General features: G+C 46.8%; 2 protein-coding genes and 1 long non-coding RNA gene across 3 annotated transcripts; 2 read left to right on the forward strand and 1 right to left on the reverse strand.

Moving 5' to 3' along the window:
* The first annotated feature begins 9,407 nt into the window (after positions 1 to 9,407).
* On the forward strand, positions 9,408 to 40,038 carry NFKBID (NFKB inhibitor delta). Its single transcript, XM_081018265.1, has 12 exons — positions 9,408 to 9,511; positions 22,742 to 22,845; positions 24,284 to 24,317; positions 24,615 to 24,913; positions 25,746 to 25,957; positions 26,738 to 26,843; positions 30,401 to 30,547; positions 32,241 to 32,292; positions 32,414 to 32,559; positions 33,843 to 33,959; positions 36,488 to 36,652; positions 37,187 to 40,038. The coding sequence occupies exons 1-12, from the start codon at positions 9,490 to 9,492 to the stop codon at positions 37,250 to 37,252; spliced, it is 1,470 nt and encodes a 489-aa protein (XP_080874391.1). The 5' UTR covers positions 9,408 to 9,489; the 3' UTR covers positions 37,253 to 40,038.
* Positions 40,039 to 41,101: 1,063 nt separating this feature from the next.
* NPHS1 (NPHS1 adhesion molecule, nephrin) lies at positions 41,102 to 97,624 on the reverse strand. The gene is made up of 30 exons (XM_081018604.1): positions 97,484 to 97,624; positions 95,136 to 95,250; positions 93,620 to 93,823; positions 92,102 to 92,224; positions 90,925 to 91,056; positions 88,157 to 88,238; positions 87,079 to 87,182; positions 85,869 to 85,990; positions 83,938 to 84,109; positions 82,129 to 82,286; positions 80,516 to 80,657; positions 80,268 to 80,392; positions 79,515 to 79,686; positions 77,748 to 77,877; positions 76,638 to 76,810; positions 75,781 to 75,921; positions 68,704 to 68,844; positions 67,242 to 67,363; positions 62,468 to 62,639; positions 61,365 to 61,521; positions 56,452 to 56,603; positions 56,215 to 56,326; positions 54,735 to 54,916; positions 53,316 to 53,372; positions 50,552 to 50,674; positions 49,716 to 49,740; positions 48,913 to 49,003; positions 47,477 to 47,579; positions 42,867 to 42,973; positions 41,102 to 41,456 (listed from the first exon to the last, which is right to left on the reverse strand). Exons 2-30 carry the CDS (start codon positions 95,194 to 95,196, stop codon positions 41,328 to 41,330), a joined length of 3,714 nt encoding a protein of 1,237 aa, XP_080874730.1. The 5' UTR covers positions 95,197 to 95,250; positions 97,484 to 97,624; the 3' UTR covers positions 41,102 to 41,327.
* Positions 70,082 to 74,551, forward strand: LOC308484539. Its single transcript, XR_013989950.1, has 2 exons — positions 70,082 to 73,158; positions 73,625 to 74,551. It is a non-coding gene; the product is annotated as an uncharacterized lncRNA (long non-coding RNA).
* Positions 97,625 to 143,880: the final 46,256 nt, after the last annotated feature.

The following is a 143,880-nucleotide window of genomic DNA, read 5'->3' on the forward strand; positions in this document are numbered from 1 at the left end:
TTAAAAAGTATTATTGATTAAATTTCTAAACCATTCTTCATCTGAAGATCACAGGGCCGTTTACAACATAAAAAAACACACATAGATAGATAGATAGATAGATAGATAGATAGATAGATAGATAGATAGATATAGATAGATAGATAACCAACAAAAACAATAAGTGCCCCCTCCCAGTTTAAAAGACCATCAATTGTTTAATTAATTGTTTCATTATCTCTCCCGCCCTCTGGGGGCCATGTTTGACAAGGTTGCCCAACTGTCAATCATTGGCTGTCACAATGATGTCAGGCAACCAGCTTTTGCCCACACAAACAGTGTCCATGCAAAATCATGCATAAGAGCCATCAGTAATTAGGCCCATTGGCCAGAGGTTTCCCATCTGTACTGTAGGCAGTACAAAGCCATCATGACCTTGATAGCCTTATCTGTAGGTTTATCTAATCCCCTTTTTAAAATGGCTTAAATTGGTGCCCCCTCAGCTAACCTACTGCCCTTCTAGATCCAGTGAGCATTGCTGTCCTGTTGCCAGTGATGAGCTGAGGTTCTCTTTGTTTAGTCTATGAAACACTCTTCGTTAAAATCAGTTCCAGAATGGGGTTGTTATTTCTTACCTTTTATATTCGCAGAGAAGCCTATCAAGACAAGTCGTGATAACTGGGTGCTACCTCCAGTAGGAAGGGAGTACACTTTGGAGTATGAGTTGCTGGAACCACAATATCATGGGCCAGCTTCACCTGCTGAACAGCAGCCTGAAGGGGGAGAAGGCAGAGGGTCTGCACCTGCAGCCGATCAGCCTTCAAGGACTCAGAGGAGAAGGCGCTGATGAGAACCAGCTGGCTTCAGCCTCGGCCCAGTATACCTGAAGGAGCATCTCCACCCCCATCGTTCTGCCCAGGCACCGAGGTCCAGTTCCAAGGGCCTTCTGGCAGTTCCCTCACTGTGAGATGTGAGGTTACAGTGAACCAGGCAGAGGACGTTCTGGTGGTGGCGCCCACCCTGTGGAATGCCCTCCCATCAGATGTCAAGGAAATAAACAACTATCTGACTTTTAGAAGACATCTGAAAGCAGCCCTGTTTTTAATATGTGATGTTTTATTCTGTTTTTAATCTGTTGCAGCCACCCAGAGTGGCTGGGGAATTTATTATTATTATTATTATTATTATTATTATTATTATTTAATTCAATGCTTGTCATCCTGACCTTGCTGTTTCCTGTTCATCTTGATCATTGGATTCCTTGACCTCTGGACTGTCCGACCATGCTGGGACTGCTGTTTGCCCAACCTGACTCTGGATATTGACTCTGTCTCAGGCAAGACTCTCATGGTTGGCTGGCCTCCCACTCCCCTGAGCTCTGCTCCTTGTGTGCTCAGCACAGGACAATGACACACAACTGGAGTGAGTGCTGTAGGCTTCACATCTGGTTCACCACTGCGGCAACAGAATGATGGACTCTTTGGCCTGATCTATCAGGGCTCTTATGTTCTTAACACTGCTCAACCTGGCTTTTGTAAGTGGATTGTGGAAGGGTGTTTAGCCTCTGACACTATCCACCAGGGGTTTCCCACCTCAATTCCCTTCTGTTCATTCCAACAAGGGCTTGTCGAGGAGAAATTCCCAATAGATGGTGCCCCGTCTGAGCTGCAGAGGGGAACGTTGCTGAAACTTATTCAAGCACCAAGCTAGCTAGTTTAGGAAAACCCAACATGAATCAGCTTGCTGCCCTCCACCAGTTCAGAGACCCTAAACTTTCAGGAGTTTGACAAGTCAAGAGATGAGTGCTGGGTTTCTGTTTCGGAAGCTGTCATCGTTCCTCCTTTTGTTATCCCTCCTCCACCTTCCCAAATGTGAGGAACTGCAAAGCCCTTCAGTTGTTTATGGCTGCATCCTATCCCTCCATTTCCTCCCTCTTCTCTGAGTTATGAAGTGAGAGACCACCAGAGTCACCCACAGCCCCTCGCTGTTCCCATTTCCTGTTCACGTCGCCCAGTGACGCATCACTTCCCCTTGTTTTCAATGCATGCTATAATTACCGCTTCTATAAAATGCAACTTTTTAAAGTGAGGGCAAATCAGTCTGTCCAAGGCAGTTCATGTGGTGTAGACTAGAGTTGGGCTTTCTAGTATGGCGCAGCCAAGGCCATAAAAATGGTGGGCATGAACAGTTGGGACAGCAAGTAAGCCCGGCAGAAGGTGCTTCTCAAACCTGGACTGTCCTTCAGGAGAATGAGGTGATTCTGATGATGGGGGCAAGTGGTAGAATGTAATATACCCCCGGGCACCTGCCTATAACATTGAAATTATAGTCTGTCATACTGCTACATGTGTAGGTCAGGCCTAAGTCAGGAAAGAACTCTCTTAAGAGAGAACGGTGCCATGTCATATCTCAGAGGCATTGTTTGTTGTTGTTTAGTCATGTCCGACTCTTCGTGACCCCGTGGACCAGAGCATGCCAGGCACTCCTGTCTTCCACTGCCTCCTGCAGTTTGGTCAAACTCATGCTGGTAGCTTCGAGAACACTGTCCAACCATCTCTTCCTCTGTCGTCCCCTTCTCCTTGTGCCCTCCACCTTTCTCAGAGACATATTAACCCTCCAAAACAGTATAAAATAATTGGTGCATCATTCTATCTTCTGAAAATATAAACATACAAACTGTCCCATAATACATTTGTTAATCTTTAAGATGTCACAATATGGTTATTTTTGGCACAACAGACTAATGTGACTACCCCACTCAAAATCCCACTGTTTGTGTCTAACAATTAGAAAATACAGGAACATTTAATGAAGCAATTGTCAACATCATGGGTTTATAGGCAACTTGAGATCAGAGATGGGGAAATCTGAGGTCCTTAAGAAGAAGAAGAAGAAGAAGAAGAGGAGTTTGGATTTGATATCCCGCCTTTCACTCCCTTTAAGGAGTCTCAAAGCGGCTAACCATCTCCTTTCCCTTCCTCCCCCACAACAAACACTCTGTGAGGTGAGTGGGGCTGAGAGACTTCAGAGAAGTGTGACTGGCCCAAGGTCACCCAGCAGCTGCATGTGGAGGAGCGGGGATGCGAACCCGGTTCACCAAATTACGATCTTGCTGGACTACAACGCCTATAAACCCCAGCCACTGGACATAATATAAGAAGACCTCTGTGGATCAGGCCAGCATCTGATTCTCATACTGGCCAACCAGAGGTCAACTGGAGGCCTGAAAGCAGGTCCTGGGTGCAACAGCAACTTTCCCCACTTCTTTTCAGTGCCTACTGAAGATCTTCCTCTTCCAAGAAGCCTTTCATACCCCTTAACTGCCCCAGTTTTGCCCTCACAGCTTATGACTTGAAATATCCTGATTTCAAGGCTTTGTTTCCCTCCCTCACAGCGCCGCACTGGCAGCAAGTGAGAGAGAGAGAGCAGTGGCAGATCACGGAGCCCACATGGGGCCTGACTCTCCAAAGTAGGTGGTTTGGATCTGATCCTCACCCATCCTGCCTCTCTGCCCCTCAAAACATGGCAGCTGGCTCCAAGCTTGGCAGCGCGGTCTGATGTCATTCACCAAGGTGCCACTGGGAGCCGTAGGCAGAGAGACTGAGAGAGAGGCTTAAAGGGCCGCGATGCAGATTGGAAATAGCAGCGGTGGTGGGTGAGTCTTCAGCAGCTTGCAGGATCGGAGAGAGGTCTAGGGTCCCACCCAGTAACATGTGAGGTGATGAAGGGGTGGCAGTAGCACCTTTGGGCATGTACAGAGTGGGCGCACATGTATCCCCCCTCCCATCCTGCTTTTTTCCCAAACCAAAAATACCTTGCATTCCTCAGACAAAAATATCCCAACTTTCATCTGAAAGATTTTGGAGGGTATGGCCTTCTAAGCAGAGACTGTGGCTAAATATTTTGCTGCTGCATGTGAAACTTGGGCCAGGGACTCGTTTTACAAACTTAGAATTTTGTTCTATATGCCTGGCATTTTGCATTGTGATACAGTTATTAGAAATTCTGCCTTTACGTTTCTCTATCTTGTTTCGTTTGGTACTTGTTATGTACTGAAGTTCTCATCCTGGGCCAGCAGGGGGATACTGTAGATAGTTATGCAAATGAAGGATCGAAAGTGACGTTCAGTGATTGGATGGATACTGTAGATAGTTATGCAAACGAAGGATCGAAAGTGACATTCAGTGATTGGATAGTTTTAGAAAGTTGCTACAGTTACGTTGTACTGGAGCTCTATATAAGCAGGCTGACTGAGCCCTTCAGTTCAGTTATGTTCTGGCCTCTGAATAAATAAGAGCTGTTTGAAGAATCGCTGTGTCGTCTGATATGTTCACCCACAACTTAACAGTACTGTTCTGTATATCTGTGCAAAGTTCCTTTTTTCTGGAACAGTAGTCATTGACCATATTCAAGAGATGGGTTGCTTGGGCAGAGATCTTCCCCAGTCGGAATTGTGTTGAGATGTTTTTATTGTTTGTGTGTTTGCTGCCCTGGCCCCCTTTGGGAGGAAGGGGTGGGCCGTAAATTTAATAAACAATCATAAATACGTGTTCGAAGAAAGACACTGAACGGAGCTAGAATTTCTCTGTACACATCTGCCTAGGGGATTTTTACTTCAACTCCCTAGATCACGGCTACTTTCACAGGCACAGGAATATACTGAGAACAGCCAACATTCCCAGCACCACATTCTCTCTCTCTCTCTCTCTCTCTCACACACACACACACACACACACACACACTCCCTGGAATGATGCTCAGCCCAGGATACTGCAAATGGACGCCAGAAATTAAGCCTGGTTGTCTACAGACCTGCTGCTGCTGCCAGTGGCAAAAGGGCTGAGGGAAAAGAAGCCTTGCTGTCACAACTGCTAACAGTGAGTCTAGCCCCTGATTGAGCTGTTGGGGGAATTTATCTCCCCGCCCTGAAAAAAGTATGTGAAATTCCCGCTGACCAACAGGGCTGAGAGTTTTGAGAAGCCGTTTGTGCCAGCGCTCACGTAACAAACAATAGTGTGTGTGTGTGTGTGTGTGTGTGTGTGTGTAATGGTGAGTCCACCGGTTTCTCAGGAAAGGCAGAGAACTGTTTGTGAATTTGAATACATTTCTTAGAAAGTTCAGTGGAACAGAGTAGAGGTTCTGTGGTCGGGCTTGGTGAGCTGTTGTTACAGGTGGAGGCCTTATGATGAGTCAGACCCATTGGCCCATCTAGCTTGATACTGTGTACACTGACTGGCAGCTGCACTCCATATTCACTGTGATTATGCAGAAAATTCACACAAATATCCACAAGGTGACACTGTGGAGCACCACTTGCCTCATTACAAATGTTTAATCTATTTATTTTCTGTTGAATTCAAGCTGCTGAGAGCATTTTCCAATTCTCCATCAATCCTAGAAATTTGCCTTTAGAATATTTTTTTTTATTTTAAACAAAGAAGAACATCCCTGGGTCCTGAATGTGACACGTATAAAATACTCCATCTGCACTATGCACTGAAAGCAGCATCCTACCACTTTAAGCAGCCATGGCTCCCCCCCCAAAGGATTCTGGGAACTGTAGTTTGTTAAGTGCACTGAGAGTGGTTACGAGACCCCCCTCACAGAGCTGCCATTCTCGGAGTTGGGTTCACAGGCAATCCCTCATCCTAGGTAACTATGAAAACTTTAGCCCTGTGAGGGGAATACAGTGTATCCTAAAAACTCTCAGCACCCTTAATAAACTACAGTTCCCAGTTCTGTGGGGAGGGGCTCATGGAGGGTCAGTGGGGAGACTGAGTGATAAATGTCCCTCTTTTCATTTGAGGAATGTTGGAGGTTATGCAAGAAAAGGCTGTCCAGTGTCACTGCTGCTATTCGCATGAGCAATAGAGCCTGTAGCCTCTTAGACGTGAACCAGAGATACAGGGTACAGTGGAACCTTGGTTCTTGAACTTAATCTGTTCCAGAAGTCCGTTTGACTCCCAAAACCATTTGAAAACCAAGGTGCAGCTTCTGATTGGCTGCAGGAGCTTCCTGCACTCAAGTGGAAGCCGCATCTGACGCTCAGCTTCCGAAAAATGTTCGGAAACTAGAACACTTATGGCATGGGTAGACAAACCGGATCCGGCCCAATCGCCTTCTAAATCCGGCCCACAGTTGGTCTGGGAATCAGCGTGCTTTTACATGAGTAGAATGTGTGCTTTTATTTAAAATGCATCTCTGGGTTAATTGTGGGGCATAGGAATTCGTTCATTATTATTTTTCAAAATATAGTCTGGCCCCCCACAAGGTCTGAGGGACAGTGGACCGGCCCCCTGATGAAAAGGTTTGCTGACCCCTGACTTACGGCGTTCGGGAGCTGATTTGTTTGTCAACTAAGCCGTTCGAGAAACAAGGTTCCACTGCACTGGGTTAAGAAACGGTCAAATTAATATAGCATTGCCTGTGGGTGATATAATGTCATCTCGGGAAAACCCAATACTATTGCAGTGTTGTGATTTTAATGTTATAGAAGCTTTTGGGCCTGTTTCTGAGTGTGATGAGAAGAAAAACAAAACAGAGGTTATTGCAATCAACCTTGATGCACAGGATAAACTACAGATCACGCAACCATATGAGTTAGTTACCAAAAAAGCAGTAAAGTGCCTTGGGGTTAAGCTGGTAGATGATGTCAATAAAATTGGGAAGATCAATTATGATCCTCTGGGATAGGCGGCGAAGTCTGATATAGATAGGCAGAGTAAGCTGCAGTTATCTTGGTTAGCCAGGATTAATGCAATAAAGATGAGAATATTACAGAGATTTTTTATTTTTGTTTATTACATTACCCCTGCTGGTTGTCTCGAGAGAGCTGAAAAGCTGGGAGAAAAGTCTTGAGAATTTTATTTGGCAAGATAAGCATCCTACAGCAGATAGTAACAGCATGCATACATCAAAACGGAAAAGAGGGCTCGCAGTCCTGATTCTAGCTAGATATTGCGAAGCAGCACAGCTATTACAGCTGAAGTTACGGATTTCCCAGAAGAAAGAGGAAGACCTGCATCAGTAAGATAGCTATTTATAGGTTTTCCCCTCCAGCAAAACTAATGTGGGTATAAAGGAAGGATGGAGGGGAGGATCAGGGAGGGTGAAAAACCCCATAGTTCCTTAGAAATTAATAAAAAAAACAAGGGATAAGTATGAAACAAAACTGAGTTCTTACATTTCATCCATGACATGGTGATTTGGCATTGCAGCTTTATTAAGAGAAATTGGATTTCTCGGATTGCTTGAGAAATGGGATGTTGTGCTGTGGTGAGTTTATTCCAGATGGATGTCTATTAACAAGACATGAAATATCTTTAAGTCCAGGGAGGTTGCTACCATCCTGGCATCAATATTTTCAAATGATGGTTTTCTTAATGGAGCTGCTGCGGCCTAGGTTGTCCCCCAGGCTGAAGACAGCATGGAAGAAGAGTATCAAAGCTGCTACAAAGGGATCTGTTTCAAGAAACTATTAGGTCTTGATGGATACAAGAGAGTGAAATAGTCTGTGGACTGAGAAGGGAAAGAGAACCAGGGAGGAATATCAGAGAGCCATTCTGGAATGAAGTGTGGAACCAAGTAGGTAACTTATATTTATCAATTAAAATAACATGGTATCAGCTGCTATTGAAATGGTATCTAATGCCAGCAAGATGGAAAAGAATTTACAGAGCTGACAACTTTAAGTGTCGGAAATGCCAGGCAGACTACACACAGCAATGCGCACGTGCAGTGAAAACGTCCGTCTGTAACAAATTATCGGAGAAAACCCCTGCAATGTGTTCCAGATATAATTGGCTTTTGTAATAGGGCCCGCAATATTGCTGATCCTGTTGATAAAAGACAAATACTTTCAGTTTCTATCTTAAGAACAGCTGCAGAAATCGTTTGGGCTGGGAAATGGATGGGCAGGACTGGTTCTTGAAATGCATTGAACTGGCAGCTATGGATAAACTGTCAGAATCTGTTTGGAAGAAGGAATTGTACAAGGGGCAATCTTGAATGTTCTGAGGGATGGAACTGTTCTGCGGCCTATTAGAATGAGCTATATGGAAAGGAAAGGCCTGGAATAGACTTGCTTACAATAAAATTTAATACAGTAACAGTGCAATGCCACACTATCCTTGCATACTTGGAAATGCATCTTGTTGCTTTCCCATGGGACTGACTTCCATTTTAAGCGTGCATGAAATGTCAGCCATAACTAAACCGTAAACATATTAAGCTACTTGTTTTTGGGTTCTGGCAGTCATGTATTGATTTGGACAGAGATGACTTGGCTGCTCCATCCTCTGGTAGATAACCTCCAAACTGGGCCTGGTTCAAGGTGCCCCAATTGGTCTTTAAAGCTCTAAACATCTTTGACCCCAGATATCTGAAAGACTGCCTCCTTCTCCACAGACCTTCTCAAGTGTTAAGATCAGCAGATGTGGCTCTCTGGGCAAATCACAGCATTCCCCTTTTTTAATAATAATAATTAATAAATAAATAAATAAATAAATAAATAAAAGCGGAGCTGACTTGCCTAGGAAGCTTGGTGAGGCTATTGCCTTGGGTGGCAAATTCGGGACAGCTGGGAGAGGCAGCAGATTGGGCCTGCAAGGAGCATGCCACTTGCCATCTCCTGCATTTTCCTCCTTCTCTTTCGCTGCCAACTTCTCTGCTGACACCCCTGCCTCCTCTTCCTCCTCCTCCAATGATGATGACAGTGACTCTGCCACTGCCTCCAGACCTCCTTTTTGGCCTCCTTTTTTTCTCAGGAGGTGGCAGGTAGGTGGGAGGGAGGGCGGCAGTAGCAGGGGAACCATCAATGTTGGCAGCAGTGGCATACGGTAATTTTCCCTCCAGTGGACCAGCCTTGGATCAAATCTATGCTTCCAGGTGTCATAAGAAAGCTGCAGAGATAGTGCAGGATAGTGCAGAACCCGGAAATGATCTCTTTCAGCTTCTGCCTTCTGGAAGAAGGTACAGGGTTATAAAGACTAGGACTAGCTGCCTGAGAAACAGTTTGTATCCAAATGCGATTTTGGTTTTAAACACACAAAGATTATCGTATCATATCGTAAAGGAAGTATTGTTCCACTTAACAAATATTAAAATGAAATATTATGTGCATATATATATATATATATATTCTAAATAAAATTCTATGAAACCAGAATGAATAAAAACAAAGTGAAGATTCAGAACCTCCCTCACAAAACACAGCATTCTCTCTTGAAAAATTTTTTGCCTTCAGCCTCCCCTCCACAATATTTCTGGCTCTGTGGCCACACTGCATGCTCCCCTTTTTAAAAAGTGTGTTATTTCTAGACAGGTGGGAAGGAGGCGTGCTTCTCTTGAAAGGGGCTGTGCAACCACTTCCTCTTGCTAGTATAAATTGAAGCTTTGCTTCCTCTTCATGAGCTCAAAAGTTCCTTTGTGAGACGGGTGCCTTGTGTCAGAAGCAGCGGAGGAAGGGTGGCGGAGGAAGGGAAAGTGTCTGGTGCCCCACCAGGGCTGGAGATGGGTCTGAGACTACAGAAAGGTAAGTGGCAGATTGCTAAAGAAGCCTTGGTTTTTGGGGGATGGTGTAATCGGTTTGTTGACTGTTCTGGGGTGTAAACAGTCCCCTTTAGACGCAAAAGAATTGCTTCAGCTTTTTCCCAGAGAAGGCTTCTTATTAACGGCTGCAAGGCAGGCAATTCAACAGGTGACGCTTTTCCTTAGCATGGGCTAAAAAGTTTCATTAGTTGAATTTCTGCCTGCTTTTGCAGGTGTTAAAGAGCACAGAAGCCGACTTTCACAGTAAAAACTTGCTAAAGGAAGAGCTAAACCAATGGTAATCTGGCAATCTGGCATCTGTCCATGGGATTATGTCAATGCAAATAAACAGAAGCTAAATATGGCACAAGCTTTTCTCCAGCTCTGGGATAGACCTTGTTTTTCTACTAGAAACACAACCGTAAACATTTTTGCCTTCCCTATGTGTGGTCCTGAGCGTGGCTATTTCAAGCTTATTATTTTTGCTCCTGACGTGTTGGGACTACTGGATGCACCTAAATATTTGTATCAGCACTAATACTTACCTGCAATACTTGCACCAGAAATCCATAAATAAACATTGAGAGAGAGAGAGAGAGAGAGAGAGAGAGAGAGAGAGAGAGAGAGAGAGCGCCAGCACAGAAACCCTGCCAGAAAGGAAAGATTAGCTATCCTCACTGGCAAGCCTTCATAAAAGATGGATTTGGTATTCTGTAACGTTTAACAATTAGAAGTGGACTCTCTCTCCAAAAGAAGATCATTGTGGAACCGGGCTTTTCCTTTAGACCTATACTGCCTTGAGCTCAGTGCAGTATTTATGTCCGTGCTCTGCTGGAGTTGCCCTCTTGGCATGCTAAGGGTATGGTTACATTTTGCAATTAGGGATGCAAGGGGGAGTATCATGTTCCCCCCTTGGCATGGAAATAAAGGGATGTGGGAAACTGACTCAGAAACCCTAAGAAATGCTTATTCAGAGGTTCCAGTCCCCGGTAAGAGCATTTGAGGTCGCAGGCCTACTCTGCTGGAGGGTGAAGTCACTGTTCGAAGTAACAAGAGCTAGGAAACAAAAGTGATGGCGTTCTTCAGAGGTGCCGTCTACTTTCCACCCGTCACGTTTTCATGTGACTCAGCTAGGGTGCCACACACTCTGGTGGTCTCTAAACAGCGATTGCCTGGTCCTGTCAATCTGGTTCCTCTCCATGCTTTTGAAGGGACATGCAGTGGTGGTGATTCACTGACATGCAGACACTCTGCCATCCCCCTCCTTTGCAGCTGTGTCTGTTATAGGTCACATCCACACCATACATTCAAAGCACATGACTCCACCCCCCCCAAAAAAAGAATCATTGGATCTGTTGTTTATTCCCCAGAGAGCTAAAATCCCCTGCACCCTTCAGAAACTACAGTTCCCATGATTCTTTGAGGGAGGGAGTTGTGTACTTGAAAGATACTGTGTGGAGGTGATCCAGAGCCCTTTGTCCCCAGTGGAGCAGGTTGACTTTGGGAAATCACTACTCTAAAATGACACATTTATAGTTAGATCAGGAGACTGATCTACACTCTCACATGTCGCCATGCCAGGGTAAAGGTAAAGGGACCCCTGACCATTAGGTCCAGTCATGGCCGACTCTGGGGTTGCGGTGCTCATCTCGCTTTATTGGCTGAGGGAGTCGGCGTACAGCTTCCGGGTCATGTGGCCAGCATGGCTAAGCAGCTTCTGGCGAACCAGAGCAGTGCACGGAAACGCCGTTTACCTTCCCGTCAGAGCGGTACCTATTTATCTACTTGCACTTTGACATGCTTTCGAACTGCTAGGTTGGCAGGAGCAGCGACCGAGCAACGGGAGCTCACCCCGTCGCGGGGATTCGAACCACCGACCATCTGATCGGCAAGTCCTAGGCTCTGTGGTTTAACCCACAGCACCACCCACATCCCTCCATGCCAGGGTACTGTTTCATAAATAAACAAACAGGCCTACTGCGGGAGGGCATTTGTGCTTGGGCTCCTAAAACTAGCAGATCAGAACGCAACTTCCATTTCCCAGACAGGTGTGTTTACCTGCCGTACACAATTTCAAGTGGCACCAGCACCATGGGGAGCCCAGTCTGGCGTAAGTGAAGGAGCCTCTTTGCGCAAGCCACATTATGCGACATGAGTTGTATCATTCTGACTCATGGCTTTCAGTGCTAAAATTAGAAGTACTGTGGTACCTTGGTACTCGAACAGCTTGGCTCCCAAACACCGCAAACACAGAAGTAAGTATTCCGGTTTGCAAACGTTTTTCAGAAGCCAAACATCCAATGCTGCTTCCGCTTGAGTGCAGGAAGCTCCTGCAGCCAATCGGAAGCCGTGCCTTGCTTTTCGAACGGTTTCGGGAGTCGAACGGACTCCTGGATCGGATTAAGATTGAGAACCAAGGTACCACTGTAGTCGGGGGGGAGGCTGGCCTTTCCTGGTGCCCCCTCACTATACTTTTAAAAAAGATTATTTGGGGGGGTACATTTTGGCTATAATCGGTAAGTGTCTGGGGTTTGCCACAAGCTGATTTCTACTCCGATTACACCCAGTTAAGTTAATGAACCAAATATCATCATTCCCATTAATTTCAGTGGATCTCCTCTGAGTATTGGATACAACCCTGGGTGTGAACCTAGTATATTTATTTCATTAAGGACCCTCTACCTCCCTCCTGCTCCAATCGCAAGTTGAAAAAGCTGCTGCTGTACCTTTAACGAGCAGCTTGATGTGTGCAGGTATTCAGGAGTTACTGTATTGTGAAAGGCTTCAGGCTCTGCCACCTGCCATCCAGCAAAGTGTTGCCAAAGGCGTAAGAACAGATTGGGCTGTTGTGTTTGAGTGTCCTGCTTTTTGGGCAACTTGGCAACTAACACGCGCAAGGAGCGATGCTGCAGTCAGGACCCTGGATGTTGTTAGTCTCGGGATGCCCTCAGCTCAGCCAGGATGGCCGTCAGTGGTGGGTTGATGGAGTCCGGCAACATCTAAAGACCCACAGATTTCCCCACCCCCTGGACCACTTGTGTATTCGCAGCACAGCTGTCGGCAGACACAGGAAGAGAGCTGTATCAGCAAAGGATGCAAGCGTGGGCCGTTGATGTTCCATTGATTGGGAGGGGGGAGGAAACAGAAGAGACAGGACGCCTGGGTTCCTGCTCCTCTTGTTTCAGAAGGGACCTGGGCAGAGTCAGCCCCTTGAGGTGGGTGGCTTCCCCCAGATGTCTCCCTCCCTCTCTCTCTCTCTCTCTCTCACACACACACACACACACACACACACACCATCTCAAGAGATCGAACCATCTGGCCGCTTCCAAGAAGACAGGAAACAATCTGGGGTTTCCCAGTGACGCGTCGCTGGGGATTCCATTCTGCACGCGGCCTCTTTACTTTGCCGAGTGCGGGGGCTGATCACACATGGCCACACACAGCAGAACGCTTTGTCTCTTTCCTGCCACCGGGGGCAGGGGGGCGATGGTAGTCCCTTGGCCAGAAAAAGAAGAAAGCACTGGGCTCAGAGCCAGGCCCAGATGTCTGCCGGGCTGCTGGTTAACCAGAGACTCGGAATCCCCATGTCCTCCGGCTTCCCCATGAAAGCCCCTTGCGCTCTCGGGGTTAAGTCTGGGTCTCTGGGGTTTTGACTCCTCTGCCCGCACCAAGTGGGTGGAAGTTCTTCTCGCAAACCACAGGTGGTCCCTCTGCCAATTGCAACACCATCGTTCAAAGAATTGTAGAGTTGGAAGGGACCACGAGGGTCATCTAGTCCAACCCCCTGCAATTCAGGAATCTTTTGCTCAACGTGGGGCTCGAACCCACAAACCTGAGATTAACAGTCTCATGCTCTACCAATTGAGCTATCCAAGGGAATCTGTTGTTTCACAGATGCCCTGTAGGTTAGAAAAGTAATGTGGAAGGGAAGAAAACTGGGTAGAACCCATTGTCCTTGATGGGCTGGTTTTCTTTCTGCAGAAGTTTCCTCCCCCACAAAACAGCAGTCAAAATTCACAATTGTTACCTAGTTTCCATCACCCATGGCCATTGCTGGCTGAGGCTGAAGGCTGGATATACACCTGGATTTGCAGCACATTTAAATATTTATGCCACCTTTACTCCAAGGAGCTAAGACTGGGAAAAATAGTTCTTCCCCCCACCCTTGCTCCACTAGGCTGTGACACAGTGACTGAAGTAAGGTCATCCAGGGAGTTTGCTGGCTGAGTAAGGATTTTAACCCTCGTCCTCATGTCCATATCTAACGCACTAACCATCAAAGTGCTAGACAAAGGGGAGATAGGTAGATTCTCATTAATACAGAAGCAAAATCAGCTAATTAATGATACTCTATCTAATGAGAATCTCCCTAGTTCACACTTGATGTACAGTATTGGTTCAAGAACTGAAACACAGCTATCGTCTGAAATTCGCATTTCTCTGAATTTTGCGATGGAGTTCTCCAACCAACCAATGCTTACAAATGTACATATACTGGGGGAAGTGTACATAAAAATGTATATATTAGTGAAAACAATATACAAATATGCATTATAATAGGGGAGACTGCTTGCAAGACTGTATATTAGTCAAAAACTGCATAGAAATATGTGCTTATTAGGGGGGATTTGCACTAAAATGCGTATGAATTTTCCCAATAAATCACAAATTGCTGTAGAACTGAACGTGAGATTGGAAAAAGGAGAAACTGAGAAAACCAGAAATCAACAGATTCATCCACCCCTATAAGACATACCAGCATGCAGAGGGGCACAGGTTTCCCACCGTAATAAAAGTTGCTATATCTATTATATTGACCTCTTGTTCAACCATTTAAGACTAGAGAGAGATTGGCATTTCTTGCATGGGTAGCCTTGATGATACAAGGCAAGGCAAGCACTGTGTCTGCAACAGCTGCTTTTGCTAGCAGTTTGCAAACAACATAAAGTTCATTCAGCTGATATTAAAATCTCTTTCAAATAAGGGCTCCTCCAGGTGATCTATTGAATCAGCATTCATATCCATTTGCTTGTTCAAAGCTTGTGCACTGGGTAGCTTACATCTGGTCTTTATTGTGTATGGGTTCTGATTCATTGGTGGGGAGGTGATAAAGCAATGAGCATTCATCCTTATTTGCTTTTTTGATGGTTAAATGAATTCCTGTTTATCATTCTCCCCACACTTCGCAATACACTTTCCCCATCACTTTCCTAACTGCAAAAAAGTCCTCTCTCTCTCTTTCTCTTTTTAAAAAGTGGATTTGTTCTGCCAAGGTGACAGAGTGCTTAAACCCACTTGAATTATGCAGACCTACATTTCCAGCATGCACGTCAATCCCTCCCGCAAAATTCAGGCAGTCAGGAGGTGACCTTCCGTGTTTTAAGTTGGCACGAAAATAGAAGCAGGCGAAGGTCTCCAGGGAGATTATTCCATAGCTTTGGCACTGCCGCTTGATGGTTACTAGCTGAGATGGTTTTCGCAAAGAATTGAGCGATCTCAAGAGAGATAGGTCTCCATCAACAGTGATTAGCCAATGATAGCAGTGATCAGCCTCCTCTAGAGGCCGCTTTTGCAGAAGAAGTTACCAAGGAAGGACCTTCTTAACTACTTCTGGGGTGGGGGCACCTAGAGTAGGATGAGGGCCACTCGAATGGGCTAATCAATAATATTAAGATTATTTAATGATATAATTTTGACAGCTGCACTGTTGGGAACGCTTCCTAGCATCTACTCTGGATTAACAGTCTGCTAATTGGGGTCAAACTGAGTCATACATTAGCTACATATCTGTGCTCTGCTATGGCCCCAATCCAAATCAGGAGCTCTACATTCCCCATCCATACAGCGGTGGGTGGAGACAAGGAGAAGGCACGGAATTCCATTGAAGTAAGTGAGAGAGATGTGGGGTTTTTCTCTCTTTCCTATGCATTCTGCAGCCACAGCAGGGAGCCTGAAAGAGATCAAGACCATAGCTGAGGGCAGGGGGTTAAAGCCCTCTACCACCATGCTAAACTCCTAGTCTGGACTGGAAGGCCCAGACTGCTGGCTTGTGTTTGAACAACCCTGTACTTAAGGGCACAGATATGTCGAGCTAGTCAACCTTGGTTCCCCAGATGTTGCTGGGATGGACTACAACTCCCATCATCCCTAGCAATCTCACCCAATAGTCAGGGATGATGGGAGCTGTAGTCCACCAACACTGTCCCTCTAGTTTCCTCTGATGGCTCCCAGTTCCAGTATAAAGATAGAGGGGTTACTCTACCTCCACCATTCATGATTTACAATGGCGAATTATTGGAGGGCATTTAATCTGGCTCTCACATCTCTGTGTATACCACTTTCAATTCCTTTCCGCTGATTTATTTACCCCTTGAATGAGGCAGGCAACCCAATGAGGAGGTGGCAAAGCAGTCTAGATCACATTAGACTGTAGGTGGATGGATCTCCAACTACAAGAATGGTTGGACTCGATGGCCCTTGTGGTCTCTTCCAACTCTATGATTCTATGATTCTTTTGAACAATGTCAGAGGTGGGGATTCTTTTCCAGCCCAAGGGCCACATTCCCTTCTGGGCAACCTTCCAGGGGCCACATTACAGAGGTGAGCAGAGCCAGGGGCAAAACTGGGCAGAGCAATTAAAGCAAATGGTACCTTTGTGCATTAGGTGCACAACTCTCTCTGTTCTCCATCCAGGAAGCAAGAGGCATGATCAGAGTTCAGGGACTCATTCCAGCCTGGCAAAATTCATTCAATGGCTCAAAGCCAGGCAAGTATGTGTGGCTGGAGAAGGGGTGTGGCCTGGGGGAAATTCCAAGGGCCAGATAATGGGGCTTTGAGGGCCACATTTGTTCCCCAGGCTGGAGATTTCCCACTCCTGGTTTATGGAATATTTGCTGCCATATTGGTCCATAATTTTTTAAAATTCAAAACACTGGCAAGATAATACTTCTATAAAGACCAAGAAAAGCCTAGTAGGACTCATCTCCAGCCTGGATGTTTCCTGTGAGTGTGTAGGATAGCTGAAAGTGAAGGGGTATTTGGGGATATGGCAAGAATCCCCGGTCTGGGCCAAGATACAGTTTTCAGAACTGTTGAAGGAGGAATTTCAGAATTAAAAACAAACGTTAATTTCAAGCTCTCAGTTAAGATATCATTTTCAGGAATCTAGATGTTAATTTTTCTTTCATGGTGCATGAGATTGTATGTGTAGGGTGGGATTGTGTGCAGGAGGGGCCCCATTTTACTGCCTCCCCAGAATGATGGCAACTTGAAGTGCTGTAGCAAAAGAGGGATTTCCATCACAAACCTCCGTCTCCCAAATCTAGTACTCTGCTTCTACTATTTATCTAAACCAGCAAAGCTTGCTAGCAGGCCTTGGCGAAGTTCCTAAAGAGACTTGAAGTGGAGCTCTAGGAAAGGCAAAAGGTATGTCCAAGAATGGACTAATTGTTGCCACCCTCAAGTCAAGCAGGAAAGTAGTGTTGCAGAGAAAACTCAATTCGGTAAACATTTAAAGGTGAACTTCTCAAATTTTCACTTTCCAAAACAATAAGAGTGTTGAAACCCAAACATCCTTTCTAAATTCGAACTTCCCCAAATTTAGCGATGTATGGGGGATGACCTGCCTCATTTAACCAACATGCTTAAGTCTATTTAATGCATAAAGGGGTTAATACCATAGAGTAAGCTGTCTTGCCAGCTGTCCTTAGCTGTGTTCACTTCCCTTACCTTAGAGGATATAGGTAATCAAGACTATTGTACCTCCTCTCAGTCTACCTGGTGATCTCGGTGTGTGAAGAAGCTAAGCTGGTTGCTCCAGCTTAGGTGAATGGCTTTCACAAATCATTCTTGTGTTCCATACCAATAATTTACAATTTTTTGCCATTTTGGAACTAAACTAAGTTTTACTGCCTGTGCAACTTTTCCTGAATGTTGTATGGTATGGAAAAGCACATGAATCCGGCCTTTGGAGAGTTTGTAAGTAAACCATTTTAAACTTACCAGATGTGTGGGGTTAGAGGGAAGTTTTGGAACTCGCAGGGACATATTTTAAAGGCCTAAGCCCATATTTCCATGGTTTACTTTATTGCATATTTTATTATGTTTAAATCTCTGCTGGGGTTCTCTCATTGCAGAGTTCTTGTCCCAGCCTTGGATCTTGCCATCCAGAATTTCTCCTTTTATACCTATATTTTTCCTTGCACCAACAATGTAGTTCCCCAGCCAAGTCATGTGTACATGAATGCATATACTAAGGCAAAGTTTGTATTTTAAAAATGCATATATTTGTGATAATAACATAGACAAAATGCATTAATTAGGGGAGATTGGGGGGGAAATGCTTATCTTAGGCAAAAATTGCATACAAACGTGCATATTACAGGAAATTTGTACTAAAATACTGATGAATTTTCCTGAACCCTTAAAAAAAAAAAAAGAATGACCCAAACTGATGTGTAAATGTGGAGAAATGAACTTTAGGTTGGAAAGTTGAGAAACAGAGAGAATCCAAATTGGACATGGGCAAGACATACTGTTCAGACTAGGGACGGAATCCTGGATCTGCAGTACCTGCTCTGACCATTACAAAGGTGGCGCTGCAGCACGGGAAAGATCAGAACAGTAACTTCTTCCGCCCACAGGGATTTGAAGTGCTGAAACACTGCCTGCGCCCCTGATTCAAATTTCCCAATGCCTGCCTTGCACTGTTCTCCTCTTTCTATAATAAAATTACAAAGGCAGTCTGTTTCCTCCGCCCAACATTAAGTGTTATCTCTAGTCCAATGCTCCAACCACTACACCACGCTGTAGACTACAATTCCCATTGTCCTTGGCCATGGGTCATGCTGGCTGAGGCTGGTGGGGGCTGGAGTCCAGCAATAAGAGGAGAGCACTCCTTTGACTTACACACTTGCATCTGCACCAGGGGACTCACCCTGAACCTTGCAGGTTTAGGTCACAGGATCCGGAAAGGAAATGTAGTTGAGTGGAGGAATAGCTCTGACCAGCAGCCCTTGCTGGCTGAGTTTTTCTTCCACATCATTTCCTTCACAGTGTCATGCCTTCCGTCAACGGAAGCGACGGCGCTGCAAGTTGCCTTGTTTTTTACACCAGCAGCCAGGACAACAACCACAGCACATGCCTTTGAGTTGACATGCTGCCTGCCATTCCCCTCCTCCTCACATTGCTTTTAACAGGGGACCGGGGAGGTGGGGGATGGCCACAATATCTGCGTTTGAGCATCACCTGCTCTGGAAAATATCCCTTGTGCGTCGAGAAGGGAAACCACAAGTGACGGAGATGAAAGGCCGAGGTTGGGTCAAAGCAGGATTCATGAGCAGCACAGAGCTGTTATTTTCTGCCAGCAGCCTTGTCCCTGTAGCAGGCAGGGCAAACTCTGAATCATGTCACAGGAGTGCTCAGGAATTTAAGAGGGGCCTTCCGAGACTGTCACTATTTTGCAGGAGGAACCTGAGCATGTACTGGAACTTTAGGTCTCTGTAATAAAAAATTGGATCAAATCGCTCTGTCGCCCGAGCACAGGGATTTTCAAACTGGGGTCTGCGGACTTCATTCATGTTTCCCCATTAAAGATCCACCTTGATTTTTAACTGTATTTTTATTGCTTCTTTTATTTCTTATATTGATCCTTAATTACCTTTTTATTGCTTCCTTATCGCTCTGTGGTTTTTAATTGCTTCACCGTTCCCTATGTTGCATTTTACAGCGTTGTATTTTGAATTCAGTGGAATTCAGATTGTAATGCAGTGAAATACAGTACATACAAAAGAAAAGAAACAATAGAAATGCAATTAAAAATCACACAGCACTTTGAAATTGCTACAATGGGCAGAAATGGTCCACTAGGACCCTCAGTGATGATCAAGTGGTCCCTTGGTCAGGGGGTGGGGAGTTTGTAATTACAAATGTCCTGGTGCATTAATCTGTTTTTTTAAAAAACAACAACATATATTTTGCACTTTGGGAAGGGAGGAGAACATGCACTGAAAAGTGTGAGGGGAAATAATGAATAACAGGAAGACGTCTGAAGACCCCAAAAACAAATCAAGATGAATGCAGGATAAATACTCGTTGTCCATCCCATAAACAAGTCAGAGCAAATGCTCAAAAAAGACCCAGCATTCTAGCCGCACTGCAAGTTTTGTGCTAGCGAAATGAGGGTGAATGTTGAATATACAGGTTGCCTGGAGGAAAGATTAATTTGCTGTCAAGGCTTGGGTCTGGAATATATTGTTACTGGCACTGCAGATCCGCTGTTCCTTTGTTAGATTGCTGGTAACAGCCCAGAATGGTTTGCTGGTCTTTTTTTCAATGGGCTGTATGACATGGTCTCCGGGTAGCTAGAAACCTCTCTCCATTTTTGAATGAGAAACCGGAGTTTGGAGGAGGTGGTGCCCCACTGATGAGGCAGCTATGCATGTGAGATAGGGGAGCTGGCAGGTTGGTAAGGGCAATGGCCATGTGTATGGGTGACAGACAGACAGACAGAGACACCACATGCAAGAATTTCTGGAAAGCTGGAATGGACAGTCTTTGAAGGATCTGCTTCATAGGAATGTCTACTTTTGCTTTGATGTACTCTGCATCTTTACGTTGATGAATAAAGCAAATACTTCAATGGCACTTCCGGACTGTTGCTATTCTTGAATGGGATGCAAGCACGTACTAGCAATTTCAGGTTGTGCAATTGTAGTTGAATTGTGCAAGAAAACTGCTTCCCCCAAAGATCTGGGTTTTTATATATAAAAAAAGAAAGGAAAGTGATGGGGAAATGCCCTGGGAGGTGTGAGATAACACTTATGTTGATGTAATGTCATCTAAACTCCCCGCAAACAAATCAGAATGAATGCTCATTGGACAGCCATCATTGTCTAATCCTACAAATAAATCATGACTTCCCCCAAAGGATTCTGGGAGCCGTAGTTCATTAAGAGTACTGGAAAACCCCTATTCCCCTCACACAGCTACAATTTCCTACAGAATGGATGAGGAAGCCAAACTAACCTCAAGACCACATTCCCACCATGCATTCAAAACACTAGGCTACCACTTTAAAAAGTAATGGCTTCCCCTGTGAGCAAAGGATTGTGGGAGTTGTAGTCTTATATCATCTTATATCATCTGAAATTTGATTCAGTTCACATTTAAAGGAGAACCTGCCTAATTCACACTTTCCGAAGCAATATGCAAATCGAAGCACCGCTGTCTTTCAAAATCTCTGAATTTTGCAATGCTGTCCTCCAGCCAAGTAATAGCATATTTTTCCGTGTATTAGACGCCCCCATGTATAAGACGACCCCTATTTTTTGGAGCCCAAAATTAAGAAATTTGGCCAGAGCCTAAACCCAAACCCAAGCCCAGGCCACCTGCACCAGAGCCTGAACCCCTAATTTTTGGCTATTTTTTTAGCAAAGAACATTGTCTTATACATGGAAAAATACGGTATGTACAAAAAGCATATACTGCGGTAAAGTGCATGTAAAAATGCATAAATTGGTGAAATAACATATACAAATGTATTATATTAAGGGAAACTGGCTTGCAAGAAATGTGTGTAGTAGGCAAAATTAGATACTGAAATTTTGTTTGTTGGAAAAATTCACACTGAAAAGCTACTGAATTTTCATGAGCTTAAAAAAAAAATGCAGGCCAATATAGAAATGTGGAAAAGTGAACTTCAGATTGGAAAAGTGAGACATGGAGAGAAATAGGCATTGACATATTGTTCACACATCTCTGCCCCTGACATGCTGAAACAGTGGAATCAGAGCAGTGTGAGAATTCTGCAGTTGCAATGTGAAAATGCAGTAATTAGCACTAGGTCCAAAATAGGATTTCTGTTAGTTGCAGGGTAGAGCTACTTTGCCCTGCAATATGCAGTGGAAGCAGAAAGTGGCAAAATAACTCAAGATGTGCTGGTCTGAAAATGTTCACCATCTTTTCTGCATGAAGTGCAGATATCAGCTTTTCTCAGTGCAAGGTTTGTGCTAGCTGGGTGCAGTTTTGCTAGGTGCAGACAATAAACAATTCTGGGGTACATATGCCATTTAACTTTCCTTTTAGACTTTGTGCAGGGAAGTTGTTGCATCACAAGGAAGATGCTTATCCTTTTCTTGACAGGTTAGCTTTCTGCAAGCAGGGAAGCTTTGCTGTGGGTCTGTTTTCAAGTAGACCAGGGATGGGAAAATGGATTGGATTAGTAGATCAGATTCTTAGCTTCCTCATCCCCAGTCAGGCCAACTTTGACAAGTGTGGTCACCTACCTGTCAATCACCTGACATCCTCTGCCTGGAAAATGCACAGGGCTTTGAAAGAGCCAACATTCAGGTGATTGGCAGGGCCTTCAAACCCCATTTTCAGTAGGAATTTGCAGCTTTACCTCCCTTACACCTGACTGATATCATATGTTATATCAAGAGTGGTGTTGTAGGGAGTGCCATTTTAGCTGCTGAAACTTAATTTTTATCAAATTTCTTCAGTGATGGGTCTTACAAATAGGTTTTGGGGTGTGAGAAATTCAGAGCTGTTATTCTTTTTTGTGACTGGACAACATTTAGCTTGAAAGCCTACATTTGACGAAGAAGCACATGAGGCTTTCGGGAAAGCAAAGAATTTCAATTTTGTTTTCTGAAAATGTCAGGTAATGCTTAACAATAAGAATAATAGGAATGTAATCTAACTTGGCAAATCATTTTTAACGATTTCTATGCAATTTTACACACATTTTACTTACCAAGCAAAACTAAATTATATTAATTTAACCAAAATATATTTTGAATTCCCAAGTCACGTTACAATGTTTTAGCACCCTTCGTTTTTTGAAATTTCAACATGCCCTAGTGGGGTATGTCAGTATGGCTTGGCAAAAATGGCCCCATGGGCTGGTCCACCATGCCTCAGACCATGTGGTGGGCTTGACTATATTTGGGGGGGGGGGGAATGAACGAATTCCTATGCCCCACAAATAACCCAGAGATGCATTTTAAATAAAAGGACACATTCTACTCATGTAAAAACACACTGATTCCCAGACCATCCGCAGGCCGGATTGAGAAGGCGATTGGGCTGCATCCGTCCCACGGGCCTTAGGTTGCCTACCCCTGAAATAGACACAAGGTGGGATGCTTGCATGCTTTTAGGAAATGATCTGATCCCAGGCTAGAGCTGTCCTCATCTCAATCCTGACAGCCCCATTTGCTCTCTCTGCTTTCAGGTTGCAAAGTTCCACGCAGCAGTTTAGCACCCCAGACTGTGCGGGAATTACTGGAACAAAAAAGGCAACAGCAGATGGTCCTTGGCCACAGCACTGGACCCCAGGTGAGTCATCTGCTGAAACCAGTTGCGATTGTTCCTTGCTTCCAGCAGCCCCATCCAGCTAGATGTCTCCAGGAAACTCTCCTGCTGCCATTGCTCCCCACAGCAAGCATTCAGTGGCTGTTGCTTCTGAGCAGAGGTTCCATGTGGCCATCATGACTGGTACCTGTTGACAGCTTTCTCATCCAATGAATTTGTCTCAGCCTTCTAAGTTAGGGTCCGTCACCTAGGCTAGCTGCACCTGGTTTGCATTCTTTGAGACGAGGGCTCTAGCCTTGTGTTAGAGCATCTGTCTTGCATGCAGAAGGCCCAGGGTTCAATCCCAAATAAAATCCCCAGCATTTCCAGGTTGTTTTCAAATATACACAATTTTCCCCCATATATTCAATAAACATTTTCCAGTCTTTTTTAAACGTATGTTCTTCTTGTTCTCTTATTCTATATGTTCTATCAGTTTAAGTTGCCATTTTTCTTTAGCTGGGACTTCGCTCGTTTTCCATTTTGGGGCTAACAAAACATGGGCCTCAGTAGTGGCATACATAAATAACCTTTTTTGACATCTGGGAATTTCCGTCTGAATTATCCCCAACAAAAAGGACTCTGGTTTCTTTGTTTTTGAAAAGTACTTTTAAATTTATTTTTTTCCAATTCATTATGAAGTATTTCCCAATACTCTTTTACCCTTTTCCAGGTCCACCACATAGGATAAAACGTACCCCAAATGTTCATTCACATGGTCCCCAATTCATAACATGGGAAGAAGTTGCCTTCTGCTGAGTCAGAACTTTGGTCCATCGTCCATGAGGGTAGATGGACCATTGTTCTGACTCAGCAGAAGGTAGCTTCTTCCTACATTATGAAATGGGGACCATGCGAATGAACATTTGGGGTCAGATTAAGGGGCAGCCTAGTCTAGGGTGACGACCATAGCATGTTTGGATTTAGATTTGATATCCCGTTTTATCACTACACTAACCAGAGCCAGGACTTTTTCAAATTAATGGCCCCGTGCCATGATTCTGAATTGATTTTAGAATGACTTGATTTTAGAATGTATTTCAATTAATTGATTGTGATTTTATGTAAATTGTGTTACTTTTACTGTTGTTAGCCGCTCTGAGCCTGGCTTCGGCTCGGGAAGGCGGGATATAAATAAAAATTTATTATTATTAAGGAGTCTCAAAGCGGCTAACAATCTCCTTTCCCTTCCTCTCCCACAACAAACGCTCTGTGAGGTGAGTGAAGCTGACAGACTTCAGAGAAGTCTGAGTAGCCCAAGGTCACCCAGCAGCTGCATGTGGAGGAGCGGGGAAGCGAACCCGGTTCACCAGATTATGAGCCCACCGCTCTTAACCACTACACCACACTAGTCCAGACACAACCGCTTTATTACCTTTACCAGGCTCATTACTGATCCTCTTTTTTTACTCTTCCTCTGCAGGTACCCCCAGGAGTTTTCGAAGCCAACCAAACAGGTGAGTGGATATGGACACACTGGGATGCTTTTCTTCCCCCATAGAGTCGGTGCGCCTGTAACGGCTACTAACGTTCTGTCTGCACTGGTGGAGGCAGTATGCTTCTGCGTCCCAGTTGCTGGAAACCACAGGAAGGGAGAGGTGTTCTTGAGCTTGGGTCCTGCTTTCGGGCTTCCCATGGGCATCTGGTTGGCCCCAGTAAGAACAGGATGCTGGACTAGAGAGACCACTGGCCTGATCCAGCAGGGCTTTTCTTCTGCTTCTGTATTCTTTGCTCACCTGAGTCCCTCTTCCTAGAGCCCCCCAGAGCAGCTGAGGGAAGAGGACCTACTCCAGGACAGACAGCTGCTCCCGAGTACCCGGTCGCGGCCTTTCCCACCTGGCAGCCAGACACCTCAAGCCAAGCGGCCTTCCCTGCCGACTGCCACTACCAGCCAGTGGACCCCACCAAGAACTACCTCCTTCCACATCCAGGGCCCCAGTATGGCATCATCAACCCCTTTACTTCTTTGGATGCCAGTGTTTATGGGCCTGCAGGACCTAGTACCACCGAGGCAGTGTATGGTTCCAAGATGGCGTCAGCGGTGGATTATGAGGTGAATGTGGAATTATGAGGGGATGTGCGTGGGTGAGGAGTGGCTCAAACTGGAGACAAGGAAAGGTCTCATGCTATCTATTAGATTGTGGGTGGACATAGCAGACGACACAGAGATTTCTCCAAGTAGTTCTTTATAAGTTAGCTGGAACTGAACTGCAAACAGCTCAGCCGGCCTGCTTTTATAGGCAGTTGGCTGTCAACATTGTAACAACAACAACCCAGGGTTTCCCGCCTAAATTAACTTAACGTGGACCTGAGTGAAAACTATACAGTGGTACCTCTGGTTACATATGCTTCAGGTTACAGACGCTTCAGGCTACAGACTCCACTAACTCAGAAATAGTACCTCGGGTCGTTTGCTTCAGGTTGAGAACAGAAATCACACAATGGCGGCGTGGCGGCAGCGGGAGGCCCCGTTAGCTAAAGTGGTCTTCAGGTTGAGAACAGTTTCAGGTTAAGAACGGACCTCCGGAACGAATTAAGTTCTTAACCCTAGGTACCACTGTATACACAATACCCCTGGTGGCCGGGGTGAGAACTTCAATACATAACACTATCATCTTAATCTGTTTTTTAAACAGCAGTTTTCCTGTTCCAAGGAAATCCTTGGGAACGTATCTCCATTCCCCATTTGTGGAATGCTTGCCCCAAGGCGGTTCAGAGTCAGAAGCTGTTCCCAAGCCTAATTTTGGTGGGAGAAGGGGGCCCTGGAAATGCCAGGGAACGCCTCTCTGAACATATATGTGCCCACATTGGCAACCCTGGCATATATCTGGGGGGAAAGATTGGTAATATTGCAATGCCTCTTTACCATGGTTTCTTCCACACAGACGGCAGTCTCTGAAACGGGGCCTTTGGACCTCTTCCCCGCTCCTGGGGGCGTCTGCCTGCAGCAAGAAATGAACAACCCATGCCTCCTTCCCGAGGAGAATTTCCCGGCCTCATCCATGGAAGTGGATCCTGGGGAACTGACCCAAGCTCGGGCAGAGATCAGGAACACAGAACTGCCTCTTCTGCTACATCAAGATGAGGATGGAGACACGTAAGTCTGTTGCCGGTGGTGAGGGCACTGATTCCCCGCCCCCGCCCCCCGGATAGCGCTTTGAATACCATCCCAGTCCCCTTCAAAGTAAGGTGGCTGTGTGTCCTGTTTTATAGCAGATAGTCCTCTGTCTGGCCCAGGGTCACATTCATTTAAAAAAATTGGTTTCCCCCAAAGAATCATGGGAGTTGTACTGTAGTTTGATATGGGTACCGGGAAATGCAGCTGTAAACTACAGTTCCCATGATTCTTTGGGGGAAGGCATGTGCTCTAAATGTATGATCACATGTGGATATGACCCTAGTTGGACAGATAAAGACGAATAACCCTAAGAAGGGAGAGTAGGGAAATTGCCCATGGACAATTTAGTGACTCTGAGCAGGTATGCCTCAGCAGTCTTCCCCACTATGGTGAAATGTACTCTATTTCTGTTTATAGTCATTTTTTCAAAATTTGTTTCTTATACACGTATAGATTGTTATATTGTGTGTTTATTACATTTATTTGACATTTAGATGCCACATTTCTACACATGGTTCTGTCCCCAGCTTTTATCCTCCCAAAAACCACTCAAGGCAGGCTAATTCTGAGAAAGAGGGAGAACCATTGGCCCATGTGAAATCTATGGCTGAGCAGGGATCAGAACCAGGGTCTCCTTAGTCCTAGTCCGAGACTCCAGCCACTATGTCAGGCGGTTCTCTCGCGGCATTGCCAGGGGAGAAGAGTCTTGTCTACCGACCACCAAGTTCTTAAACTATTCCGTGCCCCTCTCCTCTTCAGGTTTCTGCATCTATATGTGGCCAAAGGACACCGGCCGCTGGCATATGCTACCGCTGAGGTATTCCGGGAGTGTGGCCAACTTGACGTCAAAGAGCACAGGGGGAAGGTGAGGATGAGGCCTGGGCTTAATTCTCCTTGCATGGAGGAGGCACATGATTATCTTTCTCCAGCTGTCTCATAGGGTTGTCTCCAATTAAGTCCTACGCATAGAATCAGAATTGTAGGTGAAATATACTCGGAGTCCTGCAGTGATTTCATGCTCTTTTTCGCAGCTTGTAAAACAGCGATTGAATTTCCCCCGAAACCTTAGGCTTTTATATACAGTGGACGCCTGGGTTGCGAACGTGATCCATGCAGGAAGCACGTTCGCAACCCGCAGCGCCGCATCTGCGCACGCACTTCTGCACATGCGCAAGCGCCGAAACCCAGAAGTAACCCGTTCTGGTACTTCCGGGTTCGGCGCGGTGCACAACCCGAAATCGTGCAACCCGAAGCGTCTGTACCCCGAGGTATGACTGTACATTATTTACACAATGAGTCCCGTCTGACTGGCTGATTCTGCTTCCCTTCTGGAGCCTGATTGGTCTTCTCCTGCAGGCCAATCAGTTGTTGCATTCTACGATCCTACCAGCCTAATAGGCTGATTAACTTCCTCCTGGAGCCTGATTGGTCTTCTCCTGCAAGCCAATCAGTTGTTGCATTCTAGGATCCTACCTGCCTCTTGTTCTAGGATCCAAGCTTAGTACATAACAGTAGGATTGGGAGGGACCCAGACAGGTATCTAGTCCAACCCCCTGCAATAGAGGAAATACAGCTGAAGAATCCCTGACAGTTGGCCACCCAACTTCTGTCTTAAAACCCCCAAGGAAGGAGAGTCCATCATCTCCCGAGGGAGACTGTTCCACCGTCAAACAGCTCTTACCATCAGAAAGTTCTTCCTAATGTTTAGTCAGAATCTCCTTGCTTATCATCTGAATCCAGCATACTCATCTGAAATTAATGGATCTAAAGATAGGCTTGATGCATTAATTTGAATGGGTCTACTCTAAGTAGGACTAGCATTGGCGACAGCCCTATAGCATTTAGAATTTATTTCATAAGCTATGTATTTGCTATGGAATATATCCAAGGTCAATCAAACGCCAGTCCATGGAGTTATGTCCATTCATTTCAGAGGGTCTGCTATGAGTATCTTAGATGAATATCACTCTATTCTTTCCTACAGGTATCCAGGCAACCTATTTGTTGTGACTTTCACTGATTATTCTGATTTCTTTTCTTGTGTGTGTTTTCAAATGCACTTACTCTGCCATTCTAACAGTATATGTACTTCATTTCTGGTTCATACATGTTTAGAAATTCAATTTATACTCTCTGTTATTCCATATTGCATCCTGCTGTGACAGCTATTTTAAAACCCATCAGGCAATTTATAAAATAAAGGGATAAAAAGTAAATAAATGTCAAAGAAATAAACAACTATTTCACATTTAGAAGACATCTGAAGGCAGCCCTGTTTAGGAAAGTTTTTAATGACTGATGTCTTAATGCAGGCTTCCTCAACCTCAGCCCTTCAGATGTTTTTGGCCTACAACTCCGATGATCCCTAGCTAGCAGGACCAGTGGTCAGGGATGGTGGGAATTGTAGTATCAAAACATCTGGAGGGCCGAAGTTGAGGACGCCTGTCTTAATTTTTTTTAATCTTTTGTTGAAAGCCGCCCAGAGTGGCTGGGAAACCCAGCCAGATGAGCACGGTGTAAATAATAATATATTATTATTATTATTATTATTATTATTATTATTATTATTATTTTATTAAAATGCAAACTTCCCCTCTCCCAGCCCCCCAGCCCTTTCTCTTGGTTGTGCTATCCAAGCAACTTATCAAGGCAATCCTAGCCCTTCTCTTCCCCTTGCATCTAGGACTGTCAACTTCTTATAGATGATCCTTTCCTAGCAGTGATCGGCAGGTAGCAATGGTGTGTCACCTGGTGAAAACTGCTTCAGATCAAGCTGCTGCCAATAGCCTAGCCAGTTGAAAAGATCATAGAGTTTGAAGGGACCTCGAGGGTCATCTAGTCCAACCCCCCTGCAAAGCAGGAATCTCAACTAAAGCAACTTTTATCATTTCCTTGAAGCCCTTGATGTTGCTTTGTCATGTCTGCCTCTTGAGATGTTCAGGACTCCAGGCCAGTTCAGTCTTTTTATTTGTGTCGAGCTGCTCCTGAGGAATAAGAGTGTACCTCAGGGTGGGGAAACGAAGGCTCAGGGCCCAAATGTAGCCCTGCAGGCAATTTTGTCTGTCCCTCAGGAATCTCCCCACCCCACACCTCCAGCTTTGCTCCCTGGGTGATTTTTTTTCCTTGGTGGTGGGAGACAGGGCAAACCCCAGAGGATGAGTAGAAGTAGGGGATATTGGAGGGTGAGGAACAGGGGCAAGCAAGCAGATGCACCAGCCCTGAGAAAAGACAGGAGTCAGACTTAATAGAGGCAACACCAACACCAGCTGATAATGTGTCTGTTGAAAGTCTGCCAGCTCCAACTCCCAACCCTAAAACAAGATGATTCCTCCACGTAACAGAACAGAAAGCTGAGCAGAAACAGAGAGGATCCCTTGGGACTTACTGTAGGCAGAAGGAGGGAGGGATCTGATTAATAATAATAATAATAATAATAATAATAATAATATATTTTTACCCTGCCCATCTGGCTGGGTTTCCCCAGTCACTCTGGGTGGCTCCCATCATGATCATCAAGCGATAAAACATCAAACATTTAAAACTTCCCTAAACAGGGCTGCCTTCAGATGTCTTCTAAAAGTCAGAGAGTTGTTTATTTCCTTGATATCTGATGGGAGGGCGTTCCACAGGGCAGGCGCCACTACCGAGAAGGCCCTCTGCCTGTGGCTTCACTTCTTGCAGTGAGGGAACTGCCAGAAGGCCCTCAGCGCAGGACCTCAGTGTCCCTCCCTGTGAGAAGCCAAGTTACAGGGAACCAGGCAGAGGGCCTTCTCGGTAGTGGCACCCACCCTGTGGAATGCCCTCCCACCAGATGTCAAAGAGAAAAACAACTACCAGACTTTTAGAAGACATCTGAAGGCAGCCCTGTTTAGGGGAGCTTTTAATGTTTAATAGATTATTGTATTTTAATATTCTGTTGGAAGCCGCCCAGAGGTGGCTGGGGAAACCCAGCCAGATGGGCGGGTTATAATTGTTGTTGTTGTTGTTGTTGTTGTTGTTGTTGTTGTTGTTGTTGTTATCTCTCTGCTCTTCACTAAATGTGCCTCCTGTCCAGCTCCCCTGTGACACCTTGCAGTCCACTAATGCCTCTTGTTTGTTGGGATGGGGGATGGGTGTGCAGAAACTTAGCCTATGCTACAAAGGTGATATTTGCATTCATTGCTCCACCCACTTTTGCCTATGGCCCCTCCCACCATTGGCATGTGGCCCTCAGAAGGTTGCCCAAAAGGAAATGCGGACGTCAGGCTGAAACACGGCTGGTGTATATGCATTGAAGTAGCGAATGCTCCCTTCCCGTCAGCTGCTGCCTGCCGCCTATCAACTGCTGCCCTAGATAGCTGCCTAGAACCAGGCGCCTGGCAAGGCTGAGCTCTGCCACTCCCAGCCGCAGCCACTCACTGCTATTCCTCTCTGTGTGCCCAGACTCCGCTGCTAGTGGCAGCTGCAGCAAATCAGCCTGGGATCGTGAAGGACCTAATCATCCTGGGAGCGGACGTCAACGCTGCAGACCAGAAGGGGCAGACTGTGCTGCACCTTGGCGCCACCTATGGGCTGCCCAGTGTCATTGAGGTGAGTGTCCATATTGCATGGCCAACATTTAAGAATGATGGGAGTTGCTACCCAACAAAACGCCACAGGGGAAGGGCATAGCTCAGTGGTAGAGCACCTGCCTTGCATGCAGAAGGTCTCTGGTTCAATCCCAGGCATCTCCCAGTAGGGCTGGGAAATCAGGGGCCTAGGAAGTGGGGCGTGGGATGTGTGATCCGCCCTGAGTCTCATCCTTGAGGGGGGTGACAAAATAGCACACCACGGGGAGCGGCACTTACCACGGGGCCTGGCCTGTAGCACGCCCAAGCCACACTTCTCTCCTGGGAGTGACACAGTGGCTCAGGGCCCCACTCTGCCCGAAATTGCAGCATGGGGCTTGGGTCCACCAGGCGGACTCCGTGGGCAGCTCACCACACCGCCCTCATGCACAGATCGCCCTGCCCCCACTGCTCCGGGTGCCGGAGCTATGCCCTTGTGGGAAATATTCCCTGCCTGGAATCCTGGAGAGCCTCTGGCAGTCACTGCAGGCAATATTAATGGCCTAATTCAGTACAAAGCAGCTGTCTAAGGTCCCATCGCTGCTAGCAAGGCCAGCCCTATCATCAGGCAAACTGAGGCAATTGCCTCAGGTGGTAAAAGCTCAAGGGCAGCAGCCGGGCCATTCCTTCAGAAGAAGAAGAGAGTTTGGATTTGATATCCCGCTTTATCACTACTCAAAGGAGTCTCAAAGTGGCTAACTTTCTCCTTTCCCTTCCTCCCCCACAACAAACACTCTGTGAGATGAGTGAGGCTGAGAGACTTCAGAGAAGTGTGACTAGCTCAAGGTCACACAGCAGCTGCATGTGGAGGAGCAGAGACGCGAACCCAGTTCCCCAGATTACGAGTCTACCGCTCTTAACCACTACACCACACTGACTCTCCACTGTAGCACCCAGCCACCACCAACTCCAACTCCCATGAGCCAGCAGGGCCAATAGTTGGGAGTTGGTGGAAGCTGGACCTCATGGCACCTCATCGCAGAGTTCAAATTACAGCAGCGTTTCCGTCAATTGTTCCTTTTTATACACCTGCAAATGTTAGCAGCACGATAGCACATACAGCAGGCCATGCTTCCCCATCACTTGATCTCCACGCATGGACAATGGGTATCCGATAAAATACTATTTATTCATTTAGGAGTACTGTATTTATAGCCTGTTGACCAACTGATGTTCTTGAGGCAGCTTACAGCGCCTTTAAAACACAATGAAACAGGCTGTGATGCAATAGTCACTACAGCAGGGAAAAGGTCTACAGTGGTACCTCGGGTTACATAAGCTTCAGGTTACATACACTTCAGGTTACAGACTCCGCTAACCCATAAATAGTTCCTCGGGTTAAGAACTTTAGGATGAGAACAGAAATCGTGCTCCGGCGGTGTGGCAACAGCGGGAGGCCCCATTAGCTAAAGTGGTGCTTCAGGTTAAGAACAGTTTCAGGTTAAGAACAGACCTCCGGAACGAATTAAGTTCTTAACCCAGGGTACCACTGTATATGTTTATAGTCATCTTCCTGCCCCTTTTCTCTGCTTTTTCAACAAATACTGTTGAAGTGGCTAGGTGTTAGAGCCACTCAGTCCATGGCCAACATCTACTTGCTGGGCTTTCTTTGGGTTGGGATTTAATCTGTTCTAAGCACACGTCAGAATGACGATCTCTTCTGGATTCTTTCCCAGGCCGTCATGGTGACTGGTATCCCAGTCAATGTCGATGCTAGAAATTTCGAAGGTAAGGTGATGGGAGAGTGCTGTGTATTCCCCAGAAAGATTTTCAAGTTGTGAATGCATATTATTTTGCACACTGCTAATGCGTGGAGTCTTTGACATCTCTTTCTGCACTGTTCCGGTAGGTCTGACCCCCTTGCATTGCGCTGTCATAGCTCACAATGCTGCCTTCCAGTCCCAAAGCATGGATCCGTTGTCTCAGCAGCAGCTCCAGAACTTCCTGCTCTGTATTCGCTTGCTCCTCGAACTCGGGGCCAACTACAAGAGCCAGGTAGGTGGGTGGGTAGGCTCTGAGGAAGGGTTCCTTCTCCCCAGGCCAGGAAACCAAGGTGGCCACTTCTGCATCAACCAAAAAGAGAGCAAAAGAAGGAGACATAGCAAAGCATTTGCGGACTTTGGCTATTGTTGCCATAATTAAAATAGAAAAATAGATCTTGCCATGGTGGGGAAGAATGTGACCATGCAATGTGTGTCGGGAATCAAGCCTTTATCAGGAGAAACTGGCCACTCTCCAGGCACCCGGCTTGATCTCCTGTTGACCTCCCTGTCTGCATTCCCCAGCAGGATACAGGCTAGGTCGCGATAGGCGATCCTTCTCAGCGTGAGAAGAACACCCCCCCTCTTTCCTGCCCCCCCGGGCAGGGGAAAGAGATAGACAGAAACGTATTTACATTCCTTTATTTCTGTCTTTGCAGCGTTACAAAAATCATGACTGCTCTCTTCAAGCTCCAGCAGTCGAGAGACAAACTCCTCCTGTACTTCCTGTACAGCTCATATTACACTCTGAGCTAATTCCGGTGCCCTCTGCACTGTGAATTGACTGTCCCTCTGTTTCCCACGGAACAGTCCCAACATTCCCATTATGTTTTGCTTTCAAGCTACCAGCAGCTCGCGGCTGCATTGATTCAATATCGTAACAATGTGTACCCCTTAGGGTGCGCTGCAATCCTCCAGATGGCCTGTTTATTGAGCATTCACCCTGATTTGTTTGCACAAAGCTTACACGGAGGTTAGACTGCCACCTGTCTTTACTGGAAATTCCTTCTGATTTATTTAACAATTAGCACTATTCATTTGCTGGTGTTTTCCCATTTGTTCCTCTTACACTTTTCGGTGACTTTCTTCATCACTTTCCTAACTGCAAAAAGTCTTTTTTAAAAAAAAGTGGATTTGTTTCACCAGGGCAAGACAATGCTTTAATTCACTTTAATTGCATAAATCTAGATTTCTCGTGTACACTTCAAGCTCTCCCACTGACATCATGACATACTGACATTATGGAAGCACTTCTAAACAGGACTGGCAAAGTGCCTTACCCTGAGTCAGACCATTTGTTTATCTGACTCAATATTGTCTACACTGGCAGGCAGCTGCTCTCTAGAATTTCTCCCCCAGTGCTACCAGGAGGTGCCAGGGATTGAACCTGGGATTGTCTGCATGCAAAGCAGATGTTCTCCCACCCAGAACGGTTCAAAGATAAGACTCTCTTTTGTGATTAGCCAAGAAAGCTTGGCCAGCCCATCTGGCCTCCTGACAGTTTCCTCCCTTTTCTAGGAACTGAAGAGCAGCAAAACCATTCTGCATTTGGCTGTCCAAGCTGCAAACCTGCCTTTGATCCAGTTCCTTCTCCAGCTTCCTGAAGGAGAACTCCAGAACTTTGTCAATATGAAGGTGTGCTTCTGGGTTTTCTCTGCTAGGGGGCGCTGTTGCCCAAGGTTGGGGATAGAAAGGAGTTTTTTTCATTATGGTGTTGTTGTTGTTTTGTATCATGAATGGCAGAACAGTGGGTAGAACTGGTGGCCCTCGGAGAGCAGATCAAGCCTGCTCAGCACCTTGCAACAGAGGGCCCAGCTCTGAGAATCACATGTCACTTGAGGTCATTTGGACCGTAGCAGCTGACATGCAGGTTTTTGTCTATGTCAGTTGCAGCTTTGGGACTTTAGGAAAGGGAGAGGGAAAGTTTTACTTTTTCTTCCTCCCTCTCTCCCATGGTCCCAATAAAGATGATCTCTCCAATGCTGCTGTTTGCATTGCCAGGGGAGCGTGCGACTCTTAATCTTAGGGTCATGGGTTCGAACCCCACGTTGGGCAAAAAGATTTCTGCATTGCAGAGGGTTAGACTAGATGACTCTGGTGCATAGCTGTCAACTTACAGATTTGAAAATAAGGGACCAGCAGCCTCAAAAATAAGGGATCAGCAGCCAAAATAAGGGATTTTAGTCAACTAGCCGAAATACGAAGTTAAAGGGACCAGATAATTTGGGAGAGCAGCGCCGGTTTTTAGCCCTTCGTTTCCAGAGGTTGCTGCTCAAGACACCAGCTGATGAAACACTGCAATTAAATAACTACAAGCAGCAACCACTTTTCCCGCAAAACGAAGTCCAAGCTACGAAGATGCTGCTGCAGTTTTGTATCTTTTCTCCCGTGCTCCATCTGCAGCTCTCAGTTCCATCAGGCGGGGTGGGAGGAAGAGGGGGGGAAATAGCGCCCGAAGTAAACCCGCAGATCAGACCATCTATGCTAGTCTACCACTACAAATCTATGGGAGAAGCGCTTGCGGTCCTTCCTCCGTTTTCCCCCTCTATGGTTAGCCCTTGGAACACCTGCCTGCGCCTCTGCCTCCTCTCTCTGAACTGCTTTCTCTATGGTTGCCCTCGCTCTCCTCTCAAGGCTCCTCAGCAATTCATAGGCTGCGCCAGGCTGCCCATCTCATCCAGCTCCTTTGGCGGTGCAGCCGCAGTATGGCCTAGTGGGAGCGGCGGTGGCGGGCAGAGGGGAGGCCCCAGGCAGAGACACTCAGTTCAGCGGCTGCGAGAAGGATGGCAGCGGAAGGGCCTGAGGCTCCCGCCAGTCCCGGCGGGGAGGGGCTCCCAGGGGCCGAGGCTGGTGAGAGGAGGCCAGAGGGGGGCAGGCTGGGCAGCCAAGCAACACAGTTGGAGCCTCCCTCCTCCCTGGCCGGCAGGGAGGGAGGGAGAGGAGCTGCTTCCTTTGAAACCCGGGAAATTTAAGGGACATCATCAATAAGGGACAGCAGCAGGACACGGCACTGGGATAAGAGAGTTTCCCACCAAATAAGGGACGGTTGACAGCTATGCTCTGGTGGTCCCTTCCAACTCCACAATTCTATGCCATTGATGCCAATGGATGCTTCCCTTGAAAAGCGAAGAGGAATATTGAGGAGGTGATTCACACCTGCCGTGGCCCAAAGGCTGCTCCAGCTTCCCCAGGACTGATCCTGAGTAGCACAGAGGCTCAGCTAAAAGGGGAGAGGCAGAAATGGCATGTTAAACAAGTGTGCTGCTAAGGTGTCCTGTTCCTCAGGGATGTAAGAAGCCATCGTTTTCTGTTCTGCCCTGTACAGTCGTACCTTGGAAGTCGAATGGAATCTGTTCCAGAAGTCCATTCGACTTCCAAAACGTTCTGGCCTTGCAGAACGCAAAGGAAACACAATGCAAGTGGGGGGGGGGTTAATGTAATCAATTACATGTCATTTGTGGACTGAAAGCAACAGGAAACAGCAAATGCCCATTGTATTCACTGGACTGAGTTTCCTTCTGGCTACAGGATGAAGAAATGAACATCGGCAATTTCTGATTCCATTTCTTTCTCTGACATGTCCGTCAGCATTTTCTGGAACTTTGGAAAGAGTTGCAATGGACCTGAGGAACTGCCTTGATCATAAGCTGTCAATGTTTCCCTATTTTTAAGGGAAATTCCCTTATTCCGAATAGGATTCCTCGCAATAAAAGGGAAAAGTTGGCAGCTATGGCCTTGACCCACACATCCATATGCAGCAATTGTACTCCCTAGATGGGGTACTGCTGAGAGTACCACATGCCCCAGAGATGAGCTGAGTGTGCCCTAGAGGCCAGGATTTTAGTGTTGCAGGTCCAGCCGCCTGGAATCAGTTATCAGCTGAAATCTGGCAAACACCTAGCCTTTTAGCAATTAGGGGGCTGTTGAAGACATTTTTTTCTTTAAGAAGCCTTTCCCAAAGTGTGATACAGTTGCTTATGTGAAAAAAAACAACAGTTTCACAATGGTAGAAATTGCTTTACTGCTTTTAGCATCGCTGAGTTTGCAATCTTTTTGCATTTTGTCTTATTTTATTGCACACTGCTTCAGTAAGTTTGGGTTAATAAATCTGCAATAAATGGATATTATGCAGGCTAACTTGGAGGGGAAATCTCTGTCCTCAGGCCCACGGGAACACCGCCTTGCACATGGCCGCTGGTCTGCATGGACACCCCTTTCAGGAGCAGATTGTGCGCCTCCTGCTGCATCACTGGGCTGATCCCAGTGCGCGGAACCTGGAGAACGAACAACCAGTTCACCTGTTGGCACCAGGGCCAGCGACAGAACAGGTCAGCTTGGGGAGGATCTATGGTTGGTGGCAGTGGGCAGGGGGAGCTAAATTTAGTTCACTTGCAACACGCAGCTCAAAATGCAGCTGTCCTGAGAAATTTGCACTTCTCCGAATTCTGCGGTGGAGTTCTCCCACCTGCTCAAAAAATGCATATGTTAAGCGAAAGGGGGCATAAGAAATTGTGTGCTTAGAGGAACTAACGTACCCCGAGAAAAAATGCATGACATTAGGGGAAATTGCTTGGGGGGAAATGTGTATGTTGAATGAAAATCGCCTACAGAAATGTCTGCGTTGGGAGAGATGCACACTAAGAAGCTGGTGGATTTTCAAGTGCACTTGTTGCAAAAAAAAATTAAATAAACCAGTAGACTGATGCAAAAAAGTGGAGAACTGAAGACTGGAAGGATGAGAAGCTGGGAGAAACCGAAATGGGCAGATCTGTTCATCCCTAGCTGCATCAGTACAGGGAAGAGCCCAAGAAGGAATAGCTATGCTTCATCTTTGAATGATTGTTGTCTCCTTCCCTCTGCAGCTACGCCTGTTGCTTAGGAGTCGCCGTTTGGGCCCCGGACCAGCTCATCTCCCCCCTTTCCCATGAAGACCTCCTGTCAAGCTACACTCCTCGGCAGAACACCGTCTCTTTTTCAGCCGCCCAGGAAGTGAAGGAGTGTCAATTTGGGGGGCGTTGTTGTTTATGTTGTTTTATCTTATGTGACAAGGAAACTTTGCCTTGTGCTGCCTGTATTTAACTAACTTATTGGATAGGGAGGGTTGTGTGCCTGACTTTCCTTGCTGATGCCGGCCAATAGTCTATCCCCAGTGGCGCCAGATTATCTCCCACTGCAATGCTGGCAGTGTGGAGGGCTTTGCCTTCCCCACTGTCACTGCATCCTTTCAGCCCCAGGCTAGTGATCAGGCAGGGAACAAAGGTACTCTTTCACCACCACCCAGCACCACTGGGCTCACCCTCATCAGCAAGGAAACGGTTCAGGCTCCGAGTGCGAATTCTGTCAACCAGCTGCTTCTCCCACTGGAGTTCTAAGTGCTCCTGTTTGGTATCCTTGCATGCAAGGGAGGGGGAGGCAGCTGCCAGGTTCGCCCCTCTCTATCCTCTTAGCTGCCGCAAGTATCATTTCTGTGAAATGGATCGTTGTAATTGAACCATATTGGTTTTTGGCAAAATTTGGATCGTATAGTAGCACAGGGCTGGCCTTTGCTGGAGGAATTACTTCGGTGAAACTGAGTTGCTGTTTAGGCCATCTCTGGTGTGATCCACTTACTGATGCTACATCTTAAAACCTAAGAGAGTTCCTGTAACTTTTTAATTCAAAGAATTGCACAGAAGGGGGAAAGGAAACTCCACTGGTTGGAGCTTCTCGCAACTGTGGCATGGGAGTGATCTTCCAAGCCACAACTGCCGAAATTATCCCTTCTGTGCACGGGCGGCTACCTTGTGGTACCCAGATGTTGTTGAACCACCACTCCCATGAGTGAAGTCCAGCCTGGCCAGAGATCAGGGATGATGGGACTTGAAGTTCAGCAACGTCTGGAGGGCTACAGGTGTCTTGCCCCCGCCTCCGGGTAGTTCTCTACAAAATTAACCGGCTTAATTGTTGTTCCTTCTCTCTCCACAACTGGGGAACCCTTGGAACTGTAGTTCCAGTGAGTGGTCTTTTAAGAGGAGCCTCTGCTCCTTCACCCAAATGACAGTTCCCCAGGGTCCCTGCGGCGAGGCAGGAGCTGCAACGCTTAAGCCAGCCTCGAAACAACGTTGTGGTAGAGAACTGCCCTTTTAAGAAGTTAGAGGTGCCCTCTCAGGAGATGAAGTTGGCAGCCGACTTAATTACGCCTCACAATAACCTGAGGCAAATGACAATATGCACACTTTTTCAGTGCTGCCCCTCTGACGCTTGGAATCAGTTTGGAGGCCCTCAGGCAAGGTGGGGGCCTTTCGTGTTCTAAGCTGCGGGGATAAACACTGCGTGTTTTTTCTCGATTTAGGCTCCGGCCTGTGACGCACCCGCTCACAGCATCTGTGTGCAGAAACCTGTAGCCAGGTCCCTGGCTTAATTGAGAGAGCTCTGTGTAGCTCACACTCTTATCTCTGGCTCATCGCCAAGGAAGCAGTCTTTCTCTCTGTCTCTCTCTCTCTCTCTCCCATGACTGCATCAGCTTGTATCCCCACAAAGTGGGGAAATTAACACACCTCCCCTTTCATTTCCTATCCTCCCCACCCATCCCGTTTCTTGGCGGTCTCGCCTTATTAAGCCATGCTGTCCCACCAATTCCTGCTCTCCACAGCTCTTTGAGGAGTTTGACTCTCCCTTCTTTTCCCGTTGCTGGGTAGGGAGAAATTAGATCCAGCTTGCATTTAAAGGCAAACCAACCTAATTTGCCACCTTCAAATGTGAATGAACTGCAAACTAATGCAGAAATGCGAAGAACTGAACTTCAGATGGGGGGGGGGGGGAGAAACCGAAACGAGTAAATCAGCCCATCTGCAATTGCCAGACACCCAATCCTGGGATTTCTTCACTGTTGTGAAGAAAGGGAGAATTCTGGTGGTTGCAGCTTCTTCTGCCGCAAAATACTGCTGCAGGTTCAGCTGCTGCAAGAATTATTCCTGCTCACTAACTAGGAGGGAACCATAGCTGTCAACTTACAGATTTGAAAATAAGGGACCAGCAGCCTCGAAAATAAGGGATCAGCAGCCAAAATAAGGGATCAACAATTACTTTGATAAAATACATATTTTGTTGCGTGCAAATGGCTTTAGATACCTATTAGGTCCTATAAATTACCATATAGCATATATTCAACACAAAAAAACAGCAACAATTTGTTGTTGACAAAGGACAGCTGGACATAGAAAGGGCCCCATTACCTCCAGTAGCTTATTTAAGGGACATCATCAATAAGGGACAGCAGCGGGACATGGCCCTGGGATAAGGGACTGTCCCGCCAAATAAGGGACGCTTGACAGCTATGGAGGGAACCCTTCCCAAAGTGGTAGGACATCTGCTTTGCATGCAGAAGGTCCTAGAGTCCATCTCCCTGGAGGGCTGAAAAAAATTCACCCTGAAACCCTGCAGAGCTGCTGCCAGTCAATGCAGACAATACTGAACTGGATAGACTCAGTGGTCTGACTCAGTAGAAGGCAACATCCTATAATCTTGTGTTTATCCCTCCCCATTCCCCCCACTCTCTCTGTCTGGCAACCTTTCACATGCCCTCCTCTGTGTTCAGCTTGATGAACACTCCAAACTTGTGCTAATGGAATATTTAAATGGAGGCGAGGACATGCCAGGGTTTATGATGAACCATATGTTATTGGAACAGAAGCAAGCTAATTGTGGCAATAAAGAAGCACACTTTTTAATCTTTTCCGCTGTCTCCGTCTCACACTGCCTACACTCCGGCCCCGGTGCAGAACCTGTGAACCCATCAGCGCCTGCCTGCTTCCGCTTTTGTCTCACTGCCAGCATTCTTGGACCACTCAGCCCCACGACCAAGGAAAAGAGGGAATAGAAACACAAGAGAGGGAAGGGTTGAGGTCTGCTATCAGAAGCGACTTCATGCCACGCAGCCAAACCCCAGATAATTTGTTCATTTTGCTACCAGCCGTGTACCTGGTGCTTCTCAGGAACCCGGAGAAAGCAAAAGCGCAGTGTAGCTTTGAAATCAGCAGTTGAAATCAGGGCAGGTTTGAATGGGTCGGTCCCAGGCACGCCAACTCTATGGGGCCGAGGTGTCTTTGGCCCCCTCAATATTTGTTGGCAGGGGAACGGGTCCCCTCAAGGTTCAGGGGGTGGAGGAGGCCAAACGCAGGGAGGAAGAGGAAGAGGCAGCTCTCCGTGAATGAAGAATGCCAGGAGCCAGGCTAAGGGTCTGTGGAGGGAGCATCTTGGGCTGCTAGCAAGGCAAGGGCTGTGTCAGGCAGGAAGCCACTGCCGCTGGAGAGCAGCAGTCAGGGCTGTGGGGCCTTCTGCTCCTGAAATGTACCTCTGGGATGTGGGGAGGCTGAGTAGAGCTGAGGTGGCACTGCTGCTGCCTGCATTCCCCCTCATGGCTGCCTGAAGGGGAAGGTCCAGGGGAAGAAAAGGAAGGTGGCATGTCCCTGAGGAGGTGGCAGTGGTAGCCAAGGAGCAGTAGGGGAGATGGAGGCACATGTGGGGCAGCACCTTCTCTCCTCAGGCCAGGTATGGGGGCAGTGGCCTCCTCTAGACAATGCAACAGTCACACACAACACATGCTGGGGCCCCTCCATATTGGGCGCAAGTCAGCACCTCTTTTCAGTCCACCATCTTGATTCAAAATGGCACCTGATTGTATCCAAATGCAGATAGAAAGCTGCTCTTCAATCTCAGAGCCATCATCTGAAATTGGGTTGCGGTGTCTTCCAATGTGTCCAAATTCACAGCGAGCAAACAAATCACTTTCAAAAATATATGGTAGATTTATTTATTGCAACCTTTCCTCCAAGGAGTTCACGGGTGTGCATGGTTCTTTATCCCCCCCCCCCACTCCTCATTTTAGCCTCACAACAACCCTGCGAGGTAGGTTAGGCTGAGAGACGATGCCTGACCCAAGGCGTCACCCAGCAAAGCTTCATGGCTGAGTAAGGATTCGAATCCTGGGTGACAGATCAGAAGCAGCCTTGCTGCAGCTTTTGCTCAGACCAGCTCCCCTCGTTGCTCAAAAGGCAGCTCCCCATCCAGGGGCAGAAAATCTGCCACAGGGTCATAGACCTGTGTCACTTCCGCATAGCCATCCACTGATCTTCTCCTTCGCTGATAATCACCCTAGACATAAGGGAAGAAAGACCTGCTGAGGTTCCCTACCATTTCCCAACTGCAGGAGACAATGGGTGGAGGCCAGAGGTGTCAGTGACTCACCACCACTGTAACTAAATGGAGCCGCCATGTGTGGGAGCACTCTACCTCTGAACACCAGCCACGCAGGCCAAACAGCAGGAGGCCATTGCCTACATGTCCTGCATCTGGTTGGCCCAGGTTGACAGACAAGAGCTGGGCTAAATGGATTCTGGCCTCATCTATCAAGGCCAAAGCCCCAGCCCCCATTCCTGTCATGAGAAAGGGCACAGCTTGGTGGCAGAGCATCTGCTTTGTGTGTTCAATCCTAAAATAGAAAACAGGTAAAATATCCCTGTGGATAGCTCAGTCGTTGAGTGTGAGGCTCCTAATCTTAGGGCTGTGGGTTTGAGCCCTGCATTGGGTGAATGAATCCTGCATTGCAGGGGGTTGGACTAGATGATCCTCATGGTCCCTTCCAGCTCTACAGTTCTAGGATTCTAATCCCAGCCAAGACGTGGCAAGACTCCTGCTTGAAAGTATCGAGAGTGGCTGACTGTCAGTGTAGACCAAGAATGGGGAACTTGTGGCCTTCCAGATGCTGTTGGACTGCAACTCCCATCAGCCCCAGCTGGCATGGTCAATTATCAGGGATGATGGGAGCTGTAGTTCAACAACTTCAAGAAGGCCACAGGCTCCCCATTCCTTGCACTGACCATTCTGAGTTGATGGACCATTGATCTGACTCTGTGTGAAGCAGTTTCCTAAGGAGGCAGGGCTATAGCTCAGAGGCAGAGGGTTCTATGTGCAGAAGGTCCCAGGCTCCACCCCTGGCATCCCAGCTAAAAGGACCTGGGGTGGTGGGAGAGACCTCTGGCTGAGATGAATCACTGCCTGTCAGAGTAGGCCGTACCAGCCTGACTCAGTATAAGGCAACTTTCTATGTTCCAGAACTTGTTTTTCAATCTGAAAAAAAGGTTGTGGAGTCCTTTTTTCTACCAGTCCAGCAGCTGCCAGTCTACTTCCTCTCCTCATTGGGCAAATCTGGTCGCTGGTAGAAAGTTCCCAAATTCAATCCCCGGCTGGGTGAATCTCCTGCTTGAAACCCTGGTGAGCTACTGCCAGTCAGTGTAGACAACACTGAGCTACATGGACCAATGGTCTAACTCAGTGCAAAGCATCTTCCTATCTTCCTGTATGATATACACTATGGGGCTAAGATGGGACACTCTCTGACTTCCTTTTGGGTGTCTTTTTTGAAATGAGGAAGGTGGAGGAAACAAGGGGATCCATGACTCACAATGAAACAGACAAGAGAGGACAAGTCCTGTGGACTTGGTTCAGAAGGAGAGTCCATTGTGACTCTTCCCCCACTGTTAAGCCTCTTCCCCAGGTACTCACAGCATACTCATAAATCCACGGTTCCTCCTGAGGGTACCATCTCTCATACAGAGGCTTCATTTCTTCATACTGCCGGGGCAGCCTCACTTCCTCATACTCGTGCTGACCTGGAGAACCAAGTGTTACCATAAAGCACCAATGCTGCAGCAAGCAAAGGCTCTAGCAGCTCAACCAGCTGCTTGTGGCTGGAAAGCCAGACAGGATGTTTGTGACTGTTGCCATGGGAACAAAGGGGCAGTCCATTCTGTACTGAGCACCGGATGTTAGCTCAGTGTGTGTGTGTCATATGACCCGTACTGGATGTACTTGGGAGGAGTTTTCTTCTAGCTGTTGTTGAGTGCAGACATGATTCTCTGTACTGATGTAAGAGGCAGAAATAAATGATGTAAATAGTTTTCTGTCTGCTTCTTTCCCCTCCCTGGGGACACCAAAGGGGAGAGAGGAAGAACGGTGTGTTCCTCTCATACATCTGAGAAGAATCGCCGGACCTCGCCTGCTTATCAGCAGAGTGGTGGAGACGCGGGGAGGTCGACAGGAATATCTGCCGGTGCCTACGCACATTCCTCTGACCCAGGCAGAATTCCAACAGTGGCAGCCTTCGGATGGTTGCGATTCATCGGACATCTGCATCAGAGGCTGGTGGATTGTCCTCCTCTGCTCCAAGGAGGAAAAGAAGCGTCTGAAAGCAGCCAGAGGCTCCACAGACAGCTGGTGGAAAGAAGAGGTGTTTTCCAGAGCAACAAAGTTCAAGGTATGCTGCATTTCGGGCTAAAAGTGTGAACGCAGGAAGATTAATTCCCTGGTTCACGGAGCTGCGTTTCAAAGAAAACAAAAGCTCCGGAGGAAGAGGCCTGCAGCTTGAAAGCTGAAGCCTGCATTCCACAAATTTTTGTGGTAGATAAGAAGTCCTATTGGAATGCATTGTTGCTAGGTAACGGAAAGTTACTGGCAAAGGGGCTGGACTCTGCGTGTAAGCCTGGGAAAGCGAAACAAAACCAGAGAATGTTTTGGCTACAAGGTTTACGAGCTCTTGGAAGGGACTTTTCAATAGCAGCCAGAGTTTAGCTGCCAGGTGCAAAGAGCGTAAACAATTTGCAGTTTGCTGCGTGAGAAAGAAAAAAAACGACTGTTGGATTTTACAGTTTGTTTGAGAGTGTGGGCTGGAAAGCTGAAGAGGCTTGGCTTCAAGATGGATGCCAAGAAAGGAGCTTTGCCTTGCCCACCTCCCTTAACCAGTGACAATTATTCATCTTGGTCTGTAAAGATGAAGGCCCTGCTGCAGAATCAGAGGCTTTTTGATGTAATTGAAAACCCCATCCCTGCAGCACCAACCAGAGGTTGGGAGTCACAGAATGTAAGGGCCAGGACTGCTATAATTCTGTGTGTCTCAGATGATCAGTTGGTGCATGTTCAGCATTTAGAAAATGCGAAAGAGGTATGGGACACGCTGCGTACAACGCATCAGAGAGATGCTGGTTCTTCAGCGTTGCTGTATTTTGAGAAATTGACCAATCTGAGACTTGCGCCTGATGGAGATGTTCAAGCGCACCTGACAGAAATGAAGTTTCTGCGTCAACAGATGGTGGAACGCAATTTCCGTCTTCAGGAGGAAGTGTTTTGCTTCATGATGATAAACAGCCTTAGCCGCACCTACAAGGTTGTTGCCAGTCAGCTTGGTTCCCTACCGGCCGCGCAGCTGACCGCGGAGAGAGTTTGTGCTGTGGTCCTGAATGAACACGACAGACTTGCTGCACTGGAAGAAAAAGACAGGGGGAGGGAAGAACAGAGTTCTAATTCCCCCACTGCTGATGCTACTGGGGAGCATGGTGTAGCATTGAGTGCTGTCCGATGCTACAATTGTGGACAGACTGGGCATCTACAGCGAAACTGTAAGAAGCCGCGCCAGTCAAGAGGAGCAAAGAGCAGCTCTACGAAGCCTCAGGCGTCAGGCAAAAGCCGTACCAAGTGCCAGGTGAAACCTGCAAAGGCTATGATGGCGAAAGGAACCACGCCAGATGTTGGGAACTCGTTCATAATTGACACGGGCGCAACGGTTCACATGTGCCCACACAGAGGACTGTTTTCGACGTTGAAGAAGCAAAGCTTCACTGTGAAACAGGCCAACGGTCAGGAGTTGGAAGCGACTGGAATTGGGACTGTGTATCTTGAGAGTCTGAACTTGACTATAAGTAATGTTTACCTGGTTCCAGAACTGAGATTTAATCTGCTGAGCGTGTCGCAGATTGCAAAGAAAGGACTGAAACTGTCCTATGATGCTAAAAGCTGCAAGATCTACAAAGATGGAGAACTGTTTCTTACTGCCAAAGAGAAAGATGGACTGTATTTGTTGACTTTTGATCAAAGTGATTACATGAAATGTAATTCTTCTGTTTCTAACAAAATCTCTCTTGCAGGCGTGACCAGTGTGAGCACCAAGACCAAGAAGGTCGACAGAGCATTTCAGCGGGTGTATGCTGATGTGATTGGTCCTCTAGAACCATCTAGAGGCGGTGCACGATTTTACCTTGTGTGTGTGGATTGTTTCACAAATTATTCTTGGGTTTATATGATGGAGAAACCGCAAGAAACTTTAGAAAAGTTTCAGGAGTTTTGTGACAAGGTTAAAAGTATGCATGATGCTAACATTGATTGTCTTTTCACAGATGACAAACAAGTTTTTCTGTTACAGAAGTTTCAGAAGTTCCTGGATGGAAAAGGGATAGACCACAAAGTGGCAGTTTCGCAAGAAGCGTGGAACAGGGGGGTCTGTGTGAAAGTGAACAAAGAATTGCAAAAGGGATGAATGCGCAATTGCTGAGTTCACATTTGCCACATGAATATTGGGCCGAGTCGCTAGCGTCCTATCTTCATGTGTGGCTGAGAAAAGTCTCAACAGAGTTGGGATGTTCTCCTTTTGAGAAGCTGTTCAATAGAAAACCTTCTGTTGCCTATTTTAAGGTTTTCGGGTCTCATGTGAGAACAGAAGCTCCAGGTGGAGTAAAGAATGCCAGAGGCATTTTTGTGGGATATGAAAAGGGTCTCTACAGAGTAATTTTGTCTGAATCTGGTCAGGTGATTCTCACAAAGTTTCTAGAGAGTGCTCCAAAGCAAGAGCGGGTTGTAGAACAGACATTTCCCACAGGAAACGATTCTGATGATGATGATGATGAGTTTGATCTTATTGAGTTCAGTAGTACTGATGATGACAGCGATAGCTCAGACAGCTCAGTTGTCACAGTCATTGAGAGGAAATCTCACATAATGACTAGACCCTCAGAAGAGGAGGATGAACCATTGATTAAGCTTAGTACTGGTTCTCCAGAGAGTTCAAAGGTTGAACCAGTGAGCACAGAGGATCAGAACCTTATACGCAGGTCTGAGAGAGTTACAAAGGGTGTACCACCAAAGAGGTACTCAAAAGAGTTTGCTAACTTAGCTGTTGCATATGTTGCTATTGTAAACGACCAAGGACAGATTGAAGCAGTGTCTAAGTCAGAGACAAAGGCACAACAGAGAGTTGTTAACCAAGGTAATGCGAAGTCACACAACCAGAGAGGTACATTGGTTAAACCAGTGGCGGGTAGTTCCAAGGGTGGAACTGAAACAACAGGGGAATGTTATAAATATAACAACTGTTTGTTTTCTTCTCTGGATGACGCTTTGCTCGCAGCACACATTGATACTTTAGGGGGAGTATGTTACCATAAAGCACCAATGCTGCAGCAAGCAAAGGCTCTAGCAGCTCAACCAGCTGCTTGTGGCTGGAAAGCCAGACAGGATGTTTGTGACTGTTGCCATGGGAACAAAGGGGCAGTCCATTCTGTACTGAGCACCGGATGTTAGCTCAGTGTGTGTGTGTCATATGACCCGTACTGGATGTACTTGGGAGGAGTTTTCTTCTAGCTGTTGTTGAGTGCAGACATGATTCTCTGTACTGATGTAAGAGGCAGAAATAAATGATGTAAATAGTTTTCTGTCTGCTTCTTTCCCCTCCCTGGGGACACCAAAGGGGAGAGAGGAAGAACGGTGTGTTCCTCTCATACATCTGAGAAGAATCGCCGGACCTCGCCTGCTTATCAGCAGAGTGGTGGAGACGCGGGGAGGTCGACAGGAATATCTGCCGGTGCCTACGCACATTCCTCTGACCCAGGCAGAATTCCAACACCAAGCCCTGTGGGTGCAATATCGGGGTCTGCAGTGATGAAGGAAGCCTGCCTTCAGGGACCTGAGATTGTTCCTCAAGAGCAAGGATGGACCACTCTCTGCCTGGTCCTTGGAATTCTCCCCAGGCCCCACCTCTCAGTGGTCCTACTTCTCCCCCTGAGCATTTTGCCTGGTTGGAATGTATCCTTAAACTCTGATGGTTCCTCTTGCTTGTTTGGACGAAGACAGTGAGAGAGAGTGTAGCCTAATGTACAAAGGCAGAAACTAAATGTGCTGCTTCTCCCACCACTGACACATGACCCACTGAAAGTTGCCCAGATGAGAATATCACCCTAGTGCTGAAACAGAGCACTGATATTTGGGATTTGCTGTGATTCCAGATTATGGTACTGTGGCCTAGAGGAAAAAGCGGGCAGAGGAGAAATAACATGTCAGCACCCACCCACCTGTGACACTAGCATCCATCTCACTGTCAGTGTGGTGGCCTGGCTGGGACCAGCCCCTTGCAGTAGCCTCAGTGCCGGTTGATGTTGTCTTGGGAGAGCTGCCCTGCAGAGAGAGAGCAAACAACCAGCTCTATTCCCAGGAAAAAGGACTATATCTACTGCCTGTATCAGGTCCACTGACCCCATCCATTGTCCCTTCTTTGGTGGCTTCCAGCCATCTAACTTTCACATAGGGGACTTCTCAGGTACTAGGCAGTTTTTCACTAGGAATCTATCAGAGCCCTTGTTGGCAGCTCAAAATCCTAAGGTCTACTGTGATATTTTTTTCAAAGCAACATCAAACTTCTTGCACTCCTATGAAGGTTGACCCTGATCATGGAGAGTCTGGAAACAAAACCAAAAAAGAGAGAGAGAGTCTGGAAACCATGGTCTACAACAGCCTTGGCCAACCTGATACTCTGTAGATGTTTTGGGACTGCAACTCCCATCAGCCCCAGCCAGTCCTGCCATGCCTGCTTGGGTTGATGGGAGTTGTAGTCCAAAACATCTGGAGGGCACCTGGTTGGTGAAGGCTGGCCTATTGGGAGGTGACTCTGTTTAGTATGAAACTATCTTGCTGCATTTTCTACCCTACAGTATTTTGCCTGTGTCCTCCTTGCCGCTGCATGGAACATGGTAACAGACCTTTGAATCTGTAGGTAAAATATTTTAAATTTAACCACACAAGTGAGTAACAAAGATTCATACATTTAATTGCCTCCCACAATTTGTGCTAAACTTCACTGGCTGGTGTAAATTATCCCTATTACAGAAATTGGATTGACTGATGCAGAATTCTGAAGTTCCTGTAAAACTGACTGTGCATTGTACCCAGCTAAGGGTGGAACCATTGAAATGAATGGGCCTACATTACTCATGTCCATTAATTTCAATGGGTCTCCTCCAAGTAGGACTAATGTTGAACACAACCTTGTTGCACAACACTGCAACATTTACTTTTTCGGGGGCTGAAGCCTTGATGTTGAATGTGTGTTACCAGTGAGCAGATCCAGTTGCCTTTGTCTCAATGTCAAGTTTGCCTCCCTTGGGGGGGAAAACAGCAAACTTAAAAAGCAGCACTGGGAACAAAGGATAGAGCTGTTCCCCACCCCCACCCCGATGGATTTATTTTTCTTTGTGGTTGTTGTATTCCTGGACTCTTGTTGCCATGGTTGCTGCCTTTTGTACCAGCTTCTGCACCCATGCATCTCCAGACCATCTGCAGACCACAACAGGCAGTCTATATTCTCTATATCATGAAAAAATCACCTGCTAATATCAGCCAAGGAAGATATTGCTGAAGGCACAAGACTAGACCTGGCTGGGTTCTTTTCTGGTCCTACATGCTACCTGGATGTTGTACCCACAATTCCCAGGCCCCAGAGAGATGTAGTTACCTCAGAGCTGTGCTCCTCCAGCTGGGTTGTCCGTGTGCCGAGTTTCAGCCATTTGCTTACTGCGTAGTTGTTCCCAAATCTCACCTTTCCCCTGAAATAGCAACAACATTCTGGGGAGGGTGGTCAACTAGGGCGAATGAGGAATGCCCCACTAATCTCAGTCAGCCCCTGCCTGCCCGTCTTACTTACAACCAATCAGAGGGTGGCTCTTCCTCTCATTAGCTCCACCTCCAACTCTTATTGGCTCTGGATCCACCTACCATCGGTTTCACCGCCTTCAATTCTCCGAATCCTATTGAGCCGCTAGCTACCACTTGGTACCCTATAAGCCTTTTCAGGCTATGGCACTGGTGTCTAGTGCTCAAAGCAGTTGATTTCCCCTAAAAGTTGTTTTTTTTTGGGGGGGGGGAGATCTCCTGGGCCTTTAACAGCCACATAACCAGGAAAGAAAATTGGTCAGTGCATTGTCCCTCCAGACACACATAGCAAGTGGATGTGCTGCTGTGAAAGGTTTCACCTGAAGAGCTGTTCGACGGTGGAGACTGACTCAAGAGGTGGTGGAGGCATTTAAAGCAGAGGGTTGACCGCCACCAGTCAGAGATGCTCTGGTTGCATCCTGCATTGCAGAGCCTGAATTTAATGGGGTTAGTCTCGATGACTTCCACATCCCCTTCCAACTTGATGGTTCTAAGCAGCGTCTCCTAGTCTCACAGTTGCTACATGTGCAAAAGATAATTCTGGAGAAAGTGGTGGGCACTTTGCCCCCCTATGGCCTCCTTCCCTCCTGCCCACTTAATACTTACTTGACTTCTTCTTGGGTTCCATCAACTGCAAGGAGAGAGAGAGAAACAAAAGAAAGGTCATACAAAGGCAGGCAGTGGGTGGGTGGGTGGGAGTCAATGGAGTCCAACACTGTGGAAGGAGCAGCTCCCCAGTCCAAAAAAAGTTACAACATTAAGGGGAAGGGGGTGAGTTTAGAGAAAATGCACATAAGGGAAATGGATGAGGGAAACTGGATTCAATTTGCATCTAAAGGTAAACCCAACTAAGTCACACTTTCTGAATTTATCTCAAAGCAAAATGCAGTCATTCTTTGACATTCACCATTCACTGGATTTTGCAATACACCACACAGGACATGGGTACAAAAATGCATGTACTGATGCAAAGTGTGTGCACAATGCATATATCCCTGAAAATGATAGATTGCTTTAAGGGAAATTCCTTTGCAAAAAATGTATATCTCAGGAACAAAGTGCATAAACACAGGTGTCTATTAATATAAATTCACACTAAAATGCTGACAAATTATCATTTGGGCTTTAAAATGACATCACAAGCTGATGTGAAAACAGGGAGAGCTGAACAGAAGACTGGGAAAATGAGAAATGGAGAGAACCTGGACAGATTCACTCCTTGCTACTTAGGTGGGACATGATAGCGGTGTATAAAATAATGCAATGGCATGAAAAATGTGGATAGGGAGCAAAAACCTTTTTCATGTTATTAGAACTGGAGGGCCAGCCAATGATTCTGAATTTACCTTCAGTGCCCAGTGTTTCCAGGGCTCTTATGCAGAGCAGACAGTATGAATCTCCCCATGCCCCATTCCTTAGTAGTGAGCTATGGCTCTGCTTACCTTTGGGAGTTCGGACATGTCGCCGGCAGAGTAAACAGCCCAGGAAGGACAAGTTGGAAACTATCAGAAGAACCCCTAAAGTGCTGAGGAGCCCAACAATAGGAAGAGGCAGCAAAGGACTCACTGGGGAAGAATGAAAAAGTTTAAAAGGTGAGGGCACAGAGGAAAGCAGCTCCCACGCCGCCACCATGGTAATAATAATAATAATAATTTATTTATACCCCGCCCATCTGGCTGGGTTTCCCCAGCCACTTTGGGTGGCTTCCAACAGAACACCAAAATACAATAACCCATTAAACATTAAAAGCTTCCCTACACATGCAGTCCTCCTTTTACTGCAGCCACCTCCATCATTTTATTCCACCTCCATCGTTCTGCCCGGACACTGAGGTCCAGCACCAAGGGCCTTCTGACGGTTCCCTTGCTGCGAGAAGCCAAGTTACAGGGAAGCAGGCAGAGGGCCTTCTCGGTAGTGGCACCCGCCCTGTGGAATGCCCTCCCACCAGATGTCAAAGAGAAAAATAACTACCAAACTGTTAGAAGACGTCTAAAGGCAGCCCTGTTTAGGGAAGCTTTTAATGTTTAATAGGTTGTTGTATTTTAGTGTTTTGTTGGAAGCCACCCAGAGTGGCTGGGGAAACAGTATATTTGGGCAGAACTGTTAGGGCCAGCTGTACCATGAGACATTACTCGGGCAGCGTATCATGAGGAACAGAGCAGGATGGGAGAAGGCAGAGATGTCCCATTGTCATGTGCTGGCCCTAGGAATAGTTTTACTGCAGCCTTCCTGATGTCTGCCCCTCTTCCCCCAAACCCTGAGTGTCTCATATACTCCAGCTGAGGGGAGGGAGAGGGCACAGGTTTGAAAGAAAAGCTTTTTTTTCCTTTAAGGGAAATTAAAACTACACTGGTTTGCAAAGTGGTATGATAATGTGCTAAGTGATACAAGTGGAGAAGAGAGAGAATTTTGATTTCATTTGCATTTCAGTGAGAAAGTGCCTACATACCAAAACGATATATTATAGAAAAGTGTGCATATAAATGCATATATTCATGAAAGCACATACAAAATGCATTGTGCTGGGGGAAATCACTTGCAAAGATGTGTAGGCTGGTTAAAACCGCATACAAAAATATGCTTGCTAGGGCTGCCATATTTCGAAGAGCCGAAAAGAGGACTCATTTGCCGACTTCTGCTTTTAACTGTGGATTGCTATGATGACTCTCAATTTACACACCCACGAAAAAGAGGACGTGTCCTGGAAAAAGAGGATATATGGCAACCCGATGAGAAATCTGCACTGGAACCCTTACACGTTTTCACGTGGAATTCAGTATATTTTAGAAAAATCTCAAATGGCTGCAGAAAGGTACATTTAGGGTCAGAAAAATGAGAAACTGAGAGAAACCAAAATTGAGAGATTCATCCATTCCGAGTGATAATTGACTAATGACTGGTTTATCTTTTTAAATAAGTTTCCTGCTGGTGCCAGCGAGGAGGTTTGCCAACTGACCATACAGTCTGGTGTGGCCTGCTTCTGTGCTTTTAATCTGTCTGTGACCTACAGAAATCATCACATGACATTTTACACAGTATGGAGCATTGTCACTTGCTAATGTCTACAGTTCCCATAACTGCCTGGGGGGAGAGGAGCAGGTGCTGCTGAAAACACTGGCAAACCTACCCAACATACTTGCATTTCCACATCCCGCACAGTAGACTCTGATCAACCATTGATCCATTATCTGGCAAAAGCAACCAGTATAAAAGATTGAAGAGTGCCTGGAAAATGCAATATCCCTGCAACAGGCTCACCGCCTCGAGCATATCGATGGAGCGTGCACATCAAATGGAAACTTTTACACATTCATTGTGCAATAAACTAAATGTGCCAGAAGCCGTATGCAATCGACAATCAAAGCTGTTTGTACTTGGTGCCAAAATGAAACCGAAAGCAAAATCCAAATTGCAGAGAGAGGGAGAGAGAAGACCTGGAAAAATATCAGCATTGTGTCTTTGCAAATTTTCTATTGTTCTGCTTCTATACTAAACACTGGGGACATCACAGGGCTCAGGCTTCAGCTGCTAACCTCTTCTCTCACTCAGGCTCCCTCTGCATTCCAAAATATTCCTGTGTACAGTGGTACCTCGGGTTACATACGCTTCAGGTTACAGACTCTGCTAACCCAGAAATATTACCTCGGGTTAAGAACTTTGCTTCAGGATGAGAACAGAAATCGTTCTCCAGCGGCACAGCAGCAGTGGGAGGCCCCATTAGCTAAAGTGGTGCTTCAGGTTAAGAACAGTTTCAGGTTAAGTACGGACCTCCGTAACGAATTAAGTACGTAACCAGAGGTACCACTGTATTACCATTGTACAGCAAACCTATCTCTGTAGACTAGAAACATAGGTTTGCATCTGTTGCTGTTTTAAGGAACACAGTGGTGGTTGGGATACTGACTGCTGTATCACACACCGACATTTTGACTTGAGCAATTCAGCAATTATTAATAGATAACTAGAAGTGGAAGGTACCCTGAGGATCATCCAGTCCAACCCCCTGCAATGCAGGAAGATGCAGCTGTCCCTTACGGGGATTGAACCTGCAACCTTGACATTTCCAGCACCAAACTCTAACCAACTGAGCTATCCATACATTCAGCCCTGACTGCAACAGAGCATCAAGGCAGAGAGGGCCACAGCAGGAAATGGCTCTCTCAACAACATAGACTTCAACTCTACTAGTTGTTAACATTTTTGTACCTGGTTCAGGTAGAGATGGTGTTTTGGGTTCTCTGTCAATTGTTTCTTCCTCACTCCCTAGAAGAGAACACATTAAACCGCGATGGAACATAGCGTCCAGATTCTGATAGCATCAGAACAGGACAATTTGCCTAATACAAGGATGGTCATATCAATGTGATGATATACACTGGGTCAGGAAGGGTAAGCAAATTCCCATACCCTCAGGGAAAAAAATCGATATCACAGAAATCTGCCACTTTCAAGTACTTGAGTCACTGCTAACCAGCTCTTCTGTTGTAACCCAGCTCTACAGCATGCTTAGCATAACAGTTAATCCAGGATCATTTTGCCACTCTGTTTCTCACTTATTACATGCTTATACTTTCCTTTAGGGATGCGGGTGGCACTGTGGGTTAAACCACAGAGCCTAGGGCTTGCCGATCAAAAGGTCAGCGGTTCATCTCCCGTTGCTCAGTCCCAGCTCCTGCCAACCTAGCAGTTCGAAAGCACATCAAGTGCAAGTAGATAAATAGGTACCGCTCCGGTGGGAAGGTAAACGGTGTTTCCGTGTGCTGCTCTGGTTCGCCAGAAGTGGCTTAGCCACACTGGCCACATGACCCGGTAGCTGTACGCCGGCTCCCTCGGCCAATAAAGCGAGTTGAGTGCTGCAACCCCAGAGTCGTCCGCGACTGGACCTAATGGTCAGGGGTCCCTTTACCTTTACCTTACTTTCCTTTAGGAACTCAGAGTAGTTTACCTGACTCCCTCTCCACCCCTTCCCATTTTATTATTCTCACAGCAACCATGAAAGGCAGGCAAGATTGAGAGAGCAACTGGCACAAGGTCAGAAATTGATCACTGGACAGAGATTTGAACCTGGTCCAAATGCAATGCTCAGTCTACTACACAGTATCACCGATTGCTTCTTGAAGTGCAGGCCACTGTTAGGGAGTCATTCATCCAGAAAGTGGGAGCGGCACTCAGAGCATGCGCAGCTTCAGCTGGAAGTGCCGATAAAAGGAGAACTTCCGTTTTCACTTTTTGCAGACGACTGACCAACAAGTGCTGTCTGCAAGCTGCTGCGTCATGACTGCCGATAGACTGTGTCTGCCTACATTGTTGCTAAAGAGAAAGAGGGACCGAAACATTACAGCTGTTGCTATAATGATTGTATACAGTGCTACCGTGATGCGTTTATGACCAATCAAGCAATAAATCACTTGACTGAGTTTTACGGCGTCTCTGAGTGTTTCTTCTCAAGGTGTAGCTTCAGTTGCTGACCACTGCTTCCAGAAACTCTGCTAAATGGTTGAAAGCTTCTAACGAGGTGCCTACACACAAGTATACTCATGCAGTGAAAGTATGGTTGAATGTGACCTTTAATAGCCACACCCTTGTGCTGGCTCCATCCTTGCTAAGCAGCAAGATGCTCCTTACCTGTAGTGGTGACACTCAGTCCTGCCCCACCATCAGCAAAGTCACTTTCACCAAGGGCATTGCGGGCATTGACGGAGACATTGTAGACGGTGTTTGGGCGCAGGCCCATCAAGGTGAATGCAGGAGACTGCGGCGGGAAGACATCCACATACCTAAAGCTGGGAGCCGCTGGCCAGTGGTACCTGGATGGAAGTGGGCGAAAAGAGGCGCAATTGAAAAATGGCATTTAATGTCCAACATCCCCATAAGAACATACGCTCAGCCTGCTGGAGAGAGGCCTCTTTTAAAGCCATCCGGGTTGGTGGCCATCACTGCCTCCTCCCTCCTTCCCACCGTAAAACTGATGGTGGTACTTGGTTCAAGAAATATATTCAGGTAAGTTATTCTGCTTTTCAGACAGATAGAGGAACACACAGTTGCAGTTCTGGCTTGCTTGTCCTGACTACCAATCAGTTTCAAACCCAACTCAAAGGGTTGCTTTTGACCTCTGAAGCCTTACATGGCTTGGGACCTCAAGGACCACTTTTTCACCATATGAACCACCTAATCCTGAGGTTGACATTTAAGGCCCTTCTCTATGTGCTCCCTCCAAAAGATGTTTGGAGGGTGGCAATGAGAGAATTGTCAGTTTGCATTTCTTAGTGCAGAAAGTATTGATCTGATGTGTAGAGATCTTTCCTATTCTACTTCATTCAAGCTTCTCCGTGTGAAAGAAACAAGCAGAAGGTTCGTGATGTTTGGGTTATTCCTTCAGAGAAGCTGAGTACAGCTGGTTTACACTGGTTCTGTTATCTCTTTCAGTCAAGGTCATGCTGACTGTAATAATAGGCCAGAAGGAGCCTGGGTCTTCACTTTCTCTTTCTTTCTTTCTATCTCTCTTCCTTCTGGTGTGGTGTTCTGTATATAGTGTTAGGGTTTAGTCTTATATAAGTTATTGTAAGTTTAAGTTAAGTCTGCTGCAACTGGATTTCTTATGGACAGTGCCAATCCTGAATGTATTGGATTTGTGACCATCATGCTCATTTGCCTTCAGTAGCAGTAAAGCTCTGCTGGATGAAATACAATTGCCTCTGGTCTATTTTTGGGGAATCCTGCAACGTGTTTAAGTTGTTACTCTGCTAACTATACATTGGAATCTACTCTGGATCAATACTCAATATTTTCTGCGGTGTCCCCACCACTGTGGAATGCTCTCCCCAAGGAAGCTGCTCTGGGATCGACTTTGTCATCTTTCTGAAGCCAGACAAAGATATATTTACTTTTAGTCTAATAGTGCAAGGGCGTACACTGTCATTTTGGCTTAATATTTTTTTTTTTTACCAAAGCTTATCCACAAGGGATTCTTTGGAAATGTTAAGGAGCCAGGAGATCTCCTCACCAAACCAATTCCCATAGCTCCCTGTTTTAAACAACGGACCTGTTTCATTTTTAAAGATTCCCATTTGAGTAATGTTTGTGGCTTTTGCCAAATGACTCCTACCTGACACGAAAGCTTTGCTGAAGCCCTCCGTCAAAGCCAGGGCTCCACTCCAAAGCCAGCCAGTTGTGGGCAACACCTACAACCTTTAGCCCTGATGGTGGGTCAGGGCGGCCTGGTGAGAAAGAAATGAACTGTTTAAGAACTTGTAAAAAGGGATAGTGAGTCTTTGCCCCTCATATTCAGTTGATACACAAGCCAAGTCTACAGCTTAGATCTTAGCAGCCCATATGTCCTTACTGGTACTAAGTAGCTGGATGTCAAGGGTATCTGTGCCCAGTTCATTGCTGGCTGTGCAGGTAAAGGTGGCATAGTCAAGGACGGCGCTCACATTGGCAATGGTTAAGGTGCCGGTATGCAGGGAGCCCTCATGTTCTGCAGCCGCAGTATACCTGGAAGAAGGTAATGAGATCAGGTAGAAAAGAATAATAGAATCCTAGAATAGTAGACTTAGAAGGGACCACAAGGATCATCTAGTCCTCCAGGCATGAATTTGACAACGAGTGAGTGCCCAGGCTCTCCAGGGATATCTACTCTCTCCAGGGATATCTACTCTCCAGGGAATATGCCAGCTAGACTTCCAAGAGTTGCCAAACCTGCTGTTCATCCACCAACAAGTTTTCTGTGAGTCTTGCAGGTGACCAGGAGAAGTTCCCCACCCACCCAGCTTTCGGTCACTGCTGCTTCTACCATTCCTCAGCTACCCCTTTAAGAAATCATAGAGTTGGAGTGGTTTAGGTAGACTAGCGTGGGGCTCAAACCCACAACCCTGAGATTAAGAGTCCCATGTTCTACCAACTGAGCTAGCTAGGCAGTCTCCTACCGACTGACAATCTTTCCAGATCTTTTGTGGAGGATAGGGCTATCAGTGGCTACCAGCCACGATGACTATGTTCTCCCTCCAGAGTCATTGCTCCCTCAGTGCCAATTGCTGGGGGTCACAAGTGTGGGCTGTTGTTGTTGCTCTAAGTTCCTGCTTGCAGGCTCCTGTAGGCACCAGTTTGGCCACTGTGAGAACAGGATGCTGGGTGGGGGTTGGCCATTGGCTGATGCAACAAGGGCTCTTCTCAGATTTGTACTTCAAGATCAAAACACAAATGATATCTCAGTTCGCCCATTGAAAACAGAAGCTGAAGGCAAGCTGCAATGTAATGAAGCACTCTGTCAATAAGAACACAAGGACTTCATTTTCTGCGGGGATGGAGATCAAGAGCTACTTTTACAAAGAGAGAAGAGTGTATCCTTCTGCAGTGCTTCTGTTCTGCTGATTCCCCCCCCCCCCTTATTTCTTAAGACTTCACTGTTAGATGTGTATTAAAGTCAGGGCTTTTTTTCCAAGCCGGAACTCAGTTCCGACACCTCTCATGTGGGCGCCATTGTCATTATAACAAGGGAAGTGTTTGTGGTGACTTCTGGCACCTCTTTTTCTAGAAAAACAGCACTGATTTAGTTGTACCTGAGATGAGTAGGTAATAACTTAGCTTAGGAGAATCTGTATTTTTGCATCCATTCCTTATACTTATACAGTCATACCTCATGCTACGTCCGCTTCATGTTATGTTCTTTCAGGTTACGTCCCGCGGCAACCTAGAAGTACCGGAAAGGGTTACTTCCAGGTTTTGCCGCTTGTGCATGTGCAAATGCGCAAAATGATGTCACGCACATGCTCAGAAGTGGCGAATCACAACCCGCGTGTGCACAGACGCGCCACTGCAGGTTGCATTCCTTTCATGTTGCAAACAGGCCTCCGGAACGGATCCCGTTCACAACCAGAGGTACCACTGTAATTGCATTTGCGTGTCAAAGCCCCCCAGGCCACCCCCATGAGAATAACGACACAAGGACACAGAATTTTAGGTTAATGTTAATGGGTGCGAGGCTGAAAAGGGGCGATTCAGCATCGCACCATGGTTTAAATTGGCCCTGGCCATACACCCCAAGCCGCCTGATTGCCCGCTTGCCTACCTGGCATGGCCGGGCCTCCCCAGTGTAGGGCGGGACACAGTCCTGCCACCACGCTGAGGGGGGAGGCTCAGCGGCTTGCCCGCAACGTGTCCCCACAAAGAGGTGGAGCCTATTTATATAACTGGTTTGAGGATTTTTTGGGGTATCGTATAGATATAATGCTAATGGGACGTGGGTGGCACTGTGGGTTTAAACCACTGAGCCTTGGGCTTGCCAATCGGAAGGTCAGTGGTTTGAATCCCTGCGATGGGGTGAGCTCCCGTTGCTCGGTCCCTGCTCCTGCCAACCTAGCAGTTCGAAAGCATGTCAAAGTGCAAGTAGATAAATAGGTACCGCTGCGGCAGGAAGGTAAACGGCATTTCTGTGCGCTGCTCTGATTCACCAGAAGTGGCTTAGTCATGCTGGCCACATGACCCGGAAAAACGCCAGCTCCCTCGGCCTGTAAAGAGAGGTGAGCACCGCAACCCCAGAGTTGTCTGCGACTGTACTTAACTGTCAGGGGTCCTTTACCTTTACCTTCACCTTTTTTAGATATAATGTTCTTTTTGCACATACATTTTTTTGTTATGTTCTGTGTTGTAAACTGCCCTGTAGTTGTTTTTTGACAAAGGGCAGTTTATAAATTTTAATAATAATAGCCTTCTGGATCAGGCCAGTGGCCCATCTCATCCAGCCTCCTGTTTTTACAGTTGCCAACCAGATGCCCAGGAGAAGCCAAAAGGAGGACCTGAGAATAGCAGCATCCTCCTCTCACTCTGAGGGATCCAGCAAATGGCATTTGGAAGCACACAGCCTCCAGCAGTGTAGGTAGAGCAAAGACATCTGGGTTAGTAGCCAACAATAGCTCTTGCCCTTAAAATGCCTAAAGCAGGAAACAGGATAAAAATTGCTTTAAGGTTTAGGAGTGGAATTTGCCTGAAATGTTTTTTTTAAAAAAGATAAATAAATAAAATAAAATCCCATTTTTAATTTATATATAAAGCATGAACTTACAGATAAGTGTTCTGGTTATTTTTAATTTCAGACATGCTTCATACTATTTATGGGTTATGGCTGACATTTAGCTGGAACAAATTAGACGCGTTAAGCTGCTCCACCCCCATTCTGCTATGCAAATCAGCACAGGAACATTAGTGGTATTTTAAACTTTTCCCAATTCAATGAGAACTGGGCTGGGTCCAGGTGACTACCAGACCTCTTGCCAGGTCTTTATTTGCTTCGATTGGCCAGCATCCATGTCAGAACAAACTTCAGGCCAGAACTGAATCTGAGCCAGAACTGAACTGAACATTTTAGTAGCACGGCTCCCATTATTCACCTTCTGTTTCCCTACATCAGGGATGCAGCCCTTTGGATGTCTCTGGACTGCAGCTCCCATCATCCCTGACCATTGGCCATACTGCATGGGGCTGATGGGAGTTGGAGTCCAACAACACCAGCAGACCACAGGTTTTCCTTGCCCTCCCCCCTTCTGAGATGAAAACAACTCAGGTTGCATGAGCATCCCACACCCTCCCCTGAAAACAATGTGAGGGTCCTATACACATGCTCAAAAAACCTCGAGAACACCTGCCATCAACAGCATATAAATTTTCCCTTGGCTTTTTTGCTGGCCCACATAGGACCAGCATAGATAGCTGGCTCAGGTGAATATCTGATGTTTCCTCCCTTTATGGCCTTGATTTGTGGGCTACACTAAAATGAGGCTGCATTTTAAGCTGTATTTTAAGCCGTATTTTAATTGTTTTTGTTTTTTTCTATTACGTTTTATTGTAATTTATATTTTGCGTTAGCCACCCTGAGCCCGGCCCTGGCCAGGGAGGGCAGGGTATAACTAAATTATTATTATTATTATTATTATTATTATTATTATTGTTATTGTTATTGTTATTATTATTATTATTTCTTCTGCTGTGTCAGGACAGAGGAGCTTACTTTGGAGTAAGTGGAAGGGGGAGACAACAGAGGCATGCAGGATGAAGGGGAACCCAGCCCTGCAAGCAAGGCAGGGTTCCCCAGGATTGGCGGAAGGATGCTTGTCCCTGGACGCTTGCCCCTGCAACACCTTCGAATCAAACAATATTTGACATTTCAGATGCATCTCAGAAGACTTGCACATTAGGCTCCTGCAGATGCCAGGGTTATTGGGGCACTTAACTAGGAGGGCACCAAGGGATGAGAGTGTGAGATGATGCTATAGCCTTTACACTATAAGACAAACTAAGGACATAGGGACATTGGGAAGGACATGATATAGCAAGCCATCTACTCCAGCATCCTGTTCTCGCAGTGGCCAATCAGATGACAGAACAACCTGTGAGCAGGACATGAACCTCAACAGCATCCTCACATATCAGCAGTGGCCCACCTAGCAGGGGCAGGCCCACCACACGAACCTCCCATCAGCAGCGTTGCTGGTGTTCCAGGAAGGAGAGGGGGGAATTGGCAGAAAGGTTGGGGCAGATGCACCAGCAGAGCCAATCTAATGCGCCCACCAGTGCATCTGTGCAGCCGTGTCCTTGCCGCTGCCCTCACCACAGACCCTTCTTGGCATACAGCAGCAGTGCTTTCGCCAGGAGATTATTGTTGTGGCTCCGCCCCACAGATGAACCGCTCCTGGCTAAGGATGGGAGGAGAAATTTGATTCAGTTCGCATTTAAAGTCAAACTTCATCAGATTTGCTCCTTCCGAAACACTACAAGAACCGAAACACAGGCAGGCTTTGAAATTTGCAGTTATCTGGATTTTGCAGCGCAGTTCTCCAAACAATTTTTTACAAAAAATGCATATATTTGGGGGAAGTGTGTGGATATACAAATGGGGATTATATATGGGGAAATTTTGTTGTTGTTGTTGTTGTACCTGGCTGGGTTGCACCAGCCACTCTGCAAATTGCTTGCAAAAATGTCTACAACAGTCAATATTGCATACAAAAATGTTCTTATCAGGCGAAATTTGCACCAAAAGGCTCAAGAATTTTCATGCACTATTTTTCCTTTTTTAAGCGGGGGGGGAGCAAATTGCTACAGAAAAGTGGAGAACCAAGTTTAAGACTGGGAAAATGAGAAAATGAAAGAATCAGAATTGACGGATTCTTCTATTTCTTCTCATGCCTTTTATCAGGTTCCCTGCTACCTACCTATTCACCTGAGAACCAAGTACCTACCTGTTCACCTGAGAACTCTCACCTGGGGCTCTGAAGGTCAAGGGACACACCATTCTTGGCCCAGCTAAAGTGCACAGTGGGAACACCTTGGGCTCGGCACTGGAGCGCTGCCTGGCTTCTCCCATCTCCTGAAGCCGCCACTTTCCTCAGTCCAGGGCTCTTGATGATCTCTGGTGGGTCTGCGGTACAAGTGAGGGGAGTAGAACAAGGAAGAAATCATGAGAGTATTTGCATCATTCATAAGGGAATGGTCTGTGAGGAGACTGAGCATATTTGCAACAGCCACCCGAGTTTCAGCTCCAACTTCAAAAGCAATAAAACCACAGTATTTAATTCTTGTTTCAATTTTACTGCGTAAGTTTATGTAAATCAGTGGGTATTATGAATTATGAGTTGTGTCCGATGAGAGTCCTACGCAGACCCACTGAAACTAATGGGCTTTTCCAGTGGACCTACTCTACGGGCTCAAGGGGCTGGATCCCAAATTAGTCTGAGTAGACCCTGTAAAAGTAATGGACACAAATAACATAGACCCATTCATTTCAGTGAGTTTTCTCTGAGCAGAACTGAGCTGAACACAGTGCTATGTATTGTGGCGTTTTATTACATGGGTTCAGATTTAATTTTTGTTGCTTTTATCTGTATCTTTGATCATTTCATAACACATGTTCATTTTAAAACAAAAAGGAATGTTAATTTTAGCTGTAATTTTTGATAAATATTTCACGCCATTTTATGACAACTGCTTGGGGGCTTTTGCTTTTTTTTTGATTAAGCAATCTATACATTTTGTTCAATAAGTAAAAAGCCGAGCCGGCCTGCTTAATTTTGAGCACTGGGTTGCTCTATTACTGTTTGCAAGCCTTCTAGTGTTATAGATCTCAATGTGTTCTAGTCAGCTACTCAGGGTAGGCCCATTGAAATTAACAGACCCAAGTTAGTCATGTCCAGGAATTTCAGTGGGTTTACTCTGAGTAAGACCAGCATTGGCTACAACCCAATATCTTTATATCTTACTCTTTATATAATTGGAATGAAATAAATGGTGGACATCGAACACAGGGAAGGTGGGGCAGGGCAAAATATAGAGGTTGGGGCTGCAGAAATACTAAGGAGGAAACTTACATCGAACAATTAAGCGGGCGCTACTCCTTGCTGCTGGGGAGATCCCATTGTCCGCCTGACACTCGTAGAGTCCGGCATGGGCTCGCTTTGCCTCCTGGACTCGAAGTCGCCCTATCAGCCCATCCGACTGCAATTCAATCCCCAGCTCTTCCAGGCTCTGCTCCAAATCGTTCTGGGTACAATATCAAGATAAGAGGGATCAGTTCTTAGTACTGACTGGAGCATGCTTGAGAACTGAGGCCTCCCTGCAGAAATCCGGACTGCATTCTGGATATTAGTCAGTTTCTATCCTTCAATATAACTCATAAGAATTTTAATAATTTTAAGGCAAGGTGCTTTGCAAGCCCCAATGATCAGCTTCTTGTCAGAGCTTGCAAAGCCCAGCCCACAGCTGACCTGCAAACCTCTTTGTAGCCCAGCTGCATCTTTACCTGCCCATCTGATGTCATACACATTAGGTATAGGACAGGTCAACGTACCTTCATTGAAATAGCCTCATGGGACAAATGGGGAGGCTCCCTTTTAATCTGGGCCTACCTAGGCTTGCATTCTCAGCCGTTATAGAAATGTTAATGCACACCATGGTGCAGCCATAATGGATTAAGGTGGACAATGCTATCGCCCGTCTGTGTCATTTTTGTGTAAGCTGCCTGGACCTTTGCACAAACCTTTGCTGCTTTAGGCACTTTGAGTGGAGAGTCGCAGCAAATGGCCACGAAGCCAAAGCAAAAATGAAAGGCAGCTATTTTGACAAGCCAGGGCTTGTATCAGGAGCCAGAGTCAGGAGCAGGTCAACAATAAAACACCTGGGACTCAGCTACATTAGTAAAACAACAACAACAACAACAGTGATTTGAATGCGTTATTAACATGCAACACCAGATGGTGCTACAGAGAAAAAAAATTCCAAGCTGTTTTCCATAGCAGTTTTTCCCCCTTTTGTTATAACTATTTAATTTCTAACTTACTTATTTCTTTATTCAAAGAAATCAAAACAGCTCAGGCCTAGTGATCACATCAGCTCTTCCCAGTAGGTCTTGCCCCCAAAGAAGCAGTCGCGAGGACCAAAGGTCTCCATCTTCCCATCACTCTCTAAGACTCCTCCCCTGGTTCCTTCTCCAGCACACCTTCATCTTATATTGCAATTTTATACTGTGAACCGCCCTGAGACCTGCGGGGAAGGGGAGCTGACAACAGCAGCAGGAAGAGAACCCCCCCCCCCAGCTTCTTCACCAGCCTGACTCATCTCTGCCTCTTGCCCCGCCCCCGCCCCCAGCCTCTGCTTCAGCCTCTCATTCTGGACTGCTCTCTGCCACAGCTTCTTCCCACTCACTAAACCTTGTTGCCTCTCCAGCTTCTGACACCTCCTTCTTCCAGTCTGGTCCCTCTTTTCCCTCTGACCACTCATCATCATTCCACCATCAATTCCCTGGCTCTGAACCTTCTTCCCCTGGGGGTTTCCTTGGGGGTTCCCAGTCAGCCCATGACAGCTGTCATATGCCCATGTGCCCTGCATGGAGCACAAGTGATACAGCAGGTATCTCAATTACTCTATTTTTTTCTCCCCCTTCCCAAGTAGATTATGGCCATTCATGTTCCACGTCTTATGACGATCTGCCTACACAAGTAGTGAAATTATGCAAAATTGATGGAAAAGTCCAGCCCCATTTTCAATTACTGATTGAAACAAAAATGTCTATATGTGGGGGGAGGGATTAGTTGGTTCTTTGAGGGCATTGTGGGTAGGTTGTATGATTTATATTTCTTCCTCTTTCTTTCTGTCTCCCACCTATGCACCTTTGTGTGTATCACCCAGCTGAAGTCTGACCTATTGTCTTCGACTGGTAGCTATGAAATTTATTGATCTACTATACTACAGAATAGTTTTAGAACTAGGTGGAGGGGGTTAGGAGGAGACCATGTAACTTGCTCAGATCAGTTGCTTTCTCGGTGCTATTTATTAGCTCACACTGTTACTAAACCATTAATTAATTTATGCAAGTGACATCAAATTGCTTTACATTTCATCAAATGTAAATTGCTTTATTTTTGGACGTTCTATTTTATATCTTTTGTTTTATTTTCTGTAAGTCCTATAAACTTTCAGAAGAGCATTTCATAAAACTGTTCAGCTTTGTACAATAATAAACCGAGCTATTAGTTCCAGTCCTAATCTTGAACCTGTGGGTTTTGCTGGTTAAGCTTTACTCCTTGCTCCTCTGGGTTGCCACCGAGCAAATTCAAACCTTGACTGGGGGGGGACCCAATGAGGGCTAGTGTATTGGACAGGGTTTGGCATGGCACCCACTGGCCTAGACTGCGTCACCAAATCAACAGTCCCTATCACTATTTTACTTGTACTCCAAAGCATCTGGGGGGCACCAGGGTGAGAAAGGTCCTACAAAGCAAATGTGGGTAACCTCTGGCCCTCCAGATGTTGCTGGACTATGATTCCCATCAGGCCCACCTAGCATGGCTGATGGTCAGGTATGTTGGGAATTGTGGTTCAGCAACTTCTGGAGGGCCAAAGGTTACCTACCCCTGCTCTAAAAGAATATCAGGTCACACAAAACAACACCATATCCTTGGAGCCTTTCCTGCCTGTTAGCTACAAAAACTGACTCGTCACTTTCACTGGCAATAATCCCTGCCCCTCACTTAAGAAACGGGGTTGTGTCAACTGGCTAGGAGCTGCAGGCAAAAAATAATAATTCCATTAAAATAAGCATCTTCCAGCTGTCAGCACCCAGGAAAGAAGAATGCACAATTGTAGAAATATACTGTAGAAACTATTTTATTTTATTTTATTTTATTTTATTTTAGTCCATAGAGCCTGCAATCTTTTGTTTTATCTCATTTGATCTTATTATACACAGCTTTTGGCTGTGAAGCAGTTTATAAATAAATAGATCTACTACATATTTTGGAAAAGGGGTTGTCCATTGGTTCTCTATATGTTCAGCTGCCTTTCAAGATACCATCATCAAACTCAGCACAAGCGTTTCCAAGATGGCGGGGAGTGGTCTATGTTGAAACTTGGGTTCTGGGAGCCGTTTGAATCAAGATGGCAGTAGAAAATATGACTCTGGTGTGACTTTGCCCATTTTTTTGCATGGGTTTGCTCCACCTCCAAGTCATTGTAGCAAAACTTGACGTGAGGTTTCCTGGGGTTGGGGGCGGCAGTCTTCACTAACTTTGGGGTGCCTGGCACCATTCTAATTCAAGATGGCAGACTGAAATGTGACTTTGGCATGACTGCACCCATTATTTTTTGCTATGATGGGTCTAAGCTTACAAATTACACTAGTCATTTTAAAATCACAGTATTTTGGGTTCCTAAACACTCCTTGGCAGTGCCAGACACGCCTCACTAATCTGCAAAAGAAGAAAGAAAACCAGGTTTACTTGCTATTAAGTTAGGCAACAACTTGGAGGAAAAGCTCACCTCGCTGAGCAAAGCCACATCAGCTTAACAGGGTAAGAACTGTCTGGTTCTCTGCAGAAGCAAACTAACCATGGTGCAGTGGGTTTCATATTTTTTACTGCCGCAACGGAGCTGTCAATATTTATTTGTTTATTTATATCCCTCTCTTCTGCTAAAAGTACCCAGAGCGGCAAATAACCTAATAATAAAAACTGTGCAATACAATCAATATAAATGCAAGTGCGATAAACAATTTCTAAAAGCATTAATGAAATGGAGAGCAAACAAACCCGCAAACCTATTGGCATCGAGAGTAAAAGATGCTCTACATTGCATCGGCGTTCAGTATATATTGCAGCCAAGTGCGGAAATAAATAGTCTGGTGAGACTATTGGCTGACAGAATAAAGCAGCTTAAGGCTTTGTTGCTGGTGTACTTTGGCTTCATGTCTTATGGACCCTGAGTGTGCTGCTGAGTTTGTACCATCCTAGCCTGAATAAAGATCTCTCTCTTACTCACAAGTAACAGCCTCTGTTGTGGCATTTTGGATGGGAGTGAGGATAAGCAGGGGTGGGAGACTTAGAGACAGCCCAGCCTGTTTTGCCGCCTGTAGCAAAACAGGAAAGTGCCGCCTCCAAACCCCACCACTTCCCCCTCTACTTACCAAGGTTGCATGGCAGTGACTTCTGGTGAGATCCTACACAAACTCCACAAGATCTCACCAAAAGCTGCTTTAACTATGTGACTCTGGCAGTGGCAGGGGGGTTATCCACAGAGGCACCACCCTGAGGGACTCTGCCACCTGTGGCAGCTGCTTCAGGTCCCTCATGGGTGGGCCAGTCCTGTCCAGAACCTCTACACTTGGTCCTCGGAATTTTCTCTAGGTCACAAAACCACACCCTTTACCAGCCCTGCTCCACAGCGCCTTCAGTGCTCTTGCCTGTCTGGACTGTGTCATCGAACTGTTGACACAGTTGAACTCATGACTCTTGCTCCCCTGCATCAAGGATGGAGAGATGCAGCTGTCTGAATGGCTGGAATGTCGATTAGAGTCACATCCATTTCTCCACCCAATTTTGGCTTTGGGTGCACCCAGGACTGTCGTGTGGCCCCTATAAGGTTACCCAGAGGAGAAGTGCGGCCCTTGGACTGGAAAGGTCAGGAAACTGCAGCCTTCCAGATATAGTTGGACTCCAACTCCCATGAGCCCCAGCCAGTATGCCCAACGGTTGGCAATAATGGGATTTGTAGTCCAGCATCATCAGCAGGGCCACAGGGTAAAAGCTTGAAGCAAACAGAAAGTCTTTTTCCACCCTTAACCTCAGCTTCTGGTCTAGACTAGCCACTTACCAGCCATCTCCACTGGAACATGTTTGCAGGTGTGGGGTTGGCATCCGCCTGGCACTCAATCTCAGCTGTGCCCCCCAGGTCCACATAGGTTGGGTCTCCAATGCTGCGGATGGATGGCGAATCTGTTCATGGGGGGAAAGGTACGTGGCATGCTATCGACAGGCAAGAATTTCAATTTGGTCCACATTTTAATGCAAATCTAACTAATTCACATATCCTGAAACAATAGCTACTCCCCCAAAGCAGCTATCCTGCAAAATGCACACTTAGCAATGCAGTTTCCCAACCAAAGAAGCGTCTAACAGGGGAAAGTGTGCACAATAATAAATAAAAAGAATTCTAAACATTGCATATGAAAGTGAATTACATTAGTGGTCAAAATTGTGGAAACCTTTTGGGGAAAGTGTATTTCCCAAGTTTGATTACTCATAAACACTCATGCTCATTGGCTACACTGAAATGAAGGAAACCTACTGCATATCAACCTAAGCAAGTTGTGCTTCCTTTTTCTGGTTATTTGGCTATAACCTTTTTATAGAATACAGATAAGTGAACAAACTTTGTTGCATTGCATTCTTCATTAAATTATCTTTCCACTGATATGTAATTTTATGGTATTACTTTTTTTAAAAAAAAGTGGTGTTATGAGCCATCAAACCTCAGAAATACACTTCTTCCAAAAGGTTTCCACAATTCTGGCCACTAGTGTATATTAAGGGAAATTGCTGGGAAAGGTGTGTTCATTAGGTAAGAAGGCATTCAAATATGTGTATATTAAAAGAAGTGAACTCCAAAATGCTGACAAATGTCATAAAGAGATGAGAGAGAGAGAGAGAGAGAGAGAGAGAGAGAGAGAGAGAGAGAGTATACGTTGTTGGCATCCAGCTGTTCAGAGAGAGAATGGAGCACACCTCTGGGAGTGAACTCAAACCACCTCTCTGGGGCAAAAGCCTGGCCAGGGTGTATGGAGGTCTTGGGCTACCCAAATGTTGAGAACCCCTCTCAGCTTTGCTGATGTGGTCCAAAGGAAAGCAGAGCAATATGTCTGGCACTGGTTGGGCTTCAGGAGTTGCCAGAAGGAGGTGAGCAAGGCACCATCCGACCGCCTTAGGGATGCACGTGTGTGTGTGTGTGTGTGTGTGTGTGTGTGTGTGTGTAATGGGAAATGTGACAAATAGCACTTCAGATTGGGGAAATGATGGAAACTGAAACCGAAGGATTTGCCCATTCCTATGTTACACCACCGCACAAAGAGAGAGTGTGATGTAGCATTGGTTCCCAAGAGCAGGCATGAAGCTAAACCCAGGCCAGCTGCGAGAGGATGTGTGCTGAGACACCAAGAGAAGGAAGGCAGAGGAGAGCATGCCAGAGCTATAATCACAAAGGACAGAAAAGCACAGATGAGGCCCCTCATCCTTCAAGTGACAGAATACATGGTATGCCCTCTCCACCTGATACTCACACTGCACATCCAACAAGAGGGCCGTTTCATTGTGGCCTTCTGGGTTCTCGCAGTAGATCTTGTACTTGCCAGCATCCGCCCTGGTCAGGTTCCAGATCTCTAGAGAGCCACCATCCCGCAGGTGATACCGTGGGGAACCCTCTAAGGAAGACAGAGAGGCGACCAATCTTAAGGAAAGCATTGCAGACAAGAAGAAGAAGAAGAAGAGTTTGGATCTGATATATTGCTTTATCACTACCTGAAGGAGTCTCAAAGTGGCTAACATTCTCCTTTCCCTTCCTCCCCCACAACAAACACTCTGTGAGGTGAGTGGGGCTGAGAGACTTCAAAGAAGTGTGACTAGCCCAAGGTCACCCAGCAACTGCATATGGAGGAGTGGGGAAGCGAACCTGGTTCACCAGATTACGAGTCTACCGCTCTTAACCACTACACCACACTGGCTCTCAGCAAGGGCCAAGGACAGTGGTGGGTGTTGGCTATTGGACCTGGTGGGACAGAGGTCAGGGAGCCAGAACCAATGACAGGGAAAGTGAACTAATTCTGTTTTTTTGTCCCTGTCTTCCGCCCAGCTGAGCTCTACAAAGGCAACCCTGAGACTCAGGAAGAGGAAGCTGATAGCCCTTGCAATTAAGGAGGTAAGCAAGTGGGGGCTAGCCGAGGACAGCTGAGCTTGGTGGGGCAATGCCCAACTGGGCCTAATGGACCAGTCTTCACTGGGTTAGGAACAGGCGAGCAACAGACCAGAGAGAGAAAGAGAGCAGGCTGGCTGTCATGGACTGGCTGGATGCAGAGGAGTGGCAGGAGGCAGCAACTGGGGAACCCCCAAGGGAAGAAGACTCAGAGCCAGGGGTTGGTGATGGGACGATGATGAGTGGTTAGAGGGCAAAGCCTGGGAGGAGGAATGATTGGAAGTTGAAGAGCTAACAGGGTTTAGTGAGCAGGGAGAGTCTGGGGAAGATAGCAGTCCAGAATCAGAGGCAAGAGAGGAGGCCAAGAGGCAGAGATGAGTCAGGTTGGTGAGGAAGCCAGGGTGTCTCCTCCTGCTGCTGTGACCAGCTCCCCTCCCTCCTGGTCTCCCAGAACCAAAAGAGTTATGAAGAGGAAGGAGTGAAGACAGGCACAGTGACAGAATCTCAGATTACTTAGAAAGGACTCAGAGGAGGGGGAGACTGTTCAGTTTCTGTTAATTGATTCTTATGGGAAACTTACAGATTCTGGCTTCACACAATTAACTCAAGGCAGTGTCAATTTACTCTTGGCAGAAAGCCAAGGTCTGCTTGACCTAGAAACTACTTACTCTGATTGGTTAACGACCAGCACTCAACTCTGTTATCTAGGAATGCTAGCACAGTTTGAGAGGTGTGTTAGGAGAAGGAGTTAGAAGTGCTGTGTATGGTTATGAGAGAGAGAGAGAAAGAAAGGATTTATTTTGCTTTGATTTGTATGCAGAAACTCTGCTGGTTTTATTTTTTCCTTTTAATAAATCCTGTAAATAGTTATTCTGAGTCTAGCTGACTAGTCATTACCGCCGCAACTAGCTTCCTCGCTGTGCAGGAAAACTCTGCTACGTTTGGGCTAAAGCCAATAGGGCTATGCCTGACACTTCAAAGTTCCATGAGGTTATGGGCATTGTGCTGCCAGCCTGAGTTGTGGTGGTGTCAGCATCAACGGTGTCGGTTCCAGTAGTTCCAGAAGTTGTTGTTCCTGTTGGTGCAGCAGATGGACACTGGCTGGTTCCTGACTGTGGTGAGCTGGTGACGCAGTGGACACAAGGACAACAGCTGCAGCGTGTGAGTGCTGGGTGCTGTGGTTCCTGTTCTCTCTCTCGGTGGTCGTGAGTAGCTGGTTCCGGGTTCCAGGGACATCGCTCTCAAGATGGCCTCACAACCAGTTCAGATGGCTTTTGAGCGTCTGAATGACTCCAATTACTTGCTGTGGTCGGAACGCATGCAGGCAGTGCTGCAGAGGGATCGTCTCTGGCAAGTGGTGAGTAAGTTTCCTGCAAAGCCTGATGATGAAGACCTCGATAAAGACCAAAGAGCAAGGGCCACAATTGTCTTGGGGCTGGAAGATTCCCAGTTGCCGTATGTGAGGGGAATCAAGACAGCTAGAGGTGTGTGGCAAGCACTTAAAGAACTCCATGTGCGTGAGACAGCGGTTTCCAAGCTGTTCATCCGCAAGGCATTGTACAAGGCAATGTTACAGCCTGGGGTTACAATGCAGGAACACCTACACAGTTTACAGTTAAAGTTCGCTGCGCTACAGGAAAGAGACTGTGCGTTAGACCAGCAGGAGAAGGTGGCTATTATTTTGAGTTCTCTCCCGGAAAGCTGGGATAATTTAGTTTTGTCTCTAGAAGGCATACAGGAGCGTGATTTATCAGTCAGTTACGTTACTGGGCGTTTGATTGAAGAATGGCAGAAGAGGCAAGAAAGGTCGTTGGCTGCAGAGGCTTCTACAGGTGGACGTTTTGGAAGGAGTTCTCATGCCGTGCCAGAGGTGAAGCAAAAGCAGCGTACTGGTGAGGAGTCAGCGTTTGCTGTTAGGCGTTGTTTCCGATGTGGGTCTTCAGCGCATCTAAAACGACAATGTCCGGAGTTGGTCAAGTCTCAGTTGCCAGTGCAGGAGCAGAGACGAGATCAGCAGCAGCAGCAGCAGCGTAAAAAGAAATTCTTCAAACAAAAACAGTCGGCTCAGCTGGTGACCGCTGAGGTCAAGATTGCTGATGAGAAACAAGCGGTCTGGGTGGTCGATTCGGGAGCGTCTCGGCACATCGTAAATTCAGATGAATTGTTTGTTTCCAAGAACTCAGCACAGCGCAGCCAGGTGGCTCTAGCAGACGGAAGTACTTCCGAAGTGATTTCGGGGGGTGCAGTTTTTGTTCCTTGTCTTCGTGAATGCCTGCAAAATGTACTTTGTGTGCCGTCATTAAGGAGCAATCTGATGTCTGTAGATTGTTTGCTAAAAGCTGGGTTTAAAGTGTATTTTGAAGGAGACAGTTGCATTATTAAGAAGGCTGGTGAGATTTTAGGCACTGCTAAGTCAGAGGGAGGCTTGTTTTGGCTTAAAGCAGGATCTCAAGTTGCAGCAGTAGTCAGTAAATCTCAGCCTGCAGTGAATAACAAAGCTATACATGACAACTGTGTGCACTTATTGCATAGGAAAATGGGGCATGCTTGCTGGAAGAGTGTACTAAAAATGTCTGAATTGGCTGATGGGGGTAAGTTAAAGAGTTGTAACAAGTACCTTGATTGTAATGTTTGTAAAAAGGTTAAAACCCACAGAGTCTCTTACCCCAGAAGTGACAGAGTTAGTGAGTCACCGCTACAGCTGGTTCACATGGACGTAATTGGTCCATTTGCTGTAAGCAGGGGTGGAGCGCGTTTTTCATTAACAATTGTGGATGACGCCACGCGTTACTCTTGGGTTTTTCCCATGAAGAATAAGGGTGACGTGTTCACTAAGTTTAAAGGCTGGGTGGCATCTGTGGAAAGATTTCTGTCCATTAAACTCAGAAGGATTCAGACGGACAGAGGTGGCGAATTTATGTCAAATGCTTTTAGAGATTGGTTACAAAAGCGTGGGATTGGGCATAGAAAAACGAACGTTTTTTCCCCAGAGGAGAATGGCGTTGCAGAGCGAAAAAACAGATCTTTACAAAATATGATGTTTGCCATGCTTGAAGATGCTGATTTGCCCATGTCTTATTGGGGGGAGAGCATGCTCACTGCGTGTTATCTCCAAAATAGGCTCTTTCATCAAACAATAGGTACAACCCCGTACTTTAAATTGTTTCAGAAAAAACCTAAAATTGACCATTTGCATGTGTTTGGATCAAAAGCCTGGGTATTAATTCCGAAACAAATGAGAAAAAAGGGAGATCCTAAGACCAAACAGTTAGTGTTTGTGGGTTACCAGGAGCTGGGAAAAGGTTTCCGCTTTGCTGAAGGGACAAATGGCATTGTGATCTCCAGGAATGCCAGTTTTTGTGAACATAGTGGCTGGGAGAGACTACATGCCAATACTGAGGTTTGGTTTGAACCTTCCCAGGAGCTCCATGACTCTGAAGGTAGACACAGAGAATCAGAGTCTGAGGGGGAGGAAAGTTCAGATAAGAGCTCTCAAGAAAGTGGAGTTAGCCAGAGACCAGTTGCTAAGCAGCAAAAGAGAGGTCGTAGTTCTGAGGAGGAAAGTGGGTCAGAAGAAAAATTTTCTCCCAGAAGATCTAAAAGACAAAACAAAGGAGTGCCTCCGGTGCGTTTTTCTCCAGATACTGCAAATGTGTTTAGTGTAATTGCAGAACCCAAGAGTTTTCAGGAGGTGTTAAAGTTACCAAAAGAGGAGGCAGAGCTCTGGAAACAGGCAATGGAGGAAGAGATGTCCTCTCTGAATGAGCACAAGGTTTTTACACCAGTAGCAGCGCCTGAGGGGGCAAAGATTGTAGGCTGCAGGTGGGTGTACAAACTTAAACCTCTGGTGACAGGAAAGTACAAATACAAAGCTCGTTTAGTGGCTCAAGGATATTCTCAGAGGCCTGGAAAAGATTATGATGAAACTTTTTCCCCTACTGCTAAGGGGGACAGTGTAAGGCTGATTCTAACGCTTGGAGCAAAGAGAAAACTCCTGTTAAACCATTTTGATATCCAGACTGCATATTTACATGCATCAATATCAGAAGACCTGTATCTAGCCGAACCGCCTGGTTATGAGACAGGTTCCAATAGAGTGTTAAAATTAAACAAAGCTCTATATGGTCTCAAACAGGCTGCAAGATCTTGGAACAAGTGTTTCCATGAGGCCTTAGTGTCATTTGGTTTCAAGCAGAGTACAGCTGACAATTGTGTTTATGTACGTGGTACAGGCAGTGATCAAGAGTTTTGTCTGATTTATGTAGATGATGTATTGTATGCCTGTAAAACAGATAAACAAACTAAAAGGTTTGCCAAGCAATTGTCCAGTAAGTTCAAAGTGAAAGACTTAGGCCCGGTTAGGACATATCTAGGGTTGGAAGTGTGCTGGGCCCAAGATGGCAGCTGCCTAATTAGTCAGCAGAACAAAGTTAAACAACTACTGACTACATACAGGATGCAGGATTGCAAAGGGGCAGCGGTGCCTATGGATCCAGGTTTCATAAAAACACTTCATATAGATGAGAGTCCTGAATTTGAACATCCTGATGTATATCATTCTGTAATTGGAAGTTTATTGTATCTAGCACAGTGGTCCAGACCTGATATTAGCTACGCAGTAGGCATATTAAGTAGATTGGTCTCAAAACCCACACTAAATGCCTGGAAAGGGGTAAAACAAGTTCTGAGATACCTCAAACAGACAATTGGCTATATGTTGCAATTAAATTCTTCAGAGGATGAAATGTTGAGTTGCTTCTGTGATAGTGACTGGGGAAATTTGCCAGATAGAAAATCTGTCACAGGACTAGTCGTAATGGTCGGTGTAGCTTTAATCAGCTGGCGGTCACGCAAGCAAGACATTGTAAGTGTGTCATCAACGGAATCAGAGTACGCCGCATTGAGTGAATTGTGCAACGAGGTGATTTATTTCAAGCATTTGTTAACAGATTTAAATGTAAATTGTGGAGAACCAGTACGAGTTTACATTGATAATCAAGCTTGTATAACCTTAAGTAAAACAGAGGGTTTCAAATCACATTCCAAACATATCTCTGTAAAATACCAAAATGTACGTTGCTGTGTACAAGACAATATAATCACATGTACTTATGTATCAAGTGAAGAAAATGTAGCAGATGTATTAACTAAACCATTGGCAAAGATAAAGAACAAGCAAATGTGCAAGGGTTTAGGTTTGCTGGAAAAATAATCTCCTACATAGGTGTTTTTTGATGTTAATTGTCCAGCAGAATCTGTGAGGGGGTGTTCAGTTTCTGTTAATTGATTCTTATGGGAAACTTACAGATTCTGGCTTCACACAATTAACTCAAGGCAGTGTCAATTTACTCTTGGCAGAAAGCCAAGGTCTGCTTGACCTAGAAACTACTTACTCTGATTGGTTAACGACCAGCACTCAACTCTGTTATCTAGGAATGCTAGCACAGTTTGAGAGGTGTGTTAGGAGAAGGAGTTAGAAGTGCTGTGTATGGTTATGAGAGAGAGAGAGAAAGAAAGGATTTATTTTGCTTTGATTTGTATGCAGAAACTCTGCTGGTTTTATTTTTTCCTTTTAATAAATCCTGTAAATAGTTATTCTGAGTCTAGCTGACTAGTCATTACCGCCGCAACTAGCTTCCTCGCTGTGCAGGAAAACTCTGCTACGTTTGGGCTAAAGCCAATAGGGCTATGCCTGACACTTCAAAGTTCCATGAGAGACTTAGGCAACTGTGGGGAGGCGGGGACCTTCAATCTCCACAACTGCCTCATAGGGGCAAGACCTACTGGGATGACTTGCTGTGCTCACTAGGCAGACCTTGTTTCCTTGAATAAAGAGTTAAGTTGGCTGATGCCGTGTGATTTATTGCTCCTGGCACTGGCCCACCCAGCTGTCATTGCACAATTTACCCTTTTGCTGCAAGGCATTTTTTTCACCAGAAGGATGAAGCCCGCTAAGGATTCCAGGAGGCATATTAACTCAGGATGGAGAACCTGTGGCCATCTAGATATTTGTTCAACTCCAACTCCCTTCCCTCCCAGATAGCATGGCCCATAGTCAGGGATAATGCGAAGTGGAGTACAGCAACAGTGTGTGGGCTACAGGTTCCCTACCCCTGTATTAGTCAACAAATATATTTTCCTTCCAGTGTAAATAGCTTCAAAAGGAGGATTTTCCTTAGAACCGCAGCCAGAGAGGAAATGGTAAAATTCCTCCTGACTTGCTGCAAGCCAGGTGATTATCATAACTCACTGTGTGGATGCTATTTGCATTTTTTTTAAAGTGCAAATTAAATGCAAAGATATTCAATGCCCCATCTAATTTGGCCCTTTGATTGGAAGCTCCTTGTAGCCAGGACCAGTCTCATTTGTCTGCAAAAAGACGGGCACACTGGTGACAAAATAACAGCAACAGTTTGGGACTTCACTCCAAGAATGATGCTGGACTCACCTGTCAAGAGTACCTCACCAAGGAAGCTCCAGCGATAGGTGATGTCTGGAGGGCTGGCCGACACCAGCAAGGGCAGCTGAACAGCTCCGTGCTCCACAGCCTGCACTACTAGAGGTTGCTCAGAGGAGAACTCTGGGGGAACTGTGCAAAAAGCAGAGGAATAAGGGATTCTCAGATGACTTTCCCACTGACTTTCCCTCCTGCTTCTTGAAGCCCAAAGGTGTCTAATATGAGCATATGGCAGGTTGTTGCTGGTACATTTCAAAGAGCCAGGCTTACATTTCAAAGAGCTTCCACAGAAACCCTCTGGGTAAACGTTGCCTTACATCTGCCCTGGGGACAACACATGCTAAAACTGTAAACAAATCAACCATGATTTCAGCCCAATGAACTGCAATGTGGTCATGGAAGACACACATGAGTGACAGCTCCCGCCTCCTGGTTGTTCCTTCCAGTTTGCTTTCCTCATTTCTCCGTCAGTTTGCAAAATGGTTTTTGAAATCCTTGTGAAAATCCAACAGCATTTTATTTTACATTTCTCCATATACATATTTTCTGCAGTTTTGCCTAATATGCTAGGTTATTTGCAAGCTGTTTTCCCTAATACAATACATCTTTCTTTGTTATTTTCATGCATTTCTATGCACATTTTACTCTAGCCTATGCACATTACAAAAATGGTTGGGGAACTGCAGTGCAAAATTCAGAGAACCATGCATTTTGAAGGGCGGATGCTTTTCGGTTCACACATTGTTTCGGAAAGTGTGGCTTAGGTAGCTTTGCATTAATTTTAGGTAGGTTCACCTTCAAATGTAAAACTGAACTGAACTTCCCTCCCCTCCCTACTTCATACTTACATAGGACAGTGAGCTGGTAGAAGGTATTCACACCTTCAGAGAGGACAGAGCTGTATGCATGGCATTCTACTCTCATCCCATGATCTGCAGATGACACCACTAGAGTCACCTTTCCTGAAGTGGAAAACCCTCCAAATTCTGCTTTCTTCTGCTCTGGGTTAGTTGCCTTCAACCTGAAGAAGAAACACTACTAACAATAACTTATCAAGAACTTATAAGAACAAGAAAAAGCTGTGCTGGATCAGGCCATTGGCACATCTAGTCCAGAATTTTGTTCTCCCAGTAGCCAAAAATATGCCTACGGAAAGCCTCCAAGAAGGACCTGAGGACAACAGCAACTCTGCCCACTTGTGACTCCCGAGCATGGTTTTTGTGGTACTTATATAATAATAATACTATAATTATTTATTATTTATACCCCGCCCATCTGGCTGGATTTTCCCAGCCACTCTGGGCAGCTCCCAGCAGAATATTCAAAACACGATAAAACATCAGACATTAAAAAGTTCCCTAAACAGGGCTGCCTTCAGATGTCTTCTAAAAGTCAGGTAGTTGTTTATTTCCTTGACATCTGATGGGAGGGCGTTCCACAGAATGGGTGCCACCACTGAGAAGGCCCTCTGCCTTACTTACAATGCTTATATTCATATGTAACCTACTGCAGTGTTTTTCAACTCCAGGTCCCCTGGTGCTGTTGGACTGCAGCTCCCATCATCCACAGCCAACTTAGCCAAAGGCTAAGGATGAAGGGAGCTGTCACCCAACAGTATCTAGAGATCCAAGGCTGAAGAACGCTGACCTACTATAAACCACTTGGAGAACTTTGGATAATAACTGCTCTATAAGTGGAAATAATAATAATACACACAGGAAAACAAGCTGGAGAGACTGTGGGTGTCCACATCATCTTTGTCCATGACTGAGCCCTAAGATGTTCCAGCAAACTGGAGGAGCAAAGAGTGAGAGGTCAAAGGACACAATCCTACCCAAGGTTCCAAAATGTATTGGACTAGCCCTGGCAGAAATGGACAAGGGCCTTTGAAGATATAGAGAGACCTGCAGGTGAAGCTGATGTAGGATGGGCATTGGGGAAGTCAGACATCCTCTTACCTTTTCCCATCTTTGAGCCAGGTGAGGTTGGCGGGAGGGTTGCTGCTGCCCGATTTGCAGTGAAGAGTCACCGACTGGCCAGGTCTGACCTCCTTGGCTGTCACCGTAATTTTTGCGCTTAGGGGCGGGACTGTGGAAAGAAAGCGGCTGGCTGTCAAGACTCAGGCTTCGGCGCCACCTCCTAGCTCTACCCTCCATGCCAACCTTCCCCAACCTGCTGCCCTCCAGATGCCTTAAACTACAACTCCCACCAGCCCTGGCCACAGTGACCATGATGGGAGTTGTGATTCAGAAGAAATTGACGGATGTGGATTGGGGAAGGTCGTATAAGGTCTGTATTCAGACCTTCTGCATTGAGGTACAGATAGGAGATATAGCTCAGTGGCAGAGCCTCTGGCTCACATGCAGAAGGCCCTGGGTTCAATTCCTGGCATCTCCTGATAGGGCTCAGAGAGCCTCTTTTCTGGAAATCCTGGAGAGCCACGGCAATCCAGTGTTGACATTACTGAGCTGGATGGATCAGTGCCGTGATTTGGTAAAAGGCAGCTTCCTATGTTCAGGTCCCATCTTTCCGCTTGTGGTGCCACAACTCTTGGGGCTGAGCTTATCAATACACCAGAAACAAACAAGCAAAAAAGAATATTTCTTGCTTATGGATGCTATCACTTTAAAATAATAGAAGAGGGAAATCCCATATTTATGGGTTTCACCCATATCGTAAATCATTTGCATTTGGAAAGCTAGCAGGGCAGGAGTTCTAAAGCCCAGTCTTCTTCCCAGGATGCTTGCTTGCTTGAGTCATCAATTTTATTTTATTTATATCCCACCCTTCCTCCCAAAGGAGCCCAGGGTGGCTTCCCAGGCACCCTCTACTAGACTGTGTGTGAAAGCTGCCACTCAGTGAGAGAGGGGCTTTGCATGCAACAGGTCCCAGGTTTAACCCTTGGTTTCTCTAGCTAGGGCTGGAAACAGACTTATTATGCCTGAAACCATGGGAAACCGCTGCCCGTCACTGTCGACAATAGTGAGCTAGATGCTATAACTTGGCATATTGCCCTTGCACCCTGCACAATATACTGGTGAAGCTCAGCAGACACCCAGGCTGCTTCAGAGGAGGGCAGGACCACGGACAGCTCACTGTGGTTCTGAATACAGAGGCAGGATGTACACAAGGCACCTAAGAGCAGCCAGCTTGGAACATTGTCCCATCAATGGTTTAGTCTGGAGCAAACAATGAGCTTAAGCAGCCTCACCATCATTGGGTGGCGGTCTCAAGCTCCATCCCCTCCAAGGAAACTGGTTGGGTTTAAAGGGGCTCGGACGTATCCATCAGGTCTCTCCTGCTGCCTGGTGGACCTGGTATTGTCCCACCCACTGGGATGGAGCCACTTTTCTGACATTGGCATCACTGCAGCCTGCCTAGATGCGGCTGGGGCAGGTGGCCAGGAGGCTGGGGCTCTGCAGTCGCACCAGTGAAGTGGTCAGATTGGCTCCGCCGGTGCAGCCCCAGACTTGCCACTACCCTGCCTTGCCCCAGCCCCAGGATGGAGAAGATAGATGGGGAACCACGTTGACATTGATAGACATTGCAGGGGATTCGACTAATTCTCCCTTGAGGTCCATTAAAATTTTACAGTTCTGTGATTCTGTAGACAGTTACATTTCTCTTGAGCATCTTGCTCTTATGTCTCAGTCACATGTCCCCCCGCAAACACGCCCTCCGTTCAGATCAAGGCCGGAAGGGTGCACATGAGTGTTGAAGCTTACACTGGACGTGCAGACGAGTCTCTGCAGTGAGCGCTGGGGTTCTGGAACTTCCAAATGCCTTGCAGTAGTAAGCAGCCATGTTGTCGCTGGCAGTCGTGGTGAGGAGCAGCTCCTTGGAGACAATGTTCCCCGATGACCCCGGAGTTGTCCCGTCCCTCACTACTTTGCTCTCCTGTAGAAAGAATCCAGATTGCAGTGGGGGGTAAGCAGAGAGGCAGCCACTCTGGGGGGATTGGCCAGTTGGGCACCCATCACTCAGGACTGGCCAGGGGTCCTTAGGAAGAAGAGCCATGGGGTCGCTTCTACTGCCCCCAGCATCTACCATTTGTCATCTACCTCACTTTGTCTAATGCAATGGAGGGGAAACTCAGACCCGGGGGCCAAATTTGGCCTCCAGACCTTTCTACCTGGGTCCTTGAGACTCTCTCTGGGTGACAGCCCCTCCCCAACCACACCCTCTCACCCCAGACCATGCCCCTCACTGTCCTGGCTTCGCAACTTCCTCAGGTATTTTTGCCTGGCTGTGATGTGCCCTTGAACACTGATCATGTCCCTTGGTTGCCAAGAAGAAGGACAGCGTATGAGGATGGGTGTCTAGAAACAAGCCTATTGTACGAAGATAAAATTTGCATTCGTTGTTCTGCCAAGTTTTGCCTCTGTTCCTCAGCCACCACCACTGACTCTCAGGCTGAAAAAGTTTCCCAACCCAGCCTAATGGTAGCGCTGGCCCTGGAGGCAGTAATGCTGGACCACCTTGTACCACTCGAGGCGAGGCAGAGGGTGTCCGCCGCTGGCAAAGCAGGTGAGCTTGACTACAGTGCCAGCTCGAAAGCATGTTTCTGGGGGTGGCACATCAATCCAGATCTTCTGAGGTGGATCTGAAGGACAAAAACAAGAATGGGGAAGAGAAGGAGGAAACAGATATGAGAAGGGGGGATTCAAAACACGTCACACATGACAACCGTTGCCATGACACACACACAATCATCCCTCCTGCTCACACTGTACTCGGAGGGTCACGGTAGCACTCTTGGCGTAGAGGATGGCTTCATTGAAGGCCTCACAGATCAGAGACAATCCGTTGTCCTCACGGCGTGCTGTGTATGTGATGTTAGACACTGTGATCATCCCGCCATGAGCTGCCTGTAGGAGGATATCAGGCCTCAGTCAGCAATTGTCAGTTTGAGAAGGGAGAAGAGGCAGATCTAAACAACTGGTTTCAAAATGGCTGTTTCCCTGATTTCCCAGCACTCTGAAAGTCCACAAGTCCCTCTAACTTGGTATTGTCTACACTGACTGGCAGCAGGGCTTCAGAGAAGAGGAAACTCCAAACCCAACCAGGAAATGCCAGAGACTGAACCTAGGTCTTCCTGCAGGAAAGGCAGATGCTCTACCACTGAGCTACAACCTTCCTCAATGCTCATACAATGTTCTTACTTCCCCTACAATCTGGGACAGTACAGTCTTCTCAGAGGCCCTTACTTTCCCACGCTCATGGCCCCTAAACTCATGCTTCAGGCCCTCCCTGTCATGATCCGAACCAGCAGATAAGTCTTGACATGGAGACAATGGAATCCACTGGATTCAGAAGACCAGCGGTGGAAGTGGTGGACCCCAACCCAGGCTCTGATGGGCTGGAACCTTTCCACTGGGAACCCATCAGCTAGGAGGCCCTGGAAAGAGAGTACTCTCCAAATTGGGACACCCTTAGAGAGAGTGTCCCAAAGGACTCTGCCATAATGTACTGCCTCACCTCGATTTTGTGCCCCCACACAACCCCCTGGATTCAAAAATCTCCTGTTTGTCTGGAAAAGTTGGCAGGCGACATCTAAAAGTAGGGAAGGGAGAATCTGTCAATTTTGGTTTTTCTCCATTCTCACTTTCCCAATCTCAAATTCAGTTCTTCACCTTTCCACATAACACTTTGCACCAAAAAAACAAAAAACAAACCCAAATAAAGACAAGTCCTCATGAAAACTCAGCAGCATTTTAGTGCAAATCTCTCTCAATATGCATATACAGTGGTACCTCGGGTTACAAAGGCTTTAGGTTACAGACTCCGCTAACCCAGAAATATTACCTCGGGTTAAGAACTTTGCTTCAGGATGAGAACAGAAATTGTGCTCCGGCGGCGTGGCAGCTGCAGGAGGCCCCATTAGTTAAAGTGGTGCTTCAGGTTAAGAACAGTTTCAGGTTAAGAATGGACCTCCGGAATGAATTAAGTACATAACCAGAGGTACCACTGTATTTTTATACAATTTTGCCCAATACGCACATTCTTACAAAGCACTTCCTCCTCACAGAATGCATTTTTGTCTCCTATTTTTTCTTACGCATGCCTTCTGATGCACGTTTGACTCCAGGGTACACATTTTCGTACACATTATGTGCACTGCAACATTCATAGAAGTGCGAATTTCAAAGGGCAGCTGTGTTTTGGTTCATCTATCATTTCAGAAAGTGCAGATTAAACAAGTTTTCCTTCAAATTCCTGCCCCATCCTTAGCTCAGGAACAAGAGAGGATGAAACGTCCACTGACGCCCTCTAATTACCGTCCACATAGGACCCATCTCACTCAGCCTCCTAGCAGGATGGGCCCCTGCTATTGCCTACCTCTGACACAGTGACCTCTGTGGCGTTGAGCTCCTTCCAGCCCAGCCACCAGCGCAGCAAGACAGGTGGGTTGCTGGCAGAGGTGGAACAAGACAGTGAGACCTCCTTGTTTTCCTCGGTGCTACTTGAGCCTATGATTTTCACCTGGTCGGGGAGAACTGTCATCCAAAAGGTAGAGCCCGGGGGTGGGTGGGGGGAGAGAGAGAAGGATATTAGTCACCCAGTGCAAGACTTAGATGTGCCCATTTTTGTTTTCAAATCATTGTGTCCTTCTTTCCCTTTCACCAGGAGAAGAAAGTTGGTTGCAGTTTTGTTTGTCATTCCAAGTGCCTCTGGGAAAGTACAACATGCTTGACTTTTGCGAAGGGAAGCAAGGTTGTTGTCGTCGTTTACAAAATGGACCTAGTGGCTGAGGCTGCGTATACACCCCAAGCACATTTTTCGTCTCAAAGAATTCTGGGTGTTGTAGTTTGTCAAGGCTTGCTGGGAATTGTAACTCTGTGAAGTGTAAGCCACAGTGCCCAGTATTATTTGAGGGGGTAAATGTGCCTTAAAGGTTTAGTGCAGCGGTTCTCAACCTGTGGGTCCCCAGATGTTGTTGGACTACAACTCCCATCATCCCTGAGCTCTGGCCTTGCTAGCTAGGGGTGATGGGAGTTGTAGTCCAACAACATCTGGGGACCCACAGGTTGAGAACTGCTGGTTTAGTGGGTATGCAAAATCAGGGCCATCCTACCCATAGGCAATAGGGGTGCGGGGCACCCAGGCGCCAGGCTCCCAGGGGCTCCAGGCCTAGAGTCTGGGGCCCAAAAGTTGAGTCTGGGGAAGAGCCCGCCCATTGGTCGGAGCACCGCAGCAGACTCTTCTGCTGTGCCGCAAGTTCGGGGGCAACCGAGCCAGCGACACGCTGAGGCGGCTGGCCAGCTCCGCCCTCCTGCGCGCCTGGGACTGGGCAACCTGGGGGGGGCGGATCTTTGCACCCCGGTGCCACATATGCTTAAGACAGCCCTGTGCAGGATAGTGTCTGTATTCAAACATAGCAAAAAGCTCTAGTTACAGGAAGGAGACAAGGAGAGATTTGGGTGCATGTACTCCCCATCCCTCTCTTCTGGTGGAAAGGAGGAGATTGGAGGCTTCACGTCTGTCTTAAAATAACCACAGTTTACCTTTCCATCTGAACCCTAAAATGAACTTAATCTTAACTATGGTTTCTTGGAACCAGTGCTGAGTCAAAGTATTTGAGCCCAGTTAATTTTGTAAGTTTTGCAAAGGTGGGGAGGGGGAAATATGCTTCTGAAGACAAGGTTAATTTTCAGGGGGTGAATTCCTAAGAATGTTCAAGGGGTGATATTACCTTGAAAGATATGTTAGATGTGGATTTTGTCTTCCTTCAACTACTTTTTAAAATAAAAGTTAAAGAAACATTGCTCCTTGACCAATCTTCCCCTCCGAAAAGTTCCTCTGGGAATAACACTATCACGAGGGAGCATTTTTCCCATTGGGGCATTTAATTCCAGGAATACTAGTGATCTACTGTCACTTGAAGTGATGGAAAGACTTTTGTATTGCAAAAAGAACACACAATGGCAACCTCGTGCTTGAAAGCATGGCCACAGCACCCACAAATGAGCATTTGCTTGCCTCCTCCCCAAGTCACCAAATATCTCCCTCCTACACACATACTTCTATGGGAATGAGTGGTCCCAGGAAAGGAAGGGCAGGATATTCAGTCAAGTCCTGGTTGAAACAAGTCAACTTCATGACAAACTACCCAGGCATGTTTTGGGAAGGGACAGTCCCAACACTCACAGACCACGTGCAGAGTGATGCTGGCTTGCAGGGGAAGGGGCAAGACTTGGTTCAAGGCCTGGCAGCTGATTGTAGCCATGTTGTCTTCTGCTGTGATGCTGAGGCTGAGGGAGCTCCGGGACAATTGGCCAGTGTTGTCCGTCTCCCAGTTCGTGGAAATCACTTCATCGTTCTGTAAGGCACAAGCCCATAGCTGAGATCCAGGGAGAAGAGCCTGGAAGCTGAAGGGTGGGGTGTTGACAAGATAGGGGAGGGGCCTGGCAGTGCCCAGTATACCTGAAGGAGCATCTCCACTCCCATCGTTCAGTCCAAACATTGAGGTCCAGCTCCGAGGGCCTTCTGGCAGTTCCCTCACTGCGAGAATTGAGGTTACAGGGAACCAGGCAGAGGGCCTTCTTGGTAGTGGTACCTGCCCTGTGGAATGCTCTCCCATCAGATGTCAAGGAAATAAACAACTATCTGACTTTTAGAAGACATCTGAAGGCAACCCTGTTTAGGGAAGTTTTTAATGTCTGATGTTTTATCGTGTTTTGAATATTCTGCTGGGAGCTGCCCAGAGTGGCTGGGGAAACCCAGACAGATGAGTGGGGTATAAATAAATTAGTAGGAGTATGCCAGGATAGGAGCAGAGGACAGAAGCAGTAGGCAGTCAGAAACACCTGGCTGGCCCTAATGCACCATGACTTTGGAGCTCAATGAGCACAGGGGCTGAGCAAATAGCAAATGTTCTCAAACCAAGCAGGGAAATAACCTATTTTGGGCTCACAGACTTCTTTCCTTCCTTCTCTTAGAGACCAGGAGAAGGAGGATAGAGCCTAGGGCCCAGCAAACCTTGTAACACCATATACAAATTCGACAACATGTGGATTGCTGCTGCCATTCATAAAACCTCCATGCACCATCACTAGAAAACCTCAGGGATGTTGGAAGCTGCTTTCTAGTGCTTGTAAGACTCCTGGTCTATCTAGCTATACCCCTTGGAGCAGCCAGTCCAGAGTTTCAGGCAGGGGGCATTCCTGTAGAAGTCTGGCATTGAATCTTGGGTCTTCTGTGTGAATGCCGTGTGCTCTGTGGCTCTTCCTCAGTAGAACAGCCACCATGTGGAGCAACTGCCATAGGCAGGCTGTTTCAAACCGTGTGAGAGCCGCAATACATTGAGCAATCCTTAGCTGCTTTGTCACCAATGAATGTATATGAGCATTCCAACTGATGAGAGGGAAGGGAAAATCGCAGAACACTGAGCTACTGTTATAAAGAAGGGGGAAAGGGAAGAGAAACACAGAGGGGAGGCTGGGGTGCTGAAAGAGAAGAAGACGCACCAGGAACAAGGATGGAGGAGGCAGGGAAGAAGGCCAGGTGACTGGAAAAAAAACATGGAGGCTGCAGCAAGTCAAGGAGAAGGTGGAAGAGGCCAAGGGCTAAAAGACAGACAGAGTGGATTGAAGAATGCAGGAAGAGATCAAAGAGAACAGAAAGCTGAGCTAAAACTCCACACCAGATAATGGGACAGGAAGGGCTGTACTGTTGCTGATGTAGCAGAAGGGGAATTGTGGGGTTATAACATATAGCCTGTCAGAAAATCTGGCTGCAGGTCCCTCACCGGCTGCTAACAGAATAATTACCACCAGGTGGCACTCACTGGGACGCTTTTGCATTTACAGCCTGGAAGTCACAGAAATGTCGACCCAAATGTTAAGGAGAGCAGGAGCAATGGTCTGCTGTACAGTATCCCAAGCTCCAGACACCTGGGGGAGGATCTGGGCTTTCTCCAATAGCAAATGATTTGTCGTCCCACCCACAAAAAAAGAAAAGAATTGTGCACACACGAAAACAGCTCCCCTCTCCCCAGAGCACAATGGGGGGGAAGGGGAACTCAACTCAGCAAACAAGTCAGTACAAAAAGACTAGCGCCTCAAAGTTCCCTCACTCACCTTTAGCCATTGCAGAGTAGCCAGTGGGTTCCCACTCAAAGAAATACAGGTCAGCTCTACCTTGTCCTTGGCTTTTACTGTGGGGCCATCATATCCCCTGATGACAGGTGGCTGTGGTGGGACTGTCAAAGAGAGCAGAACGATATGGCTGAAACTCAAAGGAGAGGAGGTCCCTAAGGCCACCAGTTCCTGTTTACCTACAGCAACCTTCCTTTTCCATAGGGGTGGGGAGACAGTGTTGTGCAGTGGTTAGAGTGTCAGACTAGTGCCTAACTGCAGTTTCCAGGGCAAGCGCAAGGGAAGTCTCACATAGAATGCATTGCAGTACTGTAATCCAGTCTTGAAGTCACCAGTTCATCAACTACGGTAGCCAAGCTCTCCCTGTTCAGGAATGGTCAAAGAAGTCATCCCCATTGACCATTATGCTTGACTGCTGGCCAGACTGGCCGGGGCGGATGGGAGCTGGAGTCCAGTAACATCTAGAGGCCACAGATTCTGCACCTTTGCTCTAAATCAGTCAAAGGATACTGAGTTATCATCGTCAAAATGATAGGGCAAAAGCTGGGACGCAGGTCTGTTTTGAATGACAGGCGCTGATCCACAGAGGAAACTAAACACACCCAAATCAAACAAGCTGTTTACAAGGACTTAGGAAGATGGCGTTTGCCTGGCTGGGTTGACCAGACCTTAAAGATTTAGGTGACATCCACACCATTATCTTAAAGTGCATTTAAAGCACATGTATTCCTACAAACAAATCCTGGGAATTGTAGTTTGTTGAGGGTGCTGTGAATTGTAGCTCTGTGAACGGTAAACTACAGTTGCCAGGATTCTTTGGGGGAAGACGTGTGCTTTAAAAGTGTGGTGTGGATTGGACCCCAGCTGATACGAGCTATTTCCATCACATGCTGACCTTGTCTTGTTTTAAAAAGAACCTTAAAAAAAAAACCAAACCTACCCTTTAATTATCTCATACTTTCCCTTGTCCATTTGCTCTGTTATCGTCTCTTGTTTCTTCTGCCTTTTATTGCAACTGCCCTGGGTGATCTCTCGCTTCCTCCTCCACCTCCTCATTCCTTATCCTTTTGTGTTTGTTTTTTTATTAGGAAAGAAATAACAGTTTCCTTGGGCACATAGTGACGATTATGCTGACGGTTACCTTTAGCCCTGGAAAAGGGAAAGGTCTGACCAAGCATTCTGAGTGACTTACACAGGATATTCATGGTGAAGCTGACAACAACTGGGATTAAGGCAACTGGGTTAGAAGCTGCGCACGTCAGCCGTTGCCTGTTGTCTGAGCTCTGGGGAGTGATCCTGGAAGAAAGCAGAGGAGGAGACCACAGGAGCGATTCAAAGCTAGTAATTGTTTTTGGTGGGGGGGGGGTCTGGTTTGGTTCACACAAACCTACATCATTTGCACTTTCCAACAGAATACACAAATCCAAACTGCAGCTGCCTTAGAAATTCTCACTTCTCCTAATTTGGAAATACAGTTGTCCAGCTAAAGAATGGGTGCAAAAATGGGTCTACCAGGGGTAAATGTGTGCATCAAAATGCATAAGTTAGTGAAAACGGCGTGCAAAATGCATCCCTTTGGAGGGGAAATTGCTTTGCAAAAAATGTGTTGATCAGGGAACATTTGCATGCAAAAATGTGTATCTGGGGAGAATTATTTTTTTTTAATATAACTGATGAGGAAAGATGGCAAACTGAAATTAAGATTGGAAAAATGAGAAGGTGAGAGAAACCACAAGGGAAGGATTTATTCTTCCCCAGCTTTCCTCTCCTTTGACCCCTACTCTGCATGTACTTCTCTCCACATTCCTTCAGATTTTTGACTTCCACTGTAGAGCAGCCTTTAAAAAAAACCCCTGGGTGGTTTAGTCCAGTCAAAGATGACTATGGCGTTGCAGCGCTCTTCTTGCTTTCAGGCCGAGGGAGACAGCATTTGTCCACAGACAGCTTTCTGGGTCATGTGGCCAGCATGACTAAACCGCTTCTGGTGCAACGGAACACCGTGACGGAAACCAGAGCACACGGACGCGCTATTTACCTTCCCGCCACAGTGGTACCTATTTATCTACTTGCACTGGCATGCTTTTGAACTGCTAGGTTGGCAGGAGCTGGGACAGAGCAACAGGAGCTCACTCCGTCATGGGGATTTGAACTGCCGACCTTCTGATTGGCAAGCCCAAGAGGCTCAGTGGTTTAGACCAGAGCGCCACCCGCATCCCTGCATAAGGCAACTGGGGGCTAGCGCTATAGAGCTCCTTCCATGCTCTTCGTACCTCAGCATTGCCTCTGTGCTGAAGAGCTTGTCGTTGGAGCCAGGTTGGATGCTGGATGACACATCTGTCACTTCCTTGTCACCTGGGGAGAAAGGGAAGATTGGTAAGGGGGATGCTAATTCCGTGGCCTAGTCAACCTTCCACATACCCCCATGGTAGCCCTCAAAAATACCCCCACCCCACCCTGCCAAGACTAGCACAGTATGAAGCAAGCGAATTCTGAGGGACCCCATACTAGGAAGGGGAAAAACTGGCCTAAACTAGCTGGGTGCCCAAGGTGAGACCCTAGAATGGTACCTCCCTTCCCTACTAATAAACATGCCTCTGAAAACCAGCTTGCAGGAGAAGGCCGCTATTATGCTCAGGAACTGCTTGAGGGCTTCCCAGAGGCAACTGTGAGAACACAATGCAGGACTTAGATCTGATCTAGCAAGGCTCTGATTATGAGGCAGGGGCCAGAGCTTAGTGGGAGAGCGTCTGCTGTGCAGGCAGATGGTCCCAGCCTCAATCACTGTTATTTCCAGATTGCACAGGGAATTTCTCCTTGCCAGGAACCCTAGAACTCCACAGCCAGGCAGTGTGGCTAGTACTGAGCCACGTGTACCAATGGTCTGAATCAGAACAAGGCAGCTTCCTAAGTTCTAAGCACAGATCACCATCTTCCATGCTCTGGCACAGTTCCAGGACATTTCAATGACAGCTTGTGCAACAGAATTTCTATTGGGATAAGAGAGTCCAATTACCTAATGAAATCCTTTCGTATGCAGTGTGAGCAGCGTTTAACTAGTGAGTCTTGATTAGAGAGTAGACTTTACCTGTTGCAATTACACAGAGAGAGATGCGTGTAGGGAAAGGGGGAGTTGTTTATCGTGGGAAATACATAACTCAGATAAAAAAGTTTCCAGTTCTAGAATGTGGCATATACCCAGCCTCATTTAGCCAACATACTTCACTCTAATGGATGCATGAAGGGGTTAAGACCACAGAGTAAGCTGTCCTGCCAGGCTTAGCTAGGTTACACACCCTCACTTTGGGAGGTAGGGTTACCAAACACTTTGTTCTTTTTCTTCCACCATGTGAACCCTTCTAATAAGGATATCTAAGCTGAATATTCCAAGCCATCTTTGTGCTTCTATACAAATAACTTAGAAACATTTCCCACTTTTTGAAACTAAGTTGTACTGCTTGTCTTTTCTTGTTGCTGTATGGAAAAACACATGAATCTGACCTTTGAAGAGTAAGTAAACTATTTTTAACTTACCAATCGTGTGGTCTCTTTCTATGCTAAGGGAAAAGCGGAGCTTTGGAAGAAACTTAGAAGGGGGTATTTTAAAGGTCTAACAGCCAATATTTCCACGCTTTACTTTGCTGAATGTGATTTTAAATCTCTGCTGGGGCTCTCTCACCAAAGAGTACTTGCCCCAAACCCTGGATCTAAGCATCCAGAGAATTTTCCTTCTGTTTTATGATGTCTAGTATGTTCCCTTTAAACAAACAACAACAACAACAACAACCTAACTAGTCTAGAAAACAACAAGGCATCCATGCTTGCTCATCTACTCTCTCAGAGTATAGTAAAAGATGACTTCTCCTCTTGAGGTCCAAGAATCAGTGGGAAGAGGAGGAGGAAGCTGTAAACAGGATGCAACTGAAGTCATGTCAGTCTAAACAACAAGAAGATAGAGAACTAAGCTGATAGGCTAAAGGTACACGGATAGTATGGGAATGTGACTGTCCCTCAGTCTATTTGTCTTAATCCAATGCAAAGCTCTCTTTTTATGAACTGAGTTGTACCCAAACTTCCATGGGCCAAAACTTGTCTTGCCATTTGCTCTGCTACTTTTAATGGCACCCCGACAAATCTGATTGTGTTATTTTAGAGACTTTAAAATGTCCGCCAATATTAATATTTATGGTTCCGATAGCACAAGATTAGACCATGGTGAATGTATCTTCTCAGATCAGCTGATTGTATAAACAAACCGCTGCTGGTGTCTGGAGCTGGATCAAATGTATGTTGAAAGGCGGAGAAATGTTACATTTAAGTTTCTCTATAGTTTTATCTCTAGTTGACTAAGGAATTATTCATGCATGAGAATTCCTCATTATAACTGTGCAAAAGCTAGATTTCCTCCTCAATCAATGATGAATGCATTTGCACAGAGAGAGGCTAGAAAAGCATTTCCTAAATAAATAAAACATTCAGATTATATCTCAATGTTTTCTGGGTGGGTGCCGTATTTTGTTTTCATGTGTTATTTTTATTATTATTATTATGGCCAGGGGGGCACAAAATGTGTAAGTGGCACAGGTCTCTCTGGACCTCGGAGCGGGCCTGTGAACCAGCCAGTGGAACCATTGTCCCAGAAACATCTCTTTGCTCATTGAAAATGAGAGAAACTGGAGGATGATCCATTAGGGCAAATGGGCACTGCCCCACCAACCTCTGTCTGCCTTCACCCAAGCCCCACCTGCCTCCCGTCCTCTTTCTGCTCAGTCCAGAGGGTGGCACCCCTGCCTCCTCCATCTTTCTGTTGCCCTTGTAGAACTCAGTGGGGAGAAGGATAGAGCAAATACTAGAATTAGTTGCCTCTGCCTGCCATGGGTTACAGCGCCACCTACTGGTTAGCCTCCCCACCCTACAAGCCACAAAGAGCACCAGCAACCGCTGGCAGGGAGCATGCCACAAAATCAGCCCCTGCCCCTCCCCTCCCAAAGAACAATCCCGCAACTTGTGGAAGGAACTAGGATTCATGCAACATCCTCACCACTGCGGAAGGTGATCTCGGCCGCAGGCCGGGCATCTTCCACCTGGCAGTGCACCGTATATTCCATGCCAGCCACCCAGGTCACTGTGCTGTTGGCCTGGTACTCCCTAATGAGCAGCCTCTTGGGGGGAACTATAAGGAAAAGAAGTAAAGTGAAGAAGGGTGAGGTGCAGGTGCTTTTCTCTGCTCCACTTCCACCACCAGAAGCATCCTCCCCACATGTCAGACTTCGGGGAATTGGCCCCCGTGGCCCTAAATGAGCAGATCAAACAAAAGGAATTCTTACCAGTTAGTTTCTTTAATAAACACAGCGAAGGACAAAAGAAAGCGTCAACCCAGAATGGTGGTGCTCCCAATTAAGGCTTACACTCCATCCATCCCTATTAATCTATGTCACTCCTACGTCTTGTACTCTGAGCTTGTACCCTCTGCGCTTTCTGTTCTGAATCTTTCTGAGCTCTTCTCAAACTTGGGCTGGGTGGAGCAATGCTGTCCAGAGGCTGTGAATCTGTTAACTCTCTCTCTTCCAGTGTTTCTTCTCCTAGCTGTTCCCCATCCAGTATTTCCCAACTTCTGCCTTCTGAACTATGCCCTTCGGCAAACCGCTGTTCCAAATCTAGACAGTCTAAACTAGGAAGATTCAGGAGCAGGAGCAGGGGGAAGGGCGGCTCCCACCATTCCTCCTCAGTGCAGCCCTCCTCAACACGGTCCCTGACACCACACAGCACTTTCATAGCTAAAACCATTGTGTGCAAAGGGTTAATGCCGATTCAGTCAGATCAGGGGACCCTTTTCAGCTCAGGGGCCAAATTCTCGTGGGATCAACCTTCCAGGGTCTGCATACCAGTTCAGATGCAGAAGTGGGCAGAGCATTGGATGTGACGCTTCTCTTGTCCAATAGGCTTCATTCCAGCAATGCAAAACACAAAGGTTTCTATGGGCGCACACACACACACAGGCCCATGCACCACACATCTCTCCCTCCTTCTCCCAAGCAAGAAAGAGGCATAGTCACAGTGCAAGGCAGGCAAAAGAACCCAGAGAGGGTGTGGCCTCTGGGAAAGGGTCCGCAGAGAGTCACATGGCTGTTTCTCAACCAATTCTGGAAGAGGGAACACAAATGAATTGATTAGGAGAGGGGCCGACCGTGAGCTCCCAGATTCCTTCTGGCACTTACTCAGCACAGAGAGCAGCACACTGCGAGAGATGATGCCTCTGCTTTTCTCTGAGGGTCCCACCTGGCACTCGTACATGGCATCGTCTTCCAGTTGGCTCCTTGTTATTTGCAGGTTAAACTTGCCTGAAGTATCAAAAGGCAAGGGCAAGTCGAAATGATATTTTCCCCCATGTTTGGTTCAAAATATTCTCATTCTGGGACACATTCTCCAATCCTGCTTTGCTCTTGCTAGTTATCCGGCTCCTGGCACCATCACCCATCCAAGCGGGTTCTCCAATCCTCTCCCAGCTCTTTCACTATACAGAGGGCACACGGGTTGTGAACGTGATCCATGCGGAACGCCCGCAGCGTTCACAACCCACAGCTGTGCGTCTGCGCACGCGCAGGTTGCGATTCAGTGCTTCTGAGCATGCACAACTGCTCAAACCCGGAAGTAACCTGTTCCGGTACTTCCGGGTTTCGGTGGTCCATAACCTGAAAAAACACAACCTGAAGCATCTGGTATGACTGTACTGTGTCAGCTTCTCCATAACTATTAATACGCTGGTGCTGTTCTTCCTAATGCAGGATTTGGTGTCCTAAAAATGCCATTTATCAGTTATCTCAGAAGCACCAAGTTTCGACTTCATTTCAGTTTTGTTTTATTTAAATAAAGAAATTGCTACCACTTCGCCTCTAAAAAAAATCCTACATGATTCCACAGGAAGAACACTTAAGTCAATATCATAACCATTTAAATCCTCTCCAAAAAAAACAACAACCCAAAAAAAATTAAAACAGTAGGATGGCAGTGGATGAAGCAATATATCTTAGCACCAATGGAATATACAGCACCAGCACGTTCATACAAACCTAATGTGAGGAGGTTTTTTTTTCCAGTTTCACAACAATTCCTCCCAACATACATCTTAGTCAGCTCCAGTCTTTCCTCCAGAACCTGACAAATGTCCCCATCACTCCTATCGTGGGTCTGTGTTCCCTAATATAAATCACAAATATATTCCTAGCTCTCATGATTGCTGGCAAAGACTGGAGAGGTCTCCATGCTTTTTCCCTTCCCTTCCTTCCTTGGCAATTTTCTTGAAATGATTTGAAAACCTTATTCACAAAAATAGAGCTGAAGCAGTGTTGCAAAGCAGAACCAGATGTCGGAGGACCGGGAATCTGTGGCCCTCTAAATCAGGGGTGCACAACCTGCAACCCTCCAGTAGTTTCTGGACTACAGCTCCCATCAGCCCCAGCCAGCATAGCCAGTGATCAAGGATGATGGGAGGTATAGTCCAACAACATCTGGAAGGCCACAGGTTGTGCACCCCTGCTTTAGATGTTGTTGGACTCCAGCTCCCATCAGCCCCAGCCAACATGGCCAGGAATGATGGGTGTTGTAGTCTAGCAACTTCTGGAAGGCCACAGATTTCCCAGGCCTGCCCTAATTGATAGTGGCAGCTAGTTGGAAGTGGCAGCTTGATGGAAACTAGTTCCAATGACCCCCACACAAAAAACCTGGAGACTTCTCACCTTGGCTAGGATCTCTCACCATGCTGTAGCGTGGGAACCTAGGGATGTCCTGGTTGGGTCCCAACAAAAGCCCATCCTTCACCCACTGCACAATGCCAGATAGGTTGTCCACCTCACACCTTAGCAGAGCTGTTTTCCCTTCATGGACGGTGACGTTATCCGGCTCCACACGGAAGGCCTGTTGAAGGTTCTCAGCACAGCAACCTAGGAGATCCACAATATGAATGATGGCCAACAGTTATGCTCATTCAAAGTCTGCCTATTTCCTCCAAGTCAACTACATGTAAATGTCCACTTCCCTGAAACTCAGCAAAGAAAAGGGAGGCTATCAGAGCACAGCTCAAATGCAACTACACTCTTCCAAACAGATGGCTGTCCAGTCGGTGCCTCAACACCTCCAAGCAAAAGAGAGCCCACCGCCTCCTACAGCAGCCTCTGTTCCCCTCATCTTTAGCTGAAATCTACTTCCTTGAAATTTCTATCCATTGGTTCTAGCCAAGGCTGCTTGAACTTCTGCATGACAGCCCTTCAGATATTTAAAGACACTTGTCATGGGGAAGGGTGGCAGGTCATGGTAGAGCATCTGCTATACATACAGAAGGTCCCACATTCAATCCCTGGCATCTCCAAGAAGAGCTGAAAACATCCCCTGTGTGAAAATCCCCTGCCAGTCAGTGTAGACAATGCTGGACTCGCTGGACCAGTTGTCCAACTCAGTATAAATCAGCATCCTTTGTTCCTCCCCTAATCTTCTTTTCTCCAGGTGAAACATGTCCAGCTCCTTCAAGCATTCTTCAAAGAACTTGGTTTCCAGACCCATCACCATTCCAGCCACCCTCCTCTGGACTTCTCAAGTTCCTCAATGCCCTTATTAAAATGTGGTGACCAGAACTGGATGCAGTACTCTAGATGCATCCTGTCCAGCTCAGAATCGGGTGCAATTATTACTTCCAAAGATCTGTACACAAGATCTGGGTAACAGATGCATTGATACCCCTTTGGAACTGCACCCCATCCTTCCTTATATGACCCAGCTTGTTAGGAGCTCTAAGCTGTCATGTCCTACTGTGAAGGATTAGGGCTTTGGGGTATTTTATATTGTGTTTTAGGTTGTAAAACTCAAGTTGTAAAATGCTTGCTTTTTGCTTTAAAGGCTTACTTGCACAGGATGGTCAAAAGTGCACAGGAAGGTTAAAAGTACAGGAGGGGTGGTTTGGCACAACCAAACCATTCTGCCCAATACTGAGACTGAACCAGTTAGGTCCAGCAGGTTATTTAGTGGAGATAGCCAGAGAATAATCAATATATCCACTTGGTAGCAATGGTGAAGTGAAAAGGAAGGAGGGGTTGGTGTCCTTCCATTTCCTCTCACAAGGCAGGTTACAGCCCATGCCACCTCGCCTGCTTAGACCCTTCCTGGAGTCATGTGACTGGCCTCTGGGCAAAACAGAACAGCAGACCAGATAGATCATTGGTCTGGGCCAGCAGTGCTCCTCTTAAGTTCTGTATGTCTCACCTTGGTTGATCAGGTTGAGGAGGAGACGGATGAGCAGGACGCCCAGGCCCCAGGACACCATTCCTACCTGCTGTCACTCTGGAAGTAAGAATCGGGGTCTCGGGGTCTTGTAAACCTGCAATCAATCATCACAGAGACGGTTGTGAGAGATGAAGGTAAGGGATGGTGATGGGGCCATTGGCACCCTTACCCTCATGCGAGCCCTTGTGGATGATGTTAGACTTAAATATGAAGGAGAAAAAGACTTTTTAAGAACATAAGGAGATCATCTGGGAGATCATCATTGTGCTGGATCATCCAGTCAGTGATGCACGTAGGTAATTTTAGGCTCTGTACTTAATGGTGCAGCAGCAGAGGTAGGCTCTTTAGAAAGTGGTGTATACTATTGCTTTACTTGCTTCAAAATGTGGTTTTGCTGCATTTGGGTGCCCTCCTGCTCATTCCGCAGAGCAAGGCCCTGGTTTCCTGCCCCCAAAGTCCTTCCCTAACAGCACCACTGCATCTAGTCCTAAAAATATAAAAAGATCCCTGCTGGATCAAAACAAAGATCACCTAGTTTGGCACCCTGTTTCCCATAGTGGCTGCCCAGGTGCCTCTGAAATACCCATCCATCAACTGGTACCCAGAGGCATAATGCCTACGATAATGGAGGTAATATACAGCCCTCGCGACTAGCAGCCTCATCCTCCATGAATTTATCTAATTGAAGTCAATGAGCTACATCACAGGTTAGCGGACTCCATGGCTCAAATGTGCATTGTGTAAAGAAGTGCTTCCAGCATTCAGCTTCAGTGCATGGCCCTGGATTCTAGTATCATGACAGAGGGGAGGACACTTCTCTCTGTCCATTTCTCCACATCACACAATCAGTGCCAGTGTCGTGGGCCAGGGGTCAGCTTCACCTGCTGAACAGCAGCCTGAAGGGGAGAAGCTGGAATGGCTCCACCTGCAACTGATCAGCCTTCAAGGACATGGAAAAGAAGGGTACTGATGAGAAACAGCTGGTTTCAGCCTTCTTAAACGGAGCTCTCAGCAGCACTCAGATGCTGGAAACAATGCCTGTGGTTCCAGGCCCTACCTTGCTGCTTCTTCCTCTACATCTGGACCCTTGACTCTGTGATCACCTGGATTCCCTGACCTCAGGGCTGTTTGACTTCATATGTGGATTCTGCTCTCAGGCAAGTGTTCCTTAGAGACTCCTAGCCCCAGCTTGCTCAGCAAGGGGACTCGATGGGGCCACAACAGCCATTGGTGACCCTGGGGTTTTTTTAATTATTCCCATCAGTTGTCTTTTTCCCCAAACTTAAAAGTCTCAAACGTTTAGTTTTCACTGTCGGGAAAGTATCAATAACTGGTTTTATTGAGAATTTTGACATTTTAGTTCATAGCTTTAGAGGTGCTGTGGTTCCTTTTTACAAAGAAGTGGTATATAAATGTTGAACAACCATTAAAGCTTTTCTTTTTCTTCTTTGCAATGCCCAGCTGTCAGATCTCCTTCTGCCCTCTCCAGAGCAACAGCAAACATCTGTTCCAACTTCTGCCCATCCAACAGTCAGAAGACAGCTATCATGTCTCCCTTTAATCTTCTCTTCCCCGAGCTAAACAATTATTTATCTTACTGAACAAGATTTATATACTGCTTGATTGTAGGAAACCCTCTAAGAGGTTACAATAAATATTAAAATTATCAATAAAAACCTTGAAAAACAATTAAACTCAACAGCATAAAAGATTAAGACATATCAACATCTCCATGTCTAGACAGGCTTGCCTAAATGAAAATGTTTTTCAGCATGAACTAGTAGAGTGAATGCACCTGCCTGGTGTCAACAGACAGGGACTTCCAAAGTATAGATACTGCCACACTAAAATTTCTTACAGCTGCAGAGCAAGTATCAAGTGATGCCTGTAACCATGCCAGTTTGCTATATTGAAGCAGCCAGGTGGGTTTATATGGGGTAAGCAAGTAAACTGGTCCCCGGCTGTTAAGCAAGTCAACATGCCCAGGTCCTTCCTCAAGTCATAGGATTTGGTTTCCATACCCAGCAACTATCCTGATTCCCCTCCCTGGAAACTCTAAAGCACTTCAATGCTTTTAAAATGTGAACTGGGTGCAGTACTCTAGGTTCAGCCTGACCAGCAATGAAGAGAGCAGAACTATTACTTTTTGCAGACTGGACATTAATGAAAGCATTGATCTCTCTCTCTCTCTCGATCTCTCTCTCTCTCTCTCTCTCTCTCTCTCTCTCTCTCGATCTCTCTCTCTCTCTCTCTCTCTCTCTCTCTCTCTCTCACACACACACACACACACACACACACACATACACACACACACACCATGATCTTACCTTGCTCCAAGTGCCCAGTGTCCAGAGATTGACTCTTCTGAGCCTCTCCTGAAGTAGGACTGCCGAGTCAGTGAGATGGCTGAGATTCCAGCGATGGTCCCTCCTCCACAGCCGCCTGCTAAGGAACTTGCCCACTTCATCGCTTACGAGCACCTAAGGAAAACAAGCAGAGGCAAGGAATCCACCCCATTCTCCATGGAGGAGGCCTGGGAGGTGGCAGTGCTGACTCCACGATTTGGGTGGGCTCCACAGAATCCTGACTGGGAGGGGAGGCCTTAAACGGGAATAAGCAGGGCATGTGAAATGAATTTCCTGGTCTTCTTGAATACTTTGTGCAAAATGGAAAACGATAACACAAAATGGAAACGATGGCACTACATACCAGTGGGCCCTGATATTGGGGGCTGGGAATCTCTTTCTAACCTATTTTCCAGAGGCAACAGTGGCTGAATATACACACCACAAACAGTGACCCGTCTTTTGAACTTTTAGGAGGAGATAATACATTACCTCTCTGCAGTCTAAATTAGCCATTTTTCCTATTAGGTCGGGGCTGTACTAAAGGGGCAGTAATTTCTGATCACATGAAGATCTTGCATTACCCAAACAGCATCTTCGGCTCCTTTACCAGGATGTTATTATCCTTCTGCTTGCAGTGGCTAAAAGCAATGCTCTCTCACTTTCACATGAATAGGTGCGATGATCACAGGTCTTTAAAAGTTCAAGGGTTTGCTGTGTGAATACCTGGGCACATTCGAATCTGCCCAAAGTCAGGCCAGCTCTTACCAGCAGAGGGCAGCAGCATCACACACACTCTGCGACAAGGAGGGCACTCAGCACCCTGGAAACAGCAAGCCTGTTTAGGGACGAGGCAAGTTCTGCAAACATGGTCAAAGTCAAAAGGACAGAGGAAGCCACCGGCATCTGTGAAAGTTACCGAAACAAAGGTAAAAGGGACACCCTGATTTGGGGACTGCCATCCAGAAACGTTTTGCCCTGATAAATCACCACTAGCAACAGACACCTTGCCAGAGACAAAGGGTCTTGTTTTCCTTGCCAGCACCTGCACTGACCAGAGGTTGTGCGCGCACAAATGCCCATTTGCATTGGGCGCGCCTTGGCGCAGATTGCCTGCACGCCCCACTCCGTGCTATCAGGCAGTGTGTGTGCCAGTTCACGACCAATGTATGCGATCTGCATTGCAGCACAGGCATAATCTCAGGTATAATAGCGATCGGAGCGGGTTGCAGGAAGAGCAATGGCACCAGGTCATCCTGCAGCGCAACACATTAGTATGTCGGGCCATGCGCCTTGCTGCCGCTCTCGTTCACGTTGGACCTACAAGAGCCACTTGTAAAGGCGCTGGCCTTTGGCTTGTTATCCCAGGCTCCTCAGCCAAGTGTCCTCCGAGACAGCAGATTTGGCACTCGGCAGAAGGGACGTATATTTTACAGGGGTCTCTTGGCAGGTGGCCTTCAGTCACAGCACAGGAACACAGGAAGCTGCCTTACACAGAGTCAGATCAACAGAGCGGCCAGCCAAAGAGGAGAGTGGCTCTGGAGGAATAACCATACTGCTGCCTCCGAGCATCTGCCGCCTGAAGCAATTGCCGCGCTCTGCCCAATGATAGGGTTGGCCCTGCCTAGCTAAGCAGAGGTGGGGAATATAGCGAACTGCCTTGTACAGACACCATCTAGCCCAGTTTTGTCTACCCTAACTGGCAACAGCCCTCCAGGATTTTAAGACAGGACATTCCCAGCCCTACCTGGTATCGAACCTGGGACCTTCTGCATGTGAAGTGGATGCACTACCGCAGAGCCACAGCCCTCCCCTGCATGTCTTCAGCAGAATACGAGCTGTTTTGTCCTCCAGCTGCATGGATTCTGCCAGTGTGATGGCATCAGAGCACTCTGCGCATGAGTTGGGCTTAGACAGAGACAGGGGTTTTCTAGCATGGTCCTTGCTCCTGCTTCAGCATAACTTATGGAAAAGCCTATGCACACAGACTATGGACCCTCATGGAAGCTTTGTATGCACCATCGGGGGGGCTGCCCTTTTCAGGGGGGTTGCGGGGGGGTTTGAGCAGCCGCATGCTTTTATGTGGACATCCTCCTTCAAAAGCTGAAAACACTCTTCTCTCTAGGCCTGCTGATCATTAAAAAGGGTTCATGCAGAAGGGAATATGCCCTGTTTGCAAAACCCTTTAGCAGAGCACACCAGCCATCCAGCTCCATAGAAGTCTTCAGGGATGCCTCAGTACATTTTGCTGCCCGAGGAGAAGAGCAAAATTGGTGCCTCCCTCCCCTCCAAACTCCAGGTACAGAAGTCAATCAGACTCACAGCTGATTCTGCTGGATCCTACTGGGATAGCTCAGTCGGTAGGGCATGAGACTCTTAGTCTCAGGGTTGTGGGTTCGAGCCCCATGTGGGGCAAAAGATTCCTGCATTGCAGGGTGTTGGACTAGATGATCCTCGTGGCCCTTTCCAGTGCTACAATTCTGTAATTCTTATTTCAACTGTGGAGACGGGAGAGCATCCTCAACCACACAGGAGGGCAGCAGGCTAGCTTAGGGGGCACAGGGCAGGCTGGGTGGCAAACAGAGAGAGCCCTGTCCTCCAACAGAGGGGATGGATACAGGGCTTGGGGAGAGCGACCATTGCTCTCTGACACACACACAAGCATTTAATGCAGAAAACATTGTCAGAGCTCAAGGACACACATTCCATCCAGGCAAAAAGACTCAAGGTGGGTGCAAAAATCAGCACGAATGGTAGAGCCATCTCTGCCCTATTGCCATTCCTTGCTCTGCAGTCTCAAATAGTGAATTGTCCATCATGGGAAGAGGAGTGGAAAGGGGATGGTCTGTTGCAATGACCCTGGTGGCTTCCTGGTGTGTAGGGAGGCCTACACTCGAGTAGGACCCTGACAGAGACACATGCCAGACTGGCATGTTCTCTCCCTCCTGGTCATTCATTCAGGAGCTTCAAAAGCTTTCTTCAGCCCAAACATCACAGCGACCGATGCCAACAGACACCGGCACACTTAGGGATCTGCAGAGTTTGCGCATCATGCGTGACAGACCTCAGCAACTCAGCATTTTGACTGATCTACTTTATTTCCATATAAACACACATGGAGCACTGCAACATGGCTCCCTCTCTCTATAGCATCAGACAGCAAAGAGAATGAACAAAGGACAATAGTCCCACTTCATGGAACACAGTAACATAAACACCCTCTCTCCGTCACTTCCCACTTTGTGAAGTCAAAACATATACCGTATACAATCCTATGACTGCAATCATGGAGCAGGAATTCTAACAGGAAGAAGGTTATGTTCCTCCTGCACAGGCACATCATAGAGTTCTACAGTTAGAAGGGACCCCGAGGGTCATCTAGTCCAACCCCCTGCAATGCCGGAATCCTGCCCCCAGCCATCCCTGGATGGGCTTGAACCACCAGCCTTTTGGTTACTAACCAGGTGCACTGACCCACTGCCACCAGCTTAGGGACTCCAATGATGTACTTTAATTTTTCTCCCACCCCAAATAAGACTGATTAGCATCCATTAACAGCAGACAGTGAAAAGCTGTGCTCTGGAACCTTTGAAGGATAAGAGCTAAACCAACTCCCCACCCCCAGTGACCACAATTTCCTGGGGGTGGGGGTGAGGAGGACAGGTCTTGCCATTAGACCAAGAGCCCAGTCTGTTGCCATTCGTATTACAGTACTTAAGGAGGAGGCCTCAGCAGTGAGAACTGATCTTGTTGCTATCTGCATTGCCAAACACATCCATCGGTTCGCACCTTGAGCTTGTTTACTCGTGAAAGAAACATGAGCCAGCTGTGTGATGCAGCTGCTTAAAAAGCTAATGCAATCATAGGCTGCCTACTCAGAATCACAGAGTACCAGACTGCAAGCCCAAGTTGCACACTGCTTAAAACTGGTGCCCAGAAATGGACACGGCATTCCAGAGGTGGCCTGACCAACATAGAACAGAGCAGAACATTAAACTCTTGCCACACATTAGTCATCTCTAGGGCATAAAGCAGAGGTTTTCAACCTTTTGGGGTCCCTGGCTCCCTTGATCAACTATGCTCTTTCTGTGGGGCTCAGGAGCCCAGTTATATCACCCCTTGCCTGCAGAGCTGGCAGCCCCTCACCCCTTTTTGAACCTTCCCTTGTGGAGTGTTCCCTCAGCCGCCTCTCCTCTCCCTTTCCCTCTCCTTGAGAGTCCTCCAGGCAGCTGCTGCTGCTGCCCCCCGGTTTCTGAGCTGCCTCCCTGCCCCAGAGAGAGGTGCCTCCTCACGCTACCCCACAGGGAAGCACCCCCTGGCCAGCACCAGAGACACCATTCACCTAGGGAGCTTGTAGCAGGGGCTGCTGCAACAGACAGTTGTGCAAGCCTTTGGGAGGCAGAGGTGTGAGAGGGCATCAGAGGAGGGAGGGAAGAAAAGAGGGAGAGGTCAGTGTTGCCCACGGAACCCCAGACCATCATTCTAGGCACCCCAGGGTGCCACAGCACACTGGTTGAAATCCTCTGGCATAAAGTGTGGGGTGGGAAGCCTGAGGCCCAGGAGCCAAACACAGCCATCCTATTTGGTTATTGGGACTCAACCCAGCCTACAACAATTCCTCAGCCACTGACCATTGACCAAGCCTGGTTCCCGCCCTCCTTGAGTGTTTTTGCCTGGCTGGAATGTGTTTCGGAATGCTATTTTCCTACCTAGATGGAGAATACAGAGAGATCCATGTAGAAAATAGCCTGCTAGATAAAGGTAAAAATTGCATGAGTTGCACCACTCACTTTTGCTTCTGCCCACCACCACTGGCATGTGGCCCCCGCAAAAGTTGCCCAGAGTAACATGGCCCTTGGTCTGGAAAAAAGAAGAAGTTCCCTACTCTCCTGGTGTAGAACAAGAAGTAGGGCCATGATTTTGCCCCACCTTCAATGTCCTTGTTCTCTGTTCCTCCCAGGGCTATATGTAGACCCAATGAGTGGAAAATGCAAGGAAGCAGATTTCAGCTAAAGGTCCCATCTGCACTATACATTTCATAGAACTGTAGAGTTGGAACCTAACAATAAGAACTGTGGAACAGACTGTCTCAGGAGGCGATGGGCTTTCCTCTGGAGATACGATATCTCGGGCATGCTTCAGTTGCATCTTGCACTGCAGATCCTGCATTTAACAGGGGGTGGATCTACACATGGGGGGGGATGCTATAAATAAGTCAGAAATTAAACCGTTAAAAGAAAAAAATGCTATGGGAAATCGCAAAGAAATTTTGTTTGCTCTCCAGCGCCATCTGGTGTTGCATGTTTGTAACGCATTCAAAACGCTGCCTTTTGATGAATGTAGCTGAGTCCCCAGTTGATCTAGACAGCCTTCATGGTCTCTTCCAATTCTTAATGATTCTGTGATAGCCCACCTTTTCTCAATAGAGCTCAAGGTCGTGTTAATGGTTCTTCCCTCCCCCCATTTATCCTCACAACATCCCTGTAAGGTAGGACCCAACGGCTGAGAGGTCGTGACCAGTCCATGGTTGCAACCAATGAGCTTCATAGGATAAACTGAACATTGGTCTCTCCAATCCTCATTGGACGCTCCAACCACTAGACAACGCTGCCTCTGTTTCCTCACGGTGGAGCAGCTCTGCCCAACTTCTGGCCCCACCATAGTAAAGGACGGCCCATGAACCATGCAATGTAGCCTTGCCAGGCGCTCGCAGACTCCCGCTGCCATGGTTTTCGCAGCCCTGGGCAGGCATCCAAAACCAGCAGTTTATTGGGCTCCTGGAGGGCTTATTGCGGTGTGAGTTGCACGGTGCTTGAAAGGTCACAAGTTAGCTTGGCAAAGCATTACCCAGGAACTGTGGAGGAACTGCTCTTTCTTGTCGCTAGGAAAGAAAATTTATACGGAAAAAAATCCAAATCATCTCTCTCTCTCTCTCTCCCCCCCCCCCCCGCCGCCCTCTCCCAGCAAATAAGTAATGAAACAGAACTAATACCCCAGCAGGTGTTTCTTTATAGGATTAATGGGTGATTATTAATTTCTGCAGCACTTCATGGGATTCGGAGTTCTTTGTATCTCATTTCATCCTCAAAACAACCCAGTGAGAGGGTGAGGATTTTTCCCAGCACCGCAACACTTACGTGCTGCGTGGAACTGGGCTGAGATTTGGTTCAGCCAATCCCCTGTGTAAACCTAGCACAGTCCATCTTGGCACACTCACCAGTGAGGCACCTGGCCAGTCAGACTTGACTGACAGAATCAGGACTGGCACAAGACATTTCTGCTGTCCGAAGCATCGTCCGGCTGGCACACGAACCCACCCCTCGTACAACCGATGCCAGTGGCAGGTGCACCCGGGGGGCAAAAGTGGACATCCGTTTTTACTTTGTAAAATAGGCACAGATCCGTTTTGTCGCTTAGGGTAGTCTGAGAAAACCCCCATAGATATAAGCTGCAGGAAGGTAGGGGTGGAAAACCTTGATGAGCCCAGGAGCCACTTTCCCTTCTGAGCAACTTTCTGGGGGCCACATGGTAGTGGTGGGTGGAGCCCAATGAAAAAGTGAGTGGAGCAACACATACAATTTTCACCTTTGGACAAGCGGCTAGTTTCTCCACACATTCTCACCCTCCTTATCTATCCTTCACCTAAACCAAACAAGAGGCCTTATCAGAGGTCAAGGATACATTCCACCAAGCAAAATACTCAGGATACCAAGCAAGGTTGGCAGGGGAAGGGGCCTGGAGAGTTTGGAGGGCCAGGAAGTAAGCATTGGGGGGCCACATCCGTTCTCACTGCCTGAGGTTCTGCAGCCCTGCCCAATGCTTTCAGTAGTCTTGCTGCACCCTTTCAGTGATAATAATACTTTCTAAACATGCCTCTATCCATATCAATTAACATACGGATATCTGATGCGAATAAATATTGGTTTCTTTTTTGGCGATACCTCTTTCTTTCTTTCTTTCTTTCTTTCTTTCTTTCTTTCTTTCATCATATCCCACTTTTTAAATATCCCACTTTAGAGACTCGGTTTCCCTCAAAGAATCCTGGGAGCTGTAGTTTGTTAAGGGTGCTGGGAGTTGTTAGGAAAACTCCTATTCCCCTCCCAGTGCTACAGTTCCCACAGTCGTTTAAACAACCAGTCCTCCTTCACAGGGAACCCTGAGAACTATAGCTCTGCTAACGAACGTAACAAACTACAGCTCCCAGGATTCTCCCGGAGCAAGCCATAACTGTTTAAAGTGGTATCATAGCACATTATATGTTTGGTGTGGAAATGGCCTAGTAGGCTGGGCTGGCTGAAACATCTTGACGTGGCAACCTTCGAGGGAACCCTCCTCCTCCCTTGCTCAAAGACCTCAGCCTGGCTGTTTATCCATGTCCTACTTTTGATGGGCTGTGTGCGCAGATCTGATGAGTTAGTGCATTTTCCATACGGTTGCCAGGGAGGAGGGGGTGCGCACTGGGGATAGAGCGGCAGGCCACACTTTGCTCCTCCAGCAACCTCAGCCGCAGGGAGGGACCCTCCCCTCGCACACACGAAACTGGGCGCCCGGACAGATTTGCATGCGTGTTGCGCTGTGCCAAGCTCTACCCGGCAGAGGGTAGCAACAGGCCCTCCATGCCCCGGCTGCGGCGTGCACGCACGGATGAGCATAATGGAGCAACATATGCCCTTGCAAGCAGCTGAGGGTCTAATCCGCCGGCAGAGAAGGGTTTAAAGCCTTGCCGGTTTAAACCTCCCAACCGTGTGAAAATCCCACCTCGCTCACAGATGGGGAACGGGAGATCATGGGGCGGCATGCACCATTCTGCATCTGCAGCCGGAGAAGAAGCTCTGCTCAGGTTGGTTGTTGCTTCTACCAGCGGAGCAGGGCTGCCTACAAACAACCCCTTCCAAGCACAGTCAGAGCAAATCCTTTCCCTCAAAGAATTCTGGGCTCTGTAGTTCAAGCATCGCAGAGTTACAATTCCAGGCAGCCCTTGACGGACTCCAGGGCCCAGAATTCTTTGAGGGGTGAAATGGGCTTTGGCTGTGCTTCAAAGGGATGGCGTGTGCGCAGCCTCAGACACTGATGCCTGTTTCTTTCAAGACTTCAAAGCGGGGTTTGTTCTAGGGATGGATCCAGGACCACATTGCGAAACATCTCTCCGTACTTGAGGAGAAATAGGTGCCTGCTTCAATATCAATCCTAACTCCTTCTCCAAAAGTGGGGCGTTCATCTCTTTCAGTGAATTTCAAACACACTCCCAGTGGTGGACCTATATATGGGGGTCCTGAAGCTTCAACTGTAATGGGGGTCCCTTCACAACCAGCAAGAAGATCTGGGCAACCACTGTTATCTTCTTCAGTGGGGTTGTTCCACGACAGATCACTGCAATATTATTATTTTTTTTAATGTAGCTACTACATCTCAGATTTTGATTACAATTCCTGCACTGGATTATCTCCTATTACATGAAGCACATTTAACAAAATAGACTTTATTCCGGTTTCTCTAGCAACATATTCATATGCAGTTTCATCCTACGAGAGCTTCCTCGCGATGCCGTTTTCCAGAGACAAAACACATAAAGAATTGGCGTTCTCTTTAGCAGAGCAGCCAACTTACCGTGACACTTTTATCTTTACAACATCTGTGCTACGGATTCTCAGACTTTGGGATTGTTGAAATATATACAGCCCAAAATTAATCAACTTGAGTTGTGTGGCTCAAATTGGGTCTACTAGACCCAATTTTGGGGAGGTCTACCAGACCCAATTTGGGGGGGTCTACTAGACCCATTTTTAAGCAACGTGGACTAAAGCAATGTGGGGCCCTTCCAGGATTAGGGGCCCCCAAAGCTTAAACGTCATTCGTTTCATAGTAGATTCACTCCTGCACAGGCCTCACCCCTGTACCCAAACTCTGAAGACTGCTCACCAACTGTTTTGGGTTTTTCCCTTCTTTTTTGCCCTGCATTAGCCTGGCTCCCTTCTCTTCCCCCTGCCCCATATATACTCTCCCTCTCCACAGTTTTCCTCATACTAACAATACCAGAGTCTGTGTTGACCCAACATTGCCTCTCTTCTCTCTCTACACACACACACATACTGCCCAGTCCCCCCTCCCTTCTCCTTTTCTAATTAACTCAGGAGCTATTTGGCAATTAAAGAGCTCTTGTTAATGAGATAACAGGATTAGCTAGGGGGACACCATCCACCCACTCGCCCACCCCCACCTCCTTGGCAAAGGTTCGGCGAACACCTGCCAAGATTAGATGGAAGAAGCAGAGCGGGGGAGGTATTGGTCTGGCCCATTCTTGGTTCCCCCCACCCAAGACTTTGGTTGGGCTCTTGGCCAAGATGAGACTATGGAAAGGAGCTGACTCTGGGCAAATACCATGGCATCCCCAAGCAGACACAATCCCGTTGCCCCAAAATAGCGGGGTTGATAATGAACTGCTTGTTCGGAAGCCCTTAGCTGGAATCTGATACAAAGGAGAAGGGGTTCGTTGAAGAATAAGGAACATAGGAAGCTGACAGATATCAAGTCAAGCTATTGGTCCATCTAGCTCCATATTGTCAACACTGGCTGGCAGCATCTCTCCAGGGGTTCAGACAGAGGTATTTCTAGAGATTCTAGGGACTGAACCCTTTGCACACGTACTAGTGCTCTGCTGCCAAGCTGTCTCTTCCCACCCGCCAAAGGCCTTCCTATAGTTGTCATAATCGCCACCTCTCTTGAAGTTACATTTCTGAGTGGTTAGAGGGTCAGAATAGGACCTGGGAGGTCAGGGTTCGATTCCCCACTTGGCCATGAAGCTCACTGGGTGACCTCAGGCTAGTCCAGGCACAGGCAAACTCGGCCCTCCATATGTTTTGGGACTACAACTCCCATCATCCCTAGCTAACAGGACCAGTGGCCATGGATGATGGGAGTTGTAGTCCCAAAACATCTGGAGGGCCGAGTTTGCCTATGCCTGGACTAGTCACTGCCTCTCAGCCCAACCTGCCTTGCAGGGTTGTTTTGGAAGGGTTGTATGTTTCCTTGAGCTCCTGTCGGGAAATAGTGCGTTATAAATGCAGCAACAAATAATTTTTTTACAGAACTAGGCAACATCGTGTAGAAACGTGCATAGATTTGGTGGCATTCACGTGAAAATGTGTACAGAATTCCATGCAGGCTTTGGAAAGAAAATTGCAAATGCGGTCAGGGCATGCGAAGTGGGGTGCATAGGGGCACTGCCACTACTAAGGGTGGGGTGGGACAGGGCAGAGTTGAGGGCAGGGTATGGGATGTTCCCCTGCCCCATCCCAGCCCTGGCAAGCAGCAGCACCCCACAGCCAGGAGGACAGCACAACAGCAGCATCTCCCTCTTACCCCACAACTATCCAAACATATGCAGGAATGGGACAAACTCCTCCGTTACTCAATGGCTTGAACATGTTACTGCCCTTTCTGTGGCTGAACATATATCTTATAACTGTTAATCTCATTTGGAAAGCTATTAGGTCATAAAGACTGCCGATATATATGTTCAAATTAGGATTTATGGGTAAGGTGAACTGCCATTGGCTGCAAACACGCTATACATTCAAAGCACATTCCCCATGCCAACAGAATCTTGGGAACTGTAGTTTGTGAAGGGTGCAGGGAATTGTAGTTCTTTGGATAAAACTACCATTCTCAGAATTATTTGGGGAAGCCCATGTGCTTTGTACATGCAGCTGTTTTCTTTCTGCTGTATTTGCAATAAAGAAATGGGGCAAATTGAGCTTAAGATTGAAAAAACCGAGAAACTGGGTGAAACTGAAATTGACAGATTTCATCCATTCCGAGGAAAAGGGCTTCCACAGCATCCTCCTTAAGCACACCTCCTTATTTTCATCGATAAAACGCTGGAGAGCATGCAACGCTAGCGCTACAAATCTTTGCTGCAGCTCACGGTTGGAGAAGGGAGAAGAAGAAGAAGAAGAAGAAGAAGAAGAAGAAGAAGAAGAAGAAGAAGAAGAAGAAGAGTTTGGATTTGATATCCCGCCTTTCACTCCCCTTCAGAAGTCTCAAAGCGGCTAACATTCTCCTTTCCCTTCCTCCCCCACAACAAACACTCTGTGAGGTGAGTGGGGCTGAGAGACTTCAAAGAAGTGTGACTGGCCCAAGGTCACCCAGCAGCTGCATGTGGAGGAGCGGAGACGCGAACCCGGTTCCCCAGATTACGAGACTACCGCTCTTAACCACTACACCACACTGGCTCTATTAGCACAAGTCGCGTTTAGATGTCACCATGCGAAGCTCACGTCTTGGCTTAGCTCAGCATGTTGTTGTTGTTGTTTAGTTGTTTAGTCGTGTCCGACTCTTTGTGACCCCATGGATCAGAGCACGCCAGGCACTTCTGTCTTCCACTGCCTCCCGCAGTTTGATCAAACTCATGCTGGTAGCTTCGAGAACATTATCCAACCATCTCATCCTCTGTCGTCCCCTTCTCCTTGTGCCCTCCATCTCTCCCAACATCAGGGTCTTTTCCAGGGAGTCTTCTCTTCTCAGGAGGTGGCCAAAGTATTAGAGCCTCAGCTTCAGGATCTGTCCACGATCTGTTCCAGTGAGCACTCAGGGCTGATTTCCTTAAGAATGGATAGGTTTGATCTTCTTGCAGTCCATGGGACTCTCATGAGTCTCCTCCAGCACCATAATTCAAAAGCATCAATTCTTTGGCGATCAGCCTTCTTTATGGTCCAGCTTTCCCTTCCATACCTCACTACTGGGAAAACCATCGCTTTTACTATACGGACCTCAGCATAGTGAGGATGTAAAGAAAAGGAGAGGAGCATGAACCCGCAGTCGCAGAAAACGAGAGTTCGGCTCACCATGACATGTGAACCAGGCCAAAGAATACGAGGCAGGATTGTGTGGGCAGAGGCAGGATTGTGAGGAAGCTAACATGACAAATGTGTGCACCAGAAAAACCAGGCCTGAACGGCCCGTTTGCAATTAAGGATTTCAGACAATTCCAATGAACACAGAAGCAGGAGCAGCAATCGCAGGTTTCCACTTATTTGCCCCGTGCCCAGAACAGAAATCAATCCAGCAAATACGATCAATATTTGCTGCTGTTGATTTCAGCCCGCAAAATAATATGTAATTGATTACATACCCTCCCCCCAAACACACACACACATTTGCATGGTGTTTCCTTTGCACTGAAATTAATGGGGGGTAGAGTTTTGACCACATGCGTTACGCACGTTACGTAAATTTGCATTTGCTTTGCTTTGCTGAGCTTCACAATTGCATTTCCTTGATTGCACAAAACATTTTTTTAAAAAAAATATGTATTTTAATGCAAATGACAATATGTCAAACCATTTTTCCTTCAGGCTGGGATCAATGTCTGGATAAAAGTGAGGCTTCTCCCTCTAGTCAAACAAAGCCTGCATCCCAGCCTCCCCACACTGAAGCCCTAGATAAGATATGAGCCCGGAGGGGATCTTAAAATTGCAACAGCTCTCCAGCTTCTCCCACACATCCTCCTGGGAACGATTCCGGGCAGGTGCTGCATGCAGCCATGTTACTTGAGCCTGCAAAACTCTCTCTGGCTCCTCCAGAAGAATTTAAAAGGCATCTCCTATCATCTGCATAGTTCCTCAGATAAAAGAGCCCGGCTTGTGTAATGGACAATAAAGTGAGTTGCCTTTTATCCTCAGTCAATTCCAGGGGATTAGCGTTCCCTGAACATCTGCATTAAACACTTCCTGGATCCAGGGCACAGTCAGTGAATGGCTGCCGCAGCTTTGAGAGCTCCCCCGCTGTCTCCGTCCTCCAGACTGGCCCCACTGTGGAGGAAACGGTGCATTTGCCACTAATGCTCTCAGCTCCACAGGTGGCGCAGCAGCAACCCAGCAGCTGAGCGGTTCCTACTGCCCATTGAAACTGGTTGGGTGGAAGGCAGGGAGCCCAACAGTAGGGGGAGCCGGAGAGTCAATGGCAAGAATCAGAGCCCAGAGCCTGCCTGACGTCTAGCCCCCAAAGGCTTGGGTACCGTACCCAGATGGGCCTCGGCACAAGGCTGCCTCTGAAATGCTCAGGTCCTTTTATTGGAAGGACAACTCTTCAGCCAATAACTCTACTATCATTGTGAAATCCTTGACATCTCCAGTTCTTCCTCCAGGAAGCTGTTCCTGGAGGAAGAACTGAGGGGAGAGACTCCATCAGGCAAGGCCTCCTTCCACCTGCCTTCCCCACTCTCTGCTTCTCAGTGTGTATTGTATTGTTTTATGTACTGTGGCTTGCCATTGTTTTATTGATTATAGTTTAGGTATTATTGTAACTGTTGAGTGGATTTCTGTTTAACTTTTATATGTCAATATTATTATTTTATACTATTCTAATGATTGTTGAATGTTACTTTTTTGTTGGAGGTTGCCTGTTTTAAAGTTATGTTTTATTATCATATTTTTGTATTGCATCAGATTGTTATAAGATGTACATTTTTTGTTTCTTCAGCTTGTAAACCGCCTTGAGTATTGTAAGATAGAAAGGCGGTATACAAATTAAAAATGATAATGATGATGAGGTGGGCTGGGAGAGTCCTCTGCCCTGCAGAACCATTGCCACTCAGTGTAGACAATATTGAGTTAGATGGAGCAATATATATTGGTATAAGGCAGCTTCCTAGGTTCCTAAATACAAGGAAGAAAAGAAAATAATCTCACGAAATGCTCTTCTAATGTATTCTCTCTTTTTGAAGGATGGGGGAGAGGCGGTGAATATGATTTTTGAACGCATCCATGAGCGGGTTTTGAACTTGGTTGAATTTCCTTATCCGCTGACTGTTTCCCCAGTCGCAGCCACCCACAGACACATTGAAATTCAGACTATTCAGGTGCATTTGGAGATAACATTATGTAATGCTGGGCAAGGGGATTGCACTCGGCAGCAGAAGAGCCTGGGCTCAGAGTAGGCAACAGCTGCTCTCAAAGTAAGCCGGGGCTTAATTTGAACCCGGGTTCAACAAAGGCCCGCTCTCTGCAGCTTGAAAATTCAGCTCCGGGAGCTTCTCAACTCTGGTGTGTAAGGAATGGGAACACAAGGAGCTGCCTTGGAGGAGTAATTAGATTCAGTTTGCATTTAGAGGTGAACCTACTTAATTTGCACTTTCTGAAACATTATACAAATTGAAACACAGCCTTCTTGCAAAATGTCCACTTACCTGAAATTTTCAGTGCTGTTCTCTAGCCAAGTAATGAGTGCAAAAATGCATGTGTTGGGGTATAGTGTGCATAGAAATGCATATATTAGTGAAAATCACTATTACCATTGTCATCTTCAAAATAATGTGCAATAATGCATGATATCAGGGGAAAGTGTTTTGCAAAGAATGTTCATATTAGCACTAAAATTCTGGTGAATTTTCATGAGGGATTTAATATACATATATATATATGTATATTAAATCCCTCATGAAAATCTCAGGAACTGATGTGGAAATGTAGTGAGCTGCATTTCAGACTGGAAAAAGGAGAAACTGAAAGAATCTGAAACTGAAATTTTACCCAACCCTACCTTATACCACGTTAGACCACGTTCCCATTTAACTCAGAACTCTGCACTGAACGGAAGGTATTCTCCCAGATTTCAGACAGGAGTCTATTCCAGCCTTGCCTAGAGGAATCAGAAAGTGGAACTTGGGACCTTTTGCACAGAAAGTGTGTATTTTACTATCAAGCTACAAAGTAACAAACACAAGAGAGCCTCTGGGCATGTGTTGAGTTCATTTCCCTCGTCACTGACTCATCTCCACACATCATGGATCAGAAGGGAAAGCTTCTGTCTCAGGAGATTCTAGACCCCCTCACCTATCTCCTGTCACCAGGGTCAAGTAAAGGGGGGTTAAGGTCGTACCTTGGTTATCGAACGGCTTAGTTGCCGAACAAATCGGCTCCCAAACCCGGAAGTAAGTGTTCCAGTTTGCGAATGTTTTTTGGAAGCAGTATTTCTGACACGGCTTTCCACCTGAGTGCAGGAAGCTCCCGTGGCCAATCGGAAACTGCTTATCGAACAGTTTTGGGAGTCAAATGGACTCCCGGAATGAATTAAGTTCGATAACCAAGGTACGATTGTAACTTCACCATGAACACTGCACTCTGGAGATCAGGGACTCCTGCAAATGCCAACTTCTCAGGAGGTCCAGATCATACAATGTAGGAATCAGGTCTTTAGTGTCATTGTGCCTATCCTTTGGAATCCCCTCCCCTTAAATACCAGACAGGCACCATCTCTGTTGTCTTTTAAGCACCTGTGGAACCTCATCCAGCAAGCCTTTTAAGCATAGCCTCCAGCATGCTGCAGAGGAAAACGGGGACGTGCATCTTTCGGGGCTGAACTCTCACGGGAGACAGGTGACTCGCAAGAGAGCACGGCCCCCAAAAATGCATGTCTTTGGGGGCCAATCTCTCATGGGACCCAAGGATAGGATAGAAAAGTGAGCAAGTTGTCCCCTGCCCCCAGGTCCTTATAAGCCCACTTAAATATAATGAACAAAACTTTAAGGGTGTTTTCAACCCTGACAATTCATACATTCTTTAAAGGGGTCAGCAAACTTTTTCAGCAGGGGGCTGGTCCACTGTCCCACAAACCTTGTGGGGGGCCGGACTATATTTTGGAGAAATAAAATGAATGAATTCCTATGCCCCACAAATAAACCAGAGATGCATTTTAAATAAAAGCACACATTCTACTCATGTAAAAACACCAGGCAGGCCCCACATATAACCCAGAGATGCACTTTAAATAACACATTCTACTCATGTAAAAATACGTTGATCCCCGGACCATCCGCAGGCCAGATTGAGAAGGCAATTGGGCCAGATCTGGCCCCCGGGCCTTGGTTTGCCTACCCATGCTTTAAACTGTATTCACACAGCCACCCCATAACGTAAGTTCTCTGGGTGGCTCAAGATACAAACATAACAATCGCTGTATTATACAAAACCATTAAACCTGTTAAAAATTAAACTACACATTATAAAACTAAGAAGACCGTACCATAAACTGTAAATAATTTTAAAGGTTTCTGAACTTCTTTTACACTGCTGTGCATATTGGGAAAGAGGAAGTCATTTGCGAAAATGTCCTAAGAGGGTTTCTAGGGCTTAGTTGGAGCATCTTTGATCCTTACAGGAGTGCACAGACTTCCAAGTCACACAGATCCCTTCATCAGGCCAGCCCCCTTCCTGACGAAGAGCTTTGCGTTACTACGAAGCGTGCATGTACGTCTTTAACGACAGTGCGATGGCGAAAAATGATATTATTCTCTGGAGCTCGCGCAGCAGCGTCTGCCTCTATCAGAACAGATGACAGAAACGCACTAAAAATGAACGTAGGGAGCAGGTAGACAAAATTCCCGTGTACCATCTCAGCTTTCCAACGGATGGGAAAATTCCAATAAATGAAAGGAGCCTTCCGTTGAGAAGCGGGGTGCAGCAGAAGTTCGGGGGGGGGAGAGAGGCAACGGTTGTAATATCCCTTCCCCTCCTCCCCCCCCCTACCCGCACCACCAACATGTCAGGAGGGAGTAAACACGGCAGAAACAGATGGTGCTTTTGTGACCTTGGTGGGGGATAATGGTGGGGCTGCTGGGAGCGCGGGGGAGGGGACTGTGTCAGGCAGGATTAATAGACTATGCAGGAATGTCCAAACCACACTTTTAATGAACTCCGATAAAGATTTAATGAAGCAAAACACAGAGAGACAATAAGGGTCTCCGACCCCAGTGGGGGTGCAGGGGTCTCCATGGTGAAAAGAGCACCCTCCCGCCTCAGCAGAGATACACAAAGCCTGGGGGAGGCCTCACACTTGGTTATAGATTAAACCAACTGCCAGGCTTTAGACTGGGAAGGAGGAGAGGGGGAAGGTGGGTGGAAGAGGACAGCCAGGGATTAGATGGATGGATAGATGATAAGATGATGATAGATAGATAGATAGATAGATAGATAGATAGATAGATAGATAGATAGACAGACAGATAGATGATATAGATAGATAGATAGATAGATAGATAGATAGATAGATAGATAGATAGATAGATAGATAGAGATAGATAGATATAGGTAGATAGATAGATAGAGAGGGCTTTTTTCTATTAAAAATGTTTAGGGGTACTCTCATTTTCCTACTCATATTGAAATACTGCCCCTCAATGAGGCCAAACTTAGATTCAAAAAATATTTAGGGGTATGCGTACCCCTGCGTCCCCCAGGAAAAAAGCACTGGTTAGATAGACAGACAGAAGCTAGATAGATAGATGATATAGATAGATGATAGATAGATAGATAGATAGATAGATAGATAGATAGATAGATAGATAGATAGATGATAGATAGATAGGTGATAGATAGATAGATGATAGATAGATAGATAGATAGATAGATAGATAGATAGATAGATGATAGATAGATAGATAGATAGATAGATAGATGATAGATAGATAGATGATAGATAGATGATAGATAGATAGATAGATAGATAGATAGATAGATAGATAGATAGATAGATAGATAGATAGATGATAGATAGATAGATAGATGATAGATCATAGCTGTCAACTTTCAGATTTGAAAATAAGGGATCATCAGCCTCACCTGTCCCAGGGACAGTCTACAGGATATCTAACAATCTGGGATAGCAGCGGGAAGCAGCGGGAAATGGTGTTGGAATAAGGGAATTTCCCGCAAAAAAAGGGAAGGTTGACAGCTATGAGATAGATGGATAGATGATAGATAGATAGATAGATAGATAGATAGATAGATAGATAGATAGATTTCACACAGGGTGGCGGTTCCCCCTGCCCTCACAATCCACAATCCCCAAATTTCCTGATTATTAATTTTTTTAAGTACATTCCTAGCATTTGTAAAACCTGAGCTATCCTTTACTTATTTCTCTCCTATCCCGTCTTTATCCCAACACAGGACCCATAGCATAAAATTAAAACCAATACAGCTCAAAGCACAGATATGAGACAAAATGTGCAGAAACAATTCTTCTCATTTTTTTGAGTGCAAATTTAGCCTGCTTTCTCCTCCCCACCCCCCGCCAACCGCCCCAGTTTCAGTTATTTGCTTTGCACCCACCCCCGGAAAAAATCCCACCCCTGGAAAAATTCCTGCGGTTGCCTGTGGATGGATGGATAGCTGGATTGTACCGTCTTCGCTCTGGATCAATATGGGCTTTATTTCAAATTCCTCATTGCTTTAAACACATGTAGGGAAGGGGCAGGGAGTGCCAGCCAATTCCGTTGAGATTAAGCCAGTATTTACTCAAAACAGCTTGAACTTAAAATTCTCCACCTCACCTTTCTCTCCAAGGAAAATAAATATGGACCACCAATGGACGTCCAGACAGTAAGAGGGATTATAGCTATTAGGGTTCCTCTTTCTCTTTTTTCTAGTTTAAGGAAGCAGGGACCAGAACAAACTGGTATCAACTGAGTCTGTCTTGCATTCTGGTTGATGAAGACTCTAGTGTAGCTTGCAAGCTGGCGCATTCTAATTTCAGCTGACGTTGGGGTGATAAGCAGGTGTCATCTTATATAACTAGCTTATTCTGAATGAAGTAAGTCTAGCTGACTTCAATGGGCATATACTGTAGGACAGGGGTCAGCAAACATTTTCAGCAGCGGGCCGGTCCACTGTCCCTCAAACCTTGTGGGGGGCTGGACTATATTTGGGGGGGGGGGGAATGAACAAATTCCTATGCCCCACAAATAACCCAGAGATGCATTTTAAATAAAAGCACACATTCTACTCATGTAAAAACACGCTGATTCCCAGACCATTCGTGGGCCGGATTTAGAAGGTGATTGGGCCAGATCCGGCCCCCGGGCCTTAGTTTGCCTACCCATGGAGTAGGATTTCAGAGAGGGATGGGGGTTTTGTGGCCCTGCAAGTGTTGGGATCCAAACTCGTATCCACCCTGGCCAGCATGCCTCATGGTCAGAGGATTGTAAGAATTGTAGTCCAATACAATTTGAGGGATTGTAGCCTCATCACCTTGCCAACAAAGGTCCGTATAGTAAAAGCTATGGTTTTCCCAGTAGTGATGTATGGAAGTGAGAGCTGGACCATAAAGAAGGCTGATCGCCAAAGAATTGATGCTTTTGAATTATGGTGCTGGAGGAGACTCTTGAGAGTCCCATGGACTGCAAGAAGATCAAACGTATCCATTCTTAAGGAAATCAGCCCTGAGTGCTCGCTGGAAGGACAGATCGTGAAGCTGAGGCTCCAATACTTTGGCCACCTCATGAGAAGAGAAGACTCCCTGGAAAAGACCCTGATGTTGGGAAAGATTGAGGGCACAAGGAGAAGGGGACGACAGAGGATGAGATGAGTTTGATCAAACTGCGGGAGGCAGTGGAAGACAGAAGTGCCTGGCGTGCTCTGGTCCATGGGGTCACAAAGAGTCGGACACGACTAAACGACTAAACAACAACAACAGCCTCAATCTTGGACCATAAAGAAGGCTGATCGCCGAAGAATTGATGCTTTTGAATTATGGTGCTGGAGGAGACGCTTGAGAGTCCCGTGGACTGCAAGAAGATCAAACCTATCCATTCTTAAAGAAATCAGCCCTGAGTGCTCACTGGAAGGACAGATCCTGAAGCTGAAGCTCCAATACTTTGGCCAACTCATGAGAAGAGAAGACTCCCTGGAAAAGACCCTGATGTTGGGAAAGATGGAGGGCAAAAGGAGAAGGGGACGACAGAGGACGAGATGGTTGGGTGGTGTTCTCGAAGCTACCAGCATGAGTTTGACCAAACTGCAGGAGGCAGTGGAGGACAGAAGTGCCTGGCATGGTCTGGTCCATGGGGTCATGAAGAGTCGGACACGACTAAATGACTAAACAACAACAACAACAAGCCTCAATGTGTTTCAGGTCCAACAATTGCCTTCATATTTGTGTGGCTTCTCCGATGGGAAAGTAAGTTCTCGGGTGACAGCTTGGACAGAGTGCCGCACACTTGGCACTGGGATGATCTGCTTGCAGACTATTTCAGCGACCCCCTTTAAAATGGGAGGCTCAGGGGTGGGGGTACCCCGAAAGATAGGATACAAAATGCATCATATAAAGTAAGTAAACACTGAATTACGGAACATCAGCAGCTCCACTAACGGAAAAAAACATTGGGAATCATCAATCGGCTGGCGTTAATGAGGTACTAAAAACAAAGGCATTTTGCCAACTGGGTAGCAATCTGCTCATTTCGCCACTTTTTCGAGGGAAAATGACTTGGAGCCATCAGGGACACATATTCAAACAAACCACTTTGATGTGAATTAATTTCCCAATTCTTAGAGCAGTAAATGAATACTCAGCCAAGGAGTAAAAAGGTGGGAGGTTTTTGTTCTGCCTTCTTCAAAGTAGGCTCACAGGTAAAGCGGGGACTCTGGAATCCTACCTGTGCCAACTTTGAGAAGTAGGTCCCTCTGGATTCGGTAGGAAGGTATTCTCAGTTAAGAGGGTCTATAGCAGGGATGGGGAACCTGTGGCCTTCCACATGCTGTTGGGCTCCAACTGCTTGCATGACCATTGGTCAGGGATGATGGGAGTTGTAGTCTGAGGACATCTGGATGGCTAGTCACAGGTTGCCCATCCCTGCTTTGATGTGTGAGCTACATTGTGGGCTACACAAACAATGGGTCCCCCATGAGAAATAGATCATTCTGATCATATCCTACAAGCAGTTGAGAGCTACCTTCTGGGAGAATCAGTATGTTTGTGCTCTTTAAAGTTAGAAGAAAGCAAAATGAAACATCTCACATATATATGACAAGACTAAGAATCTGAATGACCATTCTCTTTTGCAGAGAAATCAAATGCAGATCCTTGCAAGTCTGCCCAGCCCAGAGGAAGGAGATGAACCGAATGACACATTGAGCAACTCTCACTGACGGCATTTTGACAAGGCTACAATAGGGACATTGTAAGGCGGGGGAGGGGGGCTAATCTGTGGCACTCCAGATGTTGTTGGACTCCAGCTCTCGCCAGCCAATGGTCAGGGGATGAAGGGCGGTGTGTAGCCCACACGATCTGGAGGGCCACAGGTTCCCCACCCCGAGGGACAGGATATACCTGACGTCTAATTTACATTAGTTGCTGCAGCTATGGGAACCAGGGAATGGCAGCTACAGTGATACCTCAGTTTAAGAACTTAATTTGTTCCGGAGATCTGTTCTTAACCTGAAACTTTTCTTAACCTGAAGCACCACTTTAGCTAATGGGGCCTCCCGCTGCCACCGTGCTGCTGCTGCTCAATTTCTGTTCTCATCCTGAAGCAAAGTTCTTAACCCAAGGTAATATTTCTGGGTTAGCGGAGTCTGTAACCTGAAGCGTCTGTATCCTGAAGCGTATGTAACCCGAGGTACCACTGTATTCTGCATTAGTCAGGCTACAACCCCAGACCCTCCAAGTGTCCCTGTTTTCCAGGGACCTCCGTGATTTGGAAAAGCCATCCCGGTTCCTGATTTGATCCCAGAATGTCCCACTTTTCCTTAGGGCATCCCTATTTTCACTGGAGAAATGTTGGAGGGTGTGGTAGGATGTCCCTATTTTTATCAGATAAATATTGGAGGGTATGGAGTTATCCAAACACCAAGCTGTCTGAAGGCAATCCTGTATAGGGAAAGGTTTTTTTAAAATGTTTTATTATGTTTTTTATATGTTGGAAGCTGCCCAGAGTGGCTGGGGCTACCCCGTAAGATGTGTGGGGTATAAATAGTAAAATCAGCATTATGGAATAGGACGTCCCTATTTTCATTGGAGAAATGTTGGAGGGTATGCAACCCTACGCACTCTCAGGGAAAATCTCTATTGAACATTGCACATAAACAAATATGCATAGGATTGCACTGGGTGAGTATCAAAAAGCCTGACCTTGAATATTTGGTTATGGACCACAGAACTCCAGAGATATGCCCATGTTGAAAAGGGAAGGTTTTCCATTTCAAAAAAAAATCTGCTGTTTTTGTGCCAAACCATGGCGCAGATTCCGCTTCTGGCCTGCTGCAACTTGACTCTCCTATTAATAGATCGCTCTCTCTGGACCCTCCCTCGGCCCTCTCTGGTGTCAAGTTCATAGCAGCAAAGTTAGAAAGAGGAGGTAATTGTGGCGGGTGTGGGGTGGTGAATCATGTTGCTGATACAGTGTAACCAAGGTGACTCACTGCATGGCTACATTGCTGCCTCTCAGCCTCAGTTCCCCATTTGTAAAATGGGAACAATATTGGTCTAGCTGACCGGCCTATTGTGAGGCTGGAGGAGACAGGAGGATGCCCTTATCCAAACAGAGCAATGTATGTTTATTTTAAAATGCACCTCCCTTAATATTTCCCCCCACTCCCTTTTACTTCGTTAAATTTCACCATGTGCAGAAACATGTAAAGGTGTATTGTTGTTTAAGGAAATAAATCTATATCTCCGTTAGACGTGGTCCTTCCTGTTGGCTTCAGTCTCTAGGTTTTTGCTGAGGAGGTTGTTCTGAATGTTTATAGCATTGTGGGGTGGCTGTGCTCAGCCTAATGAGTCACAAGCTGTGGAGACTCAGCATAAAATGACTAGCATGATCACACCTCTGAGTATTATCCGTGAGTGGGTGGCTGAGCTGCTGTGATGTCACCGTGTGGGCCTGTGCTAAGGGGAGGTTCACAATTTCTGGCTGACATTGGCCCACCTATTCTGATGTCACAGAGGACTTAGTCAGCCGTGGGACAGGCAATTGGCACGATGAGGAGAATCTAAATGCCTTGCCTTGAAAAACCTCCGTATAAAGAGAGCCCACAACTTCTCTAAGCAGTTTCTTCTCTTGGGGGGGGGGGTTGCTACTTAAGATCTCCCTAATATTTAGTCTAAGTGTTACGTTTGTCATGAATTCATCCTTATTTGTGCTCATGATAGTGCCAGAAGTGATTATACACACTTTCAAAACAACCTCAGTTTCAAAAAATTCAGAGCAGACGTTCTGATTCTTTCCCACTTGGTAGAAGTCCAGTAGCTTCCTGCTGAAATCCTATAACTTTTCATACCACAAATGTTCCAGGTTAGAATCATAGAGTTAGAAGAGATCCCGAGGATCATCTAGTCCAACCCCCTGCAATGCAGGAATATGCAGCTGTCCCATACGGGGATTGAACCTGCAACCTTGGTGTTGTCAGCACCATGCTCTGAGCAACTGTTGAGCTGTAGCAGAAAAGTGCCCCTCCAGATGGCAATACAGTGGACGCTCGGGTTGCAAACGTGATCTGTATGGGATGCACATTCACAACCCGCAGCATTCGCAACCCACGCAAAGCGCGATTTAGCACTTCTACGTATGCACGACCGCCGAAACCCAGAAGTAACCCGTTCCAGTACTTCCAGGTTTCGGCGGTCCGCAACCTCAAGCAGCTGTAACATGAGGTATGACTGTAATGCAATAACCTTGGGTTATATAACAGGATAATTATTAAAGCAGGAAAGTGTTTGGACGCCCCAGTAAAAATCATCCACCACCGATGTGCTATTATTACCTCAATGGCATGTTGCAGCATACACCTGGGGGAAAACCCAGCACCAGTCTGGAGAGGACCCTCAACCAGGGAAGTGCATTGCTTGACGAGTAAATGCAGCCCCCAGGTCTGGCCTGAGACACTTGGCTGCCTGAGGTGAAGGGCAAGATGGCTCCCCCCAACTTCCAGGTACGGAAGTCAGCTGCCTGGAAGATGGACCTCAGTTCAACACTGGCAACAAGACAGCAGCCTCCACTGTATCTGAAGGCAGCAAGCTGGCTTAGCTGACTGTTCTCTACCCGCCGGCATCTGCTGTTGCTTCACTCTGTCTAATGGTTGTACCAGACCTAAGGACCAGGGCAGTCTTAACCATAGGCTCTAGGGGTGCAGGGCACCAGGCGCCGGGCTCTCAGGGGCGTCAGGCCGAGAGTCCGGGGCCTGAGAGTTGAGTCCAGGGAAGAGCCCGCCACGAGTTCGGGGGTGACCGAGCCAGCAAGACACTGAGGCGGCTGGCCAGCTCTGCCCTCCTGCATGCCTGGGACTGGGCAACCGGGGGGGGGGGGGCGCTGGGCAGATCTTTGCACCCCAGTGCCGCATATGCTTAAGACAACCCTGTTAAGGACCAGAGGATGTTGCCTTATATCTGTCCAAGTTAGATGACTTGTGCATCTTTTTTGCCCAATATTGCCTACTCTAAGTAATGGTGGGTTGTACCCAATGTCAGTCCTACTCCGAGCAGACCCATTGAAATTAAGGGGCATGCCTAACCTAGGCTGCATTCACACCTTGCATTTTAAAGCCAATTTAAATGGTCATGACTTTCCCCAAAGAAATCAGGGAGTTTGTGAAGAGTGCTGAGAGTAGTCAGGAGGCCCCACTATCTCCCTCACAGAGCTACAATTCCCAGATTTCCCCGTGAAAAGTGATTGGCTGTTAAACCACTCTGAGCTCACTCTGTAGCTATGTGAGGGGAATAGTGGGGTCTCCTAATTACTCTCATCAGTCTTAACAAACGACAGCTTCCCGAATCCTTTGGGGAAAATCATGACTCTTTAAAGTGGTATCATAGTGTTTTAAATGTATGGCCTTGGGTCTTTTAATTTTCATGTCTGAATATAACTCTGTGTCTGAATATTACAGTAAGAGCTGTTCAGCAGTGGAACAGACTCCCACGAGAGGTGGTGGACTCTCCTTCCTTGGAGGTAGACACACCCCAAAGATGTTGGGTTTATTTTTTTACAATGCCAAAAAACCGGAATTTTTCGATTGACTTGCCCAAGATCCAGGTCAAAGCACATACACACACACACACACACACACACACACACACACGGACGTCAATTCCACCTTGGAAATCCCAGTAATGTCAGCCCTAGCCATCAGTCATGGATGTTTTAGCTGAGATTCCTGCAATGCAGGAGATTGGCCTAAGATTCAGTGATTCTATGATAACTTCATTGGGTACAACTCTGTGCTTCTCCAGAATCTTAGGCAGGGAACGGTCTTTCACCTCATGTTCTACCTGGTCTTTCCAACAGGAGAGGCCGAGGACCGAACCTGGGATCTTCAGCATGAAAAGCCCCAGCTCTACCACTTAGCTTGGGGCCAGATAAGCAGCAAAGCCAGAGGGCTTGTCTTTTACCAGGTCCCCAGCAACCTGCCCTTCATAGCTGCTAGGCTGCCTTCGACTCCTGGGTCACACAAGTTGCGTCGCCCTGACCTAAATCCACATTCCGAGGAAGCAGGGCCCTTTTTGCACCTGAATGGAAAAATCAATATCTCGCACATAAACAATAAACACGCACACAAAGAGAGATTTGTTTGTGTGTTGTTGTTTTTTAAGAAAAGGCAAATAGAGACGCAGGTTGGAGGCATGAAAAACAGTGCACCCTCTGGAATCGGCTGTCGCATGAAGCAACTGTTTCCCAATGCCTCACGATAAGCTTCGCAGCCCTGCCAGGCAGGTAAAAGGCCATCCCTAAGGTATAGGCCATTCAAAACAAATAGAGCATAAGAAGCCACAAAAAGAAAAATCCAAGCCAGACACTAGTATCATGTTCAGGAGAAGAGAAGGAGGAAGAGGGCTTTGGTGCCTTTAAAGACTTATAGAAAACATGGCATTTCACCAGATGTGAGTTTTTTGAGGGGTGCCGGGTTACAGAAATGGAGCATCTACTAGAACCCCTCTTTTACATAATGCTTAAAATAAAAACTATTACGTTTGAGTTAGCTGAGATAAGCAGAGATACAAAGCAAAAAAGAACCGTATTGCAGTGGTTTGCCGAGTTGTCCTACTAGTCTCAGGTTCAAAAGGCCACTCAGCAAGCAAAGCTCAGAAGGTGACATTTGGCCAGTCCCTCTCCCGCTCTCTCCCAACCTAGCCTGCTCCCTCACAAAATTGTTGTGAGAATAAAACGGAGAGGGGGCAATCTTACACACTAGGAGCCAGCAGACTTTTGTTGCCCCACCCCCAAGGTTCATACGCAGCCAGGGGTGCCAAACTGAATAAAATATTGGGGGGTCCCAAGTAAGCAGTTCAAAAGCACACCAAGTACAAGTAGATAAATAGGTACCACTCCAGCGGGAAGGTAAACGGTGTTTCTGTGCGCTGCTCTGGTTCGCCAGAAGCGGCTTAGTCATGCTGGCCACATACCCAGAAGCTGTCTGCGGCCAAAATGCTGGCTTCCTCGGCCTATAGAGTGAGATGAGCGCGCAAGCCCAGAGTCATCCACATCTGGACCTAATGGTCAGGGGTACCTTTACCTTTAAGTAAGCCCTGCCTCACATAATCAATCACAAGACACTGCAGCACATTCACACCATTTGAACGGCCCATCAACTTTGAGAGGTCCCTGGCCCCCTCAATTGGGGGGGGGGGCTGAAGAGACCTCAGCTCCCAGGATTTGGCTCCTGTGTATGCAGGCGTAGGTGGAGATGCATGCTATTGGGTATGGCTGGAGCTGTTGGTGACAGCAACACAAACAACTTAACAGGCTGTACAGTGGTACCTCGGGTTAAGAACTTAATTCGTTCTGGAGGTCCCTTCTTAACCTGAAACTGTTCTTAACCTGAGGTACCACTTTAGCTAATGGGGCCTCCCGCCGCCACCGCACTGCACTATTTCTGTTCTCATCCTGAAGCAAAGTTCTTAACCTGAGGTACTATTTCTGGGTTAGCGGAGTCTGTAACCTGAAGCGTCTGTAACCTGAAGCGTCTGTAACCTGAAGCATCTGTAACCCGAGGTACCACTGTATGTAACTATATAAATTCTTCTTAAATGCGATTCAACAGATCATATCAAAATATATGGTTCTATAGACCAACTTATAATATAAATGAAACATATTAATAAGTTGGTCTATAGAACCATATATTTTGATATGATGTGTTCAATCGTATTTGAAAAGAATTTACATAGTTACATACAGCCTGTTACATTGTTTGTGTTGCTATCAGTTTTGTATTTACGTGACAAAGGGTTTGGTAGTGTTTGGGAGCTGTTGGTGAGCAGTGCCAGAACAGGCAGTAGGAGTGGCCTGGGCTACTGAATAGGTGGGACCCCCACTTTCCCCACTGCCCCATCAAACCCCCTTCCCCCTTTTCAGTTTATTTAGGGTTTTTTAAAACATAATTTGTATGATACTGCACTACAAATTGCTATGATCCATTGCTGATCTTCATCTCTACTCTTTCTATTCACTGATTGTAAATAATTTAAAATACCACACATACAAAAACACCATAGATTGATATACAGAGCACACATATAGACTCACAAATGCGCACAAATGTGCATACATTTGTACACATGCTGAGAGCGGACCTCCCTATTTGATCTAGTCCTGTCTTCTGAGGCAGTGGATAACAGGTATTTGGAGGTTTGGGGGAATGCGGACTTGGCAGGGAGGCAGTAAAATTCATGAGGGAGCAAATTTGGCGACAAGGTGGCTCGGTCACCCACGTGGTCCACCCAGAAGGTCCCTGACAGCTGCAGGCAGCCTACAAATTGCCCGCATGTTTTGCCTGCTTCCTTGAACTCCGTAGAGGAAAACATGGCTCTATATGTAATTAATAATAGCAAACCAGCTTATTTCCTTTCCCAGGACACATCTTTCTTTACTTAATCTTTCTCAACCTCGATCCAGCCCTCCAATATTCAGCTATGCTGAATATATATGCATCCATCTCTAGACAGACAGACAGGGGCCTATAATGTGAGCTGAATCGTGGCCCCTCTCTCTCTTATTTTTTTTTTGTTTCCCCAAATTTATTGCGTCCATAATCAATGCATCCCATAATTTATACCCCCAAGCTGTCTCTTTTTTTGTAGTTGTGTTCGATTTCCATCACTGAGTTATGAGCATCCGTGCTTCTAACAGCATATTTTGTGCAAACTTTTTACTGGAGTAAGTGATGTTCTCTTCATTAATAGATCCCAGCAACAGGGTCAGTGGCTGGAATCCCAACCTTTAAATCTTAAAGGTACAGGAAAGGTTGAAGGACTTCGGTATGCTTAGCCTGGAGAAGAGGAGAGGGAGGGAGGAATACATTTTGCATTTAGGCACTATAAATAGTAGTGACCCTATACATCTGGGGTAAGGAAGCTCAGGCAAAGGCTTCGCTATCTAGCCCTCAGGACTCTCCCCAGACATCCCAGACATGGCTGCTCTCCCCAGGGTTGGCCCAAGACATTTTGGCACCTGAGGTGAACCACAAAATGCACCCCCCTACACACACACACACACACACACACACACACACAAAACAGGGAAGAAGGGGTGAGTGAAGATCTACATTGAGAACAAGGAGGGGAATCAAATCCAGGGATAGCTCAGCTGGTAGAGCATGAGACTCTCAGTCTTGGGGTTGTGTGTTCGAGCCCCACGTTGGGTAAAAGATTCCTGCATTGCAGGCGGGCTGGGCAAGGTGAGCCTTGTTGTCCCTTCCAACTTTAAGGGAAAAGGTAAAGTTAAAGGACCCCTGGACAGTTAAGTCCAGTCAAAGGTGACTATGGGGTTGCAGCACTCATCTGGCTTTCAGGCCAAGGGAGCCGGCATTTGTCCACAGACAGCCTTCCAGGTCATGTGGCCAGCATGACGAAACTGCTACAGGCTCATGAAGGACCATGACGAGTGCCAGAGTGCACGGAAACGCTGTTTACCTTCCCATCTGAGTGGTACCTATTTATCTACTTGCACTGGCATGGTTTCGAACTGCTAGGTTGGCAGGAGCTGGAACAGAGCAATGGGAGCTCACCCCGTCGTGGGGATTCAAACCGCTGACCTTCCGATCAGCAAGCCCAAGAGGCTCGGTGGTTTAGACCACAGCGCCACCCGCGTCCCCTTCCAACTCTATAGTTTGATGAACAGTTGACGTGTGAATCAGAGGCTGTTGTAGGGTGAGGAGGAGGGCCTGCCCTGAATCATACTGAGCCCAGGAGACCCCGGAGGGCAGCCCCCACAATTTCCTCCATAGGGGGGAAGCAGAGCAGCCACACCTATTTGCCAAGAGGCCGCTGTAGAGGTGGCATTGGAGGGGGGCTGCCGAGGTCGTGGCAGCTCCTTTCTCAGGGGAGAATGGCCCCCACAGATCCTGCCACCTGAGGTGGTGGCCTCACCTTGCCTCATGGGTGGGCCAGTCCTGCCTCTGCCTAAGCCAGACCCCTCACCAGCGCTGTGTCACATCCTCCCTGACTGGAATGTGACCGTTCTTCTTGCTTACCTGGGTTGGGGATAGAGAGGGCCACGCAGAAAGCAGCCTACAATAGAAAAGTAGAATTTACATTTGTTTTCTCCAGCCACTTTTTCCTTTCGGCCCCAACCACTGCTGGAATGTGGCCCCTAGAAGGTTACGCAGAAGTGAAAGTGGCCCTCAGCCCAAAAAGGTTTCCCAGTGCCTACTATGGCTCCTTACATCTTAAGCCAGTGGTTCTCAAAGGGTGTGGCAGGAGAGGGTGCCAGGAAGATTCAAGGACAATCCATATTATATTTTGGGAATGACTCAAGTTCTTATGTAGCTGCTTTGCTTTATATTATCTGGATGCCCCACGATCATATTATAAAGTAGTTGCATTCTGCGTTCTGTCTTTTTGGTTTCCCAATGGATTTATTGAGAGTGCCGTGAGCAAATTTTTATTCTGAAAGTGTAGTTTGAGAACCGCTAGCTTAAACTTACAGCTTCTTGAACTTCCCTCAGCAACAGAATTGAGCTGCGTGTTTCCTTTTCTTTTCGGCATCCCTCTAAATATTTCAAATCTGGCAACACACCCTCCCTTTAATTTTCTTGTCTGTGGGCTGAACATGCCCACTTCTTTCGGTCTGCCCTCTTTGGCATGTATCTTCTAGACTTTTGACCATCCTCCTCATCACTCATCTTCTGTGAGATGGTCCCAGCGGCAGCTTCCCCCGCAGCTGATAAAGTGCAGTAGCGCAGAATTGGAAGTGGGGTGTGGGAAGATCATGTCAGCGAAGGAAAGCTACAGCCGTAGGAGACGGCAAAGGGAAGGTTCCACTATTCTTGCACCTTTGGAGCTGAGCTCCTGCACTGATCCTGCTACTCCACTGCATGCTTTCTATTTAGATTACAGTGATCAGCATGGGGAGGGAACCGGAGGACTAGTTAACATATTCAGCAAGATTAATTGGTTAAGTTTTTAGTGGACTGTGCCCCTATTAAGCACAAATAAATCTGTCAATTTCAGTTCTTTCAGTTTCAACTTTTTTTCCACTCTTAAATGCAGTTCTCCACACTGACACAATGATTTGTTGTTTACTTATTTTTTTTAAAAAAAAATCTTATCTAAACCCATCAACATTTTAGTGAAAATTTCTCCTTAAAAAGCCTACATTTTTGTACACAATATAATGCCTTTTTGTAAGTTATTTTCACGAACATATGCATTGCTATGCATGCTTTCCCCTAACTTGTGCGTTATGGCATGTCTTTTATTTTTAAACATTTATTTCCTCCTTGATTGTAACAAAACCTCTGTGGGTTGTTTTGTACGCATTGTTCAGGCGGAGAACTGCTTTGCAACATTTGGAGAAGTGTGAATTCTGAAGGAAAGCTGTGCTTCAATTTGCATACTGGTTCGAGAAGTGCAAATTAGTGACTTCCTCACCAAAATGCAAACAAAGCCAAATGTCCCCATCTTTAACCCTTATAGGCTGGGATGGCATGTTTAAATACTCCCTGCACATAAAAAGCTAGCATGTCAGGGGGGCAGGCTTGCCACTTCAAGGGCAAACAGCAACTTGGGGTGGGGGGGGGTCGTTTCAGCAAGAAAAAGGTACAGGGAAAGAAAGTTATGCCCTCTCCCCAGCACCACATTCCCGAACCAGATGAAAAGCCCTCTTCATTTTTAAACAGAGAGATAAAATAGAATCCCAGGTACAGGATTCAAAGGCATCTAACCTTCTTCCTGACATGCTATTTTTCTATGCTCAAGGATGTTTGTTTGTTTGCTTGCTTGCTTGCTTGCTTGCTTGTATGGGGGGGGGGACTTTTCAAACACGGACCCTTCCTCAACTGCAGCCTGATGTGATGCAGAGACAACCCACTTAATTGTGCTGTATAGATGAACTGCCTCCGACACTCCGAATGCCTGACGTCTGGAAGTGCCTTTAGTAGTCCAGAGAGGCAGCCTCTCTCTTCCCCACCCACTCTCCTCCCCCTTCTTCCCCTTGATCAGACAGAGCCCGGGGAATTTACCAAGCAGCAGGAATAAGCACATTGGCCTGGATCCCTGGAAACGCCACTAGACCGAGGAGTGAGTTAAGTTCCTCGCAGTGGGAGCCCACTAGCCCAGGAAGAACAACTGTGAGGCTTCCAGAGGGTTGCAATGAACCAACCCCTCCGTTCTTATCTTAAACATTTCTTTTGCACACACACACGCACACAAATAGAGAGAGAGAGAGAACTTTCCTTTTGTTTTATAATTGGCAGGCTGTGCATTAAAGTTGTCTTAAACTTTTTCACAACATACGATTCCTTCCTTCCCCCAATCCTGATTTGCACATGCCTGTCTTGTAGATGGCACATAGTAAGCAAGGACCTTACATTTTTTTTTCGGTGGGGGGGGACACATGCTACAGCGCCTAGCACATTTATGTGCAGCAATAACAACTGCAGTAAAGCTGCCCGTAAGCCGCCGTTAGGGCTTGTTTGAGCCGAAAATGTCTGGTTGTAAATTAAGAAGAAAGGAAGAGGGAGAAGCTATCTGGGCCATGATGAACACTCAGAACAGAGCATTGCTAACACAGCTTGGGAACCATTCATCAAACTGCACAGCAGTATTTCTGCAACGTAAGTTCCTGAGCAAGTTACACCAGTCGCCTGTCTCAGGCCACTTCCAAACCGCCTCCTTGTTCAGCACTCATCCTGATTTGCTTGCGAAAAGTTTGCAGGGAGGTTAGACGGCAAAAGGTATTTGTTAAACATCCGTTCTGATTTGTTTGCGAAGAGTTTAGACGGTGTTGCGTAAAATGCAGGTTCAGGTTGCAATTAAAGGCAAATCTGCCAGATCCACCCTTTCCGAAACAAGATGTGAACTGAAATAACCCTTTGAAATTTGCACCCCTTTGAATTTTGCAGTTCAGCCAAGTGTACAAAAATGCCTAAGCTGGGGTAAACTGCACATCGAAACACACAAATTAGTTTAAACAACATACAAAAAGTGTGTTATTTTCAGTCCCATTGCATTGCCAATATATGTCCGCTAGGCAAAACTGCATACAAAATCGAGCGTTTTGGGAGAAATTTGTACGAAAAGGCCGGTTAGGACTTCTTCTTAAACTGACATGGAAATGTGAAAGAAATGAGAAATGGAGGGAAACCAAAATTGACAGATTTGCCTCCCTCTCACTTCAAAGCAAGTGTTAGCCCACATTCCCCCACTGCCTTCCCCACACCCCAGCATTTTCCTTAAAGTTCCCAACCTGAATTTGCCAGTTATGTGACTGAAATTAACTACAGTCTGGAAGCACTCAGAGAAGAAGCTGCTGGGACCGAGACGATTCCAGGACCTTCACTCCCCTGCCTCTGTTTCCAAATTCAAAACCATCCATCAGCCTCTGGCTCCCACATTGGTACAATAATTTCCCCCCACAGCTCAGGAATGGCATATTGCACAATTCTCATGAATAGAAATAATAAGGCCAAGCCGACGAGCACTGTCCCCTCCTTTATCTCAACTCCCCCTGCCCACCCCGTGGATCCCCGGCAAAGATGGCTGCTTAGACCGTGGAGGAGGAGAAACCCCATCTGGAGCGGCCTGCAACATGCCATCGCCAACAGAGAGGACAACTCTTGCCAGGCTGTTCCCGTATGGGAAGCAGATGGGTGACCGGCCACGTACACCGTCCATCATCCGGCCTGTCACGGCTCTATGGAAGCACTCGACAGGGAGCAGGCCACAGGCAAAGGTAACAAGGAGGGGAGCAGAGTGCACATTGGAACAGGGCAAAGGAGACAGCAGAGAAAAGGGGACGCTGTAAACAAGCTGAGCTATGCAACTCGTGTCCGTTCCTACCGTCTCCCCCTCCTTACAGCTTTCCTGCCCAGTAGGAATCCAAACATGTTGGAGGTAGTCTTAGGGCGGCCACTTGCACACAAGGACGGGGAAAGAATTTGATTCGGTTTGCATTTTAAGGTAAACTCACCTAATTTGCACAGTGTGGAACAATGCATGGACTGAGAAGTGGCCCGCCTTCAAAATTCACACATCTCTGAATTTTGCAATGCAGTTCTCTAGCTGAGTAATGTGCTGAAAAAACACATATACTGGGGTAAAGGAATGCCTATATTAACAATAAAAGCATGCAAAAATTCATTATATGAGTGGGGAGCAACCTGCTTTGCAGCTTAGGCAAAATTGCATACAAAATGTGTGTGTTAGGAGATATTCACACCAAAATACTGGTCAGGACTTTTTCTCTTTTTAAAAAAAGAAAAAGCAAACTAATGTGGAAGTGTAGAGAAAGGAACTGAAAATTAAAAACATGAGGAACTGGCATTGTTAGATTCACCCATCCTGATTTTCATGTCACCAAAAAAGAAGATGCCGATTTTCATAACATTTGCATATGCTAAGTTATAGGGAGAACTAAAAATCTAGACATCAAGATAGACTTTAGAGAGAAACCCCAAGCATCTCACTAGCATTGAAAAGGCTACAGTCAGGTGAGTTGTACACCTGCTCAGCCTGTTGTCCAGGTGCAAAATGTGGATAGGCAACTTCAAGACCCCTCCTGCTCTCCTTTCTTATGGTTTGCTATCTTCAAAATTGACATGGACCCAGGGCTGGCCCAAGACATTTGGCACCTGAGGCGAACCATAAAATGGCACCCCGCTCCCGACTGGGGAAGAAGGGGTTAATGAAGATGTGCATCAGAAACAAAGGGGGGGAATAAAGAGCTACCTTGGGATCTGCTGCCCCTGTGGATCCTGCCGCCTGAGGCAATCGCCTCACCTTGCCTCACAAATGGGCCGGCCCTACTTGGTCCCATCAGCCATTCAAGATAAAGGGCTCCTTCAAACAGAGGACTGCCCTCTGGAAAGTAGGACATGTGGCCACCCTAACCAGCCTCACCATTAGGCAGAGTGAGGTGATGGCCTCAGGCAGCTGATTTTAGATGTTAGGAAAAGGTAAGAAATTGTTTGTTGGTTATTATTAGGGCATTTTTCCTGACAGGGAGGGCGAGAGGCGCTAATGAGATTTTGAGCCTCAGGTGCCAAAGGACTTGGCTGGCCTTGGGTACTGGGCACCTTGACTTTGCGTCCTGCTCCCACCCAAAACATGCAGGCAGAGGCTCTTACTTGTAAGCAAGAATTAGATCTTTATTTGGGCAAGTAACAGCACAGTCCCAACGTACACTTGGGGGGCGGGCGTTTGCTGCTCTATGTCAAGCAGAAAAAATGTCTTGGACTGGCCCTGGGCAAACCAGTTGGCTTTTTTTCAACAGGCCGCATCAAGATTCTAAGTCCACATGTTTCACTTTAAGAAGAAAAAGGGAAAGAACAGCCTACTGCTCATTGCATTTCAAACTGGTGTAAGCACATCACATCTAACCCCTTTGAAAGATGTAAATTCACAAGGTGTGGACTTCAGAAATGATGCTGTGCATCAAGGATACAAGAATGGCAAAGCAGCTGGGTAGCTACAGGTGACCATTTGACGCATATGTATGTCTGATGCGTGGGGAAATCCTCCTTCCCACTCTTCTAAATGTTTAAATTTTATTATAATTTTAATGCTTGCAATGCTATCTCACTCTGTTTATTCTGATACTGTGTATATGGATACCATTTATGTGATTGCTTTTTAAATGTAAATCACCTGCATTGTTTCTGTTGTGCACACACATGCACGCACACGCACGCACACATATGCATGCAACTCAATGTGTAAAACAACTAACCATGAATTGGTACTTTCCCCCCAGCCTTGTTTAATTGCCCAGCCTCTCCTTCCCCTCATTCAACAGCAACACTTATCATTTCAAGTCCCCCCACAGGTTAATTAAATAAAAAAGTCCTGTGCCTCTTGTGGTTTTTACACAATTATTATCCTGCCAACTTGAGAGGGCAGTACAGATGTCCAAGCAAAACCACTTCCTGGGGCACTTTGTCTATCTCCGTGAGCTCTCAGCCTCTTCCAGAACCAAACCTGCATGAAGCACAGATATCAACTCTTGCAATGGAAAAAATCTCCACTCCCGTGAGACTCTCAGGTTATTATTGTCTGGAAAAATTGAGCTTTAATTAGCCATTCGTTAGCATGCTGTTTATTTTTCTTGTGTTCGTACTCCTGTCTCCCTTCTACAGCTGCTGTCCAGGACAGAACCCCAATCCCATTCATGGCACTGAGGATACCTCCCACTGGAGATAATTATTGCCTTGGCTCTACCTGCTTCCTTCCATGAGCTCACCCAGCAATCCCATTAGGCCCCTCGTGGTGCTGGCACATAAACACAGGCACGTGTATGTGGGCAGTAGCAATTTAGTTAACACACTTTTACATCTTACAGGGTTCTTTAGGGCCTTTTGGGCAGCCTGGTGGCCCAGGTCATTCCATTCCCACACGTGAGATGTAAAGTTCAACGCACTTCCTCTGGATTTATGGTGGCCAGTTACCAAAAAAGAAAAGGAAAGAGAGGTTGCATTATCATTAGCAGCAGCATCCCCTCCCTCCCAAAAAGTGGGGGGGGGGGTGCAGGGAAAAAAAAGTAGAAGGCAGCAATTTGCTAAAAAAGGTGGTTTGCATCACCAAAAAAGGAAGACAGCAATTTGCATATAAAGCAGTAATTGATATGTATAGCTGCCAATTTAGAAACAATGACTATAATTTAAATAGAAATGCAATACCTCTAACCGTAGTGGGTAAGACAGCAGGTGACTTGCATGCAGGCTTAATCTGCTGGCCAAGTGCTGCAAAGTGGGGGTGGGCAACTTCAAAGCTCCTGCTCTTTCTCTGGTTCCTTATCTTTAAACCAGACTCGGGACTGCTAGGCAGTCCTCAGACTGCTCTCCAAATTAAAGGGCTGCTCTCTGTAAAGTAGGACACTGGACTACCCTAACTGTATGAGAGCCACTGAGCAGAATCCAGTTCCCTTCAGTGCATTTGCTGGGTGATGGAAATACAAGTGGGGGGGGCATTTTCAGGGGAGAAACAGCAGCTGGGAGCGGCTTCACCTACGTGTGATTTCCCTTCCCCCACCACAATGTGTTCTCTCCTCGCCATCCTCCCCACGAGCTTACTTTTTATCTTAGAGCCAGCTTGGGTGGAGTGGGGGGGTTACAAGCCAGTAGAGGCTGGGTCACTAGGGCACTGCCCCATCAAACTCAGTCTGCTCCCAGCCAGCCCCCACCTGCCTGCCTTCTTACTTGCAACCAGTCCGAGGTGTGGCATTGCCTGTGTGCTTCCATCTCTTTGCTCTCAGTGTTGCCCTTCTAGAACTCAGGATCAAGGAGGATGAGCGCAAACCTAGAATTACTTGGCTCTGCCTGTCATTGGCTCATTCCACCTACTATTGGCTCCCCCTACTGCTCCCCCAGGGACTCGGGTGGTGCTGTGGTCTAAACCACAGAGCCTAGGGCTTGCCGATCAGTAGGTCGGCGGTTCGAATCCCCACAATGGGGTGAGCTCCCATTGCTCAGTCCCTGCTCCTGCCAACCTAGCAGTTCGAAAGCACATCAAAGTGCAAGTAGATAAATAGGTACCGCTCCAGCAGGAAGGTAAACGGCGTTTCCATGCGCTGCTCTGGTTCGCCAGAAGCGGCTTAGTCATGCTGGCCACATGACCCAGAAGCTGTACGCCGGCTCCCTTGGCCAATAAAGCAAGATGAACGTCGCAACCCCAGAGTCGGCCACGACTGGACCTAATGGTCAGGGGTCCCTTTACCTTTTTTACTGCTGCCCCACCCTGCCTTCTGCCCTACTAGTCCCAAGGGGGGCATTATTGGGTTGTTGTTTTCATTCTGATTATATATTTTGTGGTTTTATATTTTGATTTTGTTCTGTGAACCGCCCTGAGACCTCTAGTATAGGGTGGTATGATGATGATGATGATGACGATGATGATGATGATGATAATAATAGGCACCAGTCACCACTAGGTACATCCCACTCACATTCAGTTTATTCAGTCTATATGTGGTAGAAACCAGTGCCTGCTGATTTTAGCACACAGTTCTACCCCAAGGTACAGAATTAATGTCAATTTGATTTCTGCGCCATTCATATCGGTCATCTAGCACACTTCACTAATCTGACATTGTCACTATCTTGTGCACAAGACCTCCAACATCACGCAAAAGCTATGCATGTTGATTTGGCAACGTGTGACTCCCCCCCCCCCCCCCGTTCAGGCTATCTGTTTGTGCACATTCCCTGCTAAATATATACACAGCATTTACTGACCCTCTTACCCAAATTCCTAGGCTGGCTTTATTGCATCGCTGACACTTGATGGTTGACACCTACTTACTTTTCAACAAGTCTACAGGAACAGAGGAAATTACTGGGAGCAGAGCTGGAGGAGACAGGCTTTTAAGGAATTCGCAGTGTGCAATCCGCTGTAAGTTTGCCCAAAGTGTGTTGTATTTTCTTCAGTGGGGCTTATTATATATGTTCCATGTTGCAGCCACACAGAGAAAAAAAGGTGAGAAAATGCATTTTGCAGCTGGCTACAGATCACTGAAGCAAATCACATCAGGCAGGAGAGCAGAAGGGTGGGGATTGGTGGTTCCCCACATTGTAAATGCTTCTGCACATGTTTTAGCACATGTTTTGATCATCATGGGGTTAGCAAGCATCAAACGTCAAATCTATTGGAAGGGGAGGTGAGAGTGGCTAAGGGCAATGATTGTAGGGCAGGGTCTCCAGCCCTGAAGCAGAAGGAAGAAGCTTGCTCCTATGGGACAGTTATCAAGGCTTGGATAACTGCTTTGGTCTCAAAACTTTGATGCGTTGTTGTTTTATTGGTTGTAAGTACGCCATTCTCTTTTTAGCATATTGTAAAATGCCCTGTGGTTTTCAATGAAGGGTGGCCCATAGGAAACAAAATTAAATTAATAAACCATTAGCCCAAGACTCGACCTGGTTTAGACTCAGATATTACCTAAATCAGGACTCAGCCCTACAACACGAGAGCCTGTGTGGGGTAATAGTTAAAGCGTCAGACTAGGACAGGGCAAGACCCGGGTTCAAATCCCCATTTGGCCATGAAGGGTGTCCTTGGGTCAGTCACTGAATCTCAGCCCAACCAACCACACGCAGGATTGTTACATAGGGGATATAAAAGGCAGACAATGTGCGTTGCCATGAGGGCCTTGGAGACATGGCGGAATGCGAAGCATAATAACAAAACTCATGCACACCATACAATTAAAGAGAAAAGAATCCCAGGAACTGTAGTATGCTAAGGGTGCTTGGAACCTCTTTGAGGGGTAAACTACAGTTCCCAGGATTCTGGGGGAGGCAGAAGATGTACACAAGACAAAAACAGGGACATGGGTGGCGCTGTGGTCTAAACCACTGAGCCTCTTGGGCTTGCCAATCAGAAGGTCAGCAGTTTGAATCCCCGCAACAGGGTGCGCTGCCATTGCTCTGTCCCAGCTCCTGCCAACCTAGCAGTTCGAAAGCACACAAGTAGAAGGTAAATGTTGTTTCTGTGCACACTGATTTCTGTCACAGTTTCCCATTGTGCCAGAAGCAGTTTAGTCATGCTGGCCACATAAGCCGGAAAGTTGCCTGTGGATGAACGCCAGCTCCCTTGGCCTGAAAGCGAGATGAGCGCCGCAACCCCATAGTCGCCTTTGACTGGACTTAACCGTCCAGAGACCCTTTACCTTTCCCTTACAAGACAAAAAACCTCATGAGCATAGGGAGAGCATCATTACCTCCCCACATAGAGCAGCCAGAGCAGGCTCCCATTCATCCAGGATTTGGTGGTACTGCTTCTGGTTCAAAGAGCAGAATGAAACTCTGAGAAAGTGCTGCATCTCTCTTGAAAACCTGAGCTGGCTGTGACGGACGGGGTGCTCTGACACTCTTTCCCCCCTAACCCTTCCAGCACCCAACTGTCCCACCTGAGAAGGCAAACAGCTGCTATGTGATGGGCACTCTGAATGTAGGCTGTTTTGCATCCTTCTTGGGAAACTCCATTGAGCAGCAGAGAGAAAGAGAGAGAATGGGTGGGAATGCATGTTCTCTGAGCGACAACAGCTTCTCTGAACATCACACACCCCTCTTCTCAGGGATGGGGGGAGAGCATTGAATTGTTGTGGGTTTTTTTAAAAAGTGGGGGACGGGACATTCAACCTTCCCAGCTCATTCATCCCCTGGGACTCCCTGCTGCGATTATCTGTGAAAGGGCCTGTGAGTGCCAACTGCCAACCGGCACTTGGCAGGCCAGTCTATAAGGAGAGCCCCGCTCATGAACAAGTGGTGAGACTCAAGCAGCTTTGGGTATCTCGCAGGCCCAGGAAGGGCCCCCGGTCCCCACCGGTGGCACTTGAGCTCTGTTTCTCACCGGCTTCCTCCGCTCCCACCTGCCTCGAGTTCGCCCACCCGCCCTGCTCAGCTCCTTCTCGCCCTGCCAAAATGGAAAGGGGGACTCCATCAATTGGCAGAGGCATCAGAAAAAGCTGTCGGAATTCCCAGGCCCAGCGAGAGGCGAGAGCCGAGCACAGGCCTCGTCTCCCTTGGTTACGCGGCCTGCTGTGTCCCTATTGAGGGAGCAGCAGAAGGGGCGGTGGTGTGTGGCGGGGCTGTTGTTGTTGTTGTGTGTGTGTGTTTTCTTCCTGAGGGGAGAAGAAAGAGAGAAAAGACAAAACTTGAGAGGGATGTGTGAAAAGGCCAAAGCTCCTCCCCTCCTCGCCAACTTTGTTTGAAAGCATCTCTTCGAACACTCCCCCCCCCCCCCGTCCCCCATCTGAAGCCATGGCAGTGGCGGCAGAAGAGGAGGCGGAGGCGGCTGGGAGCGCAGCCACACACTGCCGGCCGGCTATAGCAACATGTGGCTGCGCTCCCACCGCATCCTCGGCCACTCGCTCCGCAGTCCAGCTGCCGTCAAACAGCCGCCACTCAGTGGAGTGCTGGAATTGGGGGGCCAACAGAGTGGTGATGGGGGGGGGACGACAGGCTCCAGTAGACAGAAGGTGCTGCTGGGGTGGAGAGTAAGGGGCTTGAGAACCACAACGCCTGGGTGCCATGCCCCTTTAAACACCCGTCTATTTCAGAGACGGATCTCTCCCTTCTAGTCATGCCCCCAATAGATCATTGCCCCTATTTTGCCTTTGGGGAAAATGTTGGGAGGTGCCTTTTTCTATATATATATATTTTAAAGGGAAGTAGGCATCTATATTGACAATTCTATGGGGTTCAGTCCTATTCTCTGGGCTTCTAGATGTTAAATATGTGACTGGGGAGGAAGAGGGATACAAACACAAGGCCTCTGGTCCTGGAGCAGAGGAAAGCACCATAGAGCACCTGCTGAGGCCCACACCCTTGCATAGGGCATGCTAGCATGGGGTGGGGAATCTTTTTCAGACCCTGAGGGTCATCTAGTCCAACCCCCATGTGTTTATGTCGCTGCTAGAAGTGCTATTGGCTCCATTGTGAAATCCAGATGTTTTGCTTAAGGGTTCCTAAGGGGTTTTATTGCTGTTGCTGAAAAGGAAACCGCTATGATCAACAAAGAGTCTTGTAGTGTCTTAAAGACAAACAGTTTTATTCTGGTACAATGGTACCTCAGGTTAAGAACTTAATTCGTTCCGGAGGTCTGTTCTTAACCTGAAATTGTTCTTAACCTGAAGCACCACTTTAGCTAATGGGGCCTCCCGCTCCCACCGCACCGCCGGAGCACAATTTCTGTTCTCATCCTGAAGCAAAGTTCTTAACCTGAGGTAATATTTCTGGGTTAGCGGAGTCTGTAACCTGAAGCATATGTAACCTGAAGCGTATGTAACCTGAGGTACCACTGTACATGTGTTTGCTGGTTCGGACTCCACTTGGGTCAAATTAACGGGGTGCAGAATGATGATGGGAAACCTGTGAGCTCCAAATGTTTTCAGACTCCAGCGCCCATCACCCCCAATCTGCACGGTCAGCAATCAGGGATTTTGTGAGATGTAATCGAACGATGGAGGAGGCATATGGCACAAGTCCTCCATTCCTGGCAAAGAAAGAAAGAAACAAATAAAATATTAGCTGTGAGGTCAGTGGGAAATTAAATTCAAGAAATAAAGTGCTAATTGTACTAAAGCTAATTTTCTCTCTCTCTCCCTACATTTCTCTCTGCATATCTTCAAATATGGATATTATTTCAGGCATCTGATGTCGACCATGAAAGCTTATGCTATAATAATGCTCAGGGTTGAATCCTGCATTGTTAGTTGAAGACAATGGGACAAGTTGACTTAAGTCCCATTGGTTTCTGTAGGAACGAAGCAACCAATTTATAGTGCAGGGATTGCCAACCTTTTGGGATCTATGGGCAAGTTTGCAATTGGAGGAACTGTTGTGAGCACCACACACACACACACACACACACACACACACACACAACCTCACAACCAAGCACAGACTACAGCTGATTCTACAGGCTACAGTAAAACTATTCTTTCAAACCTAATTTCAGAGGGCAGTGGGGACCAGGGAGAGACTTGGTGGGTGCAAATGCTCCTCCAGACACCCCATTGGGGACCCTTGAATATTGCCATCCTATGCCTGTATACTCAAAAACATGGGTAGGCAACCTAAGGCCCAGGGGCCAGATGCGGTGCAATCGCCTTCTAAATCCGGCCCATGGACGGTCCAGGAATCAGCGTGTTTTTACATGAGTAGAATGTGTCCTTTTATTTAAAATGCATCTCTGGGTTATTTGTGGGGCATAGGAATTCGTTCATTTTTTATTTTATTTTTCAAAATATAGTCCAGCCCCCCACAAGGTCTGAGGGACAGTGGACCGGCCCCCTGCTGAAAAAGTTTGCTGACCCCTACTCAAAAACAATCCCCATTAAGTTCAGCAGCACATAGCGCGAATTAACCAAGTAACCAGGTCTGAACCGTCCTTAATCCTGGTCTGAATCCATTCCTTTAAGGTGCCTCATGACTCTCTGCAAACCCTGTTGCAACAGACGAGCAGAGCTAATGTGTCTCGAAAACACCGTAACCATGAAGGCAGAGGAGGACAGGCTTTTGTAGAGTAAAGGACTTTTTGACTTGATGCTTGATGTTAGAATATGCGTTACAAATACACAAGCGTCTTTATTTTTCACCTGTGAAATATTGAGGAGCTTGTGAAAGTAGTGTCAAGAGCAAGGACTTCTGGTTTCTAATATTCCCATCTCTGGAAGAGGGTTATTGGGGTGAAATCAGCGAATGCATTAAAAATTGGATTTATATCACCACCATAAAGTTGGGCACTTGAGCTAGAAGCCTGAGGTCACTATAGGGACCTCTCCATGTGCTTCCTGTATATGCATCATTATCCCAAATATTCTGATATATAGCATGCCACCGCCTTTTCACTTGTATCCTTGAAGGGAGATTAAAATGCATTGGACTACCGCAAAAGCGTACAGCCCCAAGGCTTGCTACAGCAAAACAACATGAGGGCGGGAAGGCGCATGCGCTCTGATTGGCTGAGTTTGAACCACGCAGAAGTGTGGGGTAGTGGTTAGAGTGAAACCAGGGTTCAAATCCCAACTCAGTTATAAAGCTCACTGGGTGACCTTACCTCGTAGGGTTGTTGTGAAGATAAACATGCAGAGGAGGAGAACCATGCATAACACATTGAGGCCCTTGGAGAAAAATTGAAATAGAATCATGGAGTTGGAAGGGACCACGAGGGCCATCTAGTCCAACCCAGTGGCGTAGTGTGGGGGGTGCAGGGGGGCCGGCCGCACCGGGCGCAACATCTGGGGGGGGCGCTCGCACTCGCAGCTCTCTACCCCCTGCTAAAATCCACGGGTTAGAAGGCGCAAATTACTTGCCTTGCCCCGGGTGCTGACAACCCACGCTACGCCACTGGTCCAACCCCCTGCAATGCAGGAATCTTTTGGCCAATGTGGGGCTCAAACCCATGTCCCTGAGATGAAGAGCCTCCTGCTCTACTGACCGAACTAGAAGAAGTGCAGTTACTCTAAACAAACCCCTGGAGTTGTATGTGCCACAGTCTACTTTTGCTGATGTAAACACGGGCAAGAATCCAAAGCTTCCATTCATGGAGTCTGATGCTTCTCCCAAGCCCTGCCTCTGCCGAGAGCACAATCATTCCCCCTCCCATACAGATGCCAATTTCCACCCCCCTCTTTAATCCCCAAATCTTCAGAATATTCTTTTCAAATCCTCTTGGAGGGGATTTTCAGCGGGTGCTTTGCTTCGTGTCTTGAAGCTCCCCTCCCCCAGGCCAGCTGCAACGCTCACGCAGAATCCTGCTTACACGTGTACAAAAACACACACATGTACTACTGGTGCACGCGCTCACACACACACACACACACACACCAATTGCCAACACAGCATCGCAGGAGAATTTCTGCCACCACACCTCGGCCGGTTTCTGCTGGTGATGGTCTGTGTGTCAGCAGGGCTTGGCCTCAGCGTGGCAGACCGACACATGTGGAGATTTAGAGGGAAAGACGCTGGAGCATATTTTCCAGGGCTGAGCCTTCAGCCAATCTTCCTGGCCCGCTTAAATCTCCACCTCAGAAATATATATATGTATAAAGCAGCAGAAATCGCTTTAAATCTCCCCCTCCCGCTCTTTGATCAGCAATCTGCTTCCCATTCGCTGAGCTTCACTCAGGGGACTAACCTGTGACATGGAATTATTCCCACTAGTGGCTTGGAAAGAGGAACCTGAAAGCGGAGAGCGATATATGGGTTGTTCCCAGCACTTTAAAGCTCTCGGGCTTTGGACAAAGAGGAGCAGGGCCTCAGGCAGCAGAATGGCTCTCTCCTTTTGAGAGGCTAGTGGGCTCAGTGGATCGAGGCGTGGATAGCAGAACTAGAAATCCTGGGTTCTAATGTGTGGGGCTGGAGCCAATTGCATGGAGTTACATCTTCGGATCTGAAAGACTCCCATAATTCCATGTTGTAAACTGTCATATCTCCCCCCCCCCCAAAGAGTAAATAAAATGAGACCTGCTTCAGGATAGGACAGATGAAACGAAAAGCCCTGACCAGTGCAGCAGTGAATGCCATTATTGTGACATGGGGTGGGGGGGGAGAGAAGCAAGCTCTGCGAGTCCCTTCGCCCTACCCCAGCCCCCAGCTGCCTGTTGCACACACTTCCAAGAGATAATTGGGAACAGATGCTAGCGGGAAAGGCGTGTGCTAAAGAAGGGAGGGGGTGTCCGCAGTCTAACGGCATCTTAGTTCTCTGCTGCAGACGGGCATCCCACCCGGGAACCAGCAAAAAAAAAAAGGTCAGCGGAGGGGCAGCCTCAATAATTTTGTCCTCCTAAACAGGGAGTATTGGAAACAGACATAGAGGGAAAGGAGGCCTAGGCCTGGACTGATGGATTCAAAACCCTATGGTGATGCAGCCAGAGTAGTTAGAATCACCAAAGAGTTGTAGAGTTGGAAAGGATCACGAGGATTGATCATCTAATTCAACCCTCTGCAAAGCACAAATCTTTTTTGCCCAATGTGGGGCTCAAACCCAGGACCCTGAGATTAAGAGTCTCGTGCTCTTCCAACTGAGCTATCCAGCTGCTGCAGATGATAGGGCAGCGGAGGCTGGAACTATTAAAGCAAACTGGGCACTGCCCAACCAACCTCTGCATCCGCTCAGCCAGATCTCACCTGCCTACTTACTCATATATATCTAGACTAGGAAGTGGCGCTGCCAGCTTCCTCTTCCTTAGTGCCAGTGCTGCCCTCATAGGAAACAGGGAAGCCATGGAGTTCACCTTGGGCCAGGCATTTTCTCTCAGCCTGTCGCCGGGGGGGGGGGGACGAGGAAGGGGAGGCTCAGGTGAGATCCTTGAAGGAAAGTTGGGATAAAATTGTAGTGATTTGTAAATAATAATAATAATAATAATAATAATAATAATAACAATAATAATAACAATAATTTATTATTTGTACCCCGCCCATCCAGCTGGGTTTCCCCAACCACTCTGGGCGGCTTCCAACAAAGATTACAACTACATTAAAATGCCACACATTAAAAACTTCCCTAAACAGAGCTGCCTTCAGATGTTTTCTGAATGTCAGGTAGTTGTTTATCTCTTTGACATCTGATGGGAGGGCGTTCCACAGGACGGGCGCCACTACCAAAAAGGCCCTCTGCCTGGTTCCCTGTAGCTTTGCTTCTCTCAGTGAGGGAACCGCCAGAAGGCCCTCAGCGCTGGACCTCAGCGTCTGGGCACAACAATGGGGGTGGAGACGCTCCTTCAGGTATACTGGGCCGAGGCCGTTTAGGGCTTTAAAGGTCAGCACCAACACTTTGAATAGAGCTCGGGAACATACTGGGAGCCAATGTAGGTCTTTCAGGACAGGTGTTATATGGTCTCAGCGGCCGCTTCTAGTCACCAATCGAGCTGCCGCATTCTGGATTAGTTGTAGTTTCCGGGTCACCTTCAAAGGTAACCCCACGTAGGACTGTATTATGCAGCCTACCTGCCTCTCACTTCTTCCTGGTCAGTCACAGGCCTTACCTGTGAACCTTTTTTTTCCACTTTCCCACTGAACCACAGAGCCAGCCCCTTACAGGATGTGGAAGATGCGTTTAGCAGGTCCGTCCAAATGATTCAATCTCACTTATAGGTCAGAACAGAGAGCAGACCTATCAGATGTGCTGATCAAACCTCCTACATCTTGTAGGTCAACAACCCCTGCTGCTCACACCAAGAAACATGGCTGTGCTCGCAAGGAATGCAGGGACACTGCAGTGCCAATTCACATCATCCCATGCGATCACCGCATCAAAAAGAACAGAGTTGCTTATTTTGGCAGTGTGGCATAACCTGTCTTGCAAATGCAGAAATGCAGCCCATCCTAACTCTACATGCTTTTCACTCACAGCAGGTGACAGAACAGTCACAAAGCCATGCCAGTTGACACCTTTTTTTCTACCTCAAACAATTAGCATAAATCAGCCTGTCTTTTCTCATATTGTGCAGAATTCCAAGCGCACGGGGAGCTACCTTTGAAACTGCCCCGCATGTGCACATATATCAATGGTAGCATTGCAGGATCAAAAGCAGAAGAAAGCTATTTTTGAGACTGAATATATTTTCTAATCAGTGTAGGGTTTGTAGTCAAACTACGGGCACAGGAAACGAAGAGATAGTAATCATGGTAAACATGATGCAAAAATGCCTCTGACTCCCCCCCCCCTTCTCTCCCAGG

Source organism: Podarcis pityusensis (assembly GCF_964106645.2).
Source record: "Podarcis pityusensis genome assembly, chromosome: 8".
Classification (NCBI taxonomy): Eukaryota; Metazoa; Chordata; class Lepidosauria; order Squamata; family Lacertidae; genus Podarcis; species Podarcis pityusensis.

Bases quoted from the DNA above. Each gene is read 5' to 3' on its own strand.
- NFKBID (XM_081018265.1), top strand. From the start codon at position 9,490: ATGGGTCTGAGACTACAGAAAG. The intron at 22,846-24,283 runs GTGAGTCATCTG...CTTCCTCTGCAG, and splicing joins GCCACAGCACTGGACCCCAG to GTACCCCCAGGAGTTTTCGA. The intron at 32,560-33,842 runs GTAGGTGGGTGG...TCCCTTTTCTAG, and splicing joins GGGCCAACTACAAGAGCCAG to GAACTGAAGAGCAGCAAAAC.
- NPHS1 (XM_081018604.1), bottom strand. From the start codon at position 95,196: ATGGTGTCCTGGGGCCTGGGCGTCCTGCTCATCCGTCTCCTCCTCAAC. The intron at 92,225-93,619 runs GTGAGAAGTCTC...TTGATACTTCAG, and splicing joins GGTGAGAGATCCTAGCCAAG to GCAAGTTTAACCTGCAAATA. The intron at 75,922-76,637 runs GTAAGTATGAAG...CTTTTTGCACAG, and splicing joins CTACCAGCTCACTGTCCTAT to TTCCCCCAGAGTTCTCCTCT.